Below are 144,179 nucleotides of genomic sequence, written 5' to 3' on the forward strand. Positions count from 1 at the left end.
ATAATTGTAAATATTGTAGTGGGTTTACTCTCCAACATACCGGTTAGTGTTGTACTAGTATACTACACTACACTATACACTACACTATACACTACGCTATAATTGTAAATGTTGTAGTGGGTTTACTCTCCAACACACACCGGTTAGTGCTGAACTAGTATACTACACTATACACTACTATACAGTACACTATACACTACACTATAATTGTAAATGTTGCAGTGGATTTACTCTGCAACACATAACCGGTTTTTGCTGTACTAATATACTACACTATACACTACACTATATTATACACTATATTCAGACTCTGTCTTCCCGACAGACCTGTTCTTCACCTGAGGACGGCTGCTTGCGTTGTGGCCGAAACGTCGTGAGAATTATTTTATTATGTTTTATATTTTATTATTTTATTATTTCCCTTCTACGTGACTTTCCCGAAAGAACAAAGAAGATGAATCCCTGCTGCAGTCACGAAAGCTTTAAATCGAAATCTCCTCGGCGTTGTTGGTCAGGCAGTGTGCCGGCTGTCCTGACCACGTATATAGTCCCCTGTGCTTGTGATAGCTGGAATAAATGAGTATGCCTCCCACTACTAGTGTCTCCGAAGTGAGTCACTACAGTTGTATGGGTCTCTATGAGTATGGGTCTCTATCGGTCTCTGTGGGTCTAAAGGTCTCTACGAGTATGGGTCAATGTGGGTCAATGGGTCTCTATGGATCTCTGCGGGTCACTGAATTATGGGTCTCTATGAGTATGGGTCTCTATGGTTCTCTGTGGGCCTATGGGTCTCTATGGGTCTTTGTGGGTCTATGGGCAGTGCCGGATTATCCTAGTAGCAAAAGTAGCTACATATTGAAGGGCCACGCGCTAAATGCTTTCAAGCTATCAATTCCGCTTCAGTGCTTCTGCACTTTCTCTATTACTATAGTACTATACCGCCTTCAACTTTTAAGAACGTCTGGGTGTTTAAGGTTAGCGATTTGTCGTGTTATTTGGGCTGTAAAGCAAATGAAAAAAATACAATCACTTTACTATGCAAGTAAATTTTTTTTTTTTAATGTACATGTTTCTTTTTTATTTAGGGCCACTTTATAACATATACTACAGGCCTGCACTAGCTTAAATCGTCGCTGTCTATGAGTCTCTATGAGTATGAGTCTCTATGGCTGTCTGTGAGTCTATGGGTCTCTATGAGTATGAGTCTCTATGGCTGTCTGTGAGTCTATGGGTCTCTATGAGTATGAGTCTCTATGGCTGTCTGTGGGTTTATGGGTCTCTATGAGTATGAGTCTCTATGGCTGTCTGTGAGTCTATGGGTCTCTATGAGTATGAGTCTCTATGGCTGTCTGTGGGTTTATGGGTCTCTATGAGTATGAGTCTCTATGGCTGTCTGTGAGTCTATGGGTCTCTATGAGTATGAGTCTCTATGGCTGTCTGTGGGTCTATGGGTCTCTATGAGTATGAGTCTCTATGGCTGTCTGTGGGTTTATGGGTCTCTATGAGTATGAGTCTCTATGGCTGTCTGTGAGTCTATGGGTCTCTATGAGTATGAGTCTCTATGGCTGTCTGTGAGTCTATGGGTCTCTATGAGTATGAGTCTCTATGGCTGTCTGTGGGTCTATGGGTCTCTATGAGTATGAGTCTCTATGGCTGTCTGTGAGTCTATGGGTCTCTATGAGTATGAGTCTCTATGGCTGTCTGTGGGTTTATGGGTCTCTATGAGTATGAGTCTTTATGGGTGTCTGTGAGCCTATGGGTCTCTATGAGTATGAGTCTCTATGGCTGTCTGTGGGTCTATGGGTCTCTATGAGTATGAGTCTTTATGGCTGTCTGTGAGTCTATGAGTCTCTATGACTATAAGTCTCTATGGGTGTCTGTGAGTCTATGGGTCTCTATGAGTATGAGTCTCTATGGCTGTCTGTGAGTCTATGGGTCTCTATGAGTATGAGTCTCTATGGCTGTCTGTGAGTCTATGGGTCTCTATGAGTATGAGTCTCTATGGGTGTCTGTGGGTCTATATGAGTATGAGTCTCTATGGGTGTCTGTGAGTCTATGGGTCTCTATGAGTATGAGTCTCTATGGGTGTCTGTGAGTCTATGGGTCTCTATGAGTATGAGTCTCTATGGCTGTCTGTGGGTTTATGGGTCTCTATGAGTATGAGTCTCTATGGCTGTCTGTGAGTCTATGGGTCTCTATGAGTATGAGTCTCTATGGGTGTCTGTGGGTCTATGGGTCTCTATGAGTATGAGTCTCTATGGCTGTCTGTGGGTCTATGGGTCTCTATGAGTATGAGTCTCTATGGCTGTCTGTGGGTTTATGGGTCTCTATGAGTATGAGTCTCTATGGCTGTCTGTGGGTCTATGGGTCTCTATGAGTATGAGTCTTTATGGCTGTCTGTGAGTCTATGGGTCTCTATGAGTATGAGTCTCTATGGGTGTCTGTGAGTCTATGGGTCTCTATGAGTATGAGTCTCTATGGGTGTCTGTGAGTCTATGGGTCTCTATGAGTATGAGTCTCTATGGGTGTCTGTGAGTCTATGGGTCTCTATGAGTATGAGTCTCTATGGGTGTCTGTGGGTCTATGGGTCTCTATGAGTTTCTATAAACATGCTTCCAGAGTTATTTGTCCGCTACAAATTTCCGGACGACGATGACGACGATGAGACTGCCACTCCATCGAGCGAGCTATCATTATCGCGACAGTCAGCGGGTGGGAATGTACCTCGTTCAAGTAAACAACAACGACGACAACATCAACAACAACACGAGCCTCGTGAGTTTACAAAGCAAACTGAGGCTGTAAAAGAACAACCGGAAAAACACACACGCCAAGCACCAGGTCCCGGAGGTCTACGGCCATGCCGCACCGAAAGTTTTTTTTTTATTGCGTAGCTGCACGTCCTGCCACATCGAAGCGCAAGCGACGTTCAAAACACAAGCGATGTTCGATACACAAGCGACGTTCGATACACAAGTGACGTTCGATAAACAAGCGACGTTCAATACACAAGCGATGTTCGATACACAAGCAATTTTCGGAGGCAACACTAGTGTAATATGAGGATATATCCGGCTCACTGACGTATCACAACTCGTCATGGTGATTGGCTCTGCCCGTCCTGGTCTACAGCCAATGGGAGGAGGCCTGGGGGCGTGGCCCTGACGTGATGGAAAGGTGACAGCTGTAAGGATTGGTTCTGCTGGCTTTGGCCACAGCCAATGGGGAGACGAGTCAGGGGCGTGGTCACGGGAGCTGACGAGGAAGCCTGGAATATTCCATGCAGGCTAACGAGGATTGGCGGAAACGTGCCACGTGACCCGGGTATTAAATATGGGTGGAGACGAACGACACGTGGTCAAAACGGGAACGAACAGAGGAAGGGGGCCACGCGGGAGCGGGGTTCCGAGTTGCCACGTGGCGCTGCGTCTCTCTCTCTCAATATCTGTCCCTCTCATGCTGCCTATCAGCAGCGTGAAGTAAACTGTAATATAAGTTGAATAAAAGACGGATTCCAGAAGTCGCCTCAACGAGCTTTATTACACTAGGAAGAAGCCGCAGAGCGGTGGCAGCGTTGAGTTGGCTGGCCGCGTGCTGATGCTTCCTGTCGGAGCACACCAGAGGGTTAGCTGGGGCGAGATGGGACTCACACAAGACGCATACGCACAGCAATCGCGTACAGCGCTCACATATAGCGCTCACTCACTCACACACAGCAAATATACACCACTCACTCATACATATAGCACTCACATACAGCACAGAGACACTACTCATACACACAACAACAACAACTGCCATTCGCCACTAAGTGGTGGTGACGTCACCACGACGCTTGTGCCAGGCTATGTGCACCTTGAGGCCACGTGAAGTGTCGAACGCCTGCTGGCAGGTGGTCACGGGGCAGACTCAGGTGCCACGGGTCGACTGACTGGATGACTGAGATGACTGGCTGATGCACCACCTGTGCCCCCTACTGTGCCAACTTGCTGTGCTTTAGCCACTCGGCGCTCCGCTCTTTATTGTGAGCATCGCTCCTCCCCCCTCCGTTGTTGTTGGTGGGTGACTTACGGATGACAAGTCGATGGTCAGTGGGCAGATCAGCTCCATGGTAGGTCCTGGTGTCAAGGACATGGGCCCGCATCCGCTGTTCTGTCACAATGTAGTCCAGCAGATGTTCTTGCTTGGACCCGGCATGCATCCATGATGTTGTGTGGATGTGTCGATGCCAGAACAGCGTGTTGGTAATTACAAGCCCATGGGCTGCACAAAAATCTAGCAGCTTCCTACCGTTGTTATTGAGCTTTTCTGGCCCATGCCTTCTAATCACTCCAGACCAGGTGCCAGCATCATGACCAACTCGGGCATTGAAGTCACCCAACAGGATGACTCTATCCCGAGGGGCCACTTTAGCTAGCACCTGTGACAAGTCATAGAAGCCACCTGACTCATCGGCCTTGCCTGCATCCCTCCATGGATGTTCGTCTTCGGTGGGGGCATAGGTAACCACGATCACCACTCCTCGCCTCCGGCTTATGGGAAGGCGAGCCCAAAGTAGTCTGGGGCTTACCGCATCCCACACCTCACCGCCACGCTCCCATGCCCCATTCATTATTTTGTTCAGAAGAAGAGCTACTCCCTGTTGTTTTTCAGTCTCCTCCTCTGAGTAGAGGACTGTCCACCCCTCATGGTGACAGGAGCCAGAGCCGGTCCACCGGACCTCCTGAATGCCACAGAGATCCAGGCGGTACCGGTCCAGCTCCCGACAGAGGAGTGGCAGCCTCTCCTCCGCAGCGAGCGTTCGAACATTCCACGTGGCCACACGCAGTGGCTTTTTGCTGTTTCTGGAGGAGCCCCGAGGGTGAGGATTCAATCTCCTGGCTCCGCCAAATGGGGTTTGGCCAGGAGACGTCATAGACGCCAGTCCCCCCGGGAACTCCAGAATAAGCTTATTAAGTAGATATTTTTACGTGGTTTGTGGTGATCAATTGAAGGTGGAGGGGTTACCAGCCCCTCGCACCCGTCCAGAGCCCCAAATTGGTCGCTATGGTGGTTACAAACGCCATGAAGGGAAAGGCTCATCTAAATTGGCCCTCCCCCCACGGCACTGCCCACCACAGCGTTGCCATCCGCCACCACGAGGAGGTAGGGGATTGTTTTTTGCCGGGCTCATACACACAACACACATACATACATACAGCACTCACATACAACACACACCACTCACGCATAAAGCACAACCCAAGGTTGAAACCAACCCCACCCCCAGGTTACCACCAACCCCCTCCCCATCTGTGTGTGTAATTTTGACCTTGCGTGTGTCGTGGCATGGGGTGCTGTCAGTGGCGGTTCCTGCAAAATCTCTCAGGGGGGGCAAATGTTTTGATGATTGATAAGGATAAAGTCCACCCATGCAATGGATAAATTAACAGCTTAAGCATGTTAAGGCAACTTCACTTCTTTAATATTAATGAAAAATAAAGTGACTCTTACAATACATATTGTTTGTTTCTATACTCACTATTATTACAATCCACTCAAGTTTCTTTTATTAAAGATTCCACTAGGTGGCGACAAATAATATTGTTGACTGAAACGTGCTTACGTATGATGACGTAAGCACGTTAGTGCGAGCCTTCCCAGGAGCCATAGAGAATGCATTGCAGCGCCCGCCGTTCGAAAAAAAACATCTTTGAATGTAAGTCTATGGGAACACTCTGGGCGATTCTCAGCCGGAGTGAAATCGCCCAAAAAGAGGCGGTACTCCACAGAACATGACATGACGCTGATTGGACTATATCCAGAGGCACAGTAACGGCTAGCGTAACTCTGTGGTTGAATGACATTGGTGGTGCGTCGCCCAATCGCCCTAATGAAGAAACCGCCCCTGGGTGCTGATATGATTCTGCTCTTGACCTCCATATCCTGTGATTCTCGTAAATACTTGGCTTTGTGCTCCTCCGATTTGTGTGCCACCCTCCCGCTGGATTATTACACTGGTCAACACACTTTTTCTGGCATAAGATATTCCAACGATTGTAATGTAATTTTGGGGTGCTGATTCCATGTAGTTTTGGTGATCTGTGCCCAACACCTGATGCTCTGTACCACCGTGCATAACGCTGATGCGTAGGCTGCGTGGATTTTCATGCAATTGTAAGTATATTTGTTCTTCGCGAAAGGCTTATTACTAAAATTGTAACTAATTGTTAGTTTGTTATTACTAAAGATAATCGATTTTCCACAAAAAATATACACTGGCGCGTTTTAGGATTTTATATTTGTTTTGCACAGTCAAGTAATAATAACACTGGTCAACACACTTTTTCTGGCATAAGGTATTCCAACGGTTTTCAAATCTGGCATCAGTTTTTGTCTATAACATCAGGTTTTTGAGATATCAAATATTGCATTTTCAATAAAAACTGCAGAAGAAAAATATTAAATAAATGTGGATATCTACATAAAATTATATTATAAACACACTATACTAAAAATACAGCACCGTATTTTAACACTAAAGCAGTCACTGACTCGCAACAACTTGCAATCATCAGTGACAGAGTGAATTTCGGGTAAAATCAATGAAAATGGGGAATGCCGATAGCATAAAATGAGATATGATAGAGCAAATCTGAGATCAGATTTGGAATCAGCACCCTGAAATTAGTCTAAAACAGCTGCAAAAGTCCAGGCCAGAAAAACACTTTTTCAAATCCTTTATATTAAGTTCACTTGCTTGCTTGCTTGCGCGCTTACGACCGTGCAAATCTTTCGGTCGTTTTTTAACCCACTTCCCGTGATCCAATCGAGCTGACATTTTCCACACAGACTCGTTGTGCGTGACAATTAATGTTCGTGAAAATTTTTTTCCAAACTTTTACACTTTTTAGGAAAAAATAAATTATATTTAATTACCAATTGCTTAATGGTGGCAGGCAATCATCTGACCCATAGATGGCAGCCATCTCAAGCCAGAGGACGAGAGGACTCTAGCCGCCACGCATATAAAGGATTTAGAGTGAAAAACTTTGTTTTGACGGGTTATACTTATTTCCAGTCAAGTGGTTTCCTCTCGATATGTCGTATAGTGTCATCGATACAGCTCCCCTCTCATATGCCTCTCTTATTGTCCTGCTCTGTAACAGACCGGCCTGTACGTTTTAATACGAGTTCCCAGTATTCCGCAATCCATTCAAAAATTCCTCCTGATCCTAGCGGTGGATATGACTCTTTGTATTCTTAGGTTTTTTCGGTAAAGTCACGTAGGTAAAAAATTAAAATTAAAATTAATAAAAGTAATTTACATTTTTTTACCTACGTGACTTTACCGACAAAAACCTAAGAATATGAATCCTTGCAATCACGAAAGCTTCAAATCTAGAAAAGTTTCATTGTAGTTGGGCACCTGTTTTCCACGGATGAAAAGATGGCTTTGGGAAGGAGACTTAACAGATGGCTTAATGAATCAGAACACACGGACACACGGACACACCCCCCCCCCCCCACCAGCGAAGCGACATCAAAGGAAATTCGGGTCCTTTGTGAGAAGAGAGAGAAATTCTAACCAGAAAAAGGCCACTCAAAAAAGGCCACTCAACAGAGACGATCTCCCTCTCTGTACCTGTGTTACTCTCTCTCTATGTATGTATCTTGGTGATATCTGTCTGCTTATATGTCTGTCTATAGTTTTTTCGGTTATAATTTTTTGTTGCTATTTCATTTACATCTGATGACGATTGCTTGTGTTACAATCGAAAGGTCGTGATTTTTATTTTATTTTACTTTTATTAATTTTAATTTTTTACCTACGTGACTTTACCGAAACAACCTAAGAATATGAATCCTTGCAGTCACGAAAGCTTCAAATCTAGAATTGTGACTCTTTGTCTCACACAAGCTTTCACGTTTTCCCGTTTTCTGTTTGGAAGTTAAAATGAAACTCACTTTACCCTTTTCTTGGTTCTTTTTTTTTTCAGACTCTGTCTCCCCGACAGACCTGGTCTTCACCTGAGGACGGCTGCTTGCGTTGTGGCCGACACGTCGTGAGAATTATTTTATCATGTTTTATTTTATTATTTTTATTGTTTCCATTCTACGTGACTTTACCGAAAGAACCAAGAAGATGAATCCCTGCAGTCTCGAAAGCTTTAAATCGAAATTCACTTTACCCTCTTATAGTTGAATAGTACCTGTAGTTTTGATTTTGTGAGTGACTCAAGGTATCTTGTAGTCGTGTTCACAGTATTTCCATGGAGGTTTGATTTTTTATGCGGAGATGTTCTTTGCTTGTGTGTGCAAATCTCGCTATCCGTGCTGCGGGAAGACAAAGGCGGTTGGGAGGCTCTTTTCCGACGGAGTACATTACATCTTGGTTAGGTATGACTGACTAATTTCGCCTTTAATTCTTCTAGATGATCCTTGGTCTAATACTTCCTAATTATTATTTGCTTTGTGTTTATTCAAGATTTGTGATTTAGCATTATTATTACCACGTATTTCATAGGGTTTTACTAACTTTCGTTCCACTACCTGTATCCTGGGTTTGTGCTGTTTGTCCTCGAGTTATTATTATTTTTATCTGATATCCCAAGGTTAGGGAATTCGTTTTGGCTTAGGAACAACCCTGACTGCCATAATTCTTCTTTGATGCATCGGTCAGGTCGTGTAGAAAATTATTAAAGGTAAAAATAACATTAGTATTGAATGCATAAATGAGTAATGATCCACTGATGTAGATTGTAGCCTGGTTTTTAATTGGAGTGAGTGTGAGACTCGATAATGTTCGCTTCATCTTTGGTCGCTAAGTTTTGGATTTTTTGCCGTTGTTAGAAGAAACATGAACAAGTATAACCCGTAAAAAAAAAGTTTTTCACTATAAATCCCTTATATGCGTGGCGGCTAGAGTCCTCTCGTCCTCTGGCTTGAGATGGCTGCCACCTATGGGTCAGATGATTGCATTGCACCATTAAGCAATTGGTAATTAAATATAATATTTTTGTCCTAAAAAGTGTAACATTTTGGAGAAAAAAATTTTCACGAACATTAATTGTCACGCACAACGAGCCTGTGTGGAAAATGTCAGCTCGATTGGATCACGGGAAGTGGGTTAAATAAAACGACCGAAAGATTTGCACGGTCGTAAGCAAGCAAGCGAACTTAATATAAAGGATTTAAAAAAGTTTACCAAAACGAAACGCCTGTTTCTTATCCTTTGTCCGGGGCGTGTGTGTGTGTGTTGTTTTCTTTATGACTGACCCTTTCCGTTGGTGGGAGGGGAAGGGTGTCACCTTCATCTCTCCTTTTTCCGTGTGTTTGCGCTCCAAGTGACCCCGCGAGTGATTATATGGAAAAAAAAATATGGTCAGAAGTGGGAAGCTGAATGTGGGACACGGGGGGGGGGGGGGGAAAGGAAAAATGTACTAGTAAACGACAAGTACGATGGAAACAACCACAACCAGTTAAGGCATTACTTGGTTAATAACATCCTTCCATTTGTAATAACACCCATTTCGATTTAAAGCTTTCGTGACTGCAGGGATTCATCTTCTTGGTTCTTTCGGTAAAGTCACGTAGAAGGGAAGTAATAAAATAATAAAAATAAAATATATTAAAATAATTCTCACGACGTTTCGGCCACAACGCAAGCAGCCGTCCTCATGTGAAGACGGCTGCTTGCGTTGTAGTCGAAACGTCGTGAGAATTATTTTATTTTATTTTTATTATTTTATTATGTTTTATTTTTATTATTTTATTACTTCCCTTCTACGTGACTTTACCGTAAGAACCAAGAAGACGCTGGAGCCGGCTTGTGGAATCGGTCCTTTTATCTCACTTCTTGCAGTTCACCAACACTCCCCGTTGCTGGCAGGCAACAGGAAGCGGGCAGACAGCCACCAGAGACACACCGCCACGTGGCACCCGGAGCCCCACTCGCGCGTGGCCCCCCTCTCCCTCTCTTAGTTCCGTGTCTGACCACGTGTCTCTCCTCTCTCTCCTTATTTAACGCCTGGGTCACGTGGTACACTCCAGCCAATCCTCAATAGCCTGCGCCGAATGTTCCAGATCCCCCCATCAACTCCCGGGACCACGCCCCTGACTTGTCTTCCCATTGGCTGAGGCCAAGACCAGCAGAACCAATCACCCTAGCTGACATCCCGTGATCAAGCCGAGGCCATGCTCCCAGGCTCTCCCCCCATTGGCTGTAAAGCGGGACCGGCAAAGCCGCTCACCACGTGAGTCCGACATAGGCTCTTATTACACAATGATTGTCCAATTTGTATCCATCTTCTCCGTTGAAGTTATGTCTGTTTATATATCTGGATGGCTTCATGAACAAACCTTTGATGGTTGCCCGAAGGTTTGCAGAGTAACTTGGTCTTTGAAAAAAACAATATCATACGAGCCCACAGCGTTATAACAATGGTCAGCTACGGCAGAGGTATGAAGGAACTTACCTGTGTATGGATGTTACGGGAGGGAAACGGACAAGCACACAGGGGTGTCCACATCCACGTCTGAAAACGGTTACTACCCTGGGGGGCTGTTGGGGGATGCTGGGATCCCACACAGCCCCACCCCTCGGTGGCAAATTGGAGCGAGACGGCTCTGGGGACAGTATTGGGGAGCTAAGGAGCGAAGAACCAGTGAAGACTGGAGATCGGCCTCAACGTGGACGTAGCCTGGCACAGGCACCGTGGTGACGTCACCGCCACTTAGTGGCGAATGGCGGTTGATGTTGATGTTGTGTGCTTCGGGGAGTGGAGGCACAGCAGTTAGCGCGAATGGCAAACAAAGCCAGCCAATTTATTTCTCGTAGTTACTCGAACAGCACACCGGGTGTTGGAGAGAAAATCCACAACATTTGCTAATTGGCTGTGTCGGGTGGTGGAGGGTTTAACGACACGTTTATATTTACGCGATCTGACCCAAAAAAATTCAACTACAGTATGGACCTTCTGCTTTATTGTCATAAAGGGTAAAATCTTATTCTTCATTTTCATACTTTGACGCTGGAAAAAACGGGTTCAGTGATAAAAAAAATCACTTCTTGAAAGTTCATGCGGCTGATTTGATGTGTCAAGGTTAAAATAAACAGACATGTGCATGTTTTTTTGGGGGGATACCCATTTCGATTTAAAGCTTTCGTGACTGCAGGGATTCATCTTCTTGGTTCTTTCGGTAAAGTCACGTAGAAGGGAAAGAAAAAAATAATAAAAATAGTATTTGGTAGTGGAAGGGGTCGCTATTGGGCAGTAAAAGGGTAGTGGAAGGGGCAGAATTGGGTAGTGGAATGAGTTGGTATTGGGTAGTGGAAGGGGCAGAATTGGGTAGTGGAATGAGTTGGTATTGGGTAGTGGAAGGGGCAGAATTGGGTAGTGGAATGAGTTGGTATTGGGTAGTGAAAGGGATCGACTTTGGAGCTTTTACAACTCTAGACCACACGGGGGTGTATGTGAGGCGAGTTTACAACTCTTCTGGTCCATAGCAGAGGTTTTTTGGGTTAGATCGCGTAAATATATCAATGTTGTGTTTACACTATGAGATCTCTTTTACCAGTGGCAAAATATAGTGGTAGGTTTTTACCCTTTTAAACTGGTACAAAACTGACACCTTTATACAAGGCATCATGTTTGCAATAACCACAACACAAGTAGTAAAAAATGCAAACAAAAAGAAGCCACTCTGATAATGATAGTGCATATTATTATCATTATCAGAGTTGCTTCTTTTTGTTTGCATTTTTGACTACTTGTGTTGTGGTTATTGCAAACATGATGCCTTGTATAAAGGTGTCAGTTTTGTACCAGTTTAAAAGGGTAAAAACCTACTACTAAATGTTGTGTTGTTAAACTCGCCACCGCCCAATCAGTAATGGGGTTTGTTATGTAAACCGAACGTGGGAAATTCGTTACTAGTACGGCACTAGTGTATAGTAGTATAGTGTATAGTATAGTGTAGTAGTGCAGTGTATAGTAGTGTAGTGTATAGTGTAGTGTAGTAGTGCAGTGTATAGTAGTGTAGTGTATAGTATAGTGTAGTGTATAGTAGTGTAGTTTATATTGTAGTGTATAGTAGTGTAGTGTATAGTGTAGTGTAGTAGTGTAGTGTATAGTAGTGTAGTGTATAGTATAGTGTAGTGTATAGTAGTGTAGTTTATATTGTAGTGTATAGTAGTGTAGTGTATAGTAGTGTAGTGTATAGTAGTGTAGTGTATAGTGTAGCAGTGTATAGTAGTGTAGTTTATATTGTAGTGTATAGTAGTGTAGTGTATAGTAGTGTAGTGTATAGTAGTGTAGTGTATAGTATAGTAGTGTATAGTAGTGTAGTGTATAGTAGTGTATAGTAGTGTAGTTTATATTGTAGTGTATAGTAGTGTAGTGTATAGTAGCGTAGTTTATATTGTAGTGTATAGTAGTGTAGTGTATAGTATAGTAGTGTAGTGTATAGTGTAGTGTATAGTAGTGTAGTGTATAGTGTAGTAGTGTAGTGTATAGTAGTGTAGTGTATAGTGTAGTAGTGTAGTGTATAGTAGTGTAGTGTATAGTGTAGTGTATAGTATATAGTAGTGTAGTGTATAGTGTAGTGTATAGTAGTATAGTGTATAGTAGTGTAGTTTATATTGTAGTGTATAGTAGTGTAGTGTATAGTAGTGTAGTGTATAGTAGTGTAGTGTATAGTAGTGTATTTTATGGTAGTGTAGTGTATAGTAGTGTAGTGCATAGTGTAGTGTATAGTAGTGTAATGTATAGTAGTGTAGTGTATAGTAGTGTATTTTATGGTAGTGTAGTGTATAGTAGTGTAGTGCATAGTGTAGTGCATAGTGTAGTACACGAGTACAGCACACCGGTTGTGTGTTGGAGAGCAAATCCACAACATTTACAATCCAAGTACGACGTTTCGCCAATAATTACCACACGGTTCATCAGGCGGGCAGCCAGATTTGTGGAGAAATTCTCGCTGTTTCTTTCCTTACATAGAGGGGTAGGTGTGATGACGTAAATTATGAGCTCTTCACGTGTGAATGGTAGTTGGGGGAGCATTCATGAATATAAATTACAATGGGTTTCCCCCCAAAAAAACAAATGCACATGTCTGTTTATTTTACATTGACACATCAAATCAGCCGCGTGAACTTTCAGAAGTGATTTTTTTTTAAATCCTTTATATTAAGTTCGCTTGCTTGCTTAGGACCGTGCAAATCTTTCGGTCGTTTTTTAACCCACTTCCCGTGATCCAATCGAGCTGACATTTTGCACACAGACTCGTTGTGCGTGACAAAAATATTATATTTAATTACCAATTGCTTAATGCTGCCATGCAATCATCTGACCCATAGGTGGCAGCCATCTCAAGCCAGAGGACGAGAGGACTCTAGCCGCCACGCATATAAAGGATTTATAGTGAAAAACTTTGTTTTTACTGGTTATACTTATGATCACTGGACCCGTTTTTTCCAGCGTCAAAGTATGAAAATGCAGAATAAGGGTTTACCCTTTATGACAATAAAGCAGCAGGTCCATACTGTAGTTGAGTCTTTTTTTGGGTCAGATCGCGTAAATATAAACGTGTCGTTAAATCCTCCACCACCCGACACAACCAATTAGCATATTTATGGGAAATGCAGATATGAGATTTCACAATTAGTACTAATCGCATATCTGCATTTGTCATACATATGCAAAAATTTCTCTTGATTTGCAACTTATTTTGTCAAGGCGCTCTTCCTCCACCCTCCCAGCTTAAATAGACGCTCCAAGCCTGGGGTGTGTCATTCAGACGCTGTCTTCTCGACAGACCTGTTCTTCACCTGAGGACGGCTGCTTGCGTTGTGGTCGAAACGTCGTGAGAATAATTTTATTATGTTTTATTTTATTATTTTATTATTTCCATTATACGTCACTTTAAGAAGATGTTTTCTTGTTCATGTTTTTGTTTTTGTTTGTTGCGGTTGCACCCGATTCAAGAGCCGAATGGCTCACAGGGCTATACCTAATGAATGAACTTTTAACTCTTAATTTTGGAGCTTTCGTGACTGCAGGACTTATTCTTTGGTTCTTTCGGTAAAGTCACGTATAAAGATAAAATAATAAATTAAATAATAGCATACGACGTTTCTATAGCAACACAAGCAATCATCATCAGGTATTAAAGAAATAGCAACAAAAAATCTAACCAGAAAACTATAGACAGACATATAAGCAGACAGATATCACAAAGATACACAGAGAGAGAACACGTATCGGCACATAGCATAATAGCATATTATTTAATTTATTATTTTATCTTTACACGTGACTTTACCGAAAGAACCAAAGAATAATTCCTACAGTCACGAAAGCTCCAAATCTTCTTGGTTCTTTCGGTAAAGTCACGTAGAAGGGAGGTAATAAAATAATAAAAATAAAACATAATAAATAAAATAATTCTCACATGTGAGAATTATTTTATTTTATGATGTTTTATTTTTATAATTTTATTACCTCCCTTCTGCGTGACTTTACCGAAAGAACCAAGAAGGTGAATCCTTGCAGTCACGAAAGCTTTAAATCGAAAAATTCAAATAATGATCATGAAGTATTGGACCGAGGGCCGTCCAGGAGAAAAAAGGCTAAATAAGTCCATCATACCTAACCAGGATGTAATGTATTCCATAGGAAAAAAGCCTCCCAACCGCCTTTGTCTTCCCGCAGCACGTGATAGCAAAGAATGTAACACCAAGGCGAGGAAAGAGGGGGGGGGAGCGGGGTAAGTGGCTCTCACAGAGAGTTTTATTGTATTCTTAGGTTTTTTCGGTAAAGTCACGTGGGTAAAAAATTAAAATTAATAAAAGTAATTTAACATTTTTACCTACGTGACTTTACCGAAAAAACCTAAGAATATAGATCATCCCTTCACTCAGCGAGGCGACACCCATGGTTGGTCTCGAGGCCATGCCCTGGAGCCAGCCCCTTGCAAGCCTCCCTCGCGAGACTGAGTCCGTACGATCTGTGTTCGGGCTTAAACAAAAAACCGTGAAATTCCCTCCCCAATTTCTCTCTCTTCTCACAAAGGACCCGAATTTCCTTTGATGTCGCTTCGTTGGTGGGGGGGGGGGGGGGTGTGCCCGTGTGTCCGTGTGTTCTGATTCATTAAGCCATCTGTTAAGTCTCCTTCCCAAAAGCCATCTTTTCATCCGTGGAAAACAGGTGCCCAACTACAATGAAACTTTTCTAGATTTGAAGCTTTCGCGACTGCAAGGATTCCTATTCTTCATTTTAATGTTTTAACTACGTGACTTTACCGAAAAAACCTAAGAATACAATAAAACTCTCTGTGAGAGCCACTTACCCCGCTCCACCCCCCCTCTTTCCTCGCCTTGGTGTTACATTCTTTGATATAACGTGCTGCGGGAAGACAAAGGCGGTTGGGAGGCTTTTTCCCTATGGAATACATTACATCCTGGTTAGGTATGATGGACTTATTTTGCCTTTTTTCTCCTGGACGGCCCTCGGTCCAATACTTCATAATCATTATTTGAATTTTTCGATTTAAAGCTTTCGTGACTGCAGGGATTCATCTTCTTGGTTCTTTCGGTAAAGTCACCTAGAAGGGAAGTAATAAAATAATAAAAATGAAACATAATACAATTATTCTCACGACGTTTCGGCCACAACGCAAGTAGCCGTCCTCAGGTGAAAACCAGGTCTACGTGACTTTACCGAAAGAACCAAGAAGAAAAAAATAATGGTGGTGTTTCATTCTTCACCTGAGGACGGCTGCTTGCGTTGTAGCCGAAACGTCGTGAGAATTATTTTATTATGTTTTATTTTTATTATTTTATTATTTCCCTTCTACGTGACTTTACCGAAAGAACCAAGAAGATGAATAATTATTTGGTTATTTTGGCCAAGCCGTGTAGATGGAATGATAATTATAGTATTTAAGGTGAATAACTTTAGTATTACAATAATGAATGAGAAATAATAATAACTAATGTAGATTGTTTAGCCTGGTTCTTAATTGGAGTGAGTGTGTGGGTTTATAATGTTCACTTAATCTTGTCGCTAAGTTTTTAACTTTTACCGTTGTTAGAAGAAACATGAAAAAAAATCAGTTAACAAACGAAAAAAAATTAACCCGTATAAACAAAGTTTTTCACTATAAATCCTTTATATGCGTTGCATCGGGGCGGCTAGAGTCCTCTCGTCCTCTGGCTTGAGATGGCTGCCACCTATGGGTCAGATGATTGTGTGCCAGCATTAACCAATTGGTAAATAAATATTTACATTTTTTTCCCTAAACAGTGTAAAATTTTGGAGAAAAAAAATTCACGAAAATTCATTGTCACACACAACGAGTCTGTGTGCAAAATGTCAGCTCGATTGGATCACGGGAAGTGTGTTAAAAAACGACCGCAAGATTTGCACGGTCGTAAGCAAGCAAGCAAGCACGCAAGCAAGCAAGCGAACTTAATATAAAGGATTTAAAAACAGTTTGTTTCGTTGTCCTTCGTCTGGGGAGGGGACGTGTGTGTGTTGTTCTGATTGTAAGACTGGCTCCTTCCTTTGCCCCGAAGTTTATTATGTAATGGCATTTTACGACCTCCAGATGCTTGGTGCTTGTGAGTGCGCTGCGGGGTTAAATGTTATGGTTTCATTATTTATTATTTAAAAATATAGATATATAAGCCGAATAATTCTTAACATGAATTTTGGAAAAAGTCTCGTATATACAACAGCTGTACGAGTAACTAGTCGTAATGAATTCGCTGGCTTTGTTGAGCATTGCGCTAACTGCTGTGCCTCCACTCTCCGAAGCACACAACATCAACATCAATCGCCATTCGCGTGTGCCAGGCAGAGGTCGCAATTGGGTTTTGATTCCTTACCCGTACCCGGCCGCACCAGTGTCGCAAATGGGTACCCGTACCCGGCCGGGTACGGGTAGCCGGGTATCGGGTAGGGTATGGGTATCGGGTACCCGGTTGCGACCTCTGGTGCCAGGCTATGTGCACGTTGAAGCCACTTGCAGTGTCGAACGCCCGCCGGCAGGAGGTCACGGGACAGACCCAGCAGGTGCCATGGGCCGAATGACTGAGATGAGTGACCGATGCACCACCTGTGCCCCCTACTGCGCCAACTTGCTGCGTTTTATCGCCCGGCGCTCATCTCGATGTTGTGAGCGTCGCTCCTCCGCCCTTTGTTGTTGTTGGAGGGCGACTGCCTCCAACTGCCCCCAGCAGCAGCAGCGTCCTTCACACGCCACACTCGGGGACATACCAAAGACAAAAATCTTAACAGACTGTAGGGGCAAATGCTGTTAGCGAGCACTGATAAAAGCCGGCATGACACATGAGGGGGGGGGGGTGGGTGGCCAGCACCACGCCTGGCCGCCTTTGTCTCCCCTGTGGCGATGTTTACACACCGCAACCAGGCACTCATTTGAGGCCGAGTCGACCTAGGGGAGGCCCAGGACCCGGTTTAGATAATCGTCACCGGCGTTGGCCGTGAGCGGGAATCGAGCAACCGGATCCGCCGAGTTCGGAGCGCAGAGAGATGCTGCCGCTACATCTACCTTCCACTCCAGCATCACCACGCCCCCACCCCAACCACAGCACCACCACTCTCTCAGCATCACCATGCCCCCCACCCCAACCACAGCACCACCCCTCTCTCAACATCACCATGCCCCCCGCCCCAACCGCAGCACCACCCCTCTCTCAGCATCACCATGCCCCCCAGCCCAACCACAGCACCACCCCTCTCTCAGCATCACCATGGCCCCCACCCCAACCACAGCACCACCCCTCTCTCAACATCACCATGCCCCCCGCCCCAACCGCAGCACCACCACTCTCTCAGCATCACCATGCCCCAACCACAGCACCACCCCTCTCTCAGCATCACCATGCCCCCCAGCCCAACCACAGCACCACCCCTCTCTCAGCATCACCATGCCCCCCACCCCCAACCGCAGCACCACCCCTCTCTCAACATCACCATGCCCCCCACCCCCAACCGCAGCACCACCCCTCTCTCAACATCACCATGCCCCCCACCCCAACCACAGCACCACCACTCTCTCAACATCACCATGCCCCCCACCCCAACCACAGCACCACCCCTCTCTCTGCATCACCATGCCCCCCACCCCAACCACAGCACCACCCCTCTCTCAGCATCACCATGCCCCCCACCCCAACCACAGCACCACCACTCTCTCAGCATCACCATGCCCCCCACCCCAACCACAGCACCACCACTCTCTCAGCATCACCATGCCCCCAACCACAGCACCACCACTCTCTCAGCATCACCATGCCCCCAACCACAGCACCACCACTCTCTCAACATCACCATGCCCCCACCCCAACCACAGCACCACCCCTCTCTCTGCATCACCATGCCCCCCACCCCAACCACAGCACCACCACTCTCTCAACATCACCATGCCCCCAACCGCAGCACCACCCCTCTCTCAGCATCACCATGCCCCCCACCCCAACCACAGCACCACCACTCTCTCAACATCACCATGCCCCCAACCACAGCACCACCACTCTCTCAGCATCACCATGCCCCCACCCCAACCACAGCACCACCACTCTCTCAGCATCACCATGCCCCCACCCCAACCACAGCACCACCACTCTCTCAGCATCACCATGCCCCCCACCCCAACCACAGCACCACCCCTCTCTCAGCATCACCATGCCCCCAACCACAGCACCACCCCTCTCTCAACATCACCATGCCCCCAACCACAGCACCACCACTCTCTCAACATCACCATGCCCCCACCCCAACCACAGCACCACCCCTCTCTCAACATCACCATGCCCCCACCCCAACCACAGCACCACCCCTCTCTCAACATCACCATGCCCCCCACCCCAACTACAGCACCACCACTCTCTCAACATCACCATGCCCCCCACCCCAACTACAGCACCACCACTCTCTCAGCATCACCATGCCCCCCACCCCAACCACAGCACCACCCCTCTCTCAACATCACCATGCCCCCCACCCCAACTACAGCACCACCACTCTCTCAACATCACCATGCCCCCCACCCCAACCACAGCACCACCACTCTCTCAACATCACCATGCCCCCCACCCCAACTACAGCACCACCACTCTCTCAACATCACCATGCCCCCCACCCCAACTACAGCACCACCACTCTCTCAACATCACCATGCCCCCCACCCCAACCACAGCACCACCACTCTCTCAACATTCCCATGCCCCCCACCCCAACTACAGCACCACCACTCTCTCAACATCACCATGCCCCCCACCCCAACCACAGCACCACCACTCTCTCAACCTCACCATGCCCCCCACCCCAACCACAGCACCACCACTCTCTCAACATCACCATGCCCCCCACCCCAACTACAGCACCACCACTCTCTCAACATCACCATACCCCCCACCCCAACCACAGCACCACCCCTCTCTCAACATCACCATGCCCCCCCCCCCAACCACAGCACCACCACTCTCTCAACATCACCATGCCCCCCCCCCCAACCACAGCACCACCACTCTCTCAACATCACCATGCCCCCCACCCCAACTACAGCACCACCACTCTCTCAACATCACCATGCCCCCACCCCAACCACAGCACCACCACTCTCTCAACATCACCATGCCCCCCACCCCAACCGCAGCACCACCCCTCTCTCAGCATCACCATGCCCCCCACCCCCACCACAGCACCACCACTCTCTCAACATCACCATGCCCCTCACCCCAACCACAGCACCACCCATCTCTCAGCATCACCATGCCCCCAACCACAGCACCACCCCTCTCTCAACATCACCATGCCCCTCACCCCAACCACAGCACCACCCATCTCTCAGCATCACCATGCCCCCCACCCCAACCACAGCACCACCCCTCTCTCAGCATCACCATGCCCCCAACCGCAGCACCACCCCTCTCTCAACATCACCATGCCCCCAACCACAGCACCACCACTCTCTCAACATCACCATGCCCCCAACCACAGCACCACCACTCTCTCAACATCACCATGCCCCCAACCACAGCACCACCACTCTCTCAGCATCACCATGCCCCCCACCCCAACCGCAGCACCACCCATCTCTCAACATCACCATGCCCCCCACCCCAACCACAGCACCACCCCTCTCTCAGCATCACCATGCCCCCCACCCCAACCACAGCACCACCACTCTCTCAACATCACCATGCCCCCCACCCCAACCACAGCACCACCACTCTCTCAGCATCACCATGCCCCCCACCCCAACCACAGCACCACCACTCTTTCAGCATCACCATGCCCCCCACCCCAACCACAGCACCACCCCTCTCTCTGCATCACCATGCCCCCACCCCAACCACAGCACCACCACTCTCTCAGCATCACCATGCCCCCCACCCCAACCACAGCACCACCACTCTCTCAACATCACCATGCCCCCCACCCCAACCACAGCACTACCACTCTCTCAACATCACCATGCCCCCAACCACAGCACCACCACTCTCTCAGCATCACCATGCCCCCCACCCCAACCACAGCACCACCACTCTCTCAGCATCACCATGCCCCCAACCACAGCACCACCACTCTCTCAACATCACCATGCCCCCAACCACAGCACCACCACTCTCTCAACATCACCATGCCCCCAACCACAGCACCACCACTCTCTCAACATCACCATGCCCCCAACCACAGCACCACCCCTCTCTCAACATCACCATGCCCCCAACCACAGCACCACCACTCTCTCAACATCACCATGCCCCCAACCACAGTACCACCCCTCTCTCAACATCACCATGCCCCCAACCACAGCACCACCACTCTCTCAACATCACCATGCCCCCAACCACAGCACCACCACTCTCTCAACATCACCATGCCCCCAACCACAGCACCACCCCTCTCTCAGCATCACCATGCCCCCAACCACAGCACCACCACTCTCTCAACATCACCATGCCCCCAACCACAGCACCACCACTCTCTCAACATCACCATGCCCCCAACCACAGCACCACCCCTCTCTCAACATCACCATGCCCCCAACCACAGCACCACCCCTCTCTCAACATCACCATGCCCCCAACCACAGCACCACCACTCTCTCAACATCACCATGCCCCCAACCACAGCACCACCACTCTCTCAACATCACCATGCCCCCAACCACAGCACCACCACTCTCTCAACATCACCATGCCCCCAACCACAGCACCACCACTCTCTCAACATCACCATGGCCCCCACCCCAACCGTAGCACCACCCCTCTCTCCAGACCCTCCCCACTTCTCCCTCCACCCTCCCTTCCCCCCGAACTCCGCACATATAAAAGCCCTCTCGGCATCTCCAAAATTGACGTCTCGACCGATCAACTGGACGGGGTTCACACACAAGACACGCGCCGACCCACCCACACCACCCACGGCAACCCAACGCAACCCACTGACCCACGCAAGAGCCATGGGTATGGCCGGGCACGCGTTTCTACTCCTCCTCTGTGCCCTGGCCGCTGTCGTGAGCGCGGATGAGCAGAGCTCTGGGTGAGTTGAGGAAGATGGAGAGACGCTGCTGCTGCTGCTGCTGCAGTAGGTCAAGCTGTGTGTGTCTGTGTGTGTCTGTGTGTGTCTGTCTGTGTGTCTGTGTGTGTCTGTCTGTGTGTGTGTGTCTGTGTGTGTGTCTGTGTGTGTGTGTGTGTCTGTGTGTGTCTGTGTGTGTCTGTGTGTGTGTGTGTGTGTCTGTGTGTGTGTGTGTGTCTGTGTGTGTGTCTGTGTGTGTCTGTCTGTGTGTTGTGGTCTGTGTGTGTCTGTGTGTGTGTCTGTCTGTGTGTGTGTGTGTGTGTCTGTGTGTGTGTGTCGGTGTGTGTGTGTCTGTGTCTGTCTGAGGGGAGCGGTGGTGCAGCGGTTAGCGCGTTGCGCTATGAACCCGGCGACCCGGGTTCGAATCCCGCTCACGGCCAACACCAGTGACGATTATTTGAACCGGTCCTGGGCCTCCCCTAGGTCGACTCAGCCTTAAACGAGTACCTGGTGCGGTGTGTAAACATTGCCACTAGGGAGACAAAGGCGGTCGGGCGTGGTGCTGGCCACCCACCCCCTCGTGTACCGTTCCGGCCTTCATAGGTGCTCGCTAACAGCACTTGCCCCAACAGTCTGTTAAAGGCTATACGGGGGTTCTTTTTCTTTGTCTGTCAGTGTGTGTTTTGTGTTGTATGTGGGGAGCGGTGGTGCAGCGGTTAGCGCTACGCTGCGCTAAGAACCCGGCGACCCGAGTTCGATTCCCGTAACACGGCCAACACCAATGACGATTATCTGAAACCGGTCCTGGGCCTCCCCTAGGTCGACTCAGCCTCAAACGAGTACCTGGTGCGGTGTGTAAACATCGCCACTAGGGAGACAAAGGCGGTCGGGCGTGGTGCTGGCCACCCACCCCCTCGTGTGCTGTGTCGGTCTTCATAGGTGCTCGCTAACAGCACTTGCCCCAACAGTCTGTTAATGCTATACGGGGGTTCTTTTTCTTTGTCTGTCAGTGTGTGTTTTGTGTTGTATGTGGGGAGCGGTGGTGCAGCGGTTAGCGCTGTGCTGCGCTATGAACCCGGCGACCCGAGTTCGAGTCCCGTAACACGGCCAACACCAGTGGCGATTTTTATCTGAACCGGTCATGGGAGCTCCCCTAGGTCGACTCAGCCTCAAATGAGTACCTGGTGCGGTGTGTTAACATCACCAATAGGGAGACAAAGGCGGTCGGGCGTGGTGCTGGCCACCCACCCCCTCGTGTGCTGTGTCGGTCTTCATAGGTGCTCGCTAACAGCACTTGCCCCAACAGTCTGTTTAAGGGGCTATATGGGGGATATTTTTGTGTTGTACGGGGAGCGTTAGTGTAGCGGTCAGCGCTACGCTGCGCTATGAACCCGGCGACCCGAGTTCGATTCCCGTAACACGGCCAACACCAGTGGCGATTTTTATCTGAACCGGTCGTGGGAGCTCCCCTAGGTTGACTCAGCCTCAAATGAGCACCTGGTGCATTGTCTAAACATCGCCACGAGCGAGACAAAGGCGTCTAAGTGTGGTGCTGGCCACCCACCTCCTCGTGTGCTGTGTCGGCCTTCATAGGTGCTCGCTAACAGCACTTGCCCCAACAGTCTGTTCAGGCTATACGGGGGATCTTTGTCTTGTGTTGTGCGGGCAGTGTGGAGCGCCGGGTGGCTAAAGCACAGCAAGTTTGCATGGTAGGGGGCACAGGTGGTGCATTGGTCACTCATCTCAGTCAGTCGACCCCGTGGCACCTGCTGGGTCTGCCCCGTGAACTCCTGGTGCACCTAGCCTGGCACAGTAGGGGGCACAGGTGGTACCTCGGCCACTCATCTCAGTCAGTCTAGCCCGTGGCACCTGCTGGGTCTGCCCCGTGACCTCCAGGTGCACCTAGCCTGGCACAGTAGGGGGGCACAGGTGGTGCATCGGCCACTCGTCTCAGTCAGTCAATCCCGTGGCACCTGCTGGGTCTGTCACGTGACCGCCTGGTGCACCTAGCCTGGCACAGCAGGGGGCACAGGTGGTGGAGCATCGGCCACTCATCTCAGTCAGTCGACCCGTGGCACCTGCTGGGTCTGTCACGTGACCTCCTGGTGTACCTAGCCTGGCACAGTAGGGGGCACAGGTGGTGTATCGGCCACTCATCTCAGTCAGTCGACCCGTGGCACCTGCTGGGTCTGTCCCGTGACCTCCTCCTGCCAGCGGGCGATCGACACTTCACGTGGCCTCAACGTGCACCTAGCCTGGCACAAGCGCCTTGGTGATGTAACCGTAATGTCAGGTTTTAGTTCCTTGTGCTTTGGCACCCCTCTGATTAGCACTTTTGGCTACCCATGGTTTGAAATAAGCTCAACATACGATAGCACAATGAAATCGTCTATGGTTGGTCCGCTAGGCACTAGCTGGTGTCTGTGTGAGTGGCACTAGCTGGTGTCTGTGTGAGTGGCGCTAGCTGGTGTCTGTGTGAGTGACGCTAGGCACTAGCTGGTGTCTGTGTGAGTGACGCTAGGCACTAGCTGGTGTCTGTGTGAGTGGCGCTAGGCACTAGCCGGTGTCTGTGTGAGTGGCGCTAGGCACTAGCTGGTGTCTGTGTGAGTGGCGCTAGGCACTAGCTGGTGTCTGTGTGAGTGGCGCTAGGCACTAGCTGGTGTCTGTGAGTGACGCTAGGCACTAGCTGGTGTCTGTGTGAGTGACGCTAGGCACTAGCTGTTGTCTGTGTGAGTGGCACTAGCTGATGTCTGTGTGAGTGGCGCTAGGCACTAGCTGGTGTCTGTGTGAGTGACGCTAGGCACTAGCTGGTGTCTGTGTGAGTGGCGCTAGGCAGTAGCTGGTGTCTGTGTGAGTGACGCTAGGCACTAGCTGGTGTCTGTGTGAGTGGAGCTAGGCACTAGCTGGTGTCTGTGTGAGTGGCGCTAGGCACAAGCTGGTGTCTGTGCGAGTGGCGCTAGGCACTAGCTGGTGTCTGTGTGAGTGGCGCTAGGCACTAGCTGGTGTCTGTGTGAGTGGCGCTAGGCACTAGCTGGTGGCTGTGTGACACTAGGCACTAGCTGGTGTCTGTGCGAGTGGCGCTAGGCACTAGCTGGTGTCTGTGCGAGTGGCGCTAGGCACTAGCTGGTGTCTGTGTGACACTAGGCACTAGCTGGTGTCTGTGTGAGTGGCGCTAGGCACTAGCTGGTGTCTGTGCGAGTGGCGCTAGGCACTAGCTGGTGTCTGTGTGAGTGACGCTAGGCACTAGCTGGTGTCTGTGTGAGTGGCGCTAGGCACTAGCTGGTGTCTGTGTGACACTAGGCACTAGCTGGTGTCTGTGTGAGTGGCGCTAGGCACTAGCTGGTGTCTGTGTGAGTGATGCTAGGCACTAGCTGGTGTCTGTGTGAGTGATGCTAGGCACTAGCTGGTGTCTGTGTGAGTGGCGCTAGGCACTAGCTGATGTCTGTGTGAGTGATGCTAGGCACTAGCTGGTGTCTGTGTGAGTGACGCTAAGCACTAGCTGGTGTCTGTGTGAGTGATGCTAGGCACTAGCTGGTGTCTGTGTGAGTGATGCTAGGCACTAGCTGGTGTCTATGTGAATGACGCTAGGGACTAGCTGGTGTCTGTGTGAGTGGCGCTAGGCACTAGTTGGTGTCTGTGTGAGTGGCGCTAGGCACTAGCTGGTGTCTGTGTGAGTGGCGCTAGGCACTAGTTGGTGTCTGTGTGAGTGGCGCTAGGCACTAGCTGGTGTCCGTGTGAGTGGCGCTAGGCACTAACTGGTGTCTGTGTGAGTGGCGCTAGGCACTAGCTGGTGTCTGTGTGAGTGGCACTAGCTGGTGTCTGTGTGAGTGACGCTAGCTGGTGTCTGTGTGAGTGGCACTAGCTGGTGTCTGTGTGAGTGGCACTAGCTGGTGTCTGTGTGAGTGGCACTAGCTGGTGTCTGTGTGAGTGGCACTAGCTGGGTGTCTGTGTGAGTGGCACTAGCTGGTGTCTGTGTGAGTGACGCTAGCTGGTGTCTGTGTGAGTGGCGCTAGGCACTAACTGGTGTCTGTGTGAGTGATGCTAGGCACTAGCTAGTGTCTGTGTGAGTGGCACTAGCTGGTGTCTGTGTGAGTGACGCTAGCTGGTGTCTGTGTGAGTGGCACTAGCTGGTGTCTGTGTGAGTGGCACTAGCTGGTGTCTGTGTGAGTGACACTAGCTGGTGTCTGTGTGAGTGGCACTAGCTGGTGTCTGTGTGAGTGGCACTAGCTGGTGTCTGTGTGAGTGACACTAACTGGTGTCTGTGTGAGTGGCACTATCTGGTGTCTGTGTGAGTGGCACTAGCTGGTGTCTGTGTGAGTGGCACTAGCTGGTGTCTGTTTGAGTGACACTATCTGGTGTCTGTGTGAGTGACACCAGCTGGTGTCTGTGTGAGTGGCACTATCTGGTGTCTGTGTGAGTGACACTAGCTGGTGTCTGTGTGAGTGACACTATCTGGTGTCTGTGTGAGTGACACCAGCTGGTGTCTGTGTGAGTGACACTAGCTGGTGTCTGTGTGAGTGACACTATCTGGTGTCTGTGTGAGTGACACTAGCCATTGTCCGTGCGTGTGACGCTAGGCACTATCTGGTGTCTGTGTGAGTGGCACTAGCTGGTGTCTGTGAGTGACACTAGCTGGTGTTTGTGTGAGTGACACTAGCTGGTGTCTGTGTGAGTGACACTAGCTGGTGTCTGTGTGAGTGGCACTAGCCGTTGTCCGTGCGCGTCACGCTAGGCACTAGCTGGTGTCTGTGTGAGTGACGCTAGGCACTAGCTGGTGTCTGTGTGAGTGACGCTAGCCGTTGTCCGTGCGCGTGACGCTAGGCACTAGCTGGTGTCTGTGTGAGTGGCGCTAAGCACTAGCTGGTGTCTGTGTGAGTGACGCTAAGCACTAGCTGGTGTCTGTGTGAGTGGCGCTAGGCACTAGCTGGTGTCTGTGTGAGTGACGCTAAGCACTAGCTGGTGTCTGTGTGAGTGACACTAGGCACTAGCTGGTGTCTGTGTGAGTGACGCTAGGCACTAGCTGGTGTCTGTGTGAGTGACGCTAGGCACTAGCTGGTGTCTGTGTGAGTGGCACTAGGCACTAGCTGGTGTCTGTGTGAGTGACGCTAAGCACTAGCTGGTGTCTGTGTGAGTGACGCTAGGCACTAGCTGGTGTCTGTGTGAGTGACGCTAGGCACTAGCTGGTGTCTTTGTGAGTGATGCTAGGCACTAGCTGGTGTCTGTGTGAGTGGCGCTAGGCACTAGCTGATGTCTGTGTGAGTGATGCTAGGCACTAGCTGGTGTCTGTGTGAGTGACGCTAAGCACTAGCTGGTGTCTGTGTGAGTGATGCTAGGCACTAGCTGGTGTCTGTGTGAATGATGCTAGGCACTAGCTGGTGTCTATGTGAGTGACGCTAGGCACTAGCTGGTGTCTGTGTGAGTGGCGCTAGGCACTAGTTGGTGTCTGTGTGAGTGGTGCTAGGTACTAGCTGGTATCTGTGTGAGTGGCGCTAGGCACTAGTTGGTGTCTGTGTGAGTGGCGCTAGGCACTAGCTGGTGTCTGTGTGAGTGGCGCTAGGCATTAGCTGGTGTCTGTGTGAGTGGCGCTAGGCACTAACTGGTGTCTGTGTGAGTGACGCTAGGCACTAGCTGGTGTCTGTGTGAGTGGCACTAGCTGGTGTCTGTGTGAGTGACACTAGCTGGTGTCTGTGTGAGTGGCACTAGCTGGTGTCTGTGTGAGTGGCACTAGCTGGTGTCTGTGTGAGTGACACTAGCTGGTGTCTGTGTGAGTGGCACTAGCTGGTGTCTGTGTGAGTGGCACTAGCTGGTGTCTGTGTGAGTGACACTAACTGGTGTCTGTGTGAGTGGCACTAGCTGGTGTCTGTGTGAGTGACACTAGCTGGTGTCTGTGTGAGTGACACTAGCTGGTGTCTGTGTGAGTGGCACTAGCTGGTGTCTGTTTGAGTGACACTAGCTGGTGTCTGTGTGAGTGACACTAGCTGGTGTCTGTGTGAGTGACACTAGCTGGTGTCTGTGTGAGTGGCACTAGCTGGTGTCTGTTTGAGTGACACTAGCTGGTGTCTGTGTGAGTGACACTAGCTGGTGTCTGTGTGAGTGGCACTAGCTGGTGTCTGTGTGAGTGACACTAGCTGGTGTCTGTGTGAGTGACACTAGCTGGTGTCTGTGTGAGTGCACTAGCTGGTGTCTGTGTGTGTGACACTAGCTGGTGTCTGTGTGAGTGACACTAGCTGGTGTCTGTGTGAGTGACACTAGCTGGTGTCTGTGTGAGTGGCACTATCTGGTGTCTGTGTGAGTGACACTAGCTGGTGTCTGTGTGAGTGGCACTAGCTGGTGTCTGTGTGAGTGACACTAGCTGGTGTCTGTGTGAGTGGCACTAGCTGGTGTCTGTGTGAGTGGCACTAGCTGGTGTCTGTGTGAGTGACACTAGCTGGTGTCTGTGTGAGTGACGCTAGCTGGTGTCTGTGTGAGTGACGCTAGGCACTAGCTGGTGTCCGTGTGAGTGACGCTAGGCACTATCTGGTTGTCTGTGTGAGTGACGCTAGGCACTATCTGGTGTCTGTGTGAGTGGCACTAGGCACTAGCTGGTGTCTGTGTGAGTGACGCTAGGCGCTAGCTGGTGTCTGTGTGAGTGACGCTAGGCACTAGCTGGTGTCTGTGTGAGTGACGCTAGACACTAGCTGGTGTCTGTGTGAGTGGCGCTAGGCACTAGCTGGTGTCTGTGTGAGTGGCGCTAGGCGCTAGCTGGTGTCTGTGTGAGTGACGCTAGGCACTAGCTGGTGTCTGTGTGAGTGGCGCTAGGCACTATCTGTTGTCTATGTGAGTGACGCTAGGCACTAGCCGGTGTCTGTGTGAGTGACGCTAGGCACTAGCTGGTGTCTGTGTGAGTGACGCTAGGCACTAGCTGGTGTCTGTGTGAGTGACGCTAGGCACTAGCTGGTGTCCGTGCGAGTGACGCTAGGCACTAGCTGGTGTCTGTGTGAGTGAGGCTAGGCACTAGCTGGTGTCTGTTTGAGTGGCGCTAGGCACTAGCTGATGTCTGTGTGAGTGACGCTAGGCACTAGCTGATGTCTGTGTGAGTGACGCTAGGCACTAGCTGGTGTCTGTGTGAGTGGCGCTAGGCACTAGCTGGTGTCTGTGTGAGTAACGCTAGGCACTAGCTGGTGTCTGTGTGAGTAACGCTAGGCACTAGCTGGTGTCTGTGTGAGTGGCGCTAGGCACTAGCTGGTGTCTGTGTGAGTAACGCTAGGCACTAGCTGGTGTCTGTGTGAGTGACGCTAGGCACTAGCTGGTGTCTATGTGAGTGACACTAGCTGGTGTCTGTGTGAGTGGCACTAGCTGTTGTCCGTGCGCGTGACGCTAGGCACTACCTGGTGTCTGTGTGAGTGACGCTAGCTGGTGTCTGTGTGAGTGACACTAATCACTAGCTGGTGCCCGTGCGCGTGACCCTAGGCACTATCTGGTGTCTGGTTGAGTGACACTAGCTGGTGTCCTGTGTGAGTGACACTAGCTGGTGTCTGTGTGAGTGACACTAGCTGGTGTCTGTGTGAGTGACACTAGCTGTTGTCCGTGCGCGTGACCCTAGGCACTACCTGGTGTTCGTGCCGTCCGAGCTGCACGCGCTCTCATCGGAGCGGCTCTGCGTCTCGCTGCTGGGCGTGACCGGGGAGGTGACGTTTCGGGCGACGCTCCACTACAAGGACTCGCGTGACACGAGCCACGTGGCACAGAACCACACCGTGGTGGGAGAGGTGGATGCGGGGGTGCTCCTCCAGCCCAGCGGCGGTGACCTCCACCACTGCTTCTCCTTCACGGTGTGGACACCCACTATGCGACGCCCCCTTCGTTTCTTCATTTCTTTCCCTCATTCATTCCCTCCTTCCTTGCCCTTCATTCTCTCCGTATTTCATTCCTTCCCTCCCCCGTTCACTCATTCCTTCGCTCCTTCCTTCCCTCACTCATTCCCTCATTCCTTCCCCTTCATCCTCTCCTTATTTCATTCCTTCCCTCCCCCGTTCACTCATTCCTTCGCTCCTTCCTTCCCCTTCTTTTTTTTACGATCAGTGGAAACAAGAAGATGCTCGGTGTAGTCGGCACTTTGCTTCGTTCATCATTTCGTAATTTTTTATTCTTTTTACATTTTTAAACTTTGCTTTATGTGAACCCCCGCCTCTCGCTCGCTCTCTCGCTCGCTCCCTCGCTCGCTCCCTCGCTCGCTCGCTCCCTCGCTCGCTCCCTCGCTCGCTCCCTCGCTCGCTCCCTCGCTCGCTCCCTCGCTCGCTCTCTCGCTCGCTCCCTCGACTCGCTCCCTCGCTCGCTCCCTCCCTCGCTCGCTCCCTCGCTCGCTCCCTCCCTCGCTCGCTCCCTCGCTCGCTCGCTCCCTCGCTCGCTCGCTCCCTCGCTCGCTCGCTCCCTCGCTCCCTCGCTCGCTCCCTCGCTCGCTCGCTCCCTCGCTCGCTCCCTCGCTCGCTCGCTCCCTCGCTCGCTCGCTCTCTCGCTCGCTCCCTCGCTCGCTCCCTCGCTCACTCTCTCTCGCTCACTCTCTCTCGCTCACTCTCTCTCGCTCACTCTCTCTCGCTCACTCTCTCTCGCTCACTCTCTCTCCGCTCACTCTCTCTCGCTCACTCTCTCCGCTCGCTCTCTCGCTCGCTCTCACCCTCGCTCGCTCTCTCGCTCGCTCCCTCCCTCCCTCGCTCGCTCTCTCGCTCGCTCACTCTCTCGCTCAATTTCTCGCTCAATTTCTCGCTCACTCTCTCGCTCTCTCTCTCGCTCACTCTCTCTCGCTCGCTCTCTCGCTCGCTCTCTCGCTCAATTTCTCGCTCACTCCCTCGCTCACTCTCTCGCTCTCTCTCTCGGTCACTCTCTCGGTCACTCTCTCTGTCACTCTCTCGGTCACTCTCTCTGTCACTCTCTCGGTCACTCTCTCGGTCACTCTCTCTGTCACTCTCTCGGTCTCTCTCTCGGTCACTCTCTCTGTCACTCTCTCGGTCACTCTCTCGGTCACTCTCTCGGTCACTCTCTCTGTCACTCTCTCGGTCACTCTCTCTGTCACTCTCTCGCTCACTCTCTCTGTCACTCTCTCGCTCACTCTCTCGCTCACTCTCTCGCTCACTCACTCACTCACTCTCTCACTCACTCACTCACTCACTCACTCGCTCACTCTCTCTGTCACTCTCTCGCTCACTCTCTCGGTCACTCTCTCGCTCACTCTCTCTGTCACTTTCTCGCTCACTCTCTCGCTCACTCTCTCGCTCACTCTCTCGCTCACTCTCTCTCGCTCACTCTCTCTCGCTCACTCTCTCTCGCTCACTCTCTCGCTCTCTCTCTCTTGGTCACTCTCTCTGTCACTCTCTTGGTCACTCTCTCTGTCACTCTCTCGGTCACTCTCTCGGTCACTCTCTCGCTCACTCTCTCGCTCACTCTCTCGCTCACTCTCTCTCGCTCACTCTCTCTCGCTCACTCTCTCTCGCTCACTCTCTCGCTCTCTCTCTCTCGCTCACTCCCTCGCTCACTCTCTCGCTCACTCTCTCGCTCACTCTCTCGCTCACTCTCTCGCTCACTCTCTCGCTCACTCTCTCGCTCACTCTCTCTGTCACTTTCTCGCTCACTCTCTCGCTCACTCTCTCGTTCTGCACGCAGCCCTTCTCGCAGTCCGACGGCCTCCGACGGGTAGCTCTTATCAGCATGCAGAGCTCCCCGTCATCTGCCACCGAGCACTCCTTCCCTCCTTCCCTGCCTCATTCCTTCTGTAGACGGTGCTGCCTGCTCCCTCTCCTCCCATTGTTAATCCTTTCAAGGAGGGAGGTGGGATGGGCGGAGGGTCAACAGGTCGGTCATTTTGACAACAGCAATAAAATCATAAAGTTGGGAGATGATGAGAAGTGGACACCCCGTTGCATTTCTGTCCTCCTGGGAGAAGTGGGATGACTTGACGATGGGGGGTTTGTGAGTTCTGCAAAATGGAAAACACTTTGTTTCAAAAGTCGTCGTCAGAAGGAAAAAATTGTGAAATCTGCAAAAGCGATCAGAGATAACCCTACAACGTCACAACGGGTCCCTGACGATAGCTCCACATCTCTGTTATAATTAACAGCTGCTTATCGAAACTTAACATCATTTAACATTATTATTGTTATTATTTGACAAACATTTAACAGGAAACATTTTAATACGTAACATCAAACATCCGGTGCGCCTCCCACAGCTCCTGCTAATACTACATGAACGAGACAATACGTACTTATACAATTAATAATGAAGACATTCATATATTAACAATATGCAAACTACAGAAATAATTTAATCACGTAACGTATAAAGTAGTTGATCTTTGGTACCTCATTTGCCAGTAAAAAATATGATAATTGTTTTTTTACCCTTTAATCTGGCAACAAAACATGACTCCTCGTAAAAAAGGTGTCAGTTTTGTTGCCAGATTAAAGGGTAAAAAACAATTATCATAGTTGATCTTTCTTATACGCGAATTGGCAAAGTAACCTATGCAAGAAAAGCCTAGGCTCAGCACAACGTAAAAATTTTGCGCGTTGCACTGTTCATTGCCTTCCCAATGAACAGCGCAACGCAACGCACTGGTGGCGCTCCGAGGTTCACACGCTTTTGTGGTGCGCCCACTTTTGAACACCGCTCGCTTTGCATTTTGACCTTTTTGTAAAGAAGATTCGACGAGGCAGAGCCAGGAGCCTGAATCCTTACCATTGGAGTTCCCCCAGAAACAGCAAAAATTAACCCGTAAAAACAAAGTTTTTCACTATAAATCCTTTATATGCGTGGCATCGGTTTTATTTTATTATTCGTTTCTGTTTTTCTTGAGTAAGAGTTTCATTTTTATCACATTAATATTTTAAATAAAATATGAAAAAAAAAATTCCTAAAAAGTGGAAAATTTTGGGAAAAAAATGTTCACGAAAATAAATTGTCACGCACAACGAGTCTGTGTGCAAAATGTCAGCTCGATTGGATCACGGGAAGTGGGTTAAAAAACGACCGAAAGATTTGCACGGTCGTAAGCGCGCAAGCAAGCAAGCAAGGGAACTTAATATAAAGGATTTTAAAAGCCACTGCGAGTGGCCACGTGGAATGTTAGAACGCTCACTGCGGAGGAGAGGCTAACACTCCTCTGTCGGGAGCTGGACCAGTACCGCCTGGATCTCTGTGGTATTCAGAAGGCCCGGTGGACCGACTCTGGCTCCAGCCACCACGATGTGTGGATAATCCTCTACTCGGGGCATGAGACTGCGAAACAACATGGAGCAGTTCTTCTTCTGAACAAAACAATGAAGGGGGCGTGGGAGCATGGCAGTGAGGTGTGGGAAGCTGTAAGCTGTACTGTGTGTCTCACCTTCCAATCAAACGGAGACAAGGAGTGGTGATGGTGGTTACATATGCCCCAACCGAAGATGAACATCAGTGGAAGGATGCAGGCAAGGCCGATGAGTCGGATGCCTTTTATGACCTCCTGTCACAGGTTCTAGCTAAATTGGCCCCTCGGGACAGAGTCATCCTGTGACTTTAATGCCCGAGTGGGTCATGCTGCTGGCACCTGGGCTGGGGTGATTGGAAGGCATGGACCAGATCAGCTCAATCACAACGGTCGAAGGCTGCTAGACGTATGTGCAGCCCATGGGCTTGTAATTACCAACACGCTGTTCCGGCATCGGAGCATCCACACAACATCATGGATGCACTCTGGGTCCAAGAAAGAACATCTGCTGGACTATATAGTTACGGAACAGCAGATGCGGGCCCATTTCTTTGACGCCAGAACCTACCGTGGAGCTGATCTGCCCACTAACTATCCGCTTGTCATATGTAAGATGCGCCTGTCATTCTTTCACTCCGGTGTTGTGTGTACACCCACATTGGCCTGGTCTCAGCTAGCTGATGAAAGTTGCAAGTGGGAATTTCATCATCGCCTGCGGCTGGGGTTGGCATCGTCCCCCACGCATCCTGATGCCGAGAGGAAATGGGTGAGGTTTAGGACAGTGGCTCATGCAGCTGCAATGGCTGCTTTGGGTACACAGTCTAAGCCTCGCCAGAGACCCTGGCTGATGGAGGAGGTGTTTCGGCTAGCTGAGAAAAAGTGACAGGCCCACTCTCATTGTCTACAGCATCCCACATCGGAGAATGCGGAGGTTTGCCGCGGCCTTCACTTGGCGCTGCAAGGATGGGTGGTGGTCGTGAGTTGCTGAGGAGATGGAGTCTGCCGCAGCAGCCCGCGATCACAAATCACTCTTTAACGCCATCGCCATCAGCGGAACAAAAATAGGTGATCTAATCTCTGACCCCCAGGAGCAGGTTTCCAGATTTTTTGAGCATTTCTGTGAGGTCTTGGGGTAGGGGAAATCCTTCCTCCTGAAAACATAAGGGGCGAAGTGGGGATGATCCTGCTGAGGCTGCGGTGCCTCAAATATTGTAAGAAGTAGTCACCTGTTGTGAGTGGCTGGCTGAAGTGCCATCTATTGAGGAAGTACAGAAGGCGATCCAGACTCTGCTCAAAATCATTAAGGACCTTCATTATGGTGGGCAAGCCCGGGTAAGACTACGTGGCCGGGAGTTGGAGCCAATCCCTGTTCACCTTGGGGTGTGATATGGATGTCCTCTGGCTCCCACATTATTTTAACATCTATTTCGATCACACGGTTCGTCAGAACTTTCCATCTGGTACAGATACAGTGGGTGGCTGATCGATGCCCGGGTGCAGTCAAGGGATGGCTCCCTATTGGTCAATCATGTGACTTATGCTGATGATCTGGTGATTGCTGCTCACATAGAGGAGGAGTTGGAGGCACTGCTGATGAACCTGGAGTGTGCCACTAAGAGGTGGGGCCTTCCCATCAGCCCCACCAAAACTAAGCACCTGCCTGAGTATTTTGTGACATCAAACACTCCACCTCCACAAAGCCCAATTGGTGATGGGGCATTTGTTGAGAGAGTGGAGAGTTTCCCATACCTAGGCAGTGTGCTCATGACCGGCTACGGTTTGAAAGCAGAGGTCTCGCTCTGAATCAGCCAAACGGCATTATCTTTTCATCGGTTGCATAATGCTGTGTGGAAGCTACCTGGTCTGTCGCTCTACACTAAGCTCCGGGTCTTTTCAGCCACAGCCATGCCCTCCCTTCTCTGCGCTTGCGAAACGGGGATCCCCCTAATTGAACATCTTCGCCGGTGAGAAACATATCTCCTGATCTTAATAATCATAATACAACGCACCTGTTGGCTATGCAAAATGGTGACTTAGCTTCCCATATACTACATAGTCCACAATTCCTTCATTCCTTCCCTTCTTCCTTCCCTCATTTGTTAATTCATTCCCTTTCTCCCTTCCTTCCTCGCCGTATTCCTTCGCTCCCTCGTTATTTCATTCCCTCCTTCATTTCTTCCTTCCTTCATCCCTCCTTCCCTCATCCTTCCTTCCTTAACCTCTCTCCTGTGCCGGCCTTCACGCCCCAAGACAAAGATCCCCCGTATAGCCTTAACAGACTGTAGGGGCAAGTGCTGTTAGCGAGCACCTACGAAGGCCGGAACGGTACACGAGGGGGTGGGTGGCCAGCACCACGCTCGACCGCCTTTGTCTCCCCAGTGGCGATGTTTACTACACAGCACACCAGGTACTCATTTGAGGCCAAGTCAACCTCGGGGAGGCCCAGGACAGGTTCAGATAATCGTGACCAATGTTGCGCTCACCCCTACACTACCTCTCCCCACCGACATGCACACATAACACACGTATACACACACACACACGTACACACGTACACACGCACACACACACACGCACACACACACGCACACACGTACACACGCACACACACACACACGTACACACGTACACACGCACACACGCACACACACACGTATACACACACACACGTACACACGCACACACGCACACACACACACGTATACACACACACACACACGCACACACACACACGCACACACACACACACGCACACATACACACCAAACGGCGTGAAGACCGCAGTGCCAAGCGGGAAGAATGAGTAGATCAGCAGCAGGTCACGTGGTTGATGACGGCTATGACGGTGACGACGACGATAATGACGACAATGGCCACGACGACGACGATGACGACGACGATCGCCATGACGACGACGATGATGACGACAATGGCCGCGATGATGACGACGACGATCGCCGTGACGACGACGACGATCTCCACGTCGACGATCGCCGTGACGACGACGACGACGATCGCCGTGACGACGATCGCCGTGACGACGACGACGACGATCGCCGTGACGACGATCGCCGTGACAACGACAACGATCGCCATGACCCCCTTGACATCGATGCCTCCGGCGTTCGCGGCGCCGCGCAGGTCCCCGACGTCCAGGGGACGACGTACGCCAACCTCGTGGTGCGAGCGGCCGGCGAGGGGCTCAACTTCACCAAGACGCACGCGGTGGTGGTGCGGAAGGCCAAGGACGTCGTCTTCGTGCAGACGGACAAGCCCGTCTACAAGCCCGGCCAGAGCGGTGAGCGGGAAGGCCGTCCCCCACCCCCCTTTCCCTAACAGTCTGTTCAGGCTATACGGGGGGCCTTTGTCTTTGTGTCTTTGCGCGTGTGTGTGTGCAAAGATAAGTATTTCCCGTGTAGCCTCTAACAGACTGTTTGGGCAAGAGTTGTCAGTAGCGAATAGCAGCGCCTACACACAGACAAAGATCCCCCGTGTAGCCTCTAACAGACTGTTTGGGCAAGAGTTGTCAGTAGCGAATAGCAGCGCCTACACACAGACAAAGATCCCCCGTGTAGCCTCTAACAGACTGTTTGGGCAAGAGTTGTCAGTAGCGAATAGCAGCGCCTATACACAGACAAAGATCCACCGTGTAGCCTCTAACAGACTGTTGGGGCAAGTACTGTCAGTAGCGAGTAGCAGCACCTATACACAGACAAAGATCCCCCGTGTAGCCTCTAACAGACTGTTGAGGCAAGTGTTTTTAGTAGCGAGTAGCAGCAGCACCTATACACAGACAAAGATCCACCGTGTAGCCTCTAACAGACTGTTGGGGCAAGTGCTGTCAATAGCGAGTAGCAGCGCCTATACACAGACAAAGATCCAGTGGAGTAGAGTGTAGAGTGTAGTGTATATTATAGTGTATAATGGGGTAGCGTAGTGCATAATAGTGTAGTGTATTATAGTGGAGTGTAGTGTAGAGTGTAGTGTAGAGTATAGTGTATAATGGGGGTAGCGTAGTGTATAATAGTGTAGTGTATTATAGTGGAGTGTAGTGTAGAGTGTAGTGTAGAGTATAGTGTATAATAGGGTAGCGTAGTGCATAATATTGTAGTGTATTATAGTGGAGTGTAGTGTAGAGTGTAGTGTAGAGTATAGTGTATAATGGGGTAGCGTAGTGCATAATGGCAGGGAGGCGGGGGGTGGTTATCCGGTCCGTCTCACGAACGCTCGGTTCGCGATAAAAGAAACTAACCCCCACACAGCGTGGACATGCAATGTCCAGCGGGTCGATGACATTTCGGAATTTTTCGCGTGCGCCAAGAAAAAATGTCACGTCGGCACGCGCCACGCGAGGTCGTCACAGAGACCCGCAAAGAGACCCACAGACTCACGCAGAGACCCACAGACTCACACAGAGACTCGCACAGAGACCCACAAACTCACACACAGAGTCACACAGAGACCCACAGACTCACGCAGAGACCCACAGACTCACACAGAGACCCACAGACTCACACAGAGACTCGCACAGAGACCCACAGACTCACACACAGAGTCACACAGAGACCCACAGACTCACGCAGAGACCCACAGACTCACACAGAGACCCACAGACTCACACAGAGACTCGCACAGAGACCCACAGACTCACACACAGAGTCACACAGAGACCCACAGACTCACGCAGAGACCCACAGACTCACACAGAGACCCACAGACTCACACAGAGACCCGCACAGAGACCAACAGACTCCCACAAAGACCCACAGACTCGCACAGAGAATCAAACAGAGACCCACAGACTCACACAGAGACCCACAGACTCACACAGAGACTCGCAGAGAGACCCATAGACTCACACAGAGACCCACAGACTCCCAGAGAGACCCAAAGACCCACACAGAGACTCACAGAGACACACAGACTCGCACAGAGAATCAAACAGAGACCCACAGACTCACACAGAGACCCACAGACTCACACAGAGACCCACAGACTCACACAGAGACTCGCAGAGAGACCCATAGACTCACACAGAGACCCACAGACTCGCACAAAGACTCATAGACTCACACAGAGACCCACAGACTCCCACAAAGACCCACAGACTCGCACAGAGACTCACACAGAGACCCACAGACTCGCACAGAGACCCACAGACTCGCACAGAGACTCACACAGAGACCCACAGACTCGCACAGAGAATCAAACAGAGACGCACAGACTCACACAGAGACCCACATACTCACACAGAGACCCACAGACTCGCACAGAGACTCACACAGAGACCCACAGACTCGCACAGAGAATCAAACAGAGACGCACAGACTCGCACAGAGACCCATAGACTCACACAGAGACCCACAGACTCGCAGCAAGACCCAAAGTCTCACACAGAGACTCACAGAGACACACAGACTCACACAGAGACCAACAGACTCCCACAAAGACCCACAGACTCGCACAGAGACTCACACAGAGACCCACAGACTCGCACAGAGACTCGCAGAGAGACCCAAAGTCTCACACAGAGACTCACAGACTCACACAGAGACTCACAGACTCACACAGAGACACACAGACTCGCACAAAGACCCATAGACTCACACAGAGACCCACAGACTCGCAGCAAGACCCAAATTCTCACACAGAGACTCACAGAGACACACAGACTCACACAGAGACCCACAGACTCCCACAAAGACCCACAGACTCGCACAGAGACTCACACAGAGACCCACAGACTCGCACAGAGACTCGCAGAGAGACCCAAAGTCTCACACAGAGACTCACAGACTCACACAGAGACTCACAGACTCACACAGAGACACACAGACTCACACAAAGACCCATAGACTCACACAGAGACCCACAGACTCACACAGAGACTCACAGACTCACACAGAGACACACAGACTCACACAAAGACCCATAGACTCACACAGAGACCCACAGACTCACACAGAGACTCACAGACTCACACAGAGACACACAGACTCACACAAAGACCCATAGACTCACACAGAGACCCATAGACTCACACAGAGACACACAGACTCGCACAGAGACTCACACAGAGGTCTTCATATGTGCTGCTCGCTAACAGCACTTGCCCCAACAGTCTGTTCACTCTATACGGGGGATCTTTGTCATTGTTTGTGTGTCTCTGTGTGTGCAGTTAAATTCAGAGTGGTCACCTTGGATGAGAATTTTGCAACCGTCTTGAAAACGGTAAGAAATCGTCTCTAAGAGTTTCTAAGCCAATGGTTCTTATAACCGTGACTGCAGCATTGCACCCATTTGGTTCACAATCGTAAATGTGAGCGGGAATCGAACTCGGGTCGCCAGGTTCGTAGCACAGTGCGCTTTGCTAACTGCTACACCACCGCTCCCCACACACACAGACGCACACACAGATACACACACAGACACAAAGACACACACAGAAACACGAACACACACGCAGACACACACACAGATACACACGCACAGACAGACACACACAGAGACAGACACACAGAAACACAAACACGCAGATACACACCTACACACACGCCCATCACACATGCAGACACACGCAGACACACATGCAGACACACACACACACAGACAGACACACAGATACACGCTGACACACATGCAGATACACACACACATGAAGATAAAGATCCCCCGTATAGCCTTAACAGACTGTAGGGGCAAGTGCTGTTAGCGAGCACCTATGAAGGCCGGAACGGTACACGAGGGGGTGAGTGGCCAGCACCACGCCCGACCGCCTTTGTCTTCCCAGCGGCGATGTTTACACACTGCACCAGGTACTCCTTTGAGGCTGAGTCGACCTAGGGGAGGCCCAGGACCGGTTCAGATAATCGTCACTGGTGTTGGCCGTGAGCGGGAATCGGAACCCGTGTCGCCGGGTTCGTAGCGCAGCGTAGCGCTAACCACTGCACTTTTGCACACACACACATATACGCAGACACACAAACACACACCCCACACGTGCCTCAAAGTTGGCCGGCAAATCTCAAAGTAAACGGACATCAAGGACGACGCGAGGCCACGTGTGTAGATAACGCCTTGTAATGTTTAACCGAGCATTGTCGATTTTAACTGACTCGCCATTTCCAAGCCTGACCCAGGGGTGGGTTCTGTAAACACCTGGGGGCAGATCAGAGGTCGCAACCGGGTACCCGATACCCGTACCCTAGCCGATACCTGGCTACCCGTACCCGGCCGGGTACGGGTAGCCGTTTGCGACCCTGGTGCGGCCAGGTACGGGTAGGCCGTGAGTCACTGGTGAGTAGCCGTTTGTCACTCATTTCGGGTAGGGTACGGGTAGGGAACGGGTACCCGTACCAGGCCGGGTACGGGAACCCGTTTGCAACCCTGGTGCGGCCGGGTACGGGTACGGGTAGGCCGTGAGTCACTGGTGAGTAGCCGTTTGTCACTCATTTCGGGTAGGGTACGGGTAGGGAACGGGTACCCGTACCAGGCCGGGTACGGGTACGGGTAGCCGTTTGCAACCCTGGTGCGGCCGGGTACGGGTACGGGTAGGCCGTGAGTCACTGGTGAGTAGCCGTTTGTCACTCATTTCGGGTAGTGTATGGGTACGGATAGGGAACGGGTACCCGTACCAGGCCGGGTACGGGTACGGGAACCCGTTTGCGACCCTAGTGCGGCCGGGTACGGGTACGGGTAAGGAATCAAAACCCGTTTGCGACCTCTGGGGCAGATCCACCAGCTTTGAACCGAGCAGAGCCCGACCCTGCTGGTGATGATGCTGATGAGGAATTGAATGTTGAAACCGGACCTTGTGTGTAACCATCTGGGGGCAGTTCCACCAGCGTTGGTTCGAGTAAAATATGTGTGACCGTTACTAACCGATCGTGCTATGTTTTCCATATCTTTTGCAGTACGCTCTCATATATATCGAGGTAAGATGCCACAATGTATACCTATATTATTATTACAATGTATTATGATCTGTTAAAGTGCTGTGCAGGGACTCATTTACTTAAGAACGAGTGAGGTTCCAGATGTTTGTTCGTAACTCAATTTGTTGATACGTCCCAAATTTCTCCTGTCGATTGCAAACATGGTGTACAGCATTTACATTCAACACCATGAATGGATTTAAAAGTTGGAAAATCTCCTGTGGATGAATATTCCACTGGTGTTTTCACACTATGCGGATGTAGATGCCACTGGTTCTTCACGTTCAACCACTATCATCACAACCACTGCCACCGTCACCAGCACCATCACCCCAACCGCCACCACCACCACCAGCACCACTACCACCATCACCCCAACCACCACCACTCCAGCACCACCATCACCCCAACCGACACCAACACCACCACCATCACCCCAACCGCCACCACCACCACCAGCACCACCATCACCCCAAAAGGCCACCACCACCACCACCAGCACCACCATCACCCCAACCGACACCAACACCACCACCATCACCCCAACCATCACCACCAGCACCATCACCCCAACCACCACTACCACCACCACCACCACTAGCACCATCACCCCAACCACCACTACCACCACCACCACAATCACCCCAACCACCACCACCACCCCAACCGCCACCACCACCACCAGCACCACCATCACCCCAAACGCCAACACCACCACCAGCACCACTACCACCATCAACCCAACCACCATCACCCAACCGCCACCACCCCAACCGCCACCACCACCATCACCACAACCACCATCACCACAACAACCACCACAACCACCACCACCAACCACCACCAACACCACCACCCCAACTGCCACCACCAGCACCCCAACCACCACCACCACCATAACCCCAACCACCAACCACCACCACCCCAACTGCTACCACCACCACCAGCACCACCATCACCCCAAACGCCACCACCACCACCAGCACCACTACCACCATCAACCCAACCACCATCACCCCAACTGCCACCACCCCAACCGCCACCACCACCATCACCACAACCACCACCACCATCACCACAACAACTACCACAACCACCACCACCAACCACCACCAACACCACCACCCCAACCGCCACCACCAGCACCCCAACCACCACCACCACCATAACCCCAAACACCAACCACCACCACCCCAACCGCTACCACCACCACCAGCACCATCATCATCTCAACCACCACCAACCACCACCACCAGCACCACTACCACCATCAACCCAACCACCATCACCCCAACCGCCACCATCCCAACCGCTACCACCACCACCACCATCACCCCAACTGCCACCACCAACCACCACCACCACAACCACCACCACCACAACCACCACCACCACCACCACCACCCCAACCACCACCAACCACCACCACCACAACCACCACCAGCAGCACCACCTGAATGTCTGCACGTCACCGCAGGACCCGCAGAGAAACCGCATCGCGCAGTGGAGGAACGCGAGCGGCCGGGCGGGCATCGTGCAGCTCGAGCTGGACATGCCCTCCGAGCCGCCACTGGGCACCTACAACGTGATGGTGGTGGAGCAGAGCGGCGGAGACTCCGTCGCCTCGCACACCTTCACCGTGGAGGAGTACGGTAGGGGAGAAAGGGGGATGGAGGGCGGTGGACAGGAGGTCGATGTACGTTCAGTCAAAATGTCACATGGGGGCGGATAGGGGGTTGCCTCTGTGTGAGGAGTCTGTGGGTGTCTGTGTGGGGGTCTGTGGGTGTCTGTGTGAGTATGTGGGTCTCTGTGTGCTGAGTCTGTGGGTGGCTGTGTGAGTCTGTGGGTGTCTCTGTGTGAGTCTGTGGGTGTTTGTGTGAGTCTATAGGTCTCTGTATGACGAGTCTGTGGGTCTCTGTGTAAGGAGGCTGTGGGTGTCTGTGTGCGTCTGTGGGTGTCTGTGTGAGTCTCCGGGGCTCTGTGTGAGGAGTCTGTGGGTCTCTGTGTGAGTCTGTGGGTCTTCGTGTGAGTCTGTGGGTGTCTGTGTGAGGAGTCTTTGTGTCTCTGTGTGAATCCGTGAGTCTCTGTGTGGCAACGGGGAGGCCATCATCCAGCAGTGGATTGACAAGAGAGATTTACGTGTGTACAGTGTATTTTATTTAACCATGTACATGATGATGATCGCTACGTGATAATTGTTGTTTCCATTCTAATTGCAGTGCTCCCAACTTTCGAGGTCTCCATTCAGACGCCATCCTACCTGAACTATCTGGATAAGAGTGTCACTCTGAAAGTTTGTGGCAGGTATGCACTGAGCTGAGTATCGCTCTGGGTTGGTTCACAATGGCAGTGTCAGAGACATTGAGCAAATATTCACGAAATCCTGAGTTTGAGTCCTGGGTCTGGGTGTCTTTAAGGGTTGGTTCACAATGGCTTTGTTAGAGACATTGGGCCAGGATGTATGGGAACTTGGGTTCGAGCCCTGTATCTGAGTGTCTCTCTCTCTGGGTTGGTTTACATTGACCATGTTAGAGACATTTGGTCAGTATTTATGAGATCCTGGGTTTGAGCCCTGGGTCTGGGTGTCTTTCTCTGGGGGTTCATAATGGGCATGTTAGAGACATTTGGCCAGTATTTATGAGATCCTGGGTTTGAGCCCTGGGTCTGGGTGTCTTTCTCTGGGGGTTCATAATGGCCTTGTTAGAGACATCTAGCCAGTATTTATGAGATCCTGGGTTTGAGCCCTTGGTCTGGGTGTCTTTCTCTGAGGGTTCATAATGGCCATGTTAGAGACATTTAGCCAGTAATAGGAGATCCTGGATTTGAGCCCTGGGTCTGGGTGTCTTTCTCTGAGGGTTCATAATGGCCATGTTAGAGACATTTAGCCAGTAATAGGAGATCCTAGGTTTGAGCCCTGGGTCTGGGTGTCTTCCTCTGGGGGTTCATAATGACCATGTTAAAGACATCTAGCCTGTATTTATGAGATCCTGGGTTTGAGCCCTGGGTCTGGGTGTCTTTCTCTGAGTGTTCATAATGGCCATGTTAGAGACATTTGGCCAGTATTTATGAGATCCTGGGTTTGAGCCCTTGGTCTGGGTGTCTTTCTCTGGGGGTTCATAATGGCCATGTTAGAGACATTTATCCAGTATTTATGAGATCCTAGGTTTGAGCCCTTGGTCTGGGTGTCTTTCTCTGGGGGTTCATAATGGCCATGTTAGAGACATTTAGCCAGTATTCATGAGATCCTAGGTTTGAGCCCTTGGTCTGGGTGTCTTTCTCTGGGGGTTCATAATGGCCATGTTAGAGACATTTAGCCAGTATTTATGAGATCCTGGGTTTGATCCCTGGGTCTGGGTGTCTTTCTCTGAGGGTTCATAATGTCCATGTTAGAGACATCTAGCCAGTAATAGGAGATCCTGGGTTTGAGCCCTGGGTCTGGGTGTCTTTATCTGTGGGTTCATAATGTCCATGTTAGAGACATTTGGCCAGTATTTATGAGTTTCTGCGTGAGACACTTGAGTGTTTTATTAAATGAAAGTAGAATTTGTGTGACCCTGGTGCGAATTCACGAGACCAAGACGAGAGCCGCATTAGGCTGAGGAGTCACCAACGTGACGACACAAAACTCATCAACGAGAGCAGAGAAGCACATCACGTCTGTATGTGAATGGATGGGCGGTTAAAAAAAAAATGGGTGGGTGGGATTCCTCCTCCCTCCCTCCCTCCCTCCTCACCAACCTCCTCAACCTCCTCCTCCCTCCTCCTCCTCCCCTCCTCCCCCTCCTCCCCTCCTCCCCTCCTCCTCCCCTCCTCCTCCTCCTCCTCCCCCTCCTCCTCCTCCCCCTCCTCCTCCTCCTCCCCTCCTCCTCCTCCCCCTCCTCCTCCCCCTCCTCCCCCTCCTCCCCCTCCTCCTCCTCCCCCTCCTCCTCCTCCCCCCTCCTCCTCCCCCTCCTCCTCCCCCTCCTCCTCCCCCTCCTCCTCCTCCTCCCCCCTCCTTCCTCCTCCTCCTCCCCCTCCTCCCCCTCCTCCTCCTCCCCCTCCTCCTCCTCCCCCCTCCTCCTCCCCCTCCTCCTCCCCCTCCTCCTCCTCCTCCCCCTCCTCCTCCTCCTCCCCCCTCCTTCCTCCTCCTCCTCCCCCTCCTCCCCCTCCTCCCCCTCCTCCTCCTCCTCCCCCCTCCTCCTCCCCCTCCTCCTCCTCCCCCCTCCTTCCTCCCCCCTCCTCCTCCTCCTCCCCCCTCCTTCCTCCCCCCTCCTCCTCCTCCTCCTCCCCCAGTCTAAAATAAAGATTCCGAACCTCAATATATAACACTGGTCAATACACTTTTTCTGGCACAAGGTATTCCAACGGTTTTAATGTAATTTTGGGGTGCTGATTCCATATCTGGCATCAGTTTTTGTCTATCACATCAGGTTTTTGAGATATCAAATATTGCATTTTCAATAAAAACTGCAGAAGAAAATATTAAATAAATGTGGATATCTATATAAAATGATATTATAAACACACTATCCTAAAAAATACAGCACCATATTTTAACACTAAAGCAGTCACTGAATCGCAACAACTTGCAATCATAAGTGACAGAGTTAATTTCGGGTAAAATCAATGAAAATGGGGTATGCCTATAGCATAAAATGAGATGCGATAGAGCAAATCTGAGACCAGATTTGGAATCAGCACCCTGAAATTAGTCTAGAACAGCTGCAAAAGTCCAGGCCAGAAAAAAATGTTTTTTGTTGACCAGTGTAATCAGAGCCATTTCATTTTAAGCTGCCGTGCCGGGTGCAGGATTTTTTTTTATTTTTTACAATTTGGTCATTTGGGCTTTTTCTACATTTCCACAGGTACACGTATGGGAAGCCAGTGCACGGTGCTGTGAATGCAAGCGTGTGCATTCAGGGCCAGCCCAGGTTCTGGTGGCGGGAAGAATGCATCATTCCAGTCTGCAACGAGTTCTTCATGAAAGTAAGCGAGTTGGGGGTGTGAAGGAGGTTGCCTGTGTCTTGCTGTCGAGTAGCGTTTAGCCCGCGACGAACCCGGCGACCCCAGTTTGATTCCCGCTAACGGCAACTAATCCATGGAGATCGGTTTCTCCTGGAATCAATTATATAAAAATAAAAAAATCTTGAAAAATGTCACTGATTAATCCATTTCGGCCACTGGACATTGGTGGGGAAGAAAAAAAAACTACTGGCACATCCGGTAGAAGAAAAGAGCTTCATAGCTTTTCAGATTTCCTCCGGTAGAAAATTAATGCGGGGCACTCCTTAACTTTCACGGATAGATACGCTCCTGGAAAGGGATACGCGTGGCTCCAATGTCGCGTTACGTCAAAGCAATTTTCCCCTTAAAAAATTATGGCGAAGGGTTTAGGGGATTTCACGAACAACTCGCACACATTTTCGCCAATATTCTCCTAACCTATATCGATAGATTCCAAGAACACAGGATGAGATGTTACTATCCTTTGTGCAAGCACTTTCAAGAGTTCATGAACAGTGAGCCTGGTGACATTTGGGGAGCGCATCGTCAGTAGTGAACCTTTGGTTCCTAGGATGTTTCGGCCTTTCATACTATGCACCCTCCCCAAAGGCGGCCAGCGACAGGGTGATCAATCATACGCTTGCGTCCCATTCCCAATTAGTCATAGGAGTTGCCTTGTTGTTGATAGCCAACATCTCATGGGACTATGCATAGCAGGGGCGTCCTCCTCCCTGAGTCAAGCATTGTTGACTGCATACCTCCTGGCCCTCTCACTTTGGGGCCCAGCTGGGGTCTTTCCTCTTCATCCAGAGCCACTGACTGCTGACTTCTGCCGCCTCCGATACAACACATATACGTAATATAACACTCGATCCTTCATTCTTAACAACTTGCTACAGCTCCCTCTCATTCATTATCCCTCCACAACCTGTCCTCTCTCTAATTTCTCTTGGCACCTAATTTTTTCTTCGATTTAAAGCTTTCGTGACTGCAGCAGGGATTCGTCTTCTTGGTTCTTTCGGTAAAGTCACGTAGAAGGGAAATAATAAAAGAATAAAAATAAAACATAACAAAATCATTCTCACGACGTTACGGCCACAACGCAAGCAGCCGTCCTCAGGTGTAGAACAGGAGTCTGTCGGAAAGTCAATAAAACGGAGAAGAAACGTTACCCGGAGCCACTGAAATACATATGCAATGGAGATAACACAGTCGCTGAAAGCAGGTGGTTAAGGGATGATCAATGAGAGGGTACCGAGGACAGGCGGTTGAGATTTCAGGACAGGGAGGCAGATATCAAGGGGTAGAGTTGCCTGCTGTAGGCGCGCTTGCTTGGGACAAAGACGGAGGCTGCACAGCTACACTGGAACTCTTACTCGTCAAGAGTTGCGAAACGCCCCCCCCCCCCCCCCCCCCGGTGGACAGCTTAAATAGACACTCCAAGCCTAAGACGTGTCATTTAGACTCTGTCTTATCGACAGACATGTTCTTCACCTGAGGACGGCTGCTTGCGTTGTGGCCGAAACGTCGTGAGAATTTACACTATGGAGACCTCATTTGCCAGTAAAAATATGATGATTGGTTCTTTACCCTTCTATCTGGCAACAAAACTGACACCTTTTTGCAAGGAGTCATGTTTGCATAGACCGCAATACCTGCAGTCATAATACAAACAAAAGAACATAACTCTGATAAAAAACCAATTATCATATTTTTTACTGGCAAATGAGGTTCCAATGGTGGGGACAGTGCACATTATCAGAGTTATGTTCTTTTGTTTGTATTATGACTGCAGGTATTGCGGTCTATGCAAACATGACTCCTTGCAAAAAGGTGTCAGTTTTGTTGCCAGATAGAAGGGTAAAGAACCAATTATCAATTGTCGTGAGAATTATTTTGTTATGTTTTATTTTTATTATTTTATTATTTCCCTTCTACGTGACTTTACCGAAAGAACCAAGAAAATGAATCCCTGCAGTCACGAAAGCTTTAAATCGAAATTTTATTATGTTTAGTTTTTATTATTTTATTACTTCCCTTCTACGTGACTTTACCGAAAGAACCAAGAAGATGAATCCCTGCAGTCACGAAAGCTTTAAATCGAAATGTTAATGAAAGGGTCTTACCTTCTATCTGGCAACAAAACTGACACCTTTTTTACGAGGAGTCATGTTTGCATAGACCACAATACCTGCAGTCATAATGCAAACAAAAAACACAACTCTGATAATGTGTGCACTGTCCTTGAAGTTGATTGGTCCACACCCGAGACAGCTTTCCTTAGAGCCTAGTCTCACATGGTGTTGGACCAGATGACGCCAAAAAGGCGCACAACTCAAAGACAATGCACCATAAGAGTATGAGAGCTCGGGGTAAGCATTTACACCATTGGTACATCATTTGCCAGTAAAAAACATGATAATTGTTTTTTTACCCTTTTATCTGGCAACAAAACTGACACCTTTTTTACGAGGAGTTGTGCGCCTTTTGGCGTCATCTGGTCCAACCCATGTGAGACTAGGCTCTAAGGAAAGCTGTCTCGGGTGTGGACCAATCAACTTCAAGGACAGTGCACATTATCAGAGTTGTGTCTTTTGTTTGTATTATGACTGCAGGTATTGTGGTCTATGCAAACATGACTCCTCGTAAAAACTGAGTCAGTTTTGTTGCCAGATAAAAGGGTAAAAAACCAATTATCATAATTTTTTACTGCCAAATGAGGTACCAATGGTGGTCTTACCTTCCTCGTCTTCAACACCTCGTAGGGGCTTCTTTACAAAAAGGTCTCAACGCAAAGCGAAGCATTATTCGAAAGTGGGCGCGCCGCAGAAGAGCGTGAAACCGTGGATCACCTTGCACTCTGCATCTGACCCATTGCGAACTTCCGATACGACAGGTGGGGAAGGACGGATGCGCGGAGTGGCAAGTGGACAACGCCAAGCCAAGCAACGCCTCCTGTCACACGACGCACGTTCTGAAAGTCGTGGCTGTGCTGGAGGAGGAGGGAACAGGTATCTTTTTTTTTATCCTTTATATTAAGTTCGCTTGCTTGCTTACGACAGTGCAAACCTTTCGGTCGTTTTTTAACCCACTTCCCGTGATCCAATCAAGCTGACATTTTGCACATAAACTCGTTGTGCGAGACAATTAATGTTCGTGAAAATTTTTTTTCCAAAATTTGACACTGTTTAGGGAAAACAAATTAAATATTTAATTACCAATTGTTAAATACTGCAGACAATCATCTGACCCATAGGTGGCAGCCATCTCAAGCCAGAGGACGAGAGGACTCTAGCCGCCACGCATATAAAGGATTTAGAGTGAAAAACTTTGTTTTTATGGGTTATACTTATTTGCCGATCTTATTTTGTTTGCATGATATTTTACCTCCGGTGGCTAGGAGATGTTGACTAACCTCGCCTGCTATGCAAGGAGGCCGTCAGTTCGATCCCCCGACCAGAGGTCGCAAACGGGTTTTGATTCCTTACCCGTACCCATACCCGGCCGCACCAGGGTCACAAACAGGTACCCGTACCCATACCCGGCCGGGTAGGGTACGGGTATCGGGTACCCGATTGCGACCTCTGGGATGAAGCCATGTTGCAGGCGCGGGTGGGTTGATTCTAGGAACTTGAATTGTGAGAAGAGACAAGACGTTGGGAAATGAGTGACAAACGGTTACTCATCAGTGACTCACAGTTTACCCGTACCCGGCCGCACCAGGGTCACAAACGGGTACCCGTACCCGGCCGGGTACGGGTAGCCGGGTATGGGGTAGGGTACAGGTATCGGGTACCTGATTGCGACCTCTGCCCCCGACCCTGAAGATGGAGTTTGGCACATCTCTCTCTCTTCCCGCAGTGGTCGCATGGATTGTGTGAGTGAGTGGGTGGGTTAGTGTGTGTGGGTGAGTGGGTGAGTGGGTGAGTGAGTGAGTGCGTGAGGTTGGTGGGTGAATGAGTGAGCGGTTGGGTGAGTGAGTAGACGGATGAGTGAGTGGGTAACTCATGTTTTTCCCTCCACTATTAGAAGCGACATCACGCAGTCTTAGAGTGAGAATAGGTTTTCCCCTTTTTTCTGGCAACAAAACAGGTGTTAAGATTATGAGACCTCCTTTACCAGTGACAAAATATAGTAGTAGGTTTTTAACCTTTAAACTGGTACAAAACTGACACCTTTATACAAGACATCATGTTTGCAATAACCGCAACACAAGCAGTCAAAATGCAATGAGTGAGCGGTTTCTTTTTGTTTGCATTTTGACTGCTTGTGTTGCGGTTATTGCAAACATGATGCCTTGTATAAAGGTGTCAGTTTTGTACCAGTTTAAAGGGTAAAAACCTACTACTATAGGTGTTAAGATTTTAAAACACCAAACTGAAACCTTTTACAAGGAATCATGTCTGCATTAACCACAATACTTGTCTCAAACGGTGTTAGACCAAAGGACGCTTTAAAGAAAGCTGTCTCTGGTGTGGACCAATCAGTTTCAAAGGCAATGCATATATTTCATGGGACCTCCTTTGCCAGTACCAAAATATACTAATAGGGTTTTTCCCCTTTTTTTTCTGGCAACAAAACTGACACCTTTTGCAAGGAATCATGTTTACATTAACCACAATACTTGCAGTCAAATGCACCTTTTGGCGTCATCTGGTCGAACACCATGAGACTAGGCTCCAAAGAAAGCTGTCTCTGGTGTGGACCAATCAGTTTCAAAGACAATGCATAAATTATCAGAGTTGTGTTTTTTGTTTGCATTTGACTGCAAGTATTGTGGTCAATGTAAGCATGATTCCTTGCAAAATGTGTCAGTTTTGTTGCTAGAAAAAATGGGAAAAACCCTATTAATGCATATATTATCAGAGTATCTTCTTGGTTCTTTCGGTAAAGTCACGTAGAAGGGAAGTAATAAAATAATAAAAATAAAACAATATAATAATTCTCACGACGTCATGAGAATATTTTATTGTGTTTTATTTTTATTATTTTATTACTTCCCTTCTACGTGACTTTACCAAAAGAACCAAGAAGATGAATCCCTGCAGTCACGAAAGCTTTAAGTCGAAATTTATCAGAGTATGTTTTTAAGTTTGCATTCTGACCACGCATTGTGGTTACTGCAGACATTGATTCCTTGTAAAAGGTTTCAGTTTAGAGTTTTAACATCTTAACACAGCTGTTTTGTTGCCAGAAAAACAGGGAAAAGCCTCGTTGCAAATTTTTGTACTGGCAAAGGAGGTCCCATGATGAAGCCTTAGAGTGTTTGGCCGCTATACATTTCCACGCGATAATGACGATGATAAGACGCCACTCCGTTGGGCTAACATTTTCGATAGCCAGGGGCCGCTTCTGACAAAAGGGCTATCTTTCTTCATTATTGACAACTTGCATCTCAGCACACGGCAGACGCCTGCGCAGCGCGACTCACGACCTCCTCTTGATACCAAGATCCAGGATGGTCATCGTGTCTATGCGCCGCTTCTCGGTGGCAGCCCCAACAGTCTGGAACGATATCATCCCTCTGCACATTCGCAGCATCACACCTCAATCGCCTCCTTCAAGAGAGACTTAGAAACTCACCTCTACAATCATGCTTTTGAGCGACTCTGAGCTTGGCTCCGCGCCTCTGAGTTGCGGCCACTACGTCTGCAAATTTGCGCGCGTTACAAATTGTACTATTATTATTATTAAATCCACTTGGTTGAGCGCTGACACTTTGTAAAATGAAAACTTTCGACGCTGGAACTTTACCGGCAAATTCCTCGATTGTAATGGCACACACGCAGACAGCAGCAACGTCGCCCCCCCCCCCCCCCCCACCTGCCTTACAATTACAACAACACGACAGGACCCCCCCGCCCCCCCAACCCCCCCCCGAAACATTCTTCCACTTCGACGCTCGATGTTCCAGTCGAAAATGTTTGCTTGCTTTTCGAACGTTTCGGGGGTTAAAAAAAAACCCAGATCGATTGCCACATTCCCACCCCCACGCCCCCCACCCCCTCCACCCCTGCCGCATCTGGTGGTGGAGGGTTAATGGTGCCAGACCGTGTCTCACCTATGAAGGGCCTTCATAGGTGACACTACTAGCTCACGGCACTCATGCCAATGGTTTGTTAAGGCTATGCGGGGGATCTTTGTCGGTATTGTAGCGGTTAGCATTGTGCTGCAAACCCAGGTCCAATTTCCCACTCACGGCCAACACCAGCGAAGATTATCTAAACCGGTCCCGGGCATCTCCTGGATCAAATTGGCCTCAAATGAGTACCTGGTGCAATGTGTAAACATCGCCACTGGGGGGAGACAAAGGCGGCCGGGGGTGGTGCTGGCCACCCAACCCCCTCGTATGCCACAGTGCCGGCCTTCATAGGTGCTGCTACTCGCCCACAGCATTTGCCCCAACATTCTGTTAAAGCCTCTTTGTTTTGCACCCCCCCCCCCCTTACCGCCTGCACAGGAATGAAAATGAAACAGAAGGCAGAGAAGAACTTTGAGACGGACATAACCCGGATCTCGTTCGTCGACATGCCCTCGTGGTACCGACACGGGCTTCCAATTGTGGGAAAGGTAATCCGAGCAGAGCACATCTCAGCAGAACTGCGGTGTATCTTGACCCATCATGACGCCTTCATTCCCAATCGTTGTCGTTAGAAGTCGCCCTCTGAGCTTGTCAACAACCTGGGCACCCGACATTGCATTTGCAAAGCGAACATCTCTGACACCACAACCACAGTGACTTTTTCTTTGTACGGTGCGTGATTTGTAGCGTTTATTTTCATTTGTTTGCTGGTGGCTTTGTGTATTTCATGTTGAAATCGCCTCCAGTGCATTTGCTGCTGGCGGCAATAAAAGTTGTTGAAAAGTCAAAAGTCTTCTTGGTTTTTTCGGTAAAGTCACGTAGAAGGGAAATAATAAAATAATAAAAAATTAAAACATAATAAAATAATTCTCACGACGTTTCGGCCACAACGCAAGCAGCCGTCCTCAGGTGGAGAACAGGTCTTTCGGAAAGACAGCGTCCGAATGAACACCGCCATATACGCTGCCAAGCTTGGCGGTGTTCATTCAGACGCTGTCTTTCCGATAGACCTGTTCTTCACCTGAGGACGGCTGCTTGCGTTGTGGCCGAAACGTCGTGAGAATTATTTTAATGTTTTATTTTTATTATTTTATTATTTCCATTCTACGTGACTTTACCGACAGAACCAAGGAGATGAATCCCTGCAGTCACGAAAGCTTTAAATCGAAAGTCAAAAGTCTGTTTCTCCCGGAGCCGTTAGTTTGTCTTTAAATGACTGGTGTCGTCCCGTGACGAGTTAGTATGAAAATTACAATTGGTGACTGAAATGAAAAACATTGGGTTTAAATTGTAAGACAATTTGACGGTCATCTACACGGAAAGTTTTCCTCGCGATTTCAATTGTTGTTGTTGAATCGGCACTTTTGGTGTAGTTGGTTGGAAATGTTCGTTGCGTCTTGGCAAGGTGGCAACTTAGTAAAGTTGTCTGTTGGCAAACAAAAAGAGCAGGTTCGTTGAGATCAAAGGCAATGTACTCGAAAGGCGTTTGTGCTTGTGACTTATTGACAGCGATAGCAAATGCAGGAATGAGAGAACTGGAAAGATTACTTATTACCCTGGTCAACAACAAAAAAACATTTTTTTCTGGCCTGGACTTTTGCAGCTGTTCTAGACTAATTTCAGGGTGCTGATTCCAAATCTGATCTCAGATTTGCTCTATCACATCTCATTTTTAAATCCTTTATATTAAGTTCACTTGCTTGCGCGCTTACGACCGTGGAAATCTTTCGGTCGTTTTTTAACCCACTTCCCGTGATCCAATCGAGCTGACATTTTGCACACAGACTCGTTGTGCGTGACAATTTATTTTCGTGAAAAAAAATTCAAAAATTTTCCACTTTTTAGGAAATAAAAAAATTCATATTTAATTTAAAATACTAATGTGATAAAAATGAAACTCTTACTCAAGAAAAACAGAAATGAATAATAAAATAAAACCGATGCCACGCATATAAAGGATTTATAGTGAAAAACTTTGTTTTTTACGGGTTAATTTTTATGCTATCGGCATACCCCATTTTCATTGATTTTACCCGAATTAACTCTGTCACTTATGATTGCAAGTTTTTGCCAGTCAGTGACTGCTTTAGTGTTAAAATATGGTGCTGTATTTTTAGGATAGTGTGTTTATAATATTTTATGTAGATATACACATTTATTTAATATTTTTCTACCGCAGTTTTTATTGAAAATGCAATATTTGATATCTCAAAAACCTGATGTGATAGACAAAAACTGATGCCAGATTTGAAAACCGTTGGAATACCTTATGCCAGAAACAGTGTGTTGACCAGTGTTATTATTCTTTGACTGTGTAAAACGCGCTAGTGTATATTTTTTGTGGAAACTCGATTATCCTTAGTAATAACAAACTAACAATTAGTTACAATTTTAGTAATAAATATATATTTAAAATTGCATGAAAATCTACGCAGCGTTATGCACCATGGTACAGAGCATCAGGCGTTGGGCACAGATCACCAAAACTACATAGATAATTGCAAAAGAGGTCACAGACTTCTCTTGCACTGGTACACAGCCAAAGTATCCCCGTCTCATATACCAATGCTGGGCCGAGATAGCATTGGGGTGGATTCATTCAGATTCTTGTAGACATAGCTTGTAAGCTATGCTATGTGTGATAGGTAGCCAGTGTAACCCATTTCGTATCACTGCTGGGCCGAGATACAATTGGGGTGGAATTGATTCATGCTCATGTGGATGAGTTTAACACGTAGTAGTAGGGCTTTCATGACCAATATTATCCATAAGTTGTTGTTTTATTAGATCTGGTAAATATAAATGTGTATTGTTGAACCCGCCACCACCTGACACAGCCAATTTTTAAAGGATTGTCATGAGAACAAAACGTGTGACCAATTCGTTACTAGTACAGCACTAACCGGCTATGTATTGGAGAGTAAACCCACTACAATATTTTCAAATCGAGTACTTGTGGAATGGGTAGACGTAGTTTGTAAGGGATGCTACGTTTGATGGGTAGCCAATGTAACCCATCTCGTATTGATGTCGTGATCGGACTAATCTACCTACTCTACAGTAGTATCTACCTACTCTGTAGTCGTATATACCGACCCGATATAAGTATCTATCGATGCTATAGCAATCTTAATTTTAGAACTTTCGTGACTGCAGGAATTATTATTTGGTTCTTTCGGTTAAGTCACGTCTAAATATAAAATAATAAATTAAATTAAATAATAGCATACGACGTTTCGATTGCAACACAAGCAATCATCATCAGGTATAATGAAATAGCGACATAAAATCTAACCAGAAAACTATAGACAGACATATTAGCAGACAGATATCACCAAGATACACAGAGAGAGCAACACAGGTAACAAGAGAGGGGTGATCATCTCTGTGGGGTGGCCTTAAATAGAGTGCCGTGGTGAGGCCTAGTCCTGTGCAGAGCCCCTGGCCTCGCCTAGATTGGCCAGCCGGCCGAGGTGGCGCTTTGGCCGGTTGGGGCTGGGCCGCTATACCCCCCCCCCCGCCCCACTATCCCCCCTCACGCACTACGGTAGTATTTACGGACTAGAGGATTATTTACAGACCCTCTCGTAGTAAGTACACACATTAGCATAGGGGGGGAGCAGAGGACATCACACTATGAAGAATTTACCTCAGCGTTGTGTGTATTTTTCAGTTTCTACTTCTGCAGAGTCAGTAGATACGACTATAGAGTTAGTAGTTACTACTATAGTCGGTTCATACTACTTTAGAGTCGGTAGATATTGCTGTAGAGTCAGTCGATACGACTACTACGGTTAGTAGATACTATTGCAGTCAGCAGATACTCCTGAAAAGTCAGCAGTTACTACTATAGAGTAATTTGATATTACTATAGCGTCAATAGATACTACTATAGAGTCAGTAGACACTACTGTAGAGCCAGATACAACTGTAGAGCCAGTTAATACTACAGAGTCACTAGATACTACTCTATTGTATGTAGGGTGTTTATCCCCCACTTTCTATTACTTTTTGATTCAGGACTTCTGCCAGCCTCTTATAATTTTGTTGATCGACAAAGGGACAGACAAACAGAACGCCGGGCTTTCACAATAGCTTAGTATTTGTGTAAGTGTATGTTATGTTTTTTAGAGAAGGACAAGTTTTGAAATATATTTCCCCCCGGGCAACTGCCGGGTTCTTCCCGCTAGTATGTTATAAAGGGGCCCTGAATAAAACACACACATTTTTTATTTCGATTAAAAGCTTCTTTCGTGACTGCAGGGATCCATCTTCTTGGTTCTTTCGGTAAAGTCACCACGTAGAAGGGAAGCAATAAAATAATAAAAATAAACATATAAATAAAATAATTCTCACGACGTTTCGGCCACAACGCAAGCAGCCGTCCTCAAGTGAAGACGGCTGCTTGCGTTGCGGCCGAAACGTCGTGAGAATTATTTTATTTTATTACGTTTTATTTTTATTATTTTATTGCTTCCCTTCTACGTGACTTTACCGAAAGAACCAAGAAGACACATTTTTTACTTGTGTAATAAAAGGACTCGAACACTTCTCTCTGTCTTCGTGTCTTTATTCAGGTTCACGTCTTTACCCACACGGCACTCTGTTATAACTCCTGTATTTGTAGCCCCCGGCTATTCACTGCTATTATAGCTTCCTCTCCCCTCTGACTCTCTGCTTCATCTACTGTAACCTCCTCCCTGCAGACTCGCTGCTACCCCTATGCAGACTCCCGCTGCTACCCCTATGTGCAGACCCTCTGGCTGTCACTGTATGCAGACCCGCTGCCCACCCTCTCTGTGCAGCCCCGCTGCTGACTGCAGCCTCCTCGCTGCTTCGGGTCGGTCACCGCTGGCCAACGGTGCCGATCCTCGCTCCCCCCGTGTTCGTGGCGATCTCGCCACACCCCGCTTCGCCCTTCGTGGCCTTCCTCTGTTCCTGGTTCCCCGTCACTCCCCTTGCTCTTCCGGTTCCCCTCCTTCTATACTCAACCCCTCTGCCCCCCACGTGACCTAACTCCTCCCCCCCTGACGGCGCCTCAGAAGGGCCGTTTACAACCGCATTACACTTGCATAGTAAAGTAATTGTATTTTTTCATTTGCTATACAACCAGATATTGCAACAAATCGCTAACCCTAAACACCCAGTCGTTCGTTAAAGTTGAAGGCGGTATATTTCTATAGTGATAGAGCAAGTGCAGAATCACTGAACCGAAATTGATAGCTTTAAAACATTTAGTACGAGGGCCTTGAAAGTGCAGGGCCTGTAGCATATTATACTTTTGCTATTAGGATCATCCGGCACTGGCGTGGTCACGTAGATTTTTTCTCTGGGTCCTCCGTTGTTTTCCTTTCACATTTAGAAACATGCGCTTAAGAGTATTTGGCTGCTATGTATTTCCACGCAATAAGCCACTTCCTTGAGCTATCATTTGTGATATTCGGGTCGCTTCCGAAAAAGAGCTACATATGTCAGTGGGTCTTACCTGGTAAAATACATTTTTTAAATCCTAAAATAAAAATTGGCCTTCGTTTGAGTTTTACCATGTCAGATAATCGCCACCTTTGCCGGGAGTCTAACTTGTCCATCCATGTTTCCGCAGGTGAAGGTGGAGAGGCCTGATGGCAGTCCGGTCCCACACAAACTCGTCAGCCTGATCGTGAAGCAAGGCAACGCCGCTCCTCCCGGAAGCCAGCACCACACCGGGGCAGATGGAACGTTCACTTTCACCATAGACACGGGCGACTTCAATAGGTCCGACACGATCTTCCTGGAGGTGAATCATGGGCCCACGGTGTTTCCATCCTGCTGCTGACCTGCAGAGGCACTCAATGCTATTAGCTCCCGCAATGTTCACAGGGAACCGAGCCGTGTTTACTCTCCCACGAGGTCCCCCTGATATCTTCAGATCGACGTCCTCTAAGAACTCCGGGAGGTCAAGGCTCTGTTCCTGGGGTGATGGGGCTATTGCCACTGTGCAGCTCCCAGGCATTGTAACCTGAAGGCTTGTGTTTCACTGAGGCCTAGGTTACATGAAAGCCTTAGTTACATAAGGCCTGGGTTTAATCAATGCCTGGGTTACATGAAGGCCTTAATTGCATAAGGCCTGGGTTTCATTAACTAGTGGATTACATGAAAGCCTTAGTTACATGAAGGCCTTAGTTACGTAAGGTCTGGGTTTCATTAATGCCTGGGTTACATGAAAGTATTAGATACATGCAGGCCTTAGATACATGCAGGCCTTAGATACATGCAGGCCTTAGATACATGCAGGCCTTAAATTACGTAAGGCCTGGGTTTAATTAACACCAGGGTAACATAAATTCCTGGCTTACATGAAGACCTTGGTTACATAAGGCCTGAGTTGAATTAAGGCCTGGGTTACATGAAAGCCTTAGTTACATAAGAACTGGGTTTAATTAATGCCTGGGTTACATTAAGGCCTGAGTTACATAAGGCCTGAGGTTAATTAGGGCATGGGTCAAATGAAAGCCTTAGGTACATAAGGCCTTAGTTTTTATTAAAGCCTGAGTTACATGAAGGCCCTAGTTACATAAGAACTAGGTTTCGTTAATACCTGGGTTACATGAAGGCCTCAGTTACATAACCCTTAGTTACATGAAGGCATTAATGATATATTCCGTGGAATTTTCCCAATTTGTGTTGTATTGCTTTAAGAGACACATCCGTATGTGTCACCGCCATCCCACCAACCCCACCCCACCACCATGAACTCCGCAGGCCACAGACCCCGAGTTCAACTCGACCGCCCATCCGAGTGTGACCTACCAGCAGGGTTACAGCACCATCAGCGCGTTCTTCTCGCCCAGCGACAGCTTCCTCCAGCTGGACCGCGTCGCTCACACGCTCGAGTGCGGCTCCTCCGTCTCTCTGCGCCTGCTTCTGGTGCTGAAAGAGAACAGGAGCAGCGCCGGTGACGGCCACGCGGGAGGAGTTGTGCGGCCCGTTATCAATGTTCTGGTGAGCGCCGTCGCTTCCGTCTCTCTGCCTGCGAATCTCATTTTTCACCGTCGTTATGGCGGAGGTCACTCGCGCGTACTAACCCACTCACCCACCCACACAGCGACTCAACCCTCTCACCAACCCACTTACTCAAACACACAGCGACTCACTCACTAACCCACTCACTCACTCACCCACACAGTAGCTCGCTTACTAACCCACTCACTCACCCACACAGTAGCTCGCTTACTAACCAACTCACTCACCCACACAGTAGCTCACTTACTAACCCACTCACCCACCCACACAGCGACCCAACCCACTCACCAACCCACTTACTCACCCACACAGCGACTCACTCACTAACCCACTCATTCAACCACACAGCGACTTAACTCACTAACCCACTCACTCACCCACACAGCGACTCACTCACTCACCCATGGACTCACTGACACGTGACCAATGGACGAGAATTTTCAAGACAGGTAGCTTTGTTATCAGGGGGCCAATTTGGACAAACGTTGAGCGGCACGCCACGGCCTTGTCATTTCGAATCACGTCCGGTGGGGATCTTTAACATCCGCCATGAACCGCGGGCCGCGTGGTATTCAACGGTCAATGCACCCACCACTGTCAAAATTAGGACGGCCACTGGATTCTTATGTCATCTTTAACTTGATGTCCTTCCACCACCGCCGCCTCGCACCTTCGATGAGCACGGTTGGCTACGTACAGTGCAAAAGATGTCTTCTTCTTGGTTCTTTCGGTAAAGTCACGTAGAAGGGAAATAATAAAATAATAAAAATAAAACATAATAAAATAATTCTCACGACGTTTCGGCCACAACGCAAGCGGCCGTCCTCAGGTGAAGAACAGGTCTGTCGGAAAGACAGCGTCCGAATGAACACCGCCATATACGCTGTCAAGCTTGGTGGTGTTTCATTCAGACGCTGTCTTTCCGACAGACCTGTTCTTCACCTGAGGACGGCTGCTTGCGTTGTGGCCGAAACGTCGTGAGAATTATTTTATTATGTTTTATTTTTTTTATTTTATTATTTCCCTTCTACGTGACTTTATCTAAAGAACCAAGAAGATGAATCCCTGCAGTCACGAAAGCTTTAAGTCGAAAGGTGCAAAAGATGCTCAACATACATACTCACCATACATACTCACATAGCATGGTTGCTTATGTACGGTGCGAAATAAGTTCTACACTCACACAGCACGGTTGGCTACGTACGGTGCAAAGGAAGTTCAACATACATATGTAATGATGCCTTGACACACTCCTCTTGAGATTGCACTTTATTGAAGATGCGTTCACTTAACATCAGGCGGAGATCCCACTGCAACGGCCCCTAGTCTCCCTTATAGATCAACATGAGGCAACACCCCCCTTCTCGATCATTCTTGCCGACTCTGGACGCTCTCTCTATCGGCAGACTCTACCGTCTGCTTCCATCACCTGACCACGCTCCCTCCTCGAACATTCCGGTAGCCACCGGTTCCTTCACACTCACAACTGATACCCCTGTCATTACCTCCCGTTGCCACCAGTCCATTCGCACTGCAGGCTGACTCCCCTGTCATTACCTCCCGTTGCCACCAGTCCATTCATACCGCAGGCTGACTCCCCTGTCATTACCTCCTGTGGCCACTAGTCCATTCGTACTGCAGTTGACTCTCCTGCCATTACCTCCCATGGCCACTAGTCCCCTCACACCACATTCAGGCACTATTGTCATTACACATGCATGGCACGGTTGGCTACGTACGGTGCAAAAGAAGTTCAACATACACACACAGCATTTATGTAAGATTTACATGAAGCGCCGAAATACAGGTGTGCTTTGAAAACCCATCTCTTTAAAATAAATAAATAGTTAAAATAGTAGTACAGTAGTATGCATTGAGGTGATATTGTTGGCATTGTTGTTTTTCTTGTTGTTCAGGTCATGTCAAGAGGAAATATCCTGCACACGGAGTCCTTCACCATGGACAACGTGTACCTGGGTACGATAATTATTGACACCACCTGCATTCTGATACACTGTGGATTACACAGGGAGGTGGCAAGGGTTAACAATGGCCATGTATGTGTATCTGTGTAAGGCTGTGTGTGTCTATATGTCTGTGTATTCCAAACTGGAGCTAGACATATGCGCATTGCGCAGGTACAAAAAATTCTCCACTTTCTTTCTCTCTCCACAACTCATGGGCGAGTTGAGGGGATTGAGTATTTTGATGGCGTAAAATACCCAGGCAGGTGCTTTGGTTTGATGGGGCTGATGGTGAATCCCAACCCTGTTAGTGAACCTGCCAGGGAGCATTCGACACTTCACGCAATAGCCTTGACGCGCATAGCGGTTGTTGTTGTTGGTGCGTGTGTACGTGCGTGTTTGTGTGTGTGTGTACGTGCATGCTTGTGTGCGCATACAGGCAAAGCGCATTCCCATCACTTTCAGCTCAAGGTTAAACACAGCTTCGCACCGACGGCCCGACTCCTCGCATGGATGGTCTTCAACAACGAGACGGTGGCTGACACGCTTGCCCTGCCCGTGCACAAGTGCTTCCCCAACAAGGTACGCCACAATGGCGGCCACGGTGGCGAGGAGATGTTGACCACCTCGCCTGGTATGCAGGAGGTCATGGGTTCGATCCCGACCCCGACGATGCCTGCTGCTGTATGCTGGGAGTCCGCGTGTCTCTCTCGCATCATTAACATGGTGGCTAGCAGATGTTGACCACCTCGCCTGGTATGCAGGAGGTTGTGGGTCACATGGCATTACCTCCCATGGCATAATTAAGGCCTTAAACCCAGGCCTTCGTTACATGAAGGCCTGGGTTTAATTAAGGGCTGGGTTACATGAAGGCCTTAATTATATAAGGCCTGGGTTACATGTAGGCTTTAATTACATACGGCCTGGGTTTATTAAAGCCTGGGTTACATGAAGACATTAGTTACACGAAGGCCTTAATCACATAAGGCCTGGGTTTCATTAAGGTCTGAGTTACATCAAGGCCTTAGTTACATGAAAGCCTTAGTTACATAAGGCCCGGGTTGCATGAAGGTCTGGTTTTCATTAAGGACTGGGTTAAATAAAGGCCTGAGTTACATGACGCCTGGGGTATATGTAGGGTTTGTGTCTCTCTCACCGTGGTCGCGTGAATTTTTCTACGGGCTCCTCCGTTTTTTTCCCCCTCCACATTCAAAAAGTAACGTCATGCGTTTAGAAGCAGCTGCCGTAACATTTGCACTTGGTGACAATAAGCCGCCAACTTCGCTGAAGCTATCATTTGTGATAGCTTCAACCGTCGCTTCTGAAAAAAAGGCTCAATGGCAGCTCAGTAGTTGGAGACCTCCACCCGGTAGACAGAGTCGACCCGGTTTCCGACGTGACTTTAGCTCGTGCTAGTCTGCTCAGAGTGACTCTTGAGTGGACGATGTTTAGCGCTTCATAACCCGAGCTCGGCACGGCCGATGAAAGGTCGGCACAACGCATCGGGCACAAGTGACGTTTCTACTCTAGCCTGTGGGGAGATTCCAGGAACGCTTTGCGATGTCGTGAAACTCAACAGTTTCTATTTAGCCAGGTATGAAGCCCCACTGCATCTATGTATAACATACCTGTCAACCCAAACGGTTCACCCCGTATTCTTGTACAGGGAATTGAGTTTTCAGGTCTATATGGCGTAAAGCCGTTTCAATACGGGCACTATATTTTATAATTGTTTTTTTACCCTTTTATCTGGCAACAAAACTGACACCTTTTTACAAGGAGTCATGTTTGCATAGACCGCAAAACCTGCAGTCATAATACAAACAAAAGACATAACTCTGATAATGTGCACTGTCCTTGAAGTTGATTGGTCCACACCCGAGACAGCTTTCCTTAGAGCCTAGTCTCACATGGGTTGGACCAGATGACGCTGGCAAATGAGGTTCCCAAAGTGTAGACACTATATTTTAGTTTGTCTGCTTATGTTCGTCCCTTGGGATGGGACTTTGTAGGCTAAACGTTGATATTTATACGGGCACAGGGTGATCAATAATGTCTGAATTGGTCTTTAACAAGGTAGGGCACTGATCAGGGGTTGGCAGGTATGTAGTAGTGTAGTGTATAGTAGTGTAGAGTGTATTGTGTATGGTAGTCTGAATTGGTGCCGTGCCGGCCTTCATCAGTGCTCGCGAACAGCACTTGCCCCTACAGTCTGTTAAGGCTATACGGGGGGGGAGATCTTTGTCTTTGTGTGTGTGCGCGCATGTGCATGCATGTGCGTGCGTGTGCGTGTGCATGCGTGCGTGTGTGCGTGTGCGTGCGTGTGTGTGTGCGCGTGCGCAGGTGTCTGTGGGATTTGAGCACGAGCAGGAACTTCCGGGAGCCATGTCCACTCTGTCGATCCGTGCGTCTCCCGGTTCTCTGTGCGCGCTGCGCGTCGTCGACAAGAGCGTCCTCCTCCTCAAGCCCGAAGCTCAGCTGTCGGCCGAGTCGGTAAGGGGGGCAACACTAACAACCATAATAATAACAACAATAACAACAACAATAGCAACAATAACAACAATAATTATAAAACAACAACAAAAACTAAAATTATAATAACAACAACAATAACAATAATTATAAAATAACAATAATAACAACAATAACAGCAATAATAACAACAACAATAACAACAACAAGAACGACAATAAAATAAGCAACAATAACAGCACTAATTAAGCAATAGTAATGTAAATTTCGATTTAAAGCTTTCGTGACTGCAGGGATTCATCTTCTTGGTTCTTTCGGTAAAGTCACGTAGAAGGGAAATAATAAAATAATAAAAAACAATATTAATAATAAATATTAATAAATAATATCTAATACTAATAAAATAAGAATAATGTTTTTTTATGTTTTATTTATTTTATTTTATTATTTCCCTTCTACGTGACTTTACCGAAAGAACCAAGAAGATGAATAGTAATGTAGTGAGTCCAACTGAGCCACAGAACTCTCAGCACAACACACTCCAGGCCATTAACACAACAAACTCTCGTGGTGGTGACCGCCCAACTAACCACGCTACGGCGGAACTAGACACGTTTCCACTATCCCGGTCCGGACCACAAGCTGGGTCCCGGACCCCGTGGCTGGAGGCTTCTTCAAGCTTGACGTGGATCTCCTGCCTCTCCAACAGTAATAACCCCGAGCCTCTCACTGGGCCCCCCTTATATTGGGCCATGCTAGGAGTTGGCTCCGCCTCTCGCCCCACCCACCTTCTCGATCTCTCACCCCCTTGCCCGAAGGCTCTTGAGAGTTCTTCTCGGACCATGTGACCACCCGTTGGCCCCCTCTACCGGTGGCCCCCCTCCAGTGTCATCCGGTCACGTGTCCCCAGGTCAGCCAGAGTATCATCTCCCCAACGTAACCCCTGCTGGCTGACACTCTCTCGCTTTCTCAACGGGGGCCCGCACCGCACGCTGTGCGTGGTGCCACCGCGCTGAACCAGCGCTCACCCAAGCCCCCACTAGGGCTGGTACTACACCCGTGTCCGGGGTGTACACACAACAGTCCACATCACGCCATGGCCTCGCAAGCCCGGTACCACACGGTGACATTCCCAGTCACTACATCACCCCCCCCCCCTCCATAACACTCAGTCGTCCCAGCTGTCAAATTCCCCTTAATGAAGCAACACCGAAATATCTATACAACATAACGCACGTGTGCTCCATATAACTGTAGTGGGTTCGAATTAGGTGCACACACACACAGCTTGGAGGCAACACTATTTATTAACGGTAAGTAATATAACACTATACATGAGGTGGTGACCACCTTCCTCAACTCACTAACACTCTGGAACACGACACAGACTGGACCAGGCAGGCTGCGGACTGCCTGGTCCAGGACGACGACCCGGGACTTGAGGACCGATGATGTCGTCTTCACTTCGGAGTTCAACAGCCCCGCTCTGCATCCACACCCCGCTTATATCCGCTCCGGCGTGGCCGGCTCCACCCCCTTCCCAGGCCACGCCTCCCTGCCCAGGCCACGCCTCCCTTCTTCCACCTCACGGGAAGGTCTGGGTCCCTCCACCACGTGACCCCCCAGGCACCCCCTTGGGGCCCCCAGCCCTCGTACGGGCCGACACAGTAGTGACGTCCTACGTCACTACATACCCAATACATACCCTAACCCACCTGTACAATTATACACTGGCGAACAATTAAAATAATGCACAGCAACAACAATAACAATCGCGACATGCAGGGCCCCCGCAATCAACATCTCCCACCCACGACGTGTAACAACGCTCGTGAGCCCAATGGCGAGCAGGATCCGCCAATTACTCGCCATGACTCACGCGAGCGCGACAAATCACAGACGGCATGGGAGTGTGCAACGTGCGGGGATTATGCAACCCGAGTCTTTGAGCGAGTCCGCGACGCCGGGCCTCCAGGAGGGTTGGGCTCTTCCGCCCTGGACGACCCGGGGGAAATGAGCAATCGATCGGACGAAGCCGGCTCCTCACGAAGAGCAGTAGGCCGGACCATCCGAAAATCCACAGCCGGCGCACGTGAGGCCGACACGAGCCACCGCGTGCAAGGCATCAATTGCGCAGCGCCTGTGGACGGGACAGAAACACTCTCCTGAGGTCCGGCGTCAGCAGACGCACGCCCCAGCCCGTTGGGCACACCCGACACTCGGCCCCTGCGATATGGAGATGAAACAAATTCACATGGCGCAATAAACGGCTTCAGACGAGAGGGGTGAACAAACCAACACCTAAATTTCGATTTAAAGCTTTCGTGACTGCAGGGATTCATCTTCTTGGTTCTTTCGGTAAAGTCACGTAGAAGGGAAGTAATAAAATAATAAAAATAAAACATAATAAAACAATTCTCACGACGTTTCGGCCACAACGCAAGCAGCCGTCCTCAGGTGAAAACCAGGTCCGTCGAGGCGACAGAGTCTGAATGAAACAGCACACGGGCTTGGAGCATATATATAAGCTGGGCGCATTGACAAAGGAATTTGCATATCAACAGGAATTTAGCATATTTATGGGAAATGCAGGAATGTGATTAGTACTGCATATGCATGTGCATTATGCAGGATTAACAGCATCAAAGGGAGCTGCAGTTACTGCTGCTGCAGTAGTTGCTGCTGCTGCTGCAGTTTCTGCTGCTGCTGCAGTTGCTGCTGCTGCTGCAGTTTCTGCTGCTGCTGCAGTTGCTGCTGCTGCTGCAGTTTCTGCTGCTGCTGCAGTTGCTGCTGTTACCAACACATTGTGGACGCACAACCCGAACAACATCTACCGGCACCCTCCAGGGTTGCGACAATTTAGGGGATCTGCCCATGGGGACCTGTGGACCAATCGCAGAGGGAAATACGAGCCCTCTTCGGGCTCTAAGAAACGCTGTCTCGGGTGTGGACCAATCAACTACAAGGACAGTGCATATCATTATCATCATCAGAGTTGTTTATTTTCGTTTGCATTTTGACTGCTTGTGTTGTGGTTATTGCAAACATGATGCCTTGTATAAAGGTGTCAGTTTTGTACCATTTGAAAGGGTGAATCCCTATTACTAAAAACCTATTTTCCCGTGGGTCTGTGTCGAGGAGGCGCTTTACCCCCTGGCTCTGTCAGGAGAAGGCGGTTGTACAGCAGCAGAGTGTGCGGACTAATCTCTATCTGTTCAATCTCACTCCCACGCGAATCGTAGACACGATGTCAATAAATTGGCTGTAAACATCTTACAAATATACAAACACAGACATAATTTCAACCGTGATGATGGGTACAAACTTAGTAATCATTGGAAAGATGTTATTAACCACGCAAAAAAGACTTGATTACACTTTTTTGAACCATCTTATCTGACAGGCACTAGTCTACTTTACTTTATCGAGTGTTAACATCCCCAGTGTTTAACAGTAATCTCTTCATTGTTTAGCCAGCATTGGTATAAACATACGCATTTTATTTTCTTTTCTATCATGTGTATCAGACCTCCCCCCTCCCCCCTCTCTGCCCAATGCGTTGGCGTGGGCAGCAGTGTGTCGCTTGCGCACAATAGCTTCCACGCCGTCGCCCACCCCCCTTTTTTGGCCCCTCTCTCCCGATACTTTCCATTCATTGGCTACCACATTCTGATGAGCCCCCCCCTCTCCTCCCCCCCTCAACTCGCTTTTAAGGGATTACATCTTGAATCATTGCCTCACTTGATGCAGCTGATCTGGCTGTGACTGTCCCACCTGATGACGGAGACTTGTGTTGCCTCCGAAACGTCGTGATCTTTATTTTTTATTTTATTATTTTTATTAATTTTGATGTTTTACCTACGTGACTTTACCGAAAACACCTAAGAATATCTTATGGGAACAAAACAAAAAAAGAAAGTCAACTCTGTCTTCTCGCCGTATCTCTGTCTGCTCTCGCGGCGATTTTTCCCGACAGATTTTCCAAAGGCTTCAGGTGCAGGACCTCACTTACTACGACTACGGAATCGAGCGGTGGGACTGCAGCCCGGAACACTATCGACGGCGCAAACGATCGTACGGTGTATGGATGGATGATTTCCAAAATAGCGTGCATCGGCTGTTCAAGGTGTGTGCTCCACAACGCCCACAACACCACCACCAACAAGAACAATACTACAGCGTGACCACCAGTAACATCATAACCACCACCAACATCAGAATCACCATTAATCATCATCACCACCACCATTATCATCATCTCCACCACCACCACTATCATGATCTCGAAAACTACCACCATCTCCATCACCACCACTATCTTCATCTCTACCACCACCACAATCCTTATCTCCACCACCAGCGCCGATTCCTGAGTGTACCAGGAGCAGGTGGTACTGCAAAGTGTGTGTGTTGTGTCACTGTGTGTGTGTCACTGTGTGTTTGTCACTGTGTGTGTGTCACTGGGTGTGTGTGTGTCACTGTGTGTGTCTGACTGTATTGTAATGGTTAGCGCACTGCACTATGAACCCAGCAACTCGGGTTCGATTCCCACTCATGGTCAACACCAGTGACGATTATCTGAACCGTTCCTGGGCCTCCCCTAAGTCGACTCAGCCTCAAATGAGTACTTTGTGTGGCGTGTAAACATCGCCACTGGGGAAACAAAGGCGGTCAGGCGTGGTGCTGGTCACTCACCCCCTCGTGTACCGTTCCGGCCTTCATAGGTGCTCGCTAACAGCACTTGCCCCTACAGACTGTTAAGGCTATACGGGGGATTTTTACTTTTTGTGTCTGGCTGAGGTGCCATCTGTTGAGGAAGTACTAAAGGCGACCCAGAGTCTGGGACCAGGAAAAGCATCGGACAGAGATGATCTCCCAAGCGAATTGCTAAAGGAGGATGGCGTTTGTGCACAGACTGCCCTACATGACATCATAACAACAGTCTGGACCACTGGACGGGTTCTGCAGGATTGGAAGGATGCCCTGGTGGTCCCCCTCTTTAAGAAAGGGGACCCCACAGACTGTAACAACTACAGGGACATCTCACTCCTCAGTGTACCCAGAACGGTCCTGGCAAGAATTATCCAACATCGCCTTGCCAGGCACGCTGAGGAGAGGCTTGTGGAGCCCCAATGCGGTTCCAGGTAAGGGCGGTCCTGCACAGATGCCATATTTTCTGTCCATTTGCTACAGCAGAGGTGTAGGAAATTCCAACAAGACCTACATGCTTTATTGACCTGGTCAAGGCCTATGATACCATCAGTAGGCCTGAGATCTGGTTTGTTCTTCGTGCTTTCAAAGTCCCTGATCTTCTGCTCACAATCATTAAGGACTTCGTGATGGTGAAGCAGGCACGGGTAAAACTACGTGGCCGGGAGTTGGAGCCATTCCCTCTTCACCTTGGGGTGCGACAGGGATGTCCTCTGGCTCCCACATTATTTAACATCTATTTTGACAACGTAGTTCGTGAAGCGTTCGATGGCTGTACCGGAGGAATTTCCATCTGGTACAGATACAATGGGAGGCTGATCGATGCCTGAGTGCAATCAAGGGATGGCTCCCTATTGGTCAACCATTGTATGAATGCTGATGACCTGGTAATTGTTGCTGACTCAGAGGAGGATTTAGAGGCACAGCTGCTGAACCTGGAGCGTGCCACTAAAAAGTGAGGCCTTACCATTAGCCCCACCAAAACTAAGCTCCTGCCTTGGTATTTTGTACCATCGGACACTCCACACCCACAACTCCCAATTGGTAATGGGGCAGTTGTGGAGAAAGTGCAGAGTTTCCCATACCTGGGAAGTGTGCTCATGACCGGCTCACTCCGAATCAGTCGAGTGGCATTATCCTTTCACCGGCTGCCGAACGCTGTGTGGAAGCTAACGGGTCCGTCGCTCCACACGAAGCGTCAGGTCTTCTCGGCCACAGTCATCCCCTCCCTTATCTACGCTTGTGAAACGTGGACCCCCCTAACGGGACATCTTTGCTGGTTAGAAACATTTAGGAGCTCACAAATCCTTGAAAGATCTGGACAAAGTCCCTTCAGCGAACTCCTCAGGCAGGCAAGGTTGCATTGGCTGGGTCATGTAGCCCGCATGCCCAGCCACCGCATGCCTAAACAGCTTTTGTTCAGCTGGAGAGGGCTAAATGGGCACGGCATTTACTAGAGAGGAAATGGTGTAATGTGGTATAAGTGGATGTAGAGCTGTGTGGACTTGCCGATGACTAGTATAAGCAGTGTCAAGATCGGCCTCAGTGGAGGAGGCTCGTGAAGGCCGCTACTGGGCAGGTGGAGGCAGTCACCCTCCAGCAACCACGGAGAGCAGTGGAGCGATGCTCACAACAACCGAACGGAGCGCCGGGTGGCTAGAGTACAGCAACTTGGCACAGTAGGGGGCACAGGTGGTGCATCGGCCAGTCATCTCAGTCAGTCGACTGATAATATTAATGATTATAATTACCATCACCACCTTTATTTTCTTCAACGCACAGGGCATGGGCCTGGTGGTTCTGACCGACACAACCGTGAAGAGGTCGGTGGATTGCCATCAGCTGATGCACCATCGACATCGCATCGCCTATTCCATGGAAACTGTCGCAAGCCCAGGTCTGAGGTTCAGTGATCGTGGAAATATTAGTCCCGTGGGGCAAGGTACCAATCTCAGATGTGCATCACTGCCACCACCACTATCAATGTCTCTAACACCACTATCTCCACCACCACTATAACCACCACCACTATAACTGTCTCCACCACCACCACTATCACCGCTATCACAACTATCACCACCATTATCACCACTATCACCATCACCACTACCACCACGACCACTAATCTCCGCCACCACCATGTTGTATTTATTGTTATTAAAATACATATTAAGTAAGAAATATGATTTTAAAAAATGCTAAAATAATAATAAAAAATGTGAAGATTACAACCAAAAATATGTTCATATATGTAAATAAGTGCGATTAACAACAAATGTGTGTTAAGTGTAATTAATTGCACGTGTCTTAACAAAAAAATTACGTGTGTGTGTATGTGATTATGTGTGTGTGATTATGTGTGTTATGTGTTGTGGCCGAAACGTCGTGAGAATTATTTTATTATGTTTTATTTTTATTATTTTATTACTTCCCTTCTACGTGATGACTTTACCGAAAGAACCAAGAAGATGAATCCCTGCAGTCACGAAAGCTTTTAATCGAAACTTATGTCACTTGTGTTAAACTGCACAGGCGGAGCGATGTTCAAGACTGTGAAGGAGACCGTTAGAGAATATTTCCCGGAAACGTGGATCTGGGATCTCTACCCAGTCAGGTGAGACCAGGATCACCACCACCACCACCATCATCGCCAACACCACCACCACCACCATCGCCGCCACCATCACCACCACCAACCACCATCTCCAACACCACCACCACCATCATCGCCAACACCACCACCACCATCGCCGCCACCATCACAACCACCAACCACCATCTCCAACACCACCACCACCACCATCGCCGCCGCCACCGCCACCACCGCCACCAACATCGCCGCCACCACCGCCACCACCACTAACCACCATCGCCAACACCACCACCACCACCACCATCGCCGCCACCACCACCACCATCAACCACCATCGCCACCAATGACACCACCATCACCACCAATGCCACCTCCACCAACCACCATCAACACCAATGCCACTTCCACCAACCACCATCGCCAACACCACCACCACCATCGCCGCCACCACCACCGCCACCACCACCAACCACCATCGCCAACACCACCACCACCATCGCCGCCGCCACCGCCGCCACCGCCACCAACACCAACCACCATCGCCAACACCACCACCATCGCCGCCACCATCACCACCATCAACCACCATTGCCACCAATGACGCCACCAATGACACCACCATCACCACCAACGCCACCTCCACCAACCACCATCGCCACCACCACCACCGCCACCATCTCCACCAATGACACCACCATTGCCACCAATGACACCACCATCACCACCAACGCCACCTCCACCAACCACCATCGCCACCACCACCACCGCCACCATCTCCACCAATGACACCACCATTGCCACCAATGACACCACCATCACCACCAATGCCACCTCCACCAACCACCATCAACACCAATGCCACCTCCACCAACCACCATCGCCGCCACCACCACCGCCACCACCACCAACCACCATCGCCAACACCACCACCACCATTGCCGCCGCCACCGCCGCCACCGCCACCAACACCAACCACCATCGCCAACACCACCACCATCGCCGCCACCATCACCACCATCAACCACCATTGCCACCAATGACGCCACCAATGACACCACCATCACCACCATCGCCACCTCCACCACCACATCCGCCATCACCACCAACGCCACCATCTCCACCAATGACACCACCATTTCCACCAATGACACCACCATCACCACCAACGCCACCTCCACCAACCACCATCGCCACCACCACCATCGCCACCATCTCCACCAATGACACCACCATTGCCACCAATGACACCACCATCACCACCACCACCATCGCCACCATCTCCACCAATGACACCACCATTGCCACCAATGACACCACCATCGCCACCACCACCATCGCCACCATCTCCACCAATGACACCACCATTGCCACCAATGACACCACCATCACCACCACCACCATCGCCACCATCTCCACCAATGACACCACCATCTCCACCAATGACACCACCATTGCCACCAATGACACCACCATCACCACCAACGCCACCTCCACCAACCACCATCGCCACCACCACCATCGCCACCATCTCCACCAATGACACCACCATTGCCACCAATGACACCACCATCACCACCACCACCATCGCCACCATCTCCACCAATGACACCACCATTGCCACCAATGACACCACCATCACCACCACCACCATCGCCACCATCTCCACCAATGACACCACCATTGCCACCAATGACACCACCATCGCCACCACCACCATCGCCACCATCTCCACCAATGACACCACCATTGCCACCAATGACACCACCATCACCACCACCACCATCGCCACCATCTCCACCAATGACACCACCATCTCCACCAATGACACCACCATTGCCACCAATGACACCACCATTACCACCAACGCCACCTCCACCAACCACCATCGCCACCACCACCATCGCCACCATCTCCACCAATGACACCACCATTGCCACCAATGACACCACCATCACCACCACCACCATCGCCACCATCTCCACCAATGACACCACCATTGCCACCAATGACACCACCATTGCCACCAATGACACCACCATCACCACCACCACCATCGCCACCAATCTCCACCAATGACACCACCATTGCCACCAATGACACCACCATTGCCACCAATGACACCACCATCACCACCACCACCATCGCCACCATCTCCACCAATGACACCACCATTGCCACCAATGACACCACCATCGCCACCACCACCATCGCCACCATCTCCACCAATGACACCACCATTGCCACCAATGACACCACCATCACCACCACCACCATCGCCACCATCTCCACCAATGACACCACCATCTCCACCAATGACACCACCATTGCCACCAATGACACCACCATCACCACCAACGCCACCTCCACCAACCACCATCGCCACCACCACCATCGCCACCATCTCCACCAATGACACCACCATTGCCACCAATGACACCACCATCACCACCACCACCATCGCCACCATCTCCACCAATGACACCACCATTGCCACCAATGACACCACCATCGCCACCACCACCATCGCCACCATCTCCACCAATGACACCACCATTGCCACCAATGACACCACCATCACCACCACCACCATCGCCACCATCTACACCAATGACACCACCATCTCCACCAATGACACCACCATTGCCACCAATGACACCACCATCACCACCAACGCCACCTCCACCAACCACCATCGCCACCACCACCATCGCCACCATCTCCACCAATGACACCACCATTGCCACCAATGACACCACCATCACCACCACCACCATCGCCACCATCTCCACCAATGACACCACCATTGCCACCAATGACACCACCATTGCCACCAATGACACCACCATCACCACCACCACCATCGCCACCATCTCCACCAATGACACCACCATTGCCACCAATGACACCACCATCGCCACCACCACCATCGCCACCATCTCCACCAATGACACCACCATTGCCACCAATGACACCACCATCACCACCACCACCATCGCCACCATCTCCACCAATGACACCACCATTGCCACCAATGACACCACCATTATAACCAATGACACCACCATCACCACCACCACCATCGCCACCATCTCCACCAATGACACCACCATTGCCACCAATGACACCACCATTGCCACCAATGACACCACCATCACCACCACCACCATCGCCACCATCTCCACCAATGACACCACCATTGCCACCAATGACACCACCATTGCCACCAATGACACCACCATCACCACCACCACCATCGCCACCATCTCCACCAATGACACCACCATTGCCACCAATGACACCACCATTGCCACCAATGACACCACCATCACCACCACCACCATCGCCACCAACTCCACCAATGACACCACCATTGCCACCAATGACACCACCATCGCCACCAATGACACCACCATCGCCACCACCACCATCGCCACCATCTCCACCAATGACACCACCATTGCCACCAATGACACCACCATCACCACCACCACCATCGCCACCATCTCCACCAATGACACCACCATTGCCACCAATGACACCACCATTGCCACCAATGACACCACCATCACCACCACCACCATCGCCACCATCTCCACCAATGACACCACCATTGCCACCAATGACACCACCATTGCCACCAATGACACCACCATCACCACCACCACCATCGCCACCATCTCCACCAATGACACCACCATTGCCACCAATGACACCACCATTGCCACCAATGACACCACCATCACCACCACCACCATCGCCACCATCTCCACCAATGACACCACCATTGCCACCAATGACACCACCATTGCCACCAATGACACCACCATCACCACCACCACCATCGCCACCATCTCCACCAATGACACCACCATTGCCACCAATGACACCACCATTGCCACCAATGACACCACCATCACCACCACCACCATCGCCACCATCTCCACCAATGACACCACCATTGCCACCAATGACACCACCATCACCACCACCACCATCGCCACCATCTCCACCAATGACACCACCATTGCCACCAATGACACCACCATTGCCACCAATGACACCACCATCGCCACCACCACCACCTCCACCAACCACCATCGCCACCACCACCATCGCCACCATCTCCACCAATGACACCACCATTGCCACCAATGACACCACCATCACCACCAACGCCACCTCCACCAACCACCATCGCAACCACTGCCACCACCGCCACCACTACCATCGCTACCACCACCATCACCACCACTACCACCACCACTACCATCACCACCACTACCACCACCATTAGCATTGTGACCACCACCATCGCCACCACCAATACCATCGCTACCACCACCATCACCACCACTACCACCGCTACCACCACTACCACCACCGCCACCACTACCATCGCTACCACCACCATCACCACCACTACCACCACCACTACCATCACCACCACTACCACCACCATTAGCATTGTGACCACCACCATCGCCACCACCAATACCATCGCTACCACCACCATCACCACCACTACCACCGCTACCACCACTACCACCACCGCCACCATCGCCGCCACCAGACCAGGTTCCGCCACTCGCTGGCCCCGCCAACCCTCACCGCCTCCGCTTTGACGAGCGCTCGGTGTAGTGACACCAAGACACGGCAGTCTTCAGCAGGAGGCAGGGGTCATGATTATCCTGGAGGCCCACTCACTCACCCATCCACTCACCCACTCACCCACTCACTCACCCACTCACTCACCTACTCACTCACCCACTCACTCACCCACTCACTCACCTACCCACTCACTCACTCGCCCATCCACTCACTCACTCACTCACCTACTCACCTACTCACTCACCCACTCACTCACTCACCTACCTACCCACCCACCCACTCACTCACTCATGCACCCACTCACTCACTCACCCACTCACTCACCCACTCACTCACTCATTCACCCACTCACTCACTCACTCACCCATCCACTCACTCACCTACCCACCCACTCACTCATTCACCCACTCACTGACTCATTCATCCACTCACTCAGCCAAGCCCCCACTCTCTCATTCACCCACCCAATCTCTGGCCAGGAGCTTTGCCCCCAGCTGATGGTTAACTGACCAAGCCTCCCCCGAGTCTCCGAACACCTCGTATTAATGTCACCATCACCCCCCCCCCTGCCATCTTAACGCTGCCACCCTCCGCCCCCCCTCTCGCCCCGCCCCCCCAAGTGAGTCTGGCTTGGAGCAGGTGGCGGTAAAGGTGCCAGACTCCATCACCGAGTGGAAGGCCTCGGCATTCTGCTCGTCGCCGGCGGGCTTCGGCCTCTCCGAGGTCTCCTCGCTCCGAGTCTTCACCCCGTTCTTCGTCGAACCCGTGCTGCCCTACTCCGTGGTGCGCGGCGAGACCTTCCCGCTCGCCATCAGCGTCCACAACTACTTGCACAGCTGCCTCAAGGTGACCGGCACCTCTCCTGGTGGTGGTGGTGGTGATTTTCCACTCCGGTGCTGGGTGTCCATCTAGAACCCCCATTCAAACGCACAGTGGCCTGGTCTCAGCTTGCCGATGAAAGTTGCAAGCGAGAAATTCATCATCGTGAGGCCTGAGATCTGGTTTGTTCTTCGTGCTTTCAGAGTCCCTGATCCTCTGCTCACGATCATTAAGGACCTTCATGATGGTGATAATAACAGTCTGGACCACTGGACGGGTTCCGCAGGATTGGAAGGATGCCCTGGTGGTCCCCCTCTTTAAGAAGGGGGACCCCACAGACTGTAACAACTACAGTGGAATCTCACTCCTCAGTGTGCCGGGAAAGGTCCTGGCAAGGATTATTCAACATCGCCTTGCTAGGCACGCTGAGGAGAGGCTTGTGGAGCCCCAGTGCGGTTCCAGGAAAGGGCGGTCCTGCACAGATGCCATATTTTCTGTCCATTTGCTACAGCAGAGGTGTAGGAAATTCCAACAAGACCTACATCTCTGCTTTATTGACCTGGTCAAGGCCTATGATACCATCAGTAGGCCTGAGATCTGGTTTGTTCTTCGTGCTTTCAGAGTCCCTGATCCTCTGCTCACGATCGTTAAGGACCTTCATGATGGTGAGCGGGCCCGGGTAAAACTACGTGGCCGGGAGTCAGAGCCATTCCCTGTACACTTTGGGGTGCGACAGGGATGTGAACTGGCTCCAACATTAATTAGCATCTATTTTGACCACGTAGTTCACGAAGCCTTCAATAGCTGTATCTGAGGAATTTCCATCTGGTACAGATACAATGGAAGGCTGATCAAGAGATGGCTCCCTATTGCTCAACCACGTCATGTATGCCGAATGATCTGGTAATTGCCTCTTACTCAGAGGAGGAGTTGGAGGCGCTGCTGCTGAACCTGGAGCTTGCCACCTAAGAGGTGGGGCCTTACCATCGGCCCCACCAAAACGAAGCATCTGCCTGGGTATTTTGTACCATCGGACACATCACCCCCACAACTCCCAATTGGTGATGGGGCAGTTGTGGAGAGAGTGGAGAGTTTCCAATACCTTGGCAGTGTGCTCATGACCGGCTCCAGTTTAACAACAGAGGTCTCACTCCGAATCAGTTGAGCGGCATTCATCTTTTCATCGGTTGCGTAAGCGCTGTGTGGAAGCTACCTGGTCTCTCGATCCACACGAAGCTTCAGGGCTTCTCAGCCACAGTCATTCCCTCCCTTTTCTACGCTTGCGAAACGTGGACCCCCCTAATGGAACATCTTCGCCGGTTAGAAATGTTTAGGCTGGCCTGCCTCCGATCCATCCTGGGTTTAACCTGCAGGCTGGATTGTGTAAGGAGCTCACAAATCCTTGAAAGATCTGGACAAAGTCCCATCGGTGAGCTCCTCCGGCAGGCAAGGCTGCGTTGGCTGGGTCATGTAGCCCGCATGCCCAGCCACCGTATGCCTAAACATCTTTTGTTCGGCCAAATCGAGGTGGCACGGGCTAGAGAAAAGATGGAGTGATGTGGTACAGGAGGATATGGAGCTGAGTGGACTTTGTTGATGACTAGTACCAGCGGTGTCAAGATTGGCATATGTGTAGGACGCTCGTGAAGGATGCTACTGGGCAGTTTGAGGCAGTCGCCCTCCAACAACAACGGAGAGTGGAGGAGCAACGCTCACAACAATGAGCGGAGCGCCGGGTGGCTAAAGCACAGCAATTTGGCAGAGTAGGAGACACAGGTGGTGCATCAGCCAGTCGTCTCAGTCAGTTGGCCCGTGGCATCTGGGTCTGCCCCGTGACCTCCTGCCAGCGGGCATTCGACACTTCACGTGGCCTCAAGGTGCACATAGCCTGGCACAAGCGTCGTGGTGACGTGACCGCTACTTAGTGGCGAATGGCGGTTGTTGTTGTTGGTGATGGAGATGATGATGGTGGAGGTGGTGGCGGAGGTGGTGGGTGGAGGTGGTGATGGAGACAGTGAAATTGGTGATGGTGGAGGTGGTGATGCTGGCGGTGGCGGTGATGTTGGTGTATTTGGATTCTCAACCAACATCGGTTGAGGTCGAGGTACACCGATTGTTTTCTTGCACATGACGACGTTGACCAATTTCTCTTGTAGCCCCGCTCACCACCACCCCCACGTTCCATTCCCTGGTTACCACATTCAGATAAGCCCCTCCCCCCTTAACTTGTATTTAAGGGCTGGTCTTTTGGAATTTGTCCTCACTTGATGCAGTAATTTTAGCTGCGACGGTCCCACCTGATGACAGAGACTCGTGTTGCCTCCGAAACGTCGTCGTGATTTATTATTTTATTTCCATTATTACTTTTATGAACTTTTAATTTTTTTTACCTACGTGACCTTAGCGAAAAAAGCTAAGAGTAGGCGGGGATGTTGTTGCTGCTACAGATCGAGGTGACGCTGCTGGACTCGGAGCACTTTGCGGTGGCCGCGGGAGGCCCCCGTGGCGCCGCGAGCTGCGTGTGCCCCGACAGGAAGGGCCTCTTCAGCTTCCTCATCGAGCCGCTCGCCCTGGGTGAGGCCCCAACTCGCACACTCCACCCCTACCACGACTACTACCACTACCACTACTCCTATCTCTACCACTACTCCTATCTCTACCACTACCACTACTCCTATCACTACCTCTACCACTACTCCTACCTCTACTCCTATCTCTACCACTACTCCTACCACTACCCCTACCACGACTCCTACCTCTACCACTACTCCTACCTCTACCACTACCTCTACCACTACCCCTACCACTACCTCTACCTTCTACTCCTAGCCTTCCCACTACCACTACTCCTACCACTACCCTGGGTGAGCCCCCAACTCGCACACTCGACCTCTACCACTACCTCTACCACTACCTCTACCCTGGGTGAGCCCCCAACTCGCACACTCTACCACTACCTCTACCACTACCTCTACTCCTACCTCTACCACTACCTCTACTCCTACCTCTACCACTACCACTACCTCTACCACTACCTCTACCACTACCTCTACCACTACCTCTACCACTACCTCTACTACTACCTCTACTACTACCTCTACCACTACCTCTACTCCTACCTCTACCACTACCTCTACCACTACCTCTACTCCTACCTCTACCACTACCTCTACTCCTACCTCTACCACTACCACTACCTCTACCACTACCACTACCTCTACCACTACCACTACCTCTACCACTACCTCTACCACTACCTCTACCACTACCTCTACCACTACCTCTACCACTACCTCTACCACTACCTCTACTCCTACCTCTACCACTACCTCTACCACTACCACTACCTCTACTACTACCTCTACCACTACCTCTACCTCTACCACTACCTCTACTCCTACCTCTACCACTACCACTACCTCTACCACTACCTCTACTACTACCTCTACTACTACCTCTACCACTACCTCTACTCCTACCTCTACCACTACCTCTACTCCTACCTCTACCACTACCTCTACCACTACCTCTACCACTACCTCTACCTCTACCACTACCTCTACCACTACCTCTACCACTACTTCTACCTCTACCACTACCTCTACCACTACCCTGGGTGAGGCCCCAACTCGCACACTCGACCCCTACCCCTACGACGACTCCTACCACTACTCATTCCTCTACCACTACCACGACACCTACCACTACCTCTACCCCTACCACTACCACTTCTCCTACCACTACCACTACTCCTACCACTACCACTACCTCTACTCCTAACTCTACCCCTACCACTACCCCAACCACTACCCCTGCCACTACCACTACCTCTACTCCTAACTCTACCCCTACCACTACCACGACTCCTACCACTACCACTACCTCTACTCCTAACTCTACCCCTACCACTACCCTAGGTGAGCCCCCAACCCTCCACCTCTACTCCTTGCTGGAGTATCGATGGAGTCAGTGGCACTGAGTTGAGCTCCCTCCCTCTCCTCCCTCCCTCCCTGCCCTCTCCCTCCCTGCCCCCTTCTCCTCCTCCTCCCTCTTCTCCTCCTCCTCCCCCTCCTCCTCCCCGCCCCTCCACCCTTCCCCACCTCGCCTGTCTCTCGTCCCACTGGGGGCGCGGTGCCAGGCACGGTGAACGTGAGCGTGAGGGCGGCGGCGGTGCACAGCGATGAGCCCTGCGGGAACGAGGTGGTGGTGGTGCCGGAAGAGGGGGCCGTGGACACGGTGGTGCGGAGCGTCATCGTCGAGGTGACGTCGTCATCGTCATCATCGTCATCGCCATCGTCACCATCGTCATCTTCGTCACCATCGTCATCTTCGTCACCATCGTCATCATCGCCATCGTCATCGTCATCACCATCGTCATCACCATCGTCACCATCACCACCATTGTCATCATCGCCATCACCATCAACATCACCATCATCATCACCATCGTCATCATCACCATCGCCATCGTCATCGTCATCACCATCGTCATCACCATCGTCACTATCACCACCATTGTCATCATCGCCATCACCATCGTCATCACCATCACCATCGTCGTCATCACCATGTCCATCGTCACCATCGTCATCGCCATCACCACCACCACCATCGTCATCACCATCGTCATCACCATCGTCATCACCATCATCACCATCGTCATCATCACCATCGTCATCATCATCGTCATCACCATCGTCATCACCATCACCATCGTCGTCATCACCATGTCCATCGTCACCATCGTCATCGCCATCACCACCACCACCATCGTCATCACCATCGTCACCATCATCGTCATCACCATCGTCATCATTGTCGAGGTGACACCACCACCATCAGTGACGTCAACAGGAGCATTGTTTTCGTTATCAATGTGGTTGTTGATGTGGTTGTTGTTGATGATGTTGTTGTTGATGTTGTTGTTGTTGATGATGTTGTTGTTGATGTGGTTGTTGTTGATGTGGTTGTTGACACGGTTGTTGATGTGGTTGTTGTTGATGATGTTGTTGTTGATGTGGTTGTTGACACGATTGTAATTGTGGTGGTTGTTGTTGTTGTTTCAGCCGGAGGGGATTCCAAAGGAGCTTGCATACAGCTCTCTCCTGTGCCCCAAATGTGAGTCTCCTGTGGGACCACTCACACAGTCCCACTGATGGAGCTCCTCCCTGGGACTACTCACACAGTCCCACTCATAGAGCTCCTCCCTGGAGCCACTCACACAGTCCCACTCATGGAGCTCCTCCCTGGGACCACTCACACAGTCCCACTGATGGAGCTCCTCCCTGGGACTACTCACACAGTCCCACTCATGGAGCTCCTCCCTGGGACCACTCACACAGTCCCACTCATGGAGCTCCTCCCTGGGACCACTCACACAGTCCCACTGATGGAGCTCCACCCTGGGACCACTCACACAGTCCCACTCATGGAGCTCCTCCCTGGGACCACTCACACAGTCCCACTGATGGAGCTCCTCCCTGGGACCACTCACACAGTCCCACTCATGGAGCTCCTCCCTGGGACCACTCACACAGTCCCACTCATGGAGCTCCTCCCTGGGACCACTCACACAGTCCCACTCATGGAGCTCCTCCCTGGGACCACTCACAGTCCCACTCATAGAGCTCCTCCCTGGAGCCACTCACACAGTCCCACTCATGGAGCTCCTCCCTGGGACCACTCACACAGTCCCACTGATGGAGCTCCACCCTGGGACCACTCACACAGTCCCACTCATGGAGCTCCTCCCTGGGACCACTCACACAGTCCCACTGATGGAGCTCCTCCCTGGGACCACTCACACAGTCCCACTCATGGAGCTCCTCCCTGGGACCACTCACACAGTCCCACTCATGGAGCTCCTCCCTGGGACCACTCACACAGTCCCACTCATGGAGCTCCTCCCTGGGACCACTCACAGTCCCACTCATAGAGCTCCTCCCTGGAGCCACTCACACAGTCCCACTCATGGAGCTCCTCCCTGGGACCACTCACACAGTCCCACTCATAGAGCTCCTCCCTGGAGCCACTCACACAGTCCCACTCATAGAGCTCCTCCCTGGAGCCACTCACACAGTCCCACTCATGGAGCTCCTCCCTGGGACCACTCACACAGTCCCACTCATAGAGCTCCTCCCTGGAGCCACTCACACAGTCCCACTCATAGAGCTCCTCCCTGGGACCACTCACAGTCCCACTCATAGAGCTCCTCCCTGGGACCACTCACAGTCCCACTCATAGAGCTCCTCCCTGGGACCACTCACACAGTCTCACTCATAGAGCTCCTCCCTGGGACCACTCACACAGTCCCACTCATGGAGCTCTTCCCTGGGACAACTACCGCCACCACCGCCACCACCGTCACCACCACCACCACCGCCACCACCACCGCCACCACTGTCACCACCACCACCGTCACCACCACCACCGCCACCACCGTCACCACCACCACCACCCGCCACCACCACCGCCACCACTGTCACCACCACCACCGCCACCACCACCGCCACCACTGTCACCACCACCACCGTCACCACCACCACCGTCACCACCACCGCTGTCACCGTCACCGCCACTACCGCCACCACCGTCACCGCCACCACCGCCACCACCGTCACCACCACCGCCACCACCGCCACCACCGTCACCGCCACCACCGCCACCACCGACACCACCACCGCCACCACCGCCACCACCGCCACCACCGTCACCACCACCACCGCCACCGCCACCACCGTCACCGCCACCGCCACCACCGTCACCACCACCGCCACCACCGTCACCACCACCGCCACTACCGCCACCACCGTCACCGCCACCACCGCCACCACCGTAACCACCACCGCCACTACCGCCACCACCGTCACCGCCACCACCGCCACCACCGTCACCACCACCGCCACCACCGCCACCACCGTCACCACCACCACCACCACCACCGCCACCACTGTCACCGTCACCGTCACCACCGCTGTCACCACTACCGCCACTACCGCCACCACCACCGTCACCACCACCACCACCGTCACCGCCACCACCACTGTCACCGCCACTACCGCCACCACCGCCACTTCTGTTTCGATTTGTCTCTGCCGCGTCGTCTCCTTCCCAGCGCCAGCGTCCGAGCGCTTCGTCTTCAACCTGCCCCTGCCGGCCAACGTGATCGTGGGCTCTGCCCGGGCGTACGCCACTATCGCCGGTGAGTCTCACACACGGCCCCGGCCTGGTGCTGCCATCAGCGATTAAAACACTCCGGCCCCTGGCAGAAGTCAGGGGTCGTTATTATCCAATAGGGCACAGCAGGGCCCACTCACTCATTCACTCACGCACTCACTCAACCACTCGCTCATTCACTCACTCATTCACTCACTCACCCACTCATTCACTCACGCACTCACTCATTCACTCACTCACTCATTCACTCATGTACTCACGCACTCACGCACTCACGCACTCACCCACTCATTCACTCACCCACTCATTCACTCATTCACTCACCCACTCATCCACTCAGCCACTCATCCACTCACCCACTCACCCACTCCGCCACTCACTCACCAACTCACTCATTCACTCACTCACCCACTCACTCACCCACTCATTAACTCACACACTCACTCACTCACCAACTCACACACTCACTCACGCACTCACCCACTCACTCACTCATTCACCCACTCACTCGCACACTCACCCACTCACTCACTCGCACACTAACCCACTCACCCACTCACCCACTCACTCACTCACACACTCACTCACTCAACCACCCACTCACCCACCCACTCACCCACTCACCCACTCAATCACCCACTCAATCACCCACTCACTTCCCCACTCACTCACTCGCACACTCCCCACTCACTCACTCGCACACTCACCCAATCACTCACTCACCCACTCATCCACTCACCCACTCACCCACTCCCCCACTCAATCACCAACTCACCCACTCACCCACTCACTCACCAACTCACACACTCACTCACCCACTTACCCACTCACTAATTCACTCACGCACTCACTCACCCACTCAATCACCCACTCACTCACCAACTCACTCAATCACACACTCACACACTCACCCACTCAGCCACTCACCTACTCACCCACTCACTCACCCACTCACTCACTCAATCACCCACTCACCCACTATGGCTAGGATATGTTAACTCTCTCACCTTGTATGCAGGAGGTCGTGGTTTCGATCCCGAACCTGACGCCTGCTGCTGTATATTTGTAGCTGGCCTTCCTCTCTCTCCCCCACGTGGTCACGTGGATTTTTCTTCGCGTCCCCCGGTTTTCTTTTCCATCCACATTTAGTATCAGCAGCACACGCTGAGACTATTTGGCTGCTGCTGCTGTATTTTTAAATCCTTTATATTAAGTTCGCTTGCTTGCTTGCTTACGACCGTGCAAATCTTTCGGTCGTTTTTTAACCCACTTCCCGTGATCCAATCGAGCTGACATTTTGCACACAGACTCGTTGTGCGAGACAATTAATGTTCGCGAATTATTTTTTCCAAAATTTTACACTGTTTAGGGAGAACAAATTAAATATTTAATTACCAATTGCTTAATACTGGCAGACAATCATCTGACCCTTAGGTGGCAGCCATCTCAAGCCAGAGGACGAAAGGACTCTAGCCGCCACGCATATAAAGGATTTAGAGTGAAAAACTTTGTTTTTACGGGTTATACTTATTTTACGTGATGATGACTGATAGAGGCCCCCTCTTCATTGGGCTATCATTTGTGACATCCACGTCGCTCATGAAAAAACAACCACATAGCGGCTCAGTCAGTGGGGCCTTGGCTGTTAAATACAAACTTCGTACGTTTTACGTTTTTAATAGCTACGTAAGGTGTGAAAGAAGTTGAACACACACACGCAGCACGGCTGGCTACGTACGGTGTGAAAGAAGGTGAACACACACACGCAGCACGGCTGGTTACGTACGGTGTGAAAGAAGGTGAACACACACACGCAGCACGGCTGGTTACGTACGGTGTGAAAGAAGGTGAACACACACACGCAGCACGGCTGGTTACGTACTGTGCGAAAGGAGTTCAACACACACACACAGCACGGCTGGCTACGTACGGTACGAAATAATTTCAACACACACGCAGGGTAGCAAGGATATCAGAGCCGTGCCTTTGCCATCCGGGGTGAGCGACGGTTCCGTCTCTCCTGACTTGAGCCTTCCTCGTCGCCCTCCAGGGGACATCATGGGCTCTGCTCTCCAGAACCTGGACAAACTCCTCACCCTGCCGACGGGATGCGGGGAGCAGAACATGGTCAAGTTCGCGCCCAACATTTACATCCAGGAGTACCTGCAGAACTCCGGGCAGCTGACGGACGCGGTCCGAGACAAGGCGCTCAACTTTCTACGAGTTGGTAGGTGTCGAATCAGTGTGTCTGTGTGTCACTGTCTAGAGATACCCATCAGAAACCAGTCTGTCAGTGTCTAGAGATCCATCAGAGACCAGTCTGTCTGTCGATCACTGTCTAAAGACCCATCAGAGACCAGTCTGTCTGTCAGTGTCTAGAGATCCATCAGATACCACTCTATCAGTGTCTAGAGATTCATCAGAGACCAGTCTGTCAGTGTCTAGAGATCCATCAGAGACCAGTCTGTCAGTATCTAAAAACCCATCAGAGACCAGTCTGTCAGTGTCTAGAGATTCATCAGAGACCAGTCTGTCAGTATCTAGAGACCCATCAGAGACCTGTCTGTCAGTGTCTAGAGATCCATCAGAGACCAGTCTGTCAGTATCTAGAGACCCATCAGAGACCACTCTGTCAGTGTATAGAGATCCATCAGAGACCAGTCTGTCTGTTACTCTCTAGAGACCCATCAGAGACCACTCTGTCAGTGTCTAGAGATTCATCAGAGACCAGTCTGTCTGTTACTCTCTAGAGACCCATCAGAGACCACTCTGTCAGTGTCTAGAGATTCATCAGAGACCAGTCTGTCTGTTACTCTCTAGAGACCCATCAGAGACCACTCTGTCAGTGTCTAGAGATTCATCAGAGACCAGTCTGTCTGTCAGTGTCTAGAGATCCATCAGAGACCAGTCTGTCTGTTACTCTCTAGAGACCCATCAGAGACCACTCTGTCAGTGTCTAGAGATTCATCAGAGACCAGTCTGTCTGTTACTCTCTAGAGACGCATCAGAGACCAGTCTGTCGATCACTGTCTAGAGATACCCATCAGAGACCGGTCTTTCACCTGCAAAACACAAAATCGGATAATTCATAAAAATAAGTTTTTACTTTCGTTAATCAATGGATACGTTCCGCTACTGAGCGCGTCGCTATTATCTTCCATTGTACTCGTTCGCGTGAACATGCCAATCTCTCACATTGACGCAGCTGTTGTGCGTGCGTGCGGCGATGGGACTCATTTCCATCTCTGACCCCGCCTACTTACCCTTGGATGACACCCACCTAAAATCTATATATAACCTCTTGTTGCAGCAGGTCTCTCCTCTTCTTGGTTCTTTCGGTAAAGTCACGTAGAATGGAAATATTTCCTTCTACGTGACTTTACCGAAAGAACCAAGAAGATTAATCCCTGCAGTCACGAAAGCTTTAAATCGAAATTCAGGTCTCTCCTGTTCAGCAGTTCTACTGCTGTATCTTTCCACCTAATGACGATTGCTTGTGTTGCGATCGACACGTCGTGATTTATTATTTTTCTACCTACGTGACTTTACCGAAAAACCAAAGAGTATGGATTCCAGCAGTCACGAAAAATTGAAATCAAGATTGTTGCTATTATTGTTACCTCTGCGCTGTTAAACTTCGCAGGGTACCAACGGCAGCTGACCTACAAACGGGACGACCATTCCTACAGCGCGTTCGGAAAGAGCGACGATGATGGAAACACATGGTACGGTGTCATCGGTCACCAACGAGACATCATTAAATCATCTCTAATCGATTCACGCGTTATCAGGGGCAGATGTGGTAATTGTACTCACCCTTAGCGTCGTCATTCTACTCACCCCTAGCATCGTCATGCTACTCACCCCTAGCGTCGTCATTCTACTCACCCCTAGCATCGTTATTCTACTCACCCCTAGCGTCGTTATTCTACTCACCCCTAGCGTCGTCATTCTGCTCACCCCCTTCGCCATTTGTGCCCCCAGGCTCACGGCGTTTGTGCTCAAGTCCTTCGTGAGAGCCTCCAAGCACATCGCCGTATCCGAGGACCACATCACCGGGCCGTTTTCCTGGCTCGTAGAGCACCAAAACGCCTCCACCGGCTGCTTCATCAGCGTCGGACGGCTCTTCAACAACGCCATGAAGGTGCCGCTTCTGACACCAGAATCGGAATGCTCGTTGTTCCCACTGGAGCTGTAGAGATGTCCAGGTTCCGGGGAGCCACGGGGTCAGAACGTCACAATGATGAGCGCAATACACAAACGTAAGAAGTAGTACAAAGTCTTTGGGTCTTTCGGTAAAGTCACGTAGATAGGTTAAAATTGATAAAAATGAAATGAACAAAAACCACGACGTTTCGATCACAACACAAGCAATCGTGATCCGGAGGAAAAGAGAGGGGGAGAGCTGCTGAGGCAGGCTGTTTTAAAGGTTTAAAATGGGTGCAGCTCAAGGGTTATAAACAAAGTGGGCGGGGCTAGTGATGTTAATGTGAGAAATGTGCATGCTAATGTAAGATCGGAGAGTGGCCTGCATGGCGAGGGAGTGGAGGTGGCTATGTTAATGTCAGAGATTCGCATGTTAATATGAGATGGGAGATATTACGGTGGCCATCTTGCATGAGTGACGTCACGGTGGCCATCTTGCATGAGTGACGTCACGGTGGCCATCTTGCATGAGTGACTTCACGGTGGCCATCTTGCATGAGTGACTTCACGGTGGCCATCTTGCATGAGTGACGTCACGGTGGCCATCTTGCATGAGTGACGTCACGGTGGCCATCTTGCATGAGTGACGTCACGGTGGCCATCTTGCATGAGTGACTTCGCGGTGGCCATCTTGCATGGGTGACTTCACGGCGGCCATCTTGCATGAGTGACTTCACGGCCGCCATGTTGCATGAGTGACTTCGCGGTGGGAGGGGAGACTTTGGGACTCCTGAGTTGTTATTCAAACCCAGACACCTTTCACTGTGAAGCACACAAGCTCTACCACTGCATCACCCCTACCGAGGCAACACTCTACCCCTAGTGCTAACACTATACAACTACCACTCACACTCTACCACTACCACTCTACCCCTACCACTAACACTCTACCCCTACCACTCACACTCTACCCCTACCGCTAACACTCTAACCCTACCACTCTACCCCGAACACTCTACCCCTGACACTGACACTCTACCCCTACCACTAACACTCTACCCCTAACACTCTACCCGAACACTCTACCCCTGACACTGACACTCTACCCCTAACACTCTTCCCCTAACACTCTACCCCTACCACTCTACCCCTACCACTAACACTCTACCACTAACACTCTACCACTAACACTCTACCCCTAACACTCTTCCCCTAACACTCTACCCCGAACTCTCTACCCCTAACACTCTACCCCTACCACTACCACTCTACCCCTAACACTCTAGCCCTAACACTCTACCCCTACCACTAACACTCTACCCCTAACACTCTTCCCCTAACACTCTACCCCTACCACTCTACCCCTACCACTAACACTCTACCACTAACACTCTTCCCCTAACACTCTACCCCTACCACTAGCTACCCTACACCTAACACTCTACCCTTTCCCCTCTACCCCTTTCCCTACCCCTCCGTCCCTACCCCTAACACACAACACCTAGCACTCTGCCAAAACAGTCTGTTAAGGTTTCGCGAGGCATTTTTGTCTTTGTCTTGGCAGGGAGGCGTGTCGGACGATGTCTCGCTCACGGCCTACGTCACCGCCGCTCTCCTCGAGTCCAACATCTCCGTGAGTTCCTCGACGGAGGAGAAAACCACGTGCACGCCTTGAGCGTCATCGCTCTCTCTACACGAAGGGGTCTCAGTGGTAGCTCTCTGATATCCGCTTCTGCGGGTTCCGTTCTGCGTGAAGCAGAAATATCACTTGAATGAGAGGAAGGGGACTCAGAGGTTACTCTGTGATATCCGCTTCTGCGGGTTCCGTTCTGCGTGGAGCAGAGACAACACTTGAATGAGAGGAAGAGAACTCAGAGGTAGCTCTGTAGTATCCGCTTCTGCGGGTTCCGTTCTGCGTGGAGCAGAGACGTCACTTGAATGAGAGGAAGATAACTCAGAGGTAGCTCTGTAGTATCCCGCTTCTGCGGGTTCCGTTCTGCGTGGAGCAGAGACAACACTTGAATGAGAGGAAGAAAACTCAGAGGTAGCTCGGTAGTATCCGCTTCTGCGGGTTCCGTTCTGCGTGGAGCAGAGACGTCACTTGAATGAGAGGAAGAGAACTCAGAGGTAGCTCTGTAGTATCCGCTTCTGCGGGTTCCGTTCTGCATGGAGCAGAGACAACACTTGAATGAGAGGAAGAAAACTCAGAGGTAGCTCTGTAGTATCCTGCTTCTGCGGGTTCCGTTCTGCGTGGAGCAGAGACGTCACTTGAATGAGAGGAAGATAACTCAGAGGTAGCTCTGTAGTATCCTGCTTCTGCGGGTTCCGTTCTGCGTGGAGCAGAGACGTCACTTGAATGAGAGGAAGATAACTCAGAGGTAGCTCTGTAGTATCCCGCTTCTGCGGGTTCCGTTCTGCGTGGAGCAGAGACAACACTTGAATGAGAGGAAGAAAACTCAGAGGTAGCTCTGTAGTATCCGCTTCTGCGGGTTCCGTTCTGCATGGAGCAGAGACGTCACTTGAATGAGAGGAAGAGAACTCAGAGGTAGCTCTGTAGTATCCTGCTTCTGCGGGTTCCGTTCTGCGTGGAGCAGAGACAACACTTGAATGAGAGGAAGAAAACTCAGAGGTAGCTCTGTAGTATCCGCTTCTGCGGGTTCCGTTCTGCATGGAGCAGAGACGTCACTTGAATGAGAGGAAGAGAACTCAGAGGTAGCTCTGTAGTATCCTGCTTCTGCGGGTTCCGTTCTGCGTGGAGCAGAGACAACACTTGAATGAGAGGAAGATAACTCAGAGGTAGCTTTGTAGTATCCGCTTCCGCGAGTTCCGTTCTGCGTGGAGCAGAGACAACACTTGAATGAGAGGAAGATAACTCAGAGGTAGCTCTGTGGTATCCGCTTCCGCGAGTTCCATTATGGGAAATGTTTTTTTTTTCCTGGATGGACTCTTCTCTGGATCTGGAGGCCACCGAAAGCATTGGAGGGAATTTGAACTACTTTTATTTCACCAGGTAAGGCCCCAACTGACCTCGTTCCCAGAAGCGACCTGGCCATCACAAATGATAGATCAACGAAGTGGCTTATCACGTGGACATTTATGAGCAACCAAGTACTCTGAACGTGTCATGTCGATTCTAAATGTGGATGGAAACACCGGGGGACCCAGAGGAAATTTCACGCAACCACGGAGAGCGAGGGAGAGACACGCAAACTCCAAATATAAAGCAGGAGTAAAGTTTCAGGGATCGAACCCACGACCTCCTCCATACCAGGCGAGGTAGTTAACATCTCCTAGCCACCGTTATGGTGATGAGAGAGAGAGAGACGCAAACTCCAAATATGCAACAGCAGGTATCAGGGTCAGGGATCGAACCCACGACCTCCTACATACCGGGCGAGGTAGTTAACATATCCAAGCCACCGTGATGGTGATGAGAGAGAGAGACGCAAACTCCAAATATACAGCAGCAGGCATCAGGGTCGGGGATCGAACCCACGACCTCCTGTAGACCAGGCGAGGTAGTCAACACCTCCCAGGCACTGTGTAATGAGAGGCTACACGGTGGTGGTGGTGGTGGGGCCGCTGGGCCCACTGGGGCAGCTGGGGCCGCCAACCCCCCCTTTATCCCCCTCCCTTTACCCCCCACCACCCCCCCTTTATCCCCCCACCCCCCCCCCTTTATCCCCCTCCCTTTACCCCCACCCCCCCCCCTTTATCCCCCCATCCCCCCTTTAACCCTTTATCTCCCCCACCCACTTTTACCCCCCCTTTGCCCCTCCACCCCCCCCCCCCTTTATCCCCCCCTTTACCCCCCACCCCCCCCCCTTAATCCCCCCCCCTTTACCCCCCACCACCCTCCCCCCTTCATCCCAACCCCCCGCGGCCACACCTCTCCATTTACCTCCCCCCCCCCCCGTGTCCCCTTGTCAGGGCCCCGTCGTGGAGCGAGCTCTGGGCTGTCTCCGTCCCCTCGTGCTCGAGTCCAGCAACCCGCACCTGCTGGCGCTCGCCTCCTACGCCTTCAGCCTGTCCGCAGACGGCGCCACGGCACAGGCGCTGCGAGACGCCCTGCAGTCGCGCGCCGTCACCAAGGGCAAGTTGGGGTGGTGCGGGGAGTAGAGATGCAGGGGCAGTGATGGTAGGGGTTGGGGTAGGGGTAGTGATAGAGGTAGAGATGGTAGGGGTTGGGGTGGGGGTAGTGATAGGGATAGTGATAGGGGTAGTGATGGTAGGGGTTGGGGTAGGGGTAGTGATAGAGGTAGAGATGGTAGGGGTTGGGGTGGGGGTAGTGATAGGGATAGTGATAGGGGTAGTGATGGTAGGGGTTGGGGTAGGGGTAGTGATAGAGGTAGAGATGGTAGGGGTTGGGGTGGGGGTAGTGATAGGGATAGTGATAGGGGTAGTGATGGTAGGGGTTGGGGTAGGGGTAGTGATAGAGGTAGAGATGGTAGGGGTTGGGGTGGGGGTAGTGATAGGGATAGTGATAGGGGTAGTGATGGTAGGGGTTGGGGTAGGGGTAGTGATAGAGGTAGATATGGTAGGGGTTGGGGTAGGGGTAGTGGTAGGGGTAGTGATAGGGGTAGAGATAGTAGGGGTTGGGTAGGGGTAGTGATAGGGGTAGTGATGGTAGGGGTTGGGGTAGGGGTAGTGATAGAGGTAGAGATGGTAGGGGTTGGGGTAGGGGTAGTGATAGGGGTAGAGATGGTAGGGGTTGGGGTAGGGATAGTGATAGGAGTAGACCTTCATTTGCATTGTATGTAGCCAATCGTACTATGCTAAACTAGTTTTATATTTTTTAAATCCTTTATATTAAGTTCGCTTGCTTGCGTGCTTGCTTGCTTGCTTACGACCGTGCAAATCTTTCGGTCGTTTTTTAACCCACTTCCCGTGATCCAATCGAGCTGACATTTTGCACACAGACTCGTTGTGCGAGACAATTAATGTTCGTGACAAAATGTTTCCAAAATTTTACACTGTTTAGGGAAAACAAATTAAATATTTAATTACCAATTGCTTAATACTGGCAGACAATCATCTGACCCATAGGTGGCAGCCATCTCAAGCCAGAGGACGAAAGGACTCTAGCCGCCACGCATATGAAGGATTTATAGTGAAAAACTTTGTTTTTACGGGTTATACTTGTTACCAGGTAAGGCTCACTGAGCTCATTAGCTATATAGCTCTTTTTTCAGAGCTCAACGACGTGGCTTGTCATCATCATGTGGACATTTAAAGCAGCAGCCAATGCTCTGAGTGCATGTTCCTTGTAAATGTGGAGGGGAAACAGGAGGATCTGGAGACAAATCCATTGTCAGGGTCGGGATCAAACCCACGACTTCCTGCATATCCGGCGAGGTAGTTAACATCTCACGATGGGGAGATAGACAGAACATGCAAACTGCAAATATACAGCAGGTGTCAGGAAAGGGATCGAGCCCACGACCTCCTCCATACCCTGCGAGGTAGTTATCATCTTCTAGCCACCATGGTGATGATGATGAGAGAGAGAGAGACGCAAACTCCAAATATTACAACAGGCATCGTCAGGTTTGAGATCGAACCCACGACCTCCTGTATACCCGGCGAGAGAGTTAACATCTCCTATCCACCGTGACGATGATGAGAGAGAGAGATACGCAAACTCCGAATATACAGCGGCAGGCATCGTCAGGTTCCGAATCAAACCCACGACCTCCCGCATACCTGGCGAGGTAGTCAACATCTCCGAGCCGTCGCGACTGACCCTGACGATCGTCGTCGCCCCCTGCGCAACAGGCGGACTCACGCACTGGCAAGAGGCCAATAAGAAAGACGACAAGGACGAGGAGGACGAGGAGGGGGGCTTCAATTTCCGACGGTCCTACGGCGGGACCACGTCGGCCGCCGTGGAAACGACGGCGTACGCGCTGCTGAGCCGCCTGGCGGTGCCCGGGCAACTCGCCGCCTCGGCGACGAGCTCCAACATCGGCGTCGTGCAGTGGCTGAGCAAGCAGCGGAATGCCTACGGGGGGTTCTCGTCCACGCAGGCGAGAGGCGGTCGCCACGCTGGTCGTCGTCCTCATTGTTGCGCCCGTCACCCCGCCCGTCACCGTGTTTGTCACCTCGCTCGTCATCATCACGCTTGTCGTGGTGTTCATGGCCACGGTGGTGGTGGTGGTGGTTGATGATGACGACGATGATGGTGATTGATGGCGATCATGATTGATGATGATTGATCTTTATGATGGTGGTAATCGATGGTGATGATTGATAATGATGATCATGATGATGATGATCACCAAGACAGGGTAAGATCTGCTTATATGCTGGTGTTCTTGCATGTAAGCAGATCTTTCTGACCTCTGACCCCATTGGTCAACTCTAGAATCAGATGATCCTACTGCTGGTGGGTCTACAGACCTTGAGTTATATCTCCTTGCTGCTAATAGGTCTACCGATCTGGAGTTAGATCTTCTTTCTGCTGGTGGGTCTATAGATCTTGAGTTAGATCTTCTTGCTACTGGTGGGTCTATAGACCTTGAGTTAGATCTTCTTGCTACTGGTGGGTCTGCAGACCTTGAGTTAGATATTCTTGCTACTGGTGGGTCTACAGACCTTGAGTTAGATCTTCTTGCTGCTGGTGGGTCTACAGATCTGGAGTTAGATCTTCTTGCTGCTGGTGGGTTTACAGACCTTGAGTTAGATCTTCTTGCTACTGGTGGGTCTACAGACCTTGAGTTAGATATTCTTGCTACTGGTGGGTCTACAGACCTTGAGTTAGATCTCCTTGCTGCTGGTGGGTCTACAGATCTTGAGTTAGATCTTCTTGCTGTTGGTGGGTTTACAGACCTTGAGTTAGATCTTCTTGCTACTGGTGGGTCTACAGATCTTGAGTTAGATCTTCTTGCTACTGGTGGGTCTATAGATCTTGAGTTAGATCTCCTTGCTACTGGTGGGTCTACCGATCTGGAGTTAGATCTTCTTGCTGCTGGTGGGTCTACAGATCTTGAGTTAGATCTCCTTGCTACTGGTGGGTCTACCGATCTGGAGTTAGATCTTCTTGCTGCTGGTGGGTTTACAGACCTTGAGTTAGATATCCTTGCTACTGGTGGGTCTAGAGATCTTGAGTTAGATCTTCTTGCTGCTGGTGGGTCTATAGATCTTGAGTTAGATCTTCTTGCTACTGATGGGTCTACAGACATTGAGTTAGATCTCCTTGCTACTGGTGGGTCTACAGATCTTGAGTTAGATCTCCTTGCTGCTGGTGGGTCTACAGATCTGGAGTTAGATCTCCTTGCTGCTGGTGGGTCTACAGACCTTGAGTTAGATCTTCTTGCTACTGGTGAGTCTACAGATCTTGAGTTAGATCTCCTTGCTGCTGGTGGGTCTACAGATCTTGAGTTAGATCTCCTTGCTGCTGATGGGTCTACAGACATTGACTTAGATCTCCTTGCTACTGATGGGTCTACCGATCTGGAGTTATATCTTCTTGCTACTGGTGGGTTTACAGATCTTGAGTTAGATCTTCTTGCTACTGGTGGGTCTACCGATCTGGAGTTAGATCTTCTTGCTACTGGTGGGTCTACAGACCTTGAGTTAGATCTCCTTGCTACTGGTGGGTTTACAGATCTTGAATTAGATCTTCTTGCTACTGGTGGGTCTACAGACATTGAGTTAGATCTTCTTGCTACTGGTGGGTCTACCGATCTAGAGTTAGATCTTCTTGCTACTGGTGGGTCTACCGATCTGGAGTTAGATCTTCTTGCTACTGGTGGGTCTACAGACCTTGAGTTAGATCTCCTTGCTACTGGTGGGTCTACAGATCTGGAGTTAGATCTCCTTGCTACTGGTGGGTCTACAGATCTTGAGTTAGATCTTCTTGCTACTGATGAGTCAACAGACCTTGAGTTAGATCTTCTTGCTGCTGGTGGGTCTACAGACCTTGAGTTAGATCTCATTGCTACTGGTGGGTCTACAGACCTTGAGTTAGATCTTCTTGCTACTGATGAGTCTACAGATCTTGAGTTAGATCTTCTTGCTACTGATGGGTCTACAGACATTGAGTTAGATCTCCTTGCTACTGGTGGGTCTACAGATCTTGAGTTAGATCTCCTTGCTGCTGGTGGGTCTACAGATCTGGAGTTAGATCTCCTTGCTGCTGGTGGGTCTACAGACCTTGAGTTAGATCTTCTTGCTACTGGTGAGTCTACAGATCTTGAGTTAGATCTCCTTGCTGCTGGTGGGTCTACAGACCTTGAGTTAGATCTTCTTGCTGCTGATGGGTCTACAGACCTTGAGTTAGATCTTCTTGCTACTGGTGGGTCTACAGACCTTGAGTTAGATCTCCTTGCTACTGGTGGGTTTACAGATCTTGAGTTAGATCTTCTTGCTACTGGTGGGTTTACAGATCTTGAGTTAGATCTTCTTGCTACTGGTGGGTCTACAGATCTTGAGTTAGATCTTCTTGCTACTGGTGGGTCTACAGATTTGGAGTTAGATCTCATTGCTACTGGTGGGTCTACAGATCTTGAGTTAGATTTTCTTGCTACTGGTGGGTCTACAGATCTTGAGTTAGATCTCATTGCTACTGGTGGGTCTACAGATCTTGAGTTAGATTTTCTTGCTACTGGTGGGTCTACCGATCTGGAGTTAGATCTTCTTGCTACTGGTGGGTCTACCGATCTGGAGTTAGATCTCATTGCTACTGGTGGGTCTACAGATCTTGAGTTAGATCTGCTTGCTACTGGTGGGTCTACAGATCTGGAGTTAGATCTCCTTGCTACTGGTGGGTCTATAGATCTGGAGTTAGATCTTCTTGCTACTGGTGGGTTTACAGATCTTGAGTTAGATCTTCTTGCTACTGGTGGGTCTACAGATCTGGAGTTAGATCTCCTTGCTACTGGTGGGTCTACAGATCTGGAGTTAGATCTTCTTGCTGCTGATGGGTCTACAGACATTGAGTTAGATCTTCTTGCTACTGGTGGGTCTACCGATCTTGAGTTAGATCTTCTTGCTACTGGTGGGTCTACAGACCTTGAGTTAGATCTCCTTGCTACTGGTGGGTCTACCGATCTTGAGTTAGATATCCTTGCTGCTGATGGGTCTACAGACATTGAGTTAGATCTTCTTGCCGTCGTGTTGAGCTCTTGCCCCTCCCTCCCTCCGTCTTTGACCAACCCCAAGCAGGACACAGTAGTTGGCCTGCAAGCCCTGTCAGCCTTTGCCGCCCTGATGCATGGTGGTGGTGGTGGCGGTGGCGGTAGTGGCGGTATCAAGGCGGTCGTGCTGGACTCAGCTCACACTTTGCTCCGGGAGGTCTCCATCGACTCCACCAACGCCCTCATCCTGCACCAGGTGCAGCTGCCTCCTCCTGTTCCTGCTCCCATGGTGTCCTCCTGCACCGTGGAGGCCACGGGCCAGGGCTGCGTGCTCTTCCAGGTGAGGGGGCGGGTGGGGCCCACACCACGGGGGCTAGGAGATGTTAACTACCTCGCCTGGTCTGCAGGAGGTCGCAGGCTCGATCCCGACCCTGACGATGCCTGTATTTGGCGAGTTGTTAACTCGGAATCCGATGAGATATAAAAAATGAAGTTTTTTTCACAGATGTCCCAGTCAGGGGCACACGGGGGTAAGAACGTTAACAACAACAACACAGTGCAAAGTTCAAGAAAGTTAAACGTATCACCCAATCGCGCACAAATATAACGCTAAATCATCCCCATCCTACCAGGCAGAGCCCACTGAGGTTTTCACTGATTGTTCGAAAGCGACCTGGCCACAAATGATACCTCGACAAAAGTGGCTCGTCTTTTGGACATTTATAAGCAGCAAAATAATCAAAATCGTCTCAATGCATGTTTCTAAATGTGGAGGGAAAACACCGGAGAACCCGGATAAAAAAAAATCTACAAGACCATGGGGAAAGAGAGAGAGAGAGACATGCGCACTGCAAATATACAGCAGCAGGCGTCAGGGTCGGGATGGAACCCACGACCTCCTGTATACCAGGCGAGGGGCAGCAGTTGGTCTGTGTATAGGCATTCCTACTCGCTACTAACAGCACTTGCCCCTACAGCCTGCTAGAGGCTACACGGGGGATCTTTTTCTGTATAGGTGCTGCTGCTACTCGCTACTAACAGTACTTGCCCCAGCAGTCTGTTAGAGGCTACACGGGGAATCTTTGTCTGTGTATAGGCATTGCTACTCGCTACTACTAACAGCACTTGCCCCAGCAGTCTGTTAGAGGCTACACGGGGGATCTTTGTCTGTGTATAGGCGCTGCTACTCGCTACTAACAGCACTTGCCCCAACAGTCTGTTCGGGGCTACACGGGGGATCGTTGTCTGTGTATAGGCACTGCTACTCGCTACTACTAACAGCACTTGCCCCAACATTCTGTTCGAGGCTACACGGGGGATCTTTGTCTGTTGTCGCTGCAGGTCTCCCTCAAGTACAACGAACCCCCCAAATCTTCGAAACCCAAGTTCATTCTCTCCGTGGAGACCAACCCGGCAAATTGCTCCAAGGCAGCACGCAAGGGCTTCCAAATCAACGTGGAAGTCAGGTGGTCATTGCATGGGGTTCACGATGGCCGTGTCAGGTGACACTGCACCCAGCATAGCTTAGAGCCTGGGTTCGAGTGCTGGGTCTGGGTGTCTCTCTTTCAGTGGGTTCACGATGGCCGTGGCAGGGGACACTGCACCCAGCATAGCTTAGAGCCTGGGTTCGAGTACTGGGTCTGGGTGTCTCTCTCTCAGTGGGTTCACGATGGCCGTGGCAGGGGACACTGCACCCAGCATAGCTTAGAGCCTGGGTTCGAGTGCTGGGTCTGGGTGTCTCCCTCTCAGTGGGTTCACGATGGCCGTGGCAGGGGACACTGCACCCAGCAGAGCTTAGAGCCTGGGTTCGGGCAACGCTGAGTCTATGGACAGTGTTGAGTCTATAGGCAGTGCTTAGTCTATAGGCAGTGTTGAGTCTATAGGCAGTGCTGAGTCTATGAGTCTTTAGGCAGTGCTGAGTCTATGAGTCTTTAGGCAGTGCTGAGTCTATGGGTCTATAGGCAGTGCTGAGTCTATGAGTCTTTAGACAGTGCTGAGTCTATGAGTCTATAGGCAGTGCTGAGTCTATGAGTCTCTAGGCAGTGCTGAGTCTATGGGTCTATAGACAGTGCTGAGTCTATGAGTCTATAGGCAGTGCTGAGTCTATGGGTCTATGGGCAGTGCTGAGTCTATGAGTATTTAGACAGTGCTGAGTCTATGAGTCTATAGGCAGTGCTGAGTCTATGGGTCTATAGACAGTGCTGAGTCTATGAGTCTATAGGCAGTGCTGAGTCTATGAGTCTATAGGCAGTGCTGAGTCTATGAGTCTATAGGCAGTGCTGAGTCTATGAGTCTATAGGCAGTGCTGAGTCTATGAGTCTATAGGCAGTGCTGAGTCTATGAGTCTATAGGCAGTGCTGAGTCTATGAGTCTATAGGCAGTGCTGAGTCTATGAGTCTATAGGCAGTGCTGAGTCTATGAGTCTATAGACAGTGCTGAGTCTATGAGTCTATAGGCAGTGCTGAGTCTATGAGTCTATAGACAGTGCTGAGTCTATGAGTCTATAGGCAGTGCAGAGTCTCTGAGTCTGCTGGCACTGCTGCTCAATGCACCGCGGACGTGGATCCGATAGATGGAGGCCTAAAAAGCGCGGGAGCCAAACATCGCCGGAAATTAGCGTCACCAGGTGACACTCATCCTCCTCCCCCTCCTCCCCCTCCTCCTCCTCCCCCTCCCCCTCCTCCTCCCCCTCCTCCCCCTCCTCCTCCTCCTCCTCCTCCTCCCCCTCCTCCCCCTCCTCCCCCTCCTCCTCCTCCCCCTCCCCCTCCTCCTCCACCTCCTCCCCCTCCTCCTCCTCCTCCTCCTCCCCCTCCTCCTCCTTCTCCCTCCTCCCCCCCTCCTCCTCCTTCTCCCTCCTCCCCCCCTCCTCCCCCTCCTCCTCCTCCCTCTCCACCCCCTCCTCCCCCCCTCCTCCTCCTCCTCCCCCCCTCCTCCCCCTCCTCCATCCTCCTCCTCCTTCAGCTACCACGGCGAGCGAGGCGAGTCGAACATGGCCCTCGTGGAGGTGAAGATGATCTCCGGGTACAGCGCGGTGAAGTCTTCTCTTAAAGAGGTTGGTGTGTCTCCATCGTCACCATCATCATCGTCGTCATCGTCGTCGTCGTCAATGGCCCATCAGCAGCCGTGGTCAATCTGCCGCTGGATGAAAGCTCGTCCACTAACAGTCAGCCACCACCACTTGCGGTGGAACAATCCACCGGCTCCGATGTCACATGACATCACACCACTCCAATGTCATGTCACATCACACCACTCCAATGTCACATGACATCACATCCCTCCAATCTCTCATCACATCACATCGCCACTCTAATGTCACATGACATCACACCACTCCAATGTCATGTCACATCACACCACTCCAATGTCACATGACATCACATCCCTCCAATCTCTCATCACATCACATCGCCACTCTAATGTCACATGACATCACACCACTCCAATGTCATGTCACATCACACCACTCCAATGTCACATGACATCACATCCCTCCAATCTCTCATCACATCACATCGCTCCAATGTCTCCTACCCCGCGTGTTGTCTCGAACACAGCTGCAGACCTTCTACGACTTCGTGAAGAAGGTCGAGGTGGATGCAAGCCGCGTGGTCATTTACCTGGACAAGGTGAGCGGCTGGGGCACTGCAGCTTGAGTGGTGGTGCTGGTGGTGTCTTGGTGTGGTCTGGGAGCCCTCCCCACCTCATCCCCCTTCCCAACTCTCAACCCCCTCCTTCTGCCCCCACCATCTTCTCTTCCCCCCTCTTCCCTCCCCCTCCCTCATCCCCCTACTCCTCTTCCCCCCCCCCCCTCGTCACTCTCTTCCTCCCCCTCCTTCTCCTCCTCCTCGTCCCCCTCCTCCCTCAAATCCCTCCTCCTCCCCCTCCTCCCCCCTCCTCCTCCCCCTCCACCCCCTCCTCCCTGTCCCCCCTCCTCCTCCTCCCTCAAATCCTTCCCCCCATGACATCAACGTTGCCACAACAACGTTGCCACAACAACGTTGCCACAACAACGCTACCACACAACAACATTGCCACAACAACGTTGCCACAACAACATTGCCACGACAACGCTGCCACACAACAACGCTGCCACAACAACATTGCCACAACAACGTTGCCACAACAACATTGCCACAACAACGCTGCCACAACAACATTGCCACAACAACGCTGCCACAACAACGTTGCCACACAACAACGTTGCCACAACAACATTGCCACAACAACGTTGCCACAACAACATTGCCACAACAACGCTGCCACAACAACGTTGCCACACAACAACGCTGCCACAACAACGTTGCCACACAACAACATTACTACAACAACATTGCCACAACAACATTGCCACAACAACAACATCAACCTACCACGTGTTTTTTCCCCCTGTGTTCACACTAAGTTTCCCTTTTCTTATTTTTCGCTTGTCGAGCGAGCGAGGGTTGTCCACCTCTCGTTGTCGGATGCCGTTCGCAAATCTTTAAAATCCACCCTCCCCTAGGTCGACAAGAAGCCAATTGCGATCAAGCTGTCCGTCACTCAAGACATTGCCGTGGATAACCTGCAACCTGCCACCGTCAGAGTCTACGATTACTACGCCACAGGTGAGTAGGGTCAACTGTGTCAGAGTCTACGATTACTACGCCACAGGTGAGTAGGGTCAACTGTGTCAGAGTCTACGATTACTATGTCACAGGTGAGTAGGGTCAACTGTGTCAGAGTCTACGATTACTACGCCACAGGTTAGTAGGGTCAACTGTGTCAGAGTCTACGATTACTATGCCACAGGTGAGTAGGGTCAACTGTGTCAGAGTCTACGATTACTATGCCACAGGTTAGTAGGGTCAACTGTGTCAGAGTCTACGATTACTACGCCACAGGTGAGTAGGGTCAACTGTGTCAGAGTCTACGATTACTATGCCACAGGTTAGTAGGGTCAACTGTGTCAGAGTCTACGATTACTATGCCACAGGTGAGTAGGGTCAACTGTGTCAGAGTCTACGATTACTATGCCACAGGTGAGTAGGGTCAACTGTGTCAGAGTCTACGATTACTATGCCACAGGTTAGTAGGGTCAACTGTGTCAGAGTCTACGATTACTACGCCACAGGTTAGTAGGGTCAACTGTGTCAGAGTCTACGATTACTATGCCACAGGTGAGTAGGGTCAACTGTGTCAGAGTCTACGATTACTATGCCACAGGTGAGTAGGGTCAACTGTGTCAGAGTCTACGATTACTATGCCACAGGTGAGTAGGGTCAACTGTGTCAGAGTGTACGATTACTACGCCACAGGTGAGTAGGGTCAACTGTGTCAGAGTCTACGATTACTATGCCACAGGTTAGTAGGGTCAACTGTGTCAGAGTCTACGATTACTACGCCACAGGTGAGTAGGGTCAACTGTGTCAGAGTCTACGATTACTATGCCACAGGTGAGTAGGGTCAACTGTGTCAGAGTCTACGATTACTACGCCACAGGTTAGTAGGGTCAACTGTGTCAGAGTCTACGATTACTATGCCACAGGTGAGTAGGGTCAACTGTGTCAGAGTCTACGATTACTACGCCACAGGTGAGTAGGGTCAACTGTGTCAGAGTCTACGATTACTACGCCACAGGTTAGTAGGGTCAACTGTGTCAGAGTGTACGATTACTATGCCACAGGTTAGTAGGGTCAACTGTGTCAGAGTCAACGATTACTACGCCACAGGTGAGTAGGGTCAACTGTGTCAGAGTCAACGATTACTACGCCACAGGTTAGTAGGGTCAACTGTGTCAGAGTCTACGATTACTACGCCACAGGTTAGTAGGGTCAACTGTGTCAGAGTCAACGATTACTACGCCACAGGTTAGTAGGGTCAACTGTGTCAGAGTCAACGATTACTACGCCACAGGTTAGTAGGGTCAACTGTGTCAGAGTCTACGATTACTACGCCACAGGTTAGTAGGGTCAACTGTGTCAGAGTCTACGATTACTACGCCACAGGTTAGTAGGGTCAACTGTGTCAGAGTCTACGATTACTACGCCACAGGTTAGTAGGGTCAACTGTGTCAGAGTCTACGATTACTACGCCACAGGTTAGTAGGGTCAACTGTGTCAGAGTCTACGATTACTATGCCACAGGTTAGTAGGGTCAACTGTGTCAGAGTCTACGATTACTATGCCACAGGTGAGTAGGGTCAACTGTGTCAGAGTCTACGATTACTACGCCACAGGTTAGTAGGGTCAACTGTGTCAGAGTCTACGATTACTACGCCACAGGTGAGTAGGGTCAACTGTGTCAGAGTCTACGATTACTATGCCACAGGTGAGTAGGGTCAACTGTGTCAGAGTCTACGATTACTACGCCACAGGTTAGTAGGGTCAACTGTGTCAGAGTCTACGATTACTACGCCACAGGTTAGTAGGGTCAACTGTGTCAGAGTCTACGATTACTACGCCACAGGTTAGTAGGGTCAACTGTGTCAGAGTCTACGATTACTATGCCACAGGTGAGTAGGGTCAACTGTGTCAGAGTCTACGATTACTACGCCACAGGTTAGTAGGGTCAACTGTGTCAGAGTCTACGATTACTACGCCACAGGTTAGTAGGGTCAACTGTGTCAGAGTGTACGATTACTATGTCACAGGTGAGTAGGGTCAACTGTGTCAGAGTCTACGATTACTATGTCACAGGTTAGTAGGGTCAACTGTGTCAGAGTCAACGATTACTATGCCACAGGTTAGTAGGGTCAACTGTGTCAGAGTCTACGATTACTATGCCACAGGTGAGTAGGGTCAACTGTGTCAGAGTCTACGATTACTATGCCACAAGTTAGTAGGGTCAACTGTGTCAGAGTCTACGATTACTACGCCACAGGTTAGTAGGGTCAACTGTGTCAGTCTACGATTACTACGCCACAGGTTAGTAGGGTCAACTGTGTCAGAGTCTACGATTACTACGCCACAGGTTAGTAGGGTCAACTGTGTCAGAGTCTACGATTACTACGCCACAGGTTAGTAGGGTCAACTGCGTCAGAGTCGACGATTACTACGCCACAGGTTAGTAGGGTCAACTGTGTCAGAGTCTACGATTACTACGCCACAGGTTAGTAGGGTCAACTGTGTCAGTCTACGATTACTATGCCACAGGTTAGTAGGGTCAACTGTGTCAGAGTCTACGATTACTACGCCACAGGTTAGTAGGGTCAACTGTGTCAGAGTCTACGATTACTACGCCACAGGTTAGTAGGGTCAACTGTGTCAGTCTACGATTACTATGCCACAGGTTAGTAGGGTCAACTGTGTCAGTCTACGATTACTACGCCACAGGTTAGTAGGGTCAACTGTGTCAGTCTACGATTACTACGCCACAGGTTAGTAGGGTCAACTGTGTCAGAGTCTACGATTACTACGCCACAGGTTAGTAGGGTCAACTGTGTCAGTCTACGATTACTACGCCACAGGTTAGTAGGGTCAACTGTGTCAGAGTCTACAATTACTACGCCACAGGTTAGTAGGGTCAACTGTGTCAGTCTACGATTACTATGCCACAGGTTAGTAGGGTCAACTGTGTCAGAGTCTACGATTACTACGCCACAGGTTAGTAGGGTCAACTGTGTCAGAGTCTACGATTACTACGCCACAGGTTAGTAGGGTCAACTGTGTCAGAGTCTACGATTACTACGCCACAGGTTAGTAGGGTCAACTGTGTCAGAGTCTACGATTACTACGCCACAGGTTAGTAGGGTCAACTGTGTCAGAGTCTACGATTACTATGCCACAGGTGAGTAGGGTCAACTGTGTCAGTCTACGATTACTACGCCACAGGTTAGTAGGGTCAACTGTGTCAGAGTCTACAATTACTACGCCACAGGTTAGTAGGGTCAACTGTGTCAGTCTACGATTACTATGCCACAGGTTAGTAGGGTCAACTGTGTCAGAGTCTACGATTACTACGCCACAGGTTAGTAGGGTCAACTGTGTCAGAGTCTACGATTACTACGCCACAGGTTAGTAGGGTCAACTGTGTCAGAGTCTACGATTACTATGCCACAGGTTAGTAGGGTCAACTGTGTCAGAGTCTACGATTACTATGCCACAGGTTAGTAGGGTCAACTGTGTCAGAGTCTACGATTACTACGCCACAGGTTAGTAGGGTCAACTGTGTCAGAGTCTACGATTACTACGCCACAGGTTAGTAGGGTCAACTGTGTCAGAGTCTACGATTACTACGCCACAGGTTAGTAGGGTCAACTGTGTCAGAGTCTACGATTACTACGCCACAGGTTAGTAGGGTCAACTGCGTCAGAGTCGACGATTACTACGCCACAGGTTAGTAGGGTCAACTGTGTCAGAGTCTACGATTACTACGCCACAGGTTAGTAGGGTCAACTGTGTCAGAGTCTACGATTACTACGCCACAGGTGAGTAGGGTCAACTGTGTCAGTCTACGATTACTACGCCACAGGTTAGTAGGGTCAACTGCGTCAGAGTCGACGATTACTACGCCACAGGTTAGTAGGGTCAACTGTGTCAGAGTCTACGATTACTACGCCACAGGTTAGTAGGGTCAACTGTGTCAGAGTCTACGATTACTACGCCACAGGTTAGTAGGGTCAACTGTGTCAGTCTACGATTACTACGCCACAGGTTAGTAGGGTCAACTGTGTCAGAGTCTACGATTACTATGCCACAGGTTAGTAGGGTCAACTGTGTCAGAGTCTACGATTACTACGCCACAGGTGAGTAGGGTCAACTGTGTCAGAGTGTACGATTACTACGCCACAGGTTAGTAGGGTCAACTGTGTCAGAGTCTACGATTACTACGCCACAGGTGAGTAGGGTCAACTGTGTCAGAGTCTACGATTACTACGCCGCAGGTTAGTAGGGTCAACTGTGTCAGAGTCTACGATTACTACGCCACAGGTTAGTAGGGTCAACTGTGTCAGAGTCTACGATTACTATGCCACAGGTTAGTAGGGTCAACTGTGTCAGAGTCTACGATTACTATACCACAGGTTAGTAGGGTCAACTGTGTCAGAGTGTACGATTACTACGCCACAGGTTAGTAGGGTCAACTGTGTCAGAGTCTACGATTACTATGCCACAGGTGAGTAGGGTCAACTGTGTCAGTCTACGATTACTACGCCACAAGTTAGTAGGGTCAACTGTGTCAGTCTACGATTACTACGCCACAGGTTAGTAGGGTCAACTGTGTCAGTCTACGATTACTACGCCACAGGTTAGTAGGGTCAACTGTGTCAGTCTACGATTACTACGCCACAGGTGAGTAGGGTCAACTGTGTCAGAGTGTACGATTACTACGCCACAGGTTAGTAGGGTCAACTGTGTCAGAGTCTACGATTACTACGCCACAGGTTAGTAGGGTCAACTGTGTCAGAGTCTACGATTACTATGCCACAGGTTAGTAGGGTCAACTGTGTCAGAGTCTACGATTACTATGCCACAGGTGAGTAGGGTCAACTGTGTCAGAGTCTACGATTACTATGTCACAGGTTAGTAGGGTCAACTGTGTCAGAGTCTACGATTACTACGTCACAGGTGAGTAGGGTCAACTGTGTCAGAGTCTACGATTACTATGCCACAGGTGAGTAGGGTCAACTGTGTCAGTCTACGATTACTACGCCACAGGTTAGTAGGGTCAACTGTGTCAGTCTACGATTACTACGCCACAGGTTAGTAGGGTCAACTGTGTCAGTCTACGATTACTACGCCACAGGTGAGTAGGGTCAACTGTGTCAGAGTCTACGATTACTATGCCACAAGTTAGTAGGGTCAACTGTGTCAGAGTCTACGATTACTATGCCACAGGTTAGTAGGGTCAACTGTGTCAGAGTCTACGATTACTACGCCACAGGTTAGTAGGGTCAACTGTGTCAGAGTCTACGATTACTACGCCACAGGTTAGTAGGGTCAACTGTGTCAGAGTCTACGATTACTACGCCGCAGGTTAGTAGGGTCAACTGTGTCAGAGTCTACGATTACTACGCCACAGGTTAGTAGGGTCAACTGTGTCAGAGTCTACGATTACTACGCCACAGGTGAGTAGGGTCAACTGTGTCAGAGTCAACGATTACTACGCCACAGGTGAGTAGGGTCAACTGTGTCAGAGTCTACGAATACTACGCCACAGGTGAGTAGGGTCAACTGTGTCAGAGTCTACGATTACTACGCCACAGGTGAGTAGGGTCAACTGTGTCAGAGTCTACGATTACTACGCCACAGGTTAGTAGGGTCAACTGTGTCAGAGTCTACGATTACTATGCCACAGGTGAGTAGGGTCAACTGTGTCAGAGTCTACGATTACTACGCCACAGGTTAGTAGGGTCAACTGTGTCAGAGTCTACGATTACTACGCCACAGGTTAGTAGGGTCAACTGTGTCAGAGTCTACGATTACTACGCCACAGGTGAGTAGGGTCAACTGTGTCAGAGTCTACGATTACTACGCCACAGGTTAGTAGGGTCAACTGTGTCAGAGTCTACGATTACTACGCCACAGGTTAGTAGGGTCAACTGTGTCAGAGTCTACGATTACTATGCCACAGGTTAGTAGGGTCAACTGTGTCAGAGTCTACGATTACTACGCCACAGGTTAGTAGGGTCAACTGTGTCAGAGTCTACGATTACTACGCCACAGGTTAGTAGGGTCAACTGTGTCAGAGTCTACGATTACTACGCCACAGGTGAGTAGGGTCAACTGTGTCAGAGTGTACGATTACTACGCCACAGGTTAGTAGGGTCAACTGTGTCAGAGTCTACGATTACTACGCCACAGGTTAGTAGGGTCAACTGTGTCAGAGTCTACGATTACTATGCCACAGGTTAGTAGGGTCAACTGTGTCAGAGTCTACGATTACTATGCCACAGGTGAGTAGGGTCAACTGTGTCAGAGTCTACGATTACTATGTCACAGGTTAGTAGGGTCAACTGTGTCAGAGTCTACGATTACTATGCCACAGGTGAGTAGGGTCAACTGTGTCAGAGTCTACGATTACTACGTCACAGGTGAGTAGGGTCAACTGTGTCAGAGTCTACGATTACTATGCCACAGGTGAGTAGGGTCAACTGTGTCAGTCTACGATTACTACGCCACAGGTTAGTAGGGTCAACTGTGTCAGAGTCTACGATTACTATGCCACAGGTTAGTAGGGTCAACTGTGTCAGAGTCTACGATTACTATGCCACAAGTTAGTAGGGTCAACTGTGTCAGAGTCTACGATTACTATGCCACAGGTTAGTAGGGTCAACTGTGTCAGAGTCTACGATTACTATGCCACAGGTTAGTAGGGTCAACTGTGTCAGAGTCTACGATTACTACGCCACAGGTTAGTAGGGTCAACTGTGTCAGAGTCTACGATTACTATGCCACAGGTTAGTAGGGTCAACTGTGTCAGAGTGTACGATTACTATGCCACAGGTGAGTAGGGTCAACTGTGTCAGAGTCTACGATTACTACGCCACAGGTGAGTAGGGTCAACTGTGTCAGAGTCTACGATTACTATGCCACAGGTGAGTAGGGTCAACTGTGTCAGTCTACGATTACTATGCCACAGGTGAGTAGGGTCAACTGTGTCAGAGTCTACGATTACTATGCCACAGGTTAGTAGGGTCAACTGTGTCAGAGTCTACGATTACTACGCCACAGGTGAGTAGGGTCAACTGTGTCAGAGTGTACGATTACTACGCCACAGGTGAGTAGGGTCAACTGTGTCAGAGTCTACGATTACTATGCCACAGGTGAGTAGGGTCAACTGTGTCAGAGTGTACGATTACTACGCCACAGGTTAGTAGGGTCAACTGTGTCAGAGTGTACGATTACTACGCCACAGGTTAGTAGGGTCAACTGTGTCAGAGTCTACGATTACTATGCCACAGGTTAGTAGGGTCAACTGTGTCAGAGTGTACGATTACTACGCCACAGGTGAGTAGGGTCAACTGTGTCAGAGTGTACGATTACTACGCCACAGGTTAGTAGGGTCAACTGTGTCAGAGTCTACGATTACTACGCCACAGGTGAGTAGGGTCAACTGTGTCAGAGTCTACGATTACTATGCCACAGGTTAGTAGGGTCAACTGTGTCAGAGTCTACGATTACTACGCCACAGGTGAGTAGGGTCAACTGTGTCAGAGTCTACGATTACTACGCCACAGGTTAGTAGGGTCAACTGTGTCAGAGTCTACGATTACTACGCCACAGGTTAGTAGGGTCAACTGTGTCAGAGTCTACGATTACTATGCCACAGGTTAGTAGGGTCAACTGTGTCAGAGTCTACGATTACTACGCCACAAGTTAGTAGGGTCAACTGTGTCAGAGTCTACGATTACTATGCCACAGGTGAGTAGGGTCAACTGTGTCAGAGTCTACGATTACTACGCCACAGGTGAGTAGGGTCAACTGTGTCAGAGTCTACGATTACTATGCCACAGGTGAGTAGGGTCAACTGTGTCAGAGTCTACGATTACTATGCCACAGGTGAGTAGGGTCAACTGTGTCAGAGTCTACGATTACTACGCCACAGGTGAGTAGGGTCAACTGTGTCAGAGTCTACGATTACTATGTCACAGGTTAGTAGGGTCAACTGTGTCAGAGTCTACGATTACTACGCCACAGGTGAGTAGGGTCAACTGTGTCAGAGTCTACGATTACTATGCCACAGGTGAGTAGGGTCAACTGTGTCAGAGTCTACGATTACTACGCCACAGGTGAGTAGGGTCAACTGTGTCAGAGTCTACGATTACTATGCCACAGGTTAGTAGGGTCAACTGTGTCAGAGTCTACGATTACTACGCCACAGGTGAGTAGGGTCAACTGTGTCAGAGTCTACGATTACTATGCCACAGGTTAGTAGGGTCAACTGTGTCAGAGTCTACGATTACTATGCCACAGGTGAGTAGGGTCAACTGTGTCAGAGTCTACGATTACTATGCCGCAGGTTAGTAGGGTCAACTGTGTCAGAGTCTACGATTACTATGCCACAGGTGAGTAGGGTCAACTGTGTCAGTCTACGATTACTATGCCACAGGTGAGTAGGGTCAACTGTGTCAGAGTCTACGATTACTATGCCACAGGTTAGTAGGGTCAACTGTGTCAGAGTCTACGATTACTATGCCACAGGTTAGTAGGGTCAACTGTGTCAGTCTACGATTACTATGCCACAGGTTAGTAGGGTCAACTGTGTCAGAGTCTACGATTACTACGCCACAGGTTAGTAGGGTCAACTGTGTCAGAGTCTACGATTACTACGCCACAGGTTAGTAGGGTCAACTGTGTCAGAGTGTACGATTACTACGCCACAGGTGAGTAGGGTCAACTGTGTCAGAGTCTACGATTACTATGCCACAGGTGAGTAGGGTCAACTGTGTCAGTCTACGATTACTATGCCACAGGTTAGTAGGGTCAACTGTGTCAGAGTCTACGATTACTACGCCACAGGTGAGTAGGGTCAACTGTGTCAGAGTCTACGATTACTACGCCACAGGTTAGTAGGGTCAACTGTGTCAGAGTGTACGATTACTACGCCACAGGTGAGTAGGGTCAACTGTGTCAGAGTCTACGATTACTACGCCACAGGTTAGTAGGGTCAACTGTGTCAGAGTCTACGATTACTACGCCACAGGTGAGTAGGGTCAACTGTGTCAGAGTGTACGATTACTACGCCACAGGTGAGTAGGGTCAACTGTGTCAGAGTCTACGATTACTATGCCACAGGTTAGTAGGGTCAACTGTGTCAGAGTCTACGATTACTACGCCACAGGTTAGTAGGGTCAACTGTGTCAGAGTCTACGATTACTACGTCACAGGTTAGTAGGGTCAACTGTGTCAGAGTCTACGATTACTACGCCACAGGTTAGTAGGGTCAACTGTGTCAGAGTCTACGATTACTACGTCACAGGTTAGTAGGGTCAACTGTGTCAGAGTGTACGATTACTACGCCACAGGTTAGTAGGGTCAACTGTGTCAGAGTCTACGATTACTACGCCACAGGTTAGTAGGGTCAACTGTGTCAGAGTCTACGATTACTACGCCACAGGTTAGTAGGGTCAACTGTGTCAGAGTCTACGATTACTACGTCACAGGTTAGTAGGGTCAACTGTGTCAGAGTCTACGATTACTACGCCACAGGTTAGTAGGGTCAACTGTGTCAGAGTCTACGATTACTACGTCACAGGTGAGTAGGGTCAACTGTGTCAGAGTCTACGATTACTACGCCACAGGTTAGTAGGGTCAACTGTGTCAGAGTCTACGATTACTATGCCACAGGTGAGTAGGGTCAACTGTGTCAGAGTCTACGATTACTACGCCACAGGTTAGTAGGGTCAACTGTGTCAGAGTCTACGATTACTACGCCACAGGTTAGTAGGGTCAACTGTGTCAGAGTCTACGATTACTATGCCACAGGTGAGTAGGGTCAACTGTGTCAGAGTCTACGATTACTATGCCACAGGTTAGTAGGGTCAACTGTGTCAGAGTCTACGATTACTATGCCACAGGTTAGTAGGGTCAACTGTGTCAGAGTCTACGATTACTATGCCACAGGTGAGTAGGGTCAACTGTGTCAGAGTCTACGATTACTATGCCACAGGTTAGTAGGGTCAACTGTGTCAGAGTCTACGATTACTACGCCACAGGTTAGTAGGGTCAACTGTGTCAGAGTGTACGATTACTATGCCACAGGTGAGTAGGGTCAACTGTGTCAGAGTCTACGATTACTACGCCACAGGTTAGTAGGGTCAACTGTGTCAGAGTGTACGATTACTACGCCACAGGTGAGTAGGGTCAACTGTGTCAGAGTCTACGATTACTACGCCACAGGTTAGTAGGGTCAACTGTGTCAGAGTCTACGATTACTACGCCACAGGTTAGTAGGGTCAACTGTGTCAGAGTCTACGATTACTACGCCACAGGTGAGTAGGGTCAACTGTGTCAGTCTACGATTACTATGCCACAGGTGAGTAGGGTCAACTGTGTCAGAGTCTACGATTACTACGCCACAGGTGAGTAGGGTCAACTGTGTTAGAGTCTACGATTACTACGCCACAGGTGAGTAGGGTCAACTGTGTCAGTCTACGATTACTATGCCACAGGTGAGTAGGGTCAACTGTGTCAGTCTACGATTACTACGCCACAGGTGAGTAGGGTCAACTGTGTCAGTCTACGATTACTACGCCACAGGTGAGTAGGGTCAACTGTGTCAGTCTACGATTACTACGCCACAGGTTAGTAGGGTCAACTGTGTCAGAGTCTACGATTACTATGCCACAGGTTAGTAGGGTCAACTGTGTCAGAGTCTACGATTACTATGCCACAGGTGAGTAGGGTCAACTGTGTCAGTCTACGATTACTATGCCACAGGTGAGTAGGGTCAACTGTGTCAGAGTCTACGATTACTACGCCACAGGTTAGTAGGGTCAACTGTGTCAGAGTGTACGATTACTACGCCACAGGTGAGTAGGGTCAACTGTGTCAGAGTCTACGATTACTACGCCACAGGTGAGTAGGGTCAACTGTGTCAGAGTGTACGATTACTACGCCACAGGTTAGTAGGGTCAACTGTGTCAGAGTCAACGATTACTATGCCACAAGTTAGTAGGGTCAACTGTGTCAGAGTCAACGATTACTACGCCACAGGTGAGTAGGGTCAACTGTGTCAGAGTCAACGATTACTACGCCACAGGTTAGTAGGGTCAACTGTGTCAGAGTGTACGATTACTACGCCACAAGTTAGTAGGGTCAACTGTGTCAGAGTCTACGATTACTACGCCACAAGTTAGTAGGGTCAACTGTGTCAGAGTCTACGATTACTATGCCACAGGTGAGTAGGGTCAACTGCAACGCTATGCAGGCTACCTGGGTGACCTTTGTTTGTGTCTCTCTGTCTCTTCCTTTGTCTTGTCTCTCTAACTTGTCTTGTCTCTCTACCTGGTCTTGTCTATCTACCTTGTCTTGTCTCTGATCTTGTCTCTCTACCTTGTCTCGTCTCTCCACTTCCACAGAGGATGCAGCCACGTCCATGTACAGCGCCCCGTGCACTCATAGCCAGTGAGACAGCAGCGGTCGCTTGGCAACCAGAGCACAGGTAACATGGGGGGGGGGGGTTGGTGGTAACCTGGGGGTTGGGTTGTGGTAACCTGGGGGGTGGGTTGTGGTAACCTCGGGGGTTGGGTTGGTGGTAACCTGGGGGGTGGGTTGTGGTAACCTGGGGGTTGAGTTGTGGTAACCTGGGGGTTGGGTTGTGGTAACCTGGGGGGTGGGTTGGTGGTAACCTGGGGGTTGGGTTGGTGGTAACCTGGGGGATGAGTTGTGGTAACCTGGGGGTTGGGTTGTGGTAACCTGGGGGGTTGGGTTGGTGGTAACCTGGGGGGTGGGTTGTGGTAACCTGGGGGTTGAGTTGTGGTAACCTGGGGGTTGGGTTGTGGTAACCTGGGGGGTGGGTTGGTGGTAACCTGGGGGTTGGGTTGGTGGTAACCTGGGGGATGAGTTGTGGTAACCTGGGGGTTGGGTTGTGGTAACCTGGGGGTTGAGTTGTGGTAACCTGGGGGGTTTAGTTGTGGTAACCTGGGGGTGGGGTTGGTTTCAGCCTTGGGTTGTGCTTTATGCGTGAGTGGTGTGTGTGCTGTATGTGAGTTTGTGTAGGTGGTCCCCCTCTTTCAGAAGGGGGACCGCACAGACTGGAACAACTACAGGGGAATCTCACTCCTCAGTGTGCCGGGAAAGGTCCTGGCAAGGATTATTCAACATCGCCTTGCCAGACACGCTGAGGAGAGGCTTGCGGAGCCCCTATGCGGTTTCAGGAAAGGGTGGTCCTGCACAGATGCCATATTTTCTGTCCGTCTGCTACAGCAGACATATAGGGAATTCCAACAAGACCTACATCTCTGCTTTATTGACCTGGTCAAGGCCTATGATACCATCAGTAGGCCTGGGCTCTGGGTTGTTCTTCGTGCTTTCGGAGTCCCTGACCCTCTGCTCACGATCATTAAGGACCTTCATGATGGTGAGCGGGCCCGGGTAAAACTACGTGGCCGGGAGTCAGAGCCTTTCCCTGTACACCTTGGGGTGCGACAGGGATGTCCTCTGGCTCCCACATTATTGAACATCTATTTTGACCACGTAGTTCATGAAGCCTTCAATAGCTGTACCGAGGGAATTTCTATTTGGCACAGATATAATGGGAGGCTGATCGATGCCCGGGTGCAGTCAAGGGATGGCTCCCTAGTGGTCAACCACGTTATGTATGCCGATGATTGGGTAATTGCTCCTCATTCAGAGGAGGAGTTGGAGACGCTGCTGCTGAGACTGGAGCGTGCCACTAAGAGGTGGGGCCTTACCATCGGCCCCACCAAAACTAAGCACCTGCCTGGGTATTTTGTACCATCGGACACTCCACCCCCACAACTCCCAATCGGTGATGGGGCAGTTGTGGAGAGAGTGGAGAGTTTCCCATACCTGGGCAGTGTGCTCATGACCGGCTCCGGTTTAACAGCAGAGGTCTCACTCCGAATGATTTGAGCGGCATAATTTTTTCGATGGTTGCGTAACACTGTGTGGAAGCTACCTGGTCGCTCTGCACGAAGCTTCAGGTCTTCTCGGCCACGGTCATTCTCTCCCGTCTCTACGCTTGCGAAACGTGGACCTCCCTAATGGAGAATCTTCGCCGGTTAGAAACATTTAGGCTGGCCTGCCTCCGATCCATCCTGGGTTTAACCAGGCTGGATTGTCTGAGGAGCTCACAAATCCTTGAAAGATCTGGGCAAAGTCCCATCGGTGAGCTCCTGCAGGCAAGGCTGCGTTGGCTGGGTCATGTAGCCCACATGCACAGCAACCGCATGCCTAAACAGCTTTTGTTCGGCCGGATTGAGGGGGCTAAACGGGCGCGGTACTGGTGAGAGAAGAGATGGAGTGATGTGGTACAGGAAGACGTGGAGCTGAGTGGACTTGCCGATGACTGGTACCAGCGGTGTCAAGATCGGCCTCTTTGGAGACTTGTGAAGGACGCTACTGGGCAGTTGGAGGCAGTCGCCCTCCAACAACAACAGAGGGCAGAGGAGCGACGCTCACAACAATGAGCGAAGCACCGGGTGGATAAAGCACAGCAAGTTGGCACAGGTAGTTCATCAGCCAGTCATCTCAATCATCTCAGTCAGTCGACCCGTGGCACCTGCTGGGTCTGCCCGTGACCTCCTGCCAGTGGGTGTTCGACACTTCACGTGGCCTCAAGGTGCACATGGCCTGGCACAAGCGTCGTGGTGACGTCACCGCCACTTAGTGGCGAATGGCGGTTGTTGTTGTATGTATGAATGGTGTATATTTGCTGTGAGAGCGGTATATATGAGTGAGTGCTGTGTGTGTGCTGTATGTGTGAGTGGTGTGTGTGCTGTATGTATGAGTGGTGTGTGTGTGTGCTGTATGTATGAGTGGTGTATGTGAGTGCTATATGTATGAGTGGTGTGTGTGTGTGTGCTGTATGTATGAGTGATGCATGTGAGTGCTGTATGTATGAGTGAGTGGTGTGTGCTGTATGTATGTATGTATGAGTGAGTGGGGTGTGTGTGCTGTATGTATGAGTGATGCATGTGAGTGTGTGCTGTATGTATGAGTGAGTAGGGTGTGTGCTGTATGTATGAGTGAGTGGTGTGTGTGTGTGCTGCATGTATGAGTGAGTGGTGTGTGTGTGTGCTGTATGTATGAGTGAGTGGTGTGTGTGCTGTATGTATGAGTGGTGTGTGTGCTGTATGCGAGTTCTGTATGTGAGTGCTGTATGTATGAGTGAGTGGTGTGTGTGCTGTATGTATGAGTGGTGTGTGTGTGTGCTGTATGTATGAGTGAGTGGTGTGTGTGTGCTGTATGTATGTATGAGTGGTGTGTGTGTGTGCTGTATGTATGAGTGAGTGGTTTGTGTGTGTGCTGTATGTGAGGGCTGTATGTATGAGTGAGTGGTGTGTGTGTGTGCTGTATGTATGAGTGGTGTGTGTGTGCTGTATGTATGAGTGGTGTGTGTGCTGTATGTATGAGTGGTGTGTGTGTGTGCTGCATGTATGAGTGAGTGGTGTGTGTGTGTGCTGTATGTATGAGTGAGTGGTGTGTGTGCTGTATGTATGAGTGGTGTGTGTGCTGTATGCGAGTTCTGTATGTGAGTGCTGTATGTATGAGTGAGTGGTGTGTGTGCTGTATGTATGAGTGGTGTGTGTGTGTGCTGTATGTATGAGTGGTGTGTGTGTGTGCTGTATGTATGAGTGAGTGGTGTGTGTGTGTGCTGTATGTATGTATGAGTGGTGTGTGTGTGTGCTGTATGTATGAGTGAGTGGTTTGTGTGTGTGCTGTATGTGAGGGCTGTATGTATGAGTGAGTGGTGTGTGTGTGTGCTGTATGTATGAGTGGTGTGTGTGTGCTGTATGTATGAGTGAGTAGTGTGTGTGTGCTGTATGTATGAGTGATGCATGTGAGTGTGTGCTGTATGTATGAGTGAGTAGGGTGTGTGCTGTATGTATGAGTGAGTGGTGTGTGTGTGTGCTGCATGTATGAGTGAGTGGTGTGTGTGTGCTGTATGTATGAGTGAGTGGTGTGTGTGTGTGTGCTGTATGTGAGTGCTGTATGTGAGTGCTGTATGTATGAGTGGTGTGTGTGTGTGCTGTATGTATGTATGAGTGGTGTGTGTGTGTGCTGTATGTATGAGTGGTGTGTGTATGCTGTATGTATGAGTGGTGTGTGTGTGTGCTGTATGTATGTATGAGTGAGTGGTGTGTGTGTGCTGTATGTACGAGTGAGTGTTGTGTGTGCTGTATGTATGTGTGCTGTATGTATGAGTGCTATATGTGAGCACTGTATGTATGTATGAGTGAGTGGTGTGTGTGTGCTGTATGTACGAGTGAGTGCTGTGTGTGCTGTATGTATGTGTGTGCTGTATGTATGTATGTGAGTGCTGTATGTATGAGTGAGTGCTGTGTGTGCTGTATGTATGTGTGTGCTGTATGTATGTGAGTGCTGTATGTATGAGTGAGTGCTGTGTGTGCTGTATGTGTGCTGTATGTATGTGAGTGCTGTATGTATGTGAGTGCTGTATGTGTGCTGTATGTATGAGTGGTGTACGTGAGCGCTGTACGCCAGTCCTGTGCGTATGCGTCGTGTGTGAGTCCCATCTCGCCCCAGCTCACCCTCCGGTGTGCTCCCACAGGAAGCATCAGCACGCGGTCAGCCTTCTCAACGCTGCCACCGCTCTGCGGTTTCTTCCCATCATTGCCTCTGAACGTCGCTTGTGTATCAAACGTCGCTTGTGTATCGATGTGGCAAGACGTGCAGCTACCCAATAAAAAACCCCTTTCGAGGCTCGTGTTGTTGTTGTTTACTTGAACGAGGTACATTCCCACCCTCTGGCTGTGTTCGATAATGATAGTCGTCCGGAAATTTGTAGCGGAGAAATAACTCTGGACTCGTGTTTATAGAGACTCGTAGAGACCCATAGACCCACAGACACCCATCGAGACTCATACCCAGAGACCCCATTGACCCACAGACACCCATAGAGACTCATACTCGTAGAGACCCATAGACCCACAGACAGCCATAGAGACTCATAGAGACCCATAGACCCACAGACAGAAAGACTCATACTCATAGAGACCCATAGACCCACAGACAGCCAGAAAGACTCATACTCATAGAGACCCATAGACTCACAGACAGCCATAGAGACTCATACTCATAGAGACCCATAGACCCACAGACAGCCATAGAGACTCATACTCATAGAGACCCATAGACCCACAGACACCCATAAAGACTCATACTCATTGAGACCCATAAACCCACAGACAGCCATAAAGACTCATACTCATTGAGACCCATAAACCCACAGACACCCATAGAGACTCCTACTCATAGAGACCCATAGACTCACAGACACCCATAAAGACTCATACTCATAGAGACCCATAGACCCACAGACACCCATAGAGACTCATACTCATAGAGACCCATAGACCCACAGACACCCATAGAGACTCATACTCATAGAGACCCATAGACCCACAGACACCCATAAAGACTCATACTCATAGAGACCCATAGACCCACAGACACCCATAGAGACTCATACTCATAGAGACCCATAGACCCACAGACACCCATAGAGACTCATACTCATAGAGACCCATAGACCCACAGACACCCATAGAGACTCATACTCATAGAGACCCATAGACCCACAGACACCCATAAAGACTCATACTCATAGAGACCCATAGACCCACAGACAGCCATAGAGACTCATACTAATAGAGACCCATAGACCCACAGACACCCATAAAGACTCATACTCATAGAGACCCATAGACCCACAGACACCCATAGAGACTCATACTCATAGAGACCCATAGACCCACAGACACCCATAGAGACTCATACTCATAGAGACCCATAGACCCACAGACAGCCATAGAGACTCATACTCATAGAGACCCATAGACCCACAGACACCCATAGAGACTCATACTCATAGAGACCCATAGACCCACAGACACCCATAGAGACTCATACTCATAGAGACCCATAGACCCACAGACACCCATAGAGACTCCTACTCAGAGACCCCATAGACCCACAGACCCCATAGATACTCATACTCATAGAGACCCATAGACCCACAGACACCCATAGAGACTCATACTCATAGAGACCCATAGACCCACAGACAGCCATAAAGACTCATACTCATAGAGACCCACAGACACCCAGAGACTCATACTCGTAGAGACCCATAGACCCACAGACACCCATAAAGACTCATACTCATATAGACCCACAGACACCCAGAGACTCATACTCGTAGAGACCCATAGACCCACAGACACCCATAAAGACTCATACTCATAGAGACCCATAGACCCACAGACACCCATAAAGACTCATACTCATAGAGACCCATAGACCCACAGACACCCATAGAGACTCATACTCATAGAGACCCATAGACCCACAGACACCCATAGAGACTCATACTCATAGAGACCCATAGACTCACAGACACCCATAGAGACTCATACTCATAGAGACCCATAGACCCACAGACACCCATAGAGACTCATACTCATAGAGACCCATAGACCCACAGACACCCATAGAGACTCATACTCATAGAGACCCATAGACCCACAGACACCCATAGAGACTCATACTCATAGAGACCCATAGACCCACAGACACCCATAGAGACTCACTCACAGAGACCCATAGACCCACAGAAACCCATCGAGACTCATACTCATATAGACCCATAGACCCACAGACACCCATAGAGACTCATACTCATAGAGACCCATAGACCCACAGACAGCCATAGAGACTCATACTCATAGAGACCCATAGACCCACAGACACCCATAAAGACTCATACTCATAGAGACCCATAGACCCACAGACACCCATAGAGACTCATACTCATAGAGACCCATAGACCCACAGACACCCATAGAGACTCATACTCATAGAGACCCATAGACTCACAGACACCCATAAAGACTCATACTCATAGAGATCCATAGACCCACAGACAGCCATAGAGACTCATACTCATAGAGACCCATAGACCCACAGACACCCATAGAGACTCACTCACAGAGACCCATAGACCCACAGAAACCCATCGAGACTCATACTCATATAGACCCATAGACCCACAGACACCCATAAAGACTCATACTCATAGAGACCCATAGACCCACAGACACCCATAGAGACTCATACTCATAGAGACCCATAGACCCACAGACACCCATAGAGACTCATACTCCTAGAGACCCATATACCCACAGACACCCATAGAGACTCATACTCAGAGACCCCATAGACCCACAGACCCCATAGATACTCATACTCATAGAGACCCATAGACCCACAGACACCCATAGAGACTCATACTCATAGAGACCCATAGACCCACAGACACCCATAGAGACTCCTACTCAGAGACCCCATAGACCCACAGACCCCATAGATACTCATACTCATAGAGACCCATAGACCCACAGACACCCATAGAGACTCATACTCATAGAGACCCATAGACCCACAGACACCCATAAAGACTCATACTCATAGAGACCCATAGACCCACAGACACCCATAAAGACTCATACTCATAGAGACCCATAGACCCACAGACACCCATAGAGACTCATACTCATAGAGACCCACAGACCCACAGACAGCCATAGAGACTCATACTCAGAGACCCCATAGACCCACAGACAGCCATAGAGACTCCTACTCATAGAGACCCATAGACCCACAGACACCCATACAGACTCCTACTCATAGAGACCCATAGACCCACAGACACCCATACAGACTCATACTCATAGAGACCCATAGACCCACAGACAGCCATAGAGACTCCTACTCATAGAGACCCATAGACCCACAGACACCCATCGAGACTCCTACCCAGAGACCCCATAGACATATTCTTAGGTTATTTTCGGTAAAGTCACGTAGGTAAAACATTAAAATTATTAAAAGTAAAATCAAATAAAAATCACGACGTTTCGGAGGCAACACAAGCTTCCGTCTTCAGGAGGAACCGTCACAGCCACGACGGATGTATCAAGTAAATGAGAGATTACAAGAGCTACCACTCCGTTTATATAATGGTTGGAGAGAGGGGGGGGGGAGGGCCAAGAACAGCACACTTTTTATTCATATGGTAAGGTGAGGCTTAAGAGGGTTAGCCTTTGTTATGGAGAGGTACGGTTTGTGACTCAACCTGTGACAAGGAGACAACCACTAAACATGGTAAACCTGTAATAGTTGTCTGTCAAATAAGATTGGCCAAATAAGTGTAGTTAAATCTTTTTTGCATGGTTAATCACATCTTTCCAATGATTACTCAGTTTGTAACCATCATCACGGTTGAAATTATGTCTGTGTTTGTATATTTGTATGGCTTCGTGTACAAACCTTAAGACAGTGCCGGATGTAGCTAGTGCGGGCCCTGTAGCATTTGTTACGAAGTGGCCCTAAATTAAAACCAAAAACACGCACATTTTAAAACACACATTGTTTTACTTCTGTAGTGCTGAACTTTACGCGGACAACTTTTTCCTTATTCTTCTTGGTTCTTTCGGTAAAGTCATCGCGTAGAAGGGAAATAATAAAATAATAAAAATAAAACATAAAAAGATAATTCTCACGACGTTTCGGCCACAACGCAAGCAGCCGTCCTGAGGTGAAGAACAGGTCTGTCGGGAAGACAGCGTCTTAATGAACACCACCAAGCTTGGCAGCATATATTTAAACTGGGTTAGAGGGGGGAAGGGGCGCCTTGACAAAGGAATTTGCATATCAAGCTGATTGCGTTGTGGCCGAAACGTCGTGAGAATTATTTTATTTAATATTTTATTATTTCCTCTGGGATGAAGCCATGTTGCAGGCGCGGGTGGGTTGATTCTAGGAACTTGAATTGTGAGAAGAGACAAGACGTTGGGAAATGAGTGACAAACGGTGACTCACCAGTGACTCACGGCCTACCCGTACCCGGCTATACCCGTACCCTACCCGTACCCGGCCGTGTACGGGTAGGGTACGGGTATCGGGTACCTGATTGCGACCTCTGGGATGAAGCCATGTTGCAGGCGCGGGTGGGTTGATTCTAGGAACTTGAATCGTGAGAAGAGACAAGACGTTGGGAAATGAGTGACAAACGGTGACTCACCGGTGACTCACGGCCTACCCGTACCCGGCCGCACCAGGGTCGCAAACGGGTACCCGTACCTGGCTGGGTACGGGTAGCCGGGTATCGGGTAGGGTACAGGTATCGGGTACCCGGTTGCGACCTCTGCCGATCACCCGATCGGCGGAGGCCCGGCGAGAAGTAGCCGAGGAGGGAGGGGGGAGTGGAGGGGGTGGACATCGATCCACACACATTAACCAAACAATGCTCTGGGTACAAAGACGCGTTGACGATAGACCACGATTGTAAACTATTCTTTATTTTATTTTAGCAGGTGTAAGGTCCCACAGAGCCGTGTAGTAGCTCTTTTGTTAGACGCGACCACCTGGACATCACGAATGATAGCTGCTCAAGCAAGCGGCGGCTTATCGTTATAGTCATCGTCATCATCATCATCGTCACCGCCACCATGTGGACATTTTAGAGCGGCAGCCGAATGCTCTCAAAGCGTAGCGTCGTCGGTTCTAAACGTGGAGAGGGGAAAAACCGGAGGACCCCGAGAAACATCCACGCGACCACGGGGAGAGAGACGCAAACTCCAAATACACAGCAGCGGCAGGGTCGGGATCGAATCCACGACCTCCTACGTACCAGGCAAGGTAGTCAACATCTCCTAGCCACCGTGATGGTGATGAGAGAGACGCAGACTCCGAATATACAGCAGCGGCAGGCGTCGTCAGGGTCGGGATCGAACCCACGACCTCCTACGTACCAGGCGAGGTAGTCAACATCTCCTAGCCACCGTGATGTTGATGAGAGAGACGCAGACTCCGAATATACAGCAGCGGCAGGCGTCGTCAGGGTCGGGATCGAACCCACGACTTCCTGCGTACCAGGCGAGGTAGTCAACATCTCCTAGCCACCGTGATGATGATGAGAGAGACGCAGACTCCGAATATACAGCAGCAGCAGGTGTCGTCAGGGTCGGGATCGAACCCACGACTTCCTGCGTACCAGGCGAGGTAGTCAACATCTCCTAGCCACCGTGATGATGATGAGAGAGACGCAGACTCCGAATATACAGCAGCAGCAGGTGTCGTCAGGGTCGGGATTGAACCCACGACCTCCTACGTACCAGGCAAGGTAGTCAACATCTCCTAGCCACCGTGATGAGAGAGACGCAGACTCCGAATATACAGCAGCGGCAGGCGTTGTCAGGGTCGGGATTGAACCCACGACTTCCTGCGTACCAGGCGAGGTAGTCAACATCTCCCAGCCACCGCGGCGTATTTGCATTGCCCCTGAAACTGATTGGCCTACACCAGGGCTCCAGACGACTCTACGGTCGTGTCTCACCACCGGTGTTAGGCCAGAGAACGACAACCCCAAAGAGTGAACGGTACAAGGGCAATGCACACACAAAGCACGTTACGATCGTAATCATGAACGATGCATGCATTGATAATTGTTTTTTTACCCTTCTATCTGGCAACAAAACTGACACCTTTTTACAAGGAGTCATGTTTGCATAGACCGCAATACCTGCAGTCATAATACAAACAAAAAAACACAACTCTGATAATGTATGCACTGTCCTTGAAGTTGATTGGTCCACACCCGAGACAGCTTTCCTTAGAGCCCAGTCTCACATGGTGTTGGACCAGATGACGCCAAAAAGGCGCACAACTCAAAGACAATGCACCATCAGAGTATGAGAGCTCGGGGCAAGCATCTACACTATGGGAACCCCATTTGCCAGTTTTGTTGCCAGATAGAAGGGTAAAAAAACAATTATCATATTTTTACTGGCAAATGAGGTTCCCATAGTGTTGATGCATGCGTTGTAATTCGAGACCGATTTGCATACACCAGAGCTACAGCCTACTGATGGACAGCCCCGTCTCACCACCGGTGGGAGACCAGAGAAGGGTGGTAAGCTATCGATTTAAAGCTTCTTTCATGACTGCAGGGATTCATCTTCTTGGTTATTTCGGTAAAGTCACGTAGAAGGGAAAAAATAAAATAATAAAAATAAAACGTAATAAAATAAAATTGCATTACGTTATTATGTAGAAGGGAAATAAAAAAAATGATAAAAAATAAAACATTATACAATAAAATTTTATGACGTTTTTACGTAGAAGGAAATAATAAAATAATAAAAATAAAACATAATAAAATAACATTTTATTACGTTATTATGTAGAAGGGAAATAAAAAAATGATAAAAAAAATAAAACATTATACAATACAATTTTATTACGTTTTTACGTAGAAGGGAAATAATAAAAGAATAAAAATAAAACATTATAAAATTGTATTACGTTATTATGTAGAAGGGAAATAATAAAATAATAAAAAATAAAACATAATAAAATACAATTCTCACGACGTTTCGGCCACAACGCAAGCAGCCGTCCTCAGGTGAAGAACAGGTCTGTCGGAAAGACAGCGTCTGAATGAACAGGTCTGTCGGGAAGACAGCGTCTGAATGAACAGGTCTGTCGGAAAGACAGCGTCTGAATGAACAGGTCTGTCGGGAAGACAGCGTCTGAATGAACAGGTCTGTCGGAAAGACAGCGTCTGAATGAACAGGTCTGTCGGAAAGACAGCGTCTGAATGAACAGGTCTGTCGGAAAGACAGCGTCTGAATGAACAGGTCTATCAGAAAGACAGCATCTGAAAGAACAGGTCTATCAGAAAGACAGCATCTGAAAGAACAGGTCTATCAGAAAGACAGCGTCTGAATAGGCACCACCAGGCTTGGCAGCGTATATTTAAGCTGGATTAGAGGGGGGGGGGAAGGGGCGCCTTGACAAAGAAATTTGCATATCAAGATATGCTGCTTGCGTTGTGGCCGAAACGTCGTGACAATTGTATTTTATTATGTTTTATTATTTTATCACTTCCATTCTACGTGACTTTACCGAAAGAACCAAAAAGGTGGCAAGATAGCGAACGACACAAACGCAATGCGCACGCCAGAAGCATCGATGCAGCTCGCTCGGGGCTAGCGGCGACATCTGTGCGACTCTTCCTTGATCCTGTGAACTGGTCACCAAGTCTAGCATGTGCCCTGTCAAGGCGACACACGCGGAGTGCTGCTGCGATTGACACGGAATGTGTTGGAACTTGGTTCTATTTTTGTGTTGTTGCAGCAGTAGCAGCAGTAGTAGTCTAAGCAGTAGTAGTAGCAGCAGTAACAGCAGCAGTAGTAGCAACAGCATCAGTGGTAGCAGCAGCAACAGCAGCAGTAGTAGTAGTAACAGCAGCAGTAGTAGTAGCAGCAGCAGCAACAGCAGTAGTAGCAGCAGTAGCAGTAGTAGCAGTTAGTAGCAGCAGCAGCAGTAGCAGCAGCAACAGCAGCAGTAGTAGCAGTAGCAACAGCAGCAGTAGTAGCAGTAGAAGCAGCAGCAACAGCAGCAGCAGTAGCAACAGCAGCAGTAGCAGCAGCAGTAGCAACAGCAGCAGTAGTAGTAACAGCAGTAGCAGCAGCAGTAGTAGCAGCAACAGCAGCAGTAGCAGCAGCAGTAGCAACAGCAGCAGTAGTAGCAACAGCAGCAGCAGCAACAGCAGTAGTAGCAGCAGTAGCAGCAGTAGCAGCAGCAACAGCAGCAGTAGCAACAGCAGCAGCAGTAGCAGCAACAGCAGTAATAGCAGCAGCAATAGCAGCAGCAGCAGTAGCAGCAGCAACAGTAGTAGCAGCAGCAACAGCAGCAGCAGTAGCAGCAGCAGCAGCAACAGCAACAGCAGCAGTAGTAGTAGTAACAGCAGTAGCAGCAGCAGCAGTAGTAGCAGCAGCAGCAACAGCAGCAGTAGCAGCAGTAGTAGCAACAGCAGCAGTAGTAGTAACAGCAGTAGCAGCAGCAGCAACAGCAGCAGTAGTAACAGCAGTAACATCAGCAGTAGTAGCAGCAGCAGCAACAGCAGCAGCAGTAGCAACAGCAGCAGCAACAGCAGCAGTGGTAGCAGTAGCAACAGCAGCAACAGCAGCAGTAGTAGCAACAGCAGCAGCAACAGCAGCAGTGGTAGCAGTAGTAGCAGCAGCAACAGCAGCAGCAGTAGCAACAGCAGCAGCAACAGCAGCAGTGGTAGCAGTAGTAGCAGCATCATCAGCAGCAGTAGTAGCAGCAGTAACAGCAGCAGTAGTAGTAGCAGCAGCAACAGCAGCAGCAACAGCAGCAGTAGCAGCAGCAGTAGTAGCAGCAGCAGTAACAGCAGCAGTAGTAGCAACAGCAGCAGTAGTAGTAACAGCAGTAGCAGCAGCAGCAGCAGCAACAGCAGTAGTAGTAGCAGCAGTAACAGCAGCAGTAGTAGCAGCAGCAACAGCAGCAACAGCAGCAGTGGTAGCCGTAGTCACCACCGCCAGAGCAATTGGTCTCAATGACAGTCTATACTTTGGTCTACTCTTCCTTCCAATTCGTCCCCGTGCGTCCATCACCCAAACCCCCCCCCCCGGGACATTTCGATTTAAAGCTTTCGTGACTGCAGGGATTCATCTTCTTTGTTCTTTCGGTAAAGTCATCACGTAGAAAGGGAAATAATCATGTTTTATTTTATTACTTCCCTTCTACGTGACTTTACCGAAAGAACCAAGAAGATGACTCCCCCGGACATCTCGGAAGATTTTGGTGTCGAAGTCACCCCCCCCCCCCAAAAAAAATCACAGACAAACGCGCGCCAAACAAAGACAAAGATTCCCTGCGTAGCCTCAACAGACTGTCGGGGCAAGTGCTGTTAGCGAGTAGCAGCACCTATGAAGGCTACCGGCGCTGTGGCACACGAGGGGGTGGGTGGCTACTAGCACCACGCCCGGCCGCCTTTGTCTCTACCCCAGCTGTTAGCAATGTTTACTGCACGAGCCAGGTACTCGTTTGAGGCTGAGTCGACCTAGGGGAGGCCCAGTACCGGTTCAAATAATCGTCACCGGTGGTGTTGGTGGTGGTGAGCGGGAATCGAACTCGGTTCATAGCCAGGGTTCGTAGCGCAGCGTAGCGCTAACCGCTGCACCACCGCTCCCTCCTACCGCACACACACACTACCCACACAGACCACACACACCACACACACACCCCACACACACACCCCACACACACCACACACACACCACACACACACACACACACACACACACACACCACACACACACCACACCACACACACACCACACACCTCACACCACACACACACACACACACCCCACACACCCCACACACACTCCACACACACACACCACACACACACCACACACACACACCCCACACACACCACACACACCACACAGACCACACACACACCACACACACACACACCACACACCTCACACACCACACACACACCACACACACACACACACCCCTCACACACACACACCCCACACACCACACACACACACCCCACACACACCACACACACCACACAGACCACACACACACCACACACCCCATACACACACACCACACCACACACACCTCACACACACACACCACACACACACCACACACACACACCACACACACACCACACACACATACCACAACCCCCACACAGACCACACACGCACAACCCACAAACACACTACACAACGCCACAGCCCACACACCCACCACACACAAGCCACAACATTGACAAATCACAATCTGTAAATGTGGCTTGGCTCTCCAACACACACACACGCGTGCAACCGGCAGCATCAGGCGACAGCCACATTTGTTGGAGAAGCCCACACCCACCCCCCTCCTGCGCCGTTCCTCCAAACGCAGACGCGTAGCTGCGACCACATCACTCGTGCGCACTTCTTGAACGTTGTGGGGGTGGAGGGGGGCCGCTAACGGATGCACATGAATGACCGTGGGTCGTCCACTACCGGGTCGGGAAATTCACACTGCGATCAACGCGCATTTACATATTTACGCGATCTAAAACAAACTAAAACATGCTTAACTCGTAAAAACAAAGTTTTTCACTATAAATCCTTTATATGCGTGGCAGCTAGAGTCCTCTCGTCCTCTGGCTTGAGATGGCTGCCACCTATGGGTCAGATGATTGCCTGCCACCATTAAGCAATTGGTAATTCAATATAATTTTTTTGTCCTAAAAAGTGTAAAATTTTGGAGAAAAAAATTCACGAACATTAATTGTCTCGCACAACGAGTCTGTGTGGAAAATGTCAGCTCGATTGGATCACGGGAAGTGGGTTAAAACACGACCGAAAGATTTGCACGGTCCTAAGCAAGCAAGCGAACTTAATATAAAGGATTTAAAAAGTATAACCCGTAAAAACAAAGTTTTTCACTATAAATCCTTTATATGCGTGGCGGCTAGAGTCCTCTCGTCCTCTGGCTTGAGATGGCTGCCACCTATGGGTCAGATGATTGCCTGCCACCATTAAGCAATTGGTAATTAAATATAATTTTTTTGTCCTAAAAAGTGTAAAAATTTTGGAAAACATTTTTCACGAACATTAATTGTCTCGCACAACGAGTCTGTGTGGAAAATGTCAGCTCGATTGGATCACGGGAAGTGGGTTAAAACACGACCAAAAGATGTGCACGGTCCTAAGCAAGCAAGCGAACTTAATATGAAGTATTTAAAAATGTACCGTGCGCCACGGATTGTAGCGGGTCACGAAAGCAACCCCCCCCCCGACCCACCCCACCCGGCGTTCGACATTGAATTACGCTAACGTAACAATTGCACTCATTCGCTTTCGATTTAAAGCTTTCGTGACTGCAGGGATTCATCTTATTGGTTCTTTCGGTAAAGTCAGGTAGAAGGGAAATAATAAAATAATAAAAATAAAACATAAGATAATTTTCACGACGTTTCGGCCACAACGCAAGCAGCCGTCCTCAGGTGAAGAACATGTCTTTCCGACAGACCTGTTCATTCAGACGCTGTCTTTCCGACAGACCTGTTCATTCAGACGCTGTCTTTCCGACAGACCTGTTCATTCAGACGCTGTCTTTCCGACAGACCTGTTCATTCAGACGCTGTCTTTCCGACAGACCTGTTCATTCAGACGCTGTCTTTCCGACAGACCTGTTCATTCAGACGCTGTCTTTCCGACAGACCTGTTCATTCAGACGCTGTCTTTCCGACAGACCTGTTCATTCAGACGCTGTCTTTTCCGACAGACCTGTTCATTCAGACGCTGTCTTTCCGACAGACCTGTTCATTCAGACGCTGTCTTTCCGACAGACCTGTTCATTCAGACGCTGTCTTTCCGACAGACCTGTTCATTCAGACGCTGTCTTTCCGACAGACCTGTTCATTCAGACGCTGTCTTTCCGACAGACCTGTTCATTCAGACGCTGTCTTTCCGACAGACCTGTTCATTCAGACGCTGTCTTCCCGACAGACCTGTTTCTTCACCTGAGGACGGCTGCTTGCGTTGTGGCCGAAACGTCGTGAGAATTATCTTATGTTTTATTTTTATTATTTTATTATTTCCCTTCTACCCGACTTTACCGAAAGAATCAAGAAGATGCTCATTCGCTTCGCAAACAAAAAAAACACATCTCGCGACAACGCTCTTCCGACGGCTACGCGGTACATAGCGGCCCAAAACCTTAGCGGAGGAAGAAAAAAATAAGTTTACTTAAAAAAAAAGAATCATTTAAACGCGTTTAAAAATTCGTATTTTAAATATATTTAGAGTCTAGTAAGATAAATATGAGTACCATTGACGTGGTTTTGACGGGGAGGAGTGGTGGCGCAGTGGTTAACGCACCCGATGGCGGAGCCAGGATGTTCAGGTAGGGGGGTTGTCCCTTGCTTTTTATTTGAACCGCGTGGTGTGATCATCGGCATCGCGCTCGCTGAAGGTGTCGATGCCTTCAGGGAAGTCGTGTGGCAGAGGTCACAAACGGGTTTTGATTCCTTACCCGTACCCGGCCGCACCAGGGTCGCAAACGGGTACCCGTACCCGGCCTGGTACGGGTACCCGTACCCTACCCGAAAAAAGTGACAAACGGCTACTCACCAGTGACTCACGGTCTACCCGTACCCGGCCGTACCCGTACCCTACCCGTACCCGGTCGGGTACGGGTAGGGTACGGGTATCGGATACCCGATTGCGACCTCTGGGATGAAGCCACGTTGCAGGCGCGGGTGGGTTGATTCTAGGAACTTGAATTGTGAGAAGAGACAAGACGTTGGGAAATGAGTGACAAACGGTGACTCACCAGTGACTCACGGCTACCCGTACCCGGCTGGGTACGGGTAGCCGGGTATCGGATAGGGTACGGGTATCGGGTACCCGGTTGCGACCTCTGGGATGAAGCCATGTTGCAGGCGCGGGTGGGTTGATTCTAGGAACTTGAATTGTGAGAAGAGACAAGACGTTGGGAAATGAGTGACAAACGGTGACTCACCAGTGACTCACGGCCTACCCGTACCCGGCCGCACCAGGGTCGCAAACGGCTACCCGTACCCGGCCGGGTACGGGTAGCCGGGTATCGGGTAGGGTACGGGTATCGGGTACCCGGTTGCGACCTTTGTTGTGTGGACTGTATACGCAACTGCGCACAATTCTGTGAGTCGCTTATAACTGCTTTGCCGTTACTTATCGCCAATTGTGGGCTCGGACTATTGTCCGAGCATCTCGTAGAGTCCCTGGCACGTAATAATATGAGGCAGTGGGGGTCGCAAAATGACGATTTATTACGAATCAATGCCCTTTGGTTCTTTGGGTAAAGTCACACGTAGGTCGAAAACAATAATCGATCGCGACGTTTCGATTGCAACACGAGCAATCGTCATCAGGCGAGACAATCACAGCGGGGAAACTGCTGCAGCCGGCAAACTGATGACGGTCGCTCGCGTTGAGATCGACACGTCGCGATCGATTATTTTTGTTCGACCCACGTGACTTTACCGAAAGAACCAAAGAATACGGATTCATGAGGTCACGAAAGGCTGCAAATCAAGATTTTTACTAAAAAGCCCAATGATCCACCAGTGAGCGCACCACCACCCACACACCGCCCCACCCCGACGTCACCAACCCCCACACTGATGACCAAGATGGTGAAGTATGGTCAAAGCACACCGATTAACATCGATAGCGGTCTACAGCTAAACCATCGCCACTACCACCATCGCCACCACCACCACCACCATCGCCACTACCACCACCACTACCACCACCACTACCACCACTACCACTACCACCACCACCACCACCACTACCACCACCACCACCACCACTACCACCGCCACCACCACTACCACCACCACCGCAGCTACCACCACTACCACCGTCTCCACCACCACTACCACCATCACCACCACCACCGCTGCTACCACCACCATCGCCACCACCGCCACTACCACTACCACCGTCTCCACCACCACTACCACCCATCGCCACTACCACCTCCACCACCATCACCACCACTGCCGCCACTAACACCACCACCACCTCCTCCACCATCACCACGACCAATACCCCCACCACCGCCACCAAAGACAAAGATCCCCCGTGTAGCCTTAACACGAGGGGGGGTGGGTGGCCAGCACCACGCCCGGCCGCCTTTGTCTCCCCGGTGGCGATGGTTATTTACAAATCGTACCAGGTTACTCATTTGAGGCTGAGTCGACCTAGGGGTGTCCCAGGACCGGTTCAGGTAATCGTCACCGGTGGTGTTGGCCGTGAGCGGGAATCGAACCCAGGTCGCTGGGTTCGTTTAGAGCAGCGTAGCGCTAACCACTACACCGCCTAATCGCAACCACCGCCACCACCGCCATCACCACCACCATTGCCACCACCACCACCGCCATCACCGCCACCACCGCCACCGCCATCACCGCCACCACCACCGCCACCACCATCACCGCCACCACCACCACCACCGCCACCACCACCATCATCACCGCCACCACCGCCATCACCGCCATCACCATCACCGCCACCACCGCCACCACCACCACCATGTCCACCCACATGTCCACCACCACCACCACGTCCACCACCAGCACGTCCACCACGTCCACCCTCTTGTCCACCCGCCTCCTGCAGGAGCCTTGCTCTAATGGAGTCCCGTTGTGCTGTGATGGTGGCCATGGGCAAGCTGCCTGGGTCCACAAACGTCCTCTGGCACAGCCAAGACACACACACACACACGCACGCAGACACTTAGACACACACGCACGTAGACACACACTTAGACACACACACACGTAGACACACACGCTTAGACACACACACGCTTAGACACACACACGCACGTAGACACACACGCACGTAGACACACACTTAGACACACACACACGTAGACACACACACGCACGTAGACACACACACACGTAGACACACACTTAGACACACACACACTTAGACACACGTACACGTACACACGTAGACACACGTACACACACGCACACGTAGACACACACACTTAGACACACACACACTTAGACACACACACGTAGGCACACACACACACACGTACACACACACTTAGACACACACACGCACACGTAGACACACGTACACGTACACACGCAGACACACACACACACACGTAGACACACACTTAGACACACACACACGTAGACACACGTACACACACACACGCAGACACACACACACACGTAGACACACACTTAGACACACACACACGTAGACACACGTACACACACACACGCAGACACACACACACACGTAGACAAAGACAAAGACAAAGATCCCCCGTATAGCCTTAACAGACTGTAGGGGCAAGTGCTGTTAGCGAGCACACGTAGACACACACTTAGACACACACACACACACACGCAGACACACACACTTAGACACACACGCACACACACACAAGTAGACACACACACGCACGTAGACACACACACACTTAGACACACACACACATTAGACACACACACGCACACGTAGACACACACACACGTAGACACACACACGCAGACACACACACACACGCACACGTAGACACACACACACACACGTAGACACACACACGCAGACACACACACACGTAGACACACACACACGTAGACACACACACGCAGACACACACACACACGTAGACACACACACGTAGACACACACACGCAGACACACACACACACACGTAGACACACACACTTAGACACACACACACACACGTAGACACACACACGCAGACACACACACACACGCACACGTAGACACACACACACACGTAGACACACACACACGTAGACACACACACATAGACAGACACACACTTAGACACACACACACGCACACGTAGACACACACACACGTAGACACACACACACGTAGACACACACACACGTAGACACACACACACGTAGACACACACACTTAGACACACACACACGTAGACACACACACGTAGACACACACACGTAGACAGACACACACTTAGACACACGCACACGTAGACAAACACACACTTAGACACACGCACACGTAGACACACACACACGTAGACACACACACACGTAGACACACACACGTAGACACACACACGTAGACACACACACACACACGTAGACACACACCTGCAGACAAACACACACACACGCACACGTAGACACAAAGACAAAGACAAAGATCCCCCGTATAGCCTACAGACTGTAGGGGCAAGTGCTGTTAGCGAGCACCTATGAAGGCCGGAACGGTACACGAGGGGGTGGGTGGCCAGCACCACGCCCGACCGCCTTTGTCTCCCTAGTGACGATGTTTACACACCGCACCAGGTACTCATTTGAGGCTGAGTCGACCTTGGGGAGGCCCAGGACCGGTTCAGATAATCGTCACTGGTGTTAGCCGTGAGCGGGAATCGAACGCGGGTCGCCAGGTTCATAGCGCAGCGTAGCGCTAACCGCTACACTACCGCTCCCCACACACGTAGACACACACACGTAGACGCACATGTAGACACACGTAGACACACACACACTTAGACACACAAAAAATTAGACACGCACACGCACGTAGACACACACACACACTTAGACACACACACACATTAGACACGCACACACTTAGACACGCACACGCACGTAGACACACACACACATTAGACACACACACGCACACGCAGACACACGCGAGCATCGTCATCATCGTCATCATCGTCGTCATCGTCATCATCGTCGTTATCATCGTCATCACCGTCATCATCGTCATCGTCGGTGTCATCATCGTCATCGTTGGTGTCATCACCGTCACCACCGTCATCGCCGCCGCCGCCACCGCCACCTGCATGAACGTGTGGCAGTCGCGGACGAAGCTCCCCGTCATCATCATCATCATCATCGTCATCGTCATCGTCATCATCGTCGTCATCATCATCGTCGTCAACGTCATCATCATCGTCATCACCGTCGTCATCATCATCATCGTCATCGTCGTCATCATCGTCATTATCATCGTCATCATCGTCGTCATCATCATCGTCACCGTCGTCATCACCGTCACCGTCGTCATTGTCATCATCGTCATTATCATCATCGTCATCATCATCGTCATCATCATCACCGCCACCACCGCCACCTGCATGAACGTGTGGCAGTCGCGGGCGAAGCTCCCCGTCATCATCATCATCATCATCGTCATCATCGTCGTCATCGTCATCGTCGTCAACGTCATCATCATCGTCATCATCGTCGTCATCATCATCGTCACCGTCGTCATCACCGTCACCGTCATCATCGTCATCATCATCATCGTCATCATCATCGTCATCATCATCACCGCCACCACCGCCACCTGCATGAACGTGTGGCAGTCGCGGGCGAAGCTCCCCACCGCCATGGCGCGGAAGGCCGCCACGATGGCCGGGAATCCGGCGGCCGCCAGCACCTGGGCCTGGTGGTGTCGCACGAGCGTCACGGCCACGCGGAACAGAACCTTGGAGCCCTCGTAGAAGAGCGAGTCCCACACACGCAGCACCGTCTGGGGGGCAGGGGGGGGCAGGGGGGGCAGGGGGGGCAGGGAGGGGCGGGGAGAGGGGGGGAGATGGGGGGGGAGCGGGGGGGGGGGGCAGGGGGGGGGTGCGGGGGGGGGCAGAATGGCGACAAGGCATTGGAGACGTTCGGTTTATTGGTGGCGGTGGTGGTGGTGGTGGTTGTGGTGGTTGTGGTTGTGGTAATGGTGGTAGTGGCGGATGTGGTTGTGGGCGGTAGTAGTAGTGGGGGGGTAGTAGTGGGGGGTAGTAGTGGGGGGGTAGTAGTAGGGGGTAGTAGTGGGGGGGTAGTAGTGGGTAGTGGTAGTGGCCTCTCACCTCGACAGGAAGCACGTCAACGTAGAGACACAAGAACCAGCGAGCCGTGAGTAGTGACCAGGGCACTCCGTGGTAGTAGTAGTAGAAGTGGTAGTGGGGGGTAGTAGTGGGGGGTAGTAGTGGGGGGTAGTAGTAGTGGGGGGTAGTAATGGGGGGTACCTCTACAGGAAGCACATCAACGTAGAGACACAGGAACCAGCGCGCCGTGAGAAGCGGCCAGGGCACGCCGTGGCTGGCCACGTGGGCGGCCACGTGGGGCAGCTTGGTGGCGAGCAGCTCCCCCAGCACCTCCTGGTCCACACGCACTCCCAGCATGTCCCTGGTGTAGTAGTCTACACAGTCGGGGGGGGGGTGGGTAAGTGTGTGAGTGAGTGTGTGAGTGAGTGAGTGTGTGAGTGTGTGAGTGAGTGAGTGTGTGAGTGAATGTGTGAGTGTGTGAGTGAGTGAGTGTGTGAGTGAGTGTGTGAGTGAGTGAGTGTGTGAGTGTGTGAGTGAGTGTGTGAGTGTGTGAGTGAGTGTGTGAGTGAGTGAGTGTGTGAGTGAATGTGTGAATGTGTGAATGTGTGAGTGTGTGAGTGAGTGAGTGTGTGAGTGAGTGAGTGTGCGAGTGAGTGAGTGAGTGGTCCACTCGCACTCCCAGCATGTCCCTGGTGTAGTAGTCTACACAGTGGGGGGGGGGGGGTGGGTGGGTGAGTGTGTGAGTGAGTGTGTGTGTGAGTGAGTGAGTGTGTGAGTGAGTGAGTGGTCCACACGCACTCCCAGCATGTCCCTGGTGTAGTAGTCTACACGGAGACAGGGGGGGGGTGGGTGGGTGAGTGTGTGAGTGAGTGTGTGAGTGAGTGTGTGTGTGAGTGAGTGTGTGAGTGAGTGTGTGAGTGAGTGTGTGTGTGAGTGAGTGTGTGAGTGTGTGTGTGAGTGAGTGAGTGTGTGAGTGTATGAGTGTGTGAGTGTATGAGTGTGTGAGTGTATGAGTGTGTGAGTGTATGAGTGTGTGAGTGAGTGTGTGAGTGTGTGAGTGAGTGAGTGGGCGAGTGAGTGTGTGAGTGTGTGAGTGTGTGAGTGTGCGAGTGTGTTAGTGAGTCAGTGAGTGTGTGAGTGAGTGTGCAAGTGTGTGAGTGAGTGAGTGTGTGTGAGAGTGTGTGAGTGAGTGAGTGAGTGTGTGAGTGAGTGAGTGTGTGAGTGTGTGAGTGAGTGTGTGTGCGAGTGTGTGTGTGAGTGAGTGTGTGAGTGTGTGTGTGAGTGAGTGAGTGTGTGAGTGTGTGAGTGTGTGAGTGAGCGTGTGAGTGTGTGAGTGTGTGTGAGTGTGTGAGTGAGTGAGTGTGTGAGTGAATGAGTGTGTGAGTGAGTGGTCCACTCGCATTCCCAGCATGTCCCTGGTGTAGTAGTCTACACAGTGGGGAAACGTCAAGTGTTGTTGCCAGTGAGTGTGTGAGTGTGCCAGTGTGTGAGTGTGCCAGTGTGTGAGTGTGTGATTGTGCCAGTGAGTGAGTGAGTGTGTGAGTGTGTGATTGTGCCAGTGAGTGAGTGAGTGTGTGAGTGTGAGAGTGTGAGTGTGTGAGTGTGAGTGAGTGTGTGAGTGTGTGAGTGAGTGTGTGAGTGTGTGAGTGAGTGTGTGAGTGAGTGAGTGTGTGAGTGAGTGAGTGGTCCACTCGCACTCCCAGCATGTCCCTGGTGTAGTAGTCTACACAGTGGGGGGGGGGGGGGGGGGGTGAGTGTGTGAGTGAGTGTGTGAGTGAGTGTGTGAGTGAGTGTGTGAGTGAGTGTGTGAGTGAGTGTGTGTGTGAGTGTGCGAGTGTGTGTGTGAGTGTGCGAGTGTGTGAGTGAGTGAGTGAGTGTGTGAGTGAGTGTGTGAGTGAGTGAGTGAGTGTGTGAGTGTGTGAGTGAGTGTGTGTGTGTGAGTGTGTGAGTGAGTGTGTGAGTGAGTGTGTGAGTGTGTCAGTGAGTGAGTGTGTGAGTGTGTGTGTGAGTGTGTGAGTGAGTGTGTGTGTGTGAGTGTGAGTGAGTGTGTGAGTGTGTGAGTGAGTGAGTATGTGAGTGAGTGAGTGTGTGAGTGAGTGTGTGAGTGTGCCAGTGAGTGAGTGTGCGAGTGAGTGTGCGAGTGAGTGTGAGAGTGAGTGTGTGAGCGAGTGTGTGAGTGTGTGTGTGAGTGTGTGTGCGAGTGAGTGAGTATGCGAGTGAGCGAGTGAGAGTGCCAGTGAGTGTGTGCGCGAGTGAGTGAGTGTGTGAGTGAGTGTGTGAGTGTGTGAGTGAGTGAGTGTGTGAGTGAGTGAGTGAGCGAGTGAGTGAGCGAGTGTGTGAGCGAGTGAGTGAGTGCTCCACACGCACTCCCAGCATGTCCCCTGGTGTAGTAGTCTACACGGGGAAACGTCAAGTGTTGTTGCCAGTGAGTGTGTGAGTGTGCCAGTGAGTGAGTGTGTGAGTGAGTGAGTGTGCGAGTGAGTGTGAGAGTGAGTGAGTGAGTGTGTGAGTGAGTGTGTGAGTGTGTGAGTGTGTGAGTGTGCGAGTGTGTGAGTGAGTGAGTGAGTGGTCCACTCGCACTCCCAGCATGTCCCTGGTGTAGTAGTCTACACAGTGGGGGGGGGGGTGAGTGTGTGAGTGAGTGAGTGTGTGTGTGAATGAGTGAGTGAGTGTGTGAGTGAGTGTGTGAGTGAATGAGTGCGTGAGTGAGTGGTCCACTCGCACTCCCAGCATGTCCCTGGTGTAGTAGTCTAAACAGTGGGGGAACGTCAAGTGTTGTTGCCAGTGTGTGTGTGAGTGTGTGAATGAGTGAGTGTGTGAGTGAGTGAGTGTGTGAGTGAGTGAGTGAGTGTGTGAGTGAGTGAGTGAGTGTGTGAGTGAGTGAGTGTGTGAGTGAGTGAGTGTGTGAGTGAGTGAGTGAGTGTGTGAGTGAGTGAGTGTGTGAGTGAGTGAGTGATTGAGTGTGTGAGTGAGTGATTGAGTGTGTGAGTGTGTGTGTGAGTGTGTGAGTGAGTGAGTGTGTGTGAGTGAGTGTGTGAGTGTGTGAGTGAGTGAGTGAGTATGTGAGTGAGTGAGTGAGTGTGTGAGTGAGTGTGTGAGTGAGTGTGTGAGTGTGTGAGTGTGCCAGTGAGTGAGTGTGTGAGTGAGTGAGTGTGCGAGTGAGTGTGAGAGTGAGTGTGTGAGCGAGTGTGTGAGTGTGTGTGTGAGTGTGTGTGCGAGTGAGTGAGTATGCGAGTGAGCGAGTGAGAGTGCCAGTGAGTGTGTGAGCGAGTGAGTGAGTGTGTGAGTGAGTGTGTGAGTGTGTGAGTGAGTGAGTGTGTGAGTGAGTGTGTGAGTGAGTGAGTGAGTGAGCGAGTGAGTGAGTGAGCGAGTGAGTGTGTGAGCGAGTGAGTGAGTGCTCCACACGCACTCCCAGCATGTCCCTGGTGTAGTAGTCTACACGCGGAAACGTCAAGTGTTGTTGCCAGTGAGTGTGTGAGTGTGCCAGTGAGTGAGTGTGTGTGTGAGTGAGTGAGTGTGCGAGTAAGTGTGCGAGTGAGTGTGTGAGTGAGTGGTCCACTCGCACTCCCAGCATGTCCCTGGTGTAGTAGTCTACACAGTGGGGGGGGGGGGGGGGGGTGAGTGTGTGAGTGTGTGAGTGTGCGAGTGAGTGAGTGGGTGTGTGAATGAGTGTGTGAGTGTGTGAATGAGTGAGCGAGTATGTGAGTGGTCCACTCGCACTCCCAGCATGTCCCTGGTGTAGTAGTCTACATAGCGGGGCGGGGGTAGAGGGAGACAGGGGTTTGGTGGATCGCAGAAACGGGGTTTGGTTGATCGCAAAAAAGTGTTGTTCGGGATGCGAGTGAGTGTGCGAGTGTGTGAGTGAGTGTGTCAGTGAGTGTGTGAGTGTGTGTGCGAGTGAGTGAGTGAGTGTGTCAGTGAGTGTGTGAGTGTGTGTGCGAGTGAGTGAGTGTGTGAGTGTGTAAGTGAGTGTGTGGGTGTGTGAGTGAGTGTGCCAGTGAGTGTGTGAGTGGGTCAGTGTTGAGTCTGTGGGTCAGTTTTGAGTCTGTGGGTCAGTGTTGAGTCTGTGGGTCTGTGGGTCAGTGTTGAGTCTGTGGGTCAGTGTTGAGTCTGTGAGTCTGTGAGTCAGTGTTGAGTCTGTGGGTCTGTGGGTCAGTGTTGAGTCTGTGGGTCAGTGTTGAGTCTGTGGGTCTGTGAGTCTGTGAGTCTGTGGGTCTGTGAGTCTGTGGGTCTGTGGGTCTGTGAGTCTGTGAGTCAGTGTTGAGTCTGTGAGTCAGCGTTGAGTCAGTGAGTCTGTGAGTCAGTGTTGAGTCTGTGGGTCAGTGTTGAGTCTGTGGGTCAGTGTTGAGTCTGTGAGTCTGTGGGTCAGTGTTGAGTCTGTGAGTCAGTGTTGAGTCAGTGAGTCTGTGGGTCAGTGTTGAGTCAGTGAGTCTGTGGGTCAGTGTTGAGTCTGTGAGTCTGTGAGTCAGTGTTGAGTCTGTGGGTCAGTGTTGAGACTGTGAGTCTGTGTGTCAGTGTTGAGTCTGTGAGTCTGTGGGTCAGTGTTGAGTCTGTGGGTCTGTGAGTCAGTGTTGAGTCTGTGAGTCTGTGAGTCAGTGTTGAGTCTGTGAGTCTGTGGGTCAGTGTTGAGTCTGTGGGTCTGTGGGTCAGTGTTGAGTCTGTGAGTCTGTGTGTCAGTGTTGAGTCTGTGAGTCTGTGGGTCAGTGTTGAGTCTGTGGGTCTGTGAGTCAGTGTTGAGTCTGTGGGTCTGTGGGTCAGTGTTGAGTCTGTGGGTCTGTGAGTCAGTGTTGAGTCTGTGAGTCTGTGAGTCAGTGTTGAGTCTGTGGGTCTGTGGGTCTGTGAGTCTGTGGGTCTGTGAGTCTGTGAGTCAGTGTTGAGTCTGTGGGTCTGTGGGTCAGTGTTGAGTCTGTGGGTCAGTGTTGAGTCTGTGAGTCAGCGTTGAGTCAGTGAGTCTGTGAGTCAGTGTTGAGTCTGTGGGTCAGTGTTGAGTCTGCGGGTCTGTGGGTCAGTGTTGAGTCTGTGAGTCAGTGTTGAGTCTGTGAGTCTGTGGGTCAGTGTTGAGTCTGTGAGTCAGTGTTGAGTCTGTGAGTCTGTGGGTCAGTGTTGAGTCTGTGGGTCAGTGTTGAGTCTGTGAGTCTGTGGGTCAGTGTTGAGTCTGTGAGTCAGTGTTGAGTCAGTGAGTCTGTGGGTCAGTGTTGAGTCAGTGAGTCTGTGGGTCAGTGTTGAGTCTGTGAGTCTGTGAGTCTGTGGGTCAGTGTTGAGTCTGTGAGTCTGTGAGTCAGTGTTGAGTCTGTGGGTCTGTGTGTCAGTGTTGAGTCTGTGAGTCTGTGGGTCTGTGTTGAGTCTGTGAGTCTGTGTGTCAGTGTTGAGTCTGTGAGTCAGTGTTGAGTCTGTGAGTCAGTGTTGAGTCTGTGAGTCAGTGTTGAGTCTGTGAGTCTGTGAGTCAGTGTTGAGTCTGTGAGTCTGTGAGTCAGTGTTGAGTCTGTGTGTCAGTGTTGAGTCTGTGAGTCTGTGAGTCAGTGTTGAGTCTGTGAGTCTGCGGGTCAGTGTTGAGTCTGTGAGTCTGTGAGTCAATGTTGAGTCTGTGAGTCTGTGAGTCAGTGTTGAGTCTGTGAGTCTGTGAGTCAGTGTTGAGTCTGTGTGTCAGTGTTGAGTCTGTGAGTCTGTGAGTCTGTGGGTCAGTGTTGAGTCTGTGAGTATGTGAGTCAGTGTTGAGTCTGTGAGTCTGTGGGTCAGTGTCGAGTCTGTGGGTCTGTGTTGAGTCTGTGAGTCTGTGGGTCAGTGTTGAGTCTGTGAGTCAGTGTTGAGTCAGTGAGTCTGTGGGTCAGTGTTGAGTCTGTGGGTCAGTGTTGAGTCTGTGGGTCTGTGAGTCAGTGTTGAGTCTGTGAGTCTGTGGGTCAGTGTCGAGTCTGTGAGTCAGTGTTGAGTCTGTGAGTATGTGAGTCAGTGTTGAGTCTGTGAGTCTGTGGGTCAGTGTTGAGTCTGTGAGTCTGTGGGTCAGTGTCGAGTCTGTGAGTCAGTGTTGAGTCTGTGAGTCTGTGGGTCAGTGTTGAGTCTGTGAGTCAGTGTTGAGTCTGTGAGTCTGTGAGTCAGTGTTGAGTCTGTGAGTCTGTGGGTCAGTGTCGAGTCTGTGAGTCAGTGTTGAGTCTGTGAGTATGTGAGTCAGTGTTGAGTCTGTGAGTCTGTGGGTCAGTGTTGAGTCTGTGAGTATGTGGGTCAGTGTCGAGTCTGTGAGTCAGTGTTGAGTCTGTGAGTATGTGAGTCAGTGTTGAGTCTGTGAGTCTGTGGGTCAGTGTTGAGTCTGTGAGTCTGTGGGTCAGTGTCGAGTCTGTGAGTCAGTGTTGAGTCTGTGAGTATGTGAGTCAGTGTTGAGTCTGTGAGTCTGTGGGTCAGTGTCGAGTCTGTGAGTCAGTGTTGAGTCTGTGAGTCTGTGGGTCAGTGTCGAGTCTGTGAGTCAGTGTTGAGTCTGTGAGTCTGTGGGTCAGTGTTGAGTCAGTGAGTCTGTGGGTCAGTGTTGAGTCTGTGAGTCTGTGAGTCAGTGTTGAGTCTGTGGGTCAGTGTTGAGTCTGTGAGTCTGTGAGTCAGTGTTGAGTCTGTGAGTCTGTGTGTCAGTGTTGAGTCTGTGAGTCTGTGAGTCAGTGTTGAGTCTGTGAGTCAGTGTTGAGTCTGTGAGTCAGTGTTGAGTCTGTGAGTCAGTGTGAGTCTGTGAGTCTGTGAGTCAGTGTTGAGTCTGTGAGTCTGTGGGTCAGTGTTGAGTCTGTGAGTCAGTGTTGAGTCTGTGAGTCTGTGAGTCAGTGTTGAGTCTGTGAGTCAGTGGGTCAGTGTTGAGTCTGTGAGTCTGTGAGTCAGTGTTGAGTCTGTGAGTCTGTGGGTCAGTGTTGAGTCTGTGGGTCTGTGGGTCAGTGTTGAGTCTGTGGGTCAGTGTTGAGTCTGTGAGTCTGTGGGTCAGTGTTGAGTCTGTGAGTCTGTGAGTCAGTGTTGAGTCTGTGGGTCTGTGGGTCAGTGTTGAGTCTGTGAGTCTGTGAGTCAGTGTTGAGTCTGTGAGTCTGTGAGTCAGTGTTGAGTCTGTGAGTCTGTGAGTCAGTGTTGAGTCAGTGTGTCTGTGGGTCTGTGAGTCTGTGAGTCTGTGGGTCAGTGTTGAGTCTGTGAGTCAGTAAGTCTGTGGGTCAGTGTTGAGTCTGTGTGTCTGTGAGTCAGTGTTGAGTCAGTGAGTCTGTGGGTCAGTGTCGAGTCTGTGAGTCTGTGAGTCTGTGTTGAGTCAGTGAGTCTGTGGGTCAGTGTTGAGTCTGTGAGTCTGTGAGTCAGTGTTGAGTCTGTGAGTCTGTGGGTCAGTGTTGAGTCTGTGAGTCTGTGAGTCAGTGTTGAGTCTGTGAGTCAGTGGGTCAGTGTTGAGTCTGTGAGTCTGTGAGTCAGTGTTGAGTCTGTGAGTCAGTGGGTCAGTGTTGAGTCTGTGAGTCTGTGGGTCAGTGTTGAGTCAGTGAGTCTGTGGGTCAGTGTTGAGTCTGTGAGTCTGTGGGTCAGTGTTGAGTCTGTGAGTCTGTGGGTCAGTGTTGAGTCTGTGAGTCTGTGGGTCAGTGTTGAGTCTGTGGGTCAGTGTTGAGTCTGTGGGTCTGTGGGTCAGTGTTGAGTCTGTGAGTCTGTGGGTCAGTGTTGAGTCTGTGGGTCTGTGAGTCAGTGTTGAGTCTGTGAGTCTGTGAGTCAGTGTTGAGTCTGTGAGTCTGTGAGTCAGTGTTGAGTCTGTGAGTCTGTGGGTCAGTGTTGAGTCTGTGAGTCTGTGAGTCAGTGTTGAGTCTGTGAGTCTGTGGGTCAGTGTTGAGTCTGTGAGTCAGTGTTGAGTCTGTGAGTCAGCGTTGAGTCAGTGAGTCAGTGTTGAGTCTGTGAGTCAGTGTTGAGTCTGTGAGTCAGTGTTGAGTCTGTGAGTCAGCGTTGAGTCAGTGAGTCAGTGTTGAGTCTGTGAGTCAGTGTTGAGTCTGTGAGTCAGCGTTGAGTCTGTGAGTCAGCGTTGAGTCTGTGAGTCAGTGTTGAGTCTGTGAGTCAGTGTTGAGTCTGTGAGTCAGTGTTGAGTCTGTGAGTCAGCGTTGAGTCAGTGAGTCAGTGTTGAGTCTGTGAGTCAGTGTTGAGTCTGTGAGTCAGTGTTGAGTCTGTGAGTCAGCGTTGAGTCTGTGAGTCAGCGTTGAGTCAGTGAGTCTGTGAGTCTGTGGGTCAGTGTTGAGTCTGTGGGTCTGCGTTGTTGCCGTCACGGTGGCTGTGACCGAGAGCGAGAGAGAGAAGTGGGGGACGTACCAGGCAGGATTCTGCCGATGAGGGCATCCATGAGCCAGAACGACTTCTCCTCGGATCTCGTCACAATGAGGAGGTAGCCGGCCAGGAAGTTCATGCCCTGTGTGTGTGAAGAATAATACAAGGTGGCCCAAACGTTAGGACACATAAGGGTTGTTGTTGTTATTATAAGGGTGGTCCAAATTTTCGATTGAAAGCTTTCGTGACTGCAGCATGGATTCACCTTCTTGGTTCTTTCGGTAAAGTCACGTAGAAGGGAAATAATAAAATAATAAAACATAACAAAATAATACAATTCTCACGACGTTTCGGCCACAACGCAAGCAGCCGTCCTCAGGTGAAGAACAGGTCTGTCGGAAAGACAGCGTCCGAATGAACAGGTCTGTCGGAAAGACAGCGTCCGAATGAACAGGTCTGTCGGAAAGACAGCGTCTGAATGAACAGGTCTGTCGGAAAGACAGCGTCTGAATGAACAGGTCTGTCGGAAAGACAGCGTCTGAATGAACAGGTCTGTCGGAAAGACAGCGTCCGAATGAACAGGTCTGTCGGAAAGACAGCGTCCGAATGAACAGGTCTGTCGGAAAGACAGCGTCTGAATGAACAGGTCTGTCGGAAAGACAGCGTCTGAATGAACAGGTCTGTCGGAAAGACAGCGTCCGAATGAACAGGTCTGTCGGAAAGACAGCGTCCGAATGAACAGGTCTGTCGGAAAGACAGCGTCTGAATGAACAGGTCTGTCGGAAAGACAGCGTCTGAATGAACAGGTCTGTCGGAAAGACAGCGTCTGAATGAACAGGTCTGTCGGAAAGACAGCGTCTGAATGAACAGGTCTGTCGGAAAGACAGCGTCCGAATGAACAGGTCTGTCGGAAAGACAGCGTCCGAATGAACAGGTCTGTCGGAAAGACAGCGTCTGAATGAACAGGTCTGTCGGAAAGACAGCGTCCGAATGAACAGGTCTGTCGGAAAGACAGCGTCCGAATGAACAGGTCTGTCGGAAAGACAGCGTCTGAATGAACAGGACTGTCGGAAAGACAGCGTCTGAATGAACAGGTCTGTCGGAAAGACAGCGTCTGAATGAACAGGTCTGTCGGAAAGACAGCGTCTGAATGAACAGGTCTGTCGGAAAGACAGCGTCCGAATGAACAGGTCTGTCGGAAAGACAGCGTCTGAATGAACAGGACTGTCGGAAAGACAGCGTCTGAATGAACAGGTCTGTCGGAAAGACAGCGTCTGAATGAACAGGTCTGTCGGAAAGACAGCGTCTGAATGAACAGGTCTGTCAGAAAGACAGCATCTGAATGAACAGGTCTGTCGGAAAGACAGCGTCTGAATGAACAGGTCTGTCAGAAAGACAGCGTCTGAATGAACAGGTCTGTCGGAAAGACAGCGTCTGAATGAACAGGTCTGTCAGAAAGACAGCGTCTGAATGAACAGGTCTGTCGGAAAGACAGCGTCTGAATGAACAGGTCTGTCAGAAAGACAGCGTCTGAATGAACAGGTCTGTCGGAAAGACAGCGTCTGAATGAATCGGTCTGTCGGAAAGACAGCGTCTGAATGAACAGGTCTGTCGGAAAGACAGCGTCTGAATGAACAGGTCTGTCGGAAAGACAGCGTCCGAATGAACAGGTCTGTCGGAAAGACAGCGTCCGAATGAACAGGTCTGTCGGAAAGACAGCGTCTGAATGAACAGGTCTGTCGGAAAG

At 50.4% G+C, this 144,179-nt stretch overlaps 2 protein-coding genes across 2 annotated transcripts in view; one reads left to right on the top strand and one right to left on the bottom strand.

The window, feature by feature from the left end:
- Positions 1–21,384: 21,384 nt before the first annotated feature.
- LOC133360893 (alpha-2-macroglobulin-like) lies at positions 21,385–116,647 on the top strand. The gene is made up of 36 exons (XM_061579762.1): positions 21,385–21,557; positions 29,116–29,344; positions 35,893–36,049; positions 38,930–38,982; positions 40,665–40,685; positions 42,163–42,337; positions 42,905–42,989; positions 45,530–45,650; positions 48,565–48,679; positions 52,129–52,238; positions 57,353–57,526; positions 58,492–58,731; positions 60,669–60,729; positions 61,156–61,298; positions 63,060–63,209; positions 67,165–67,314; positions 69,681–69,840; positions 70,431–70,512; positions 75,720–75,945; positions 78,366–78,492; positions 80,057–80,178; positions 80,985–81,036; positions 83,033–83,119; positions 85,145–85,321; positions 86,738–86,819; positions 87,079–87,238; positions 88,805–88,873; positions 91,171–91,333; positions 93,016–93,266; positions 96,406–96,657; positions 97,659–97,783; positions 99,279–99,369; positions 99,875–99,946; positions 100,822–100,924; positions 112,318–112,400; positions 116,496–116,647. Exons 1-35 carry the CDS (start codon positions 21,478–21,480, stop codon positions 112,365–112,367), a joined length of 4,515 nt encoding a protein of 1,504 aa, XP_061435746.1. The 5' UTR covers positions 21,385–21,477; the 3' UTR covers positions 112,368–112,400; positions 116,496–116,647.
- Positions 116,648–128,419: 11,772 nt separating this feature from the next.
- Positions 128,420–144,179, bottom strand: part of LOC133360948 (growth hormone-regulated TBC protein 1-like) — a 16,222-nt gene continuing 462 nt past the window's right edge. The window contains exons 2-6 of the mRNA XM_061579836.1: positions 142,478–142,574; positions 134,396–134,568; positions 133,723–133,908; positions 129,483–131,082; positions 128,420–129,257 (exon numbers count right to left, since the gene is read on the bottom strand). Coding sequence (XP_061435820.1) covers positions 130,708–131,082; positions 133,723–133,908; positions 134,396–134,568; positions 142,478–142,571 — 828 coding nt within the window. The 5' untranslated portion in view covers positions 142,572–142,574 and the 3' untranslated portion in view covers positions 128,420–129,257; positions 129,483–130,707. The remainder of the gene's footprint in view (positions 129,258–129,482; positions 131,083–133,722; positions 133,909–134,395; positions 134,569–142,477; positions 142,575–144,179) is intronic.

Source organism: Lethenteron reissneri, chromosome 70 (assembly GCF_015708825.2).
Source record: "Lethenteron reissneri isolate LAM-NWPU_2019-01 chromosome 70, ASM1570882v1, whole genome shotgun sequence".
In the NCBI taxonomy this organism is placed as follows: Eukaryota; Metazoa; Chordata; class Hyperoartia; order Petromyzontiformes; family Petromyzontidae; genus Lethenteron; species Lethenteron reissneri.

Excerpts from the sequence above, each read along its gene's own strand:
- LOC133360893 (XM_061579762.1), top strand. The coding sequence starts at position 21,478 with ATGGGTATGGCCGGGCACGCGTTTCTACTCCTCCTCTGTGCCCTGGCC. Across the intron at positions 48,680-52,128 it reads GCTGGAGGAGGAGGGAACAG|GAATGAAAATGAAACAGAAG; the intron begins GTATCTTTTTTT and ends CCGCCTGCACAG. Across the intron at positions 58,732-60,668 it reads GGCCCGTTATCAATGTTCTG|GTCATGTCAAGAGGAAATAT; the intron begins GTGAGCGCCGTC and ends CTTGTTGTTCAG.